Consider the following 115,294-nt stretch of genomic DNA (forward strand, 5'->3'; position numbering starts at 1 on the left):
GACCTCGACAACGATCATAACGAAGATTAGAATCACCTAGTGACTAGTTAAAGCACTAGATGTATCCCTGCTATTTATGTAATGGACTGGTAATTGAAGTTTGGTAATTGTGTTTGGACTTCCGTGTAATATCAGCACTTTGCATGTTGTTTCATGATGGGTTGAACTTTAATGAAATTCTAGTTTCGTTTTACTGGTGATTATGACTTGTATGTTAACGCACTATGAGCCCGATAAGTGATCAAATTGATGATGTCATGTTGCAAGAATGAATTATTATGCCTCTATTTTATTGTATGAATTTAAGATTCTCTCCAGTAATTTTAGTTTGGCATGATTATATTCATCTACAATCTCTTGACCTCATCTAATAATCACTTATTATTGCAACTTTACAAATGACTCGCACTTGTACTAGAGCAGGCAGCAGCCAAGAGGGCAATGACGGTGACTTACTACCACCGCCACCACCGTCTGCGAATGAGTTCTTTGCATAGTTCTTGGGAAGTCAGAGAACTGTGGAGGAAACCCTATGCCTCATTGCGTAGAACATGGCTCACGCCCGTCAGCAACAACAGGGGCCTGAGCCAAATCAGTATAGCTCTTTCAAGGATTTTTTGGATACCAAGCCTCCTATCTTCAAGGTGGCTGAAGAACCGCTCTAAGCGGATGAATGACTCAACACTATTGAGCAAAAGTTCCATCTACTAAGGGCCACGAAACATCAGAAGGTAGAATTTGCATCCCATCAGGTACAAGGACCGGCTGGGATATTGTGGACCCATTTTTTGTCCTCTTTACCAACCAATGCATAGGTCACATGGGAGCAATTCAAGCTAGCCTTTAGGGGACATCACATTCCCCCAGGGCTAATGCACATGAATGCAGCTGAGTTCATGTGACTCACACAAGGGACCAAGACCCTTACTAAATACATGCATGCTTTCGACAATCTGTCCCGTTATGCCCTAGGTTTTGTCGATGTAGAAGAAAAGAAGATCGAAAGCTTCAAGAGAGGTCTTGGCACTAAGCTGATGAAAACTATGGCCAACTCGAGGTGCACCACATACAATGAGTTCATTAGTGATGCCTTGACTCAGGAGAACCACAACAATCTATGTGGCAGCAAAGGGCCTAAGAGAGCAGCTGAGGCAGGCGCCTCAGGGTCTTCTCAGTCCAAAGCTCCAGTGGTAGCTAGGCCATAGTTTCGACCACCAGCGCCCATGTTCAGGCCTCCTCCACCAAAAGCCTAGGCCAACCGACCTCAGAAGGTGTTTCGTAAGGCGTTCACCATTGCCTTACCCAAGGGGAATGGAGGGCAAGGAAGCTCAGTAGGACCCAAGAGCAATCAACCATACTTCAACTATAATCAAGTGGGTCACTGGGCCAAGGAATGCCCCCATCCTAAGAAGAACAACAATCAGAACCAGGGCAATTAGAGACAGGCAAATCCTAAAGCATGTCCTGGATACATGCACTACACCACTGTTGAAGAGGTTCCCGTAGGAGAGGTTGTCATCGCTGGTATGTTTCTTGTTAACAAACATCCCGCCATTATTTTATTTGATTTAGGAGCTTCTCATTCATTTATGAGCCAAGCATTTGCATCTAGGAATGATCAGAAAGTAATTGAGGTAAGCAAGGGTGGTTATAGTATAAGTTCAACTGAGGCTACTATCTCTACAAATAAGATGGTTAGAAATGTGCTCATCTCTATACAAGAGAGGGAGTATACAATGGATCTGATAGTATTGCCCAGATTATCTATAGATGTGATCTTAGGCATGAAATGGATGAGCGATCATGGAGTTCTCATTGACACTAGTACTCGTACAATTATGTTGAGAGAACCAAAGGGAGGTGATGCTTTTCTAGTACCCCTTTCCCAAAATTTTGAACTCCAAAAGTTGTCTTGTGCTATCCAAGCCACTACCCTTTGTGATATTCTAGTGGTTTGTGAGTTTCTTGATGTATTCCTAGATGAGTTACCAGGGTTACCACCTGATAGGGATGTGGAATTTAAGATTGAGTTAGTGCCAGGTATGGCACCTATCTCAAGGAGACCCTATAGGATGCCACCAAATGAGTTAGTTAAACTTAAAAATTCAGCTACAAGAACTATTGGACAAAGGTCTCATTCAATCTAGTTCATCTCCATGGGGATGTCCATCATTGTTTGTAAAGGACAAGTCTTTGAGAATGTGTGTGAATTATAGGCCACTCAATGTTGTGACCATCAAAAACAAGTACCCTTTGCCTCGTATCGATATCTTGTTCGATCAGTTGGCAAAAGCAAAGGTATTCTCCAAAATTGACTTGAGGTTAGGCTATCATTAGATAATGATCAGGCCAGAGGACATACCTAAAATAGCTTTCTCCACTAGGTATGGCTTGTACGAGTATTTGGTCATGTCTTTTGGACTGACAAATGCTCCTGCCTACTTCATGTACTTGATGAATTTGGTATTCATGCCCGAGCTTGACAAGTTTGTGGTTGTGTTTATCAATGATATCTTGATTTATTCGAACAATGAGGCAGAACATGCAGAGCATCTAAGAATTATTTTGTCCCAATTAAGGGAACACAAGTTATATGCCAAGTTTAGCAAATGTAAATTTTGGTTGAGCAAAGTACCTTTCTTGTGTCACATCTTATCTAGAGATGGAATATCTATAGACCCATCTAAAGTACAAGAGGTCATGGATTGGAAGGCCCCGACTTCAGTTCATGAAGTTCGGAGTTTTCTAGGGTTAGTAGGTTACTATCATCATTTCATTTCGGATTTCTCCAAGATAGCTAAGCCCATGACTAGACTACTTCAGATAGATGAAAAGTTACTATCATCATTTCATTTCGGATTTCTCCAAGAAAGAGATTGCCACCTATGTCGCTAGGTGTGATAATTGTAGTAGAGTAAAGGCCGTTTAATTTGAAATCTACTGGATTACTTCAGCCATTGCCTATTCCAGGCTAGAAATGGGAAGAAATAAGTATGGACTTTATTACGGGCCTTCTAATGACACAACAAGGTCATGATTCCATATGGGTCATTGTAGATCATCTCACCAAGTCAGCACATTTTATACTAGTGAACACAAGGTATCACGTGGGGAAGTACGCTGAACTGTATGTTTCTGAGATCGTGAGACTACATGGAATACCCAGGACTATAATCTCAGTTAGAGGACCATAGTTTATAGCATGTTTTTGGGAACACTTGCACCAAGCCTTGGGGACTAAACTAATCAGAAGTTTAGCATACCATCCACAAACTTCTAGATAGATTGAGCGAGTAAACCAGATCTTAGAATATTTGCTGCGAGCTTGTGTTATATCTTCCAAGGGTTCATGGGAGAAATGGCTACCTTTAGCCAAGTTCTCCTACAACAATAGTTATCAAGCAAGCATCAAGATGACTCCGTTTGAAGCCTTGTATGATAGGAAATGTAGAACTCCTTTGAATTGGAAGCCCAGCAAAAGAAGATACGCTGATAAAAGAAGAAGAACACTGACTTTTGAAGTGGGAGACTATGTATACTTAAAAGTGTCACCCATGAAAGGAGTACAGAGGTTTGGAGTGAAAAGAAAGCTTGCACCTAGATATGTAGGGCCATACAAGATTACTGAACGGAAAGGAAATGTCGCTTATAAGTTACAACTTCCTCCAGAGATGAGTGCAATATTCGATGTCTTCCATGTTTCTCAGTTGAAAAGATGTCTTCACATACCTGAGGAAGCCATTGCACCCACCAACATTGAGCTCCAATCGGATTTGACCTATGAAGAGAAACCAATCCGAGTGTTAGAAGAGATGGAAAGAGTAACACGGAGTAAGGTCATTAAGTTCTACAAGGTGGTGTGGAATAACCATAGTGAATAAGATGCCACGTGGGAACAGGAGGATTATTAACGTGAGGTTTATCCCGCATTTTTCCAAGAATGATAGGTCTTGCAAATCTCGGGACGAGATTTCTATAAGGGGGAGGGGTTGTAACACCTTAGGTGTTAGGCTTGCATAATTTCACTTGCATAATTAGCAAAAACATCCTTAATGAAAGTTGTAGAGCTACATGATATCTCCAACTTTGCTTTAAGAACCATCATCTAATTACCACTGGTTCACAAGCTACACTGCTCCAAAGTGAGGTACTTTGAAACTGAAAATCGTTTCCACACTTTGAAAATTTCCTAAGTCACAAAACAACATTTCCTTGCAACTTGTGAGCTATTTTTGAACATGCTATGCACTGAATTAGACCTTGACCCAAAAATAAAAGTTGTTACCCTAGTCAAGTACTATAACTTTTATTTAGGTCACATAGCCATGCAAATAATCTAAGCTACTGTTCAACTTTGGTCAAACTAGTATCATGAAAATGGCATTTCAAATGAAACCAACACTTAGAAGCAAATTGTGCCTATGTCATGAATACAAACATTATTCCATTTACCATCCTAGATGTGTCTAAGGTGTTTTCATGACCTCACAACCATCTTATACATAGGTCATACATGATTGCAAGCATAAGCATATATATAAATCAACATTTCATGTGACAATGTATAAGAAGGAGATGAAATTTCATATGCTCATGTTCATGAATGCTTGGATGATGCTTGTGCTCATGAAATGCAGATGCCAAAATGCAAAGCTTAACACAAGAGTGTTACAGCCCTCCCCCTTATAGAAATCTCGTCCCGAGATTTGCAAGACCTACCATTCTTCATAAAAGGCGGGATAAACCTCACGTAAGTAATCCTCCCGTTCCCACGTGGCATCTTGTTCACTGTGGTTATTCCACACCACCTTGTAAAACTTAATGACCTTGCCCCGTGTTACTCTTTCCATCTCTTCTAATGCTCGGATTGGTTTCTCTTCATATGCCAAATCCGATTAGAGCTTAATGTTGGTGGGTGCAATGGCTTCCTCAGGTATACGAAGATATCTTTTCAACTGAGAAATATGGAAGACATCGAATATCGCACTCATTTCTGGAGGAAGTTGTAACTTGAAAGCAGCATTTTTTTCATTCAATAATCTTGTATGGCCCTACATATCTAGGCGCAAGCTTTCTTTTTACTCCAAATCTCTGCACTCCCTTCATAGGTGACACTTTTAAATATACATAATCTCCCATTTCAAAATTTAGTGTTCTTCTTTTATCAGCATAACTCTTTTGTCTTGACTGAGCTACTTTCATATGCTGTTGGATAATGCGTACCTGCTCTTTAGCTTTGGTGACAAAGTCAATGCCAAAGTATCTTCTTTCACTGGGCTCAATCCAATTCAAAGGAGTTCTACATTTCTGACCATACAAGGCTTCAAAAGGAGCCATCTTGATGCTCGCTTGATAACTATTGTTGTAGGAGAACTCGGCTAAAGGTAGCCATTTCTCTCATGAACCCTTAGAAGATATAACATAGGCTCTCAACATATCTTCTAAGATCTAGTTTACTTGCTCGGTCTATCTAGAAGTTTGTGGATGGTATGCTAAACTTCTGATTAGTTTAGTTCCTAAGGCCTGGTGCAAGTGCTCCCAAAAATGAGCTATAAACTGTGGTCCCCGATATGAGATTATGGTCCTTGGTACTCCATGTAGCCTCACAATCTGAGAAACATACAGTTCGACGTACTTTCTAGCTAGATATGTTGTGTTAACTGGTACAAAATATGCTGACTTGGTGAGGCGACCTATAATGACCCATATGGAATCATGACCGTGTTGTGTCATCGGAAGGCCGGTAATAAAGTCCATACTTATTTCCTTCCATTTCTAGCCTAAAATAGGTAAAGGCTAAAGTAATCCAGCAGATTTCAAATGAACGATATTTACTCTACTGCAGTTATCACACCTAGCGACATAGGCGGCGATCTCTTTCTTCATCTTGGTCCACCAAAAACAGATTTTCAAATCTTGATACATTTTGCTAGATGAATGAGCTTCATCTAAAATTTGATTTCTAAGCTAACGGTCTTTTGGTACCACAAGTCGGTCCTCAAACCATAGCACACCTCTTTCATACGACCTAAAATACTTGGTTTCTTGTTCCTTCATCTTTCTCTTGATGTGAAATACACCTACATCAGTCTTCTGTAGTTCTATGATTTTTGTAAGACCCTAGGTGTTAGGCTTGCATAATTTCACTTGTATTGCATGAGCATAATCATCAAGCATTCATATATAAGCTTTTACATGTGTAACGTACAATTGAAACATGTGAAACATGCCATGTTATTTTATGTTTCCATTTGTGTATGCTTATGATCATGTGTGAATAAGTGTCAGTGGGTGATGTTGGTCACTAAAACACCTTAGCTACACTTAGAATGGCTAATGGAACAATGTTCATGTAGATCACTTTATCTAATTAAGCTCCTAAGTGATGATGTGCTTGTTGAGCCGAGAAGTATTTATAGGTAATTAATGTATAAAATGTTTGTGGAACCTTAGGAATACCTTTAACATGTTTAGAATGTCACTATGAACAACTTTGGTATTCATGACTAAAGCTAGTTTGGTCTCTAAGTCATAGTTATAGTGTAAGTCATCATTTTCAAGTGGTATGTTTGATCTAAGTTGAACTATGTCCTAGAATGTTTGCATGGCAAAGCACCCTTAAGCAAAGTTGTAGTGCTTGATTAGAGCAGCAACTTTTATTTCTAGGTCGCTAATTCAGTGCCAAGCTTGGTCATTTTGAGCTCACAAGAATCAACATTTCACTAATTTTGGAACTTGAAAATTTTTCTAAGTCATATTGAGCTGACAGTTTCGTTGTGGCTGACTTTGGGATGATTTAACTCCATAACCGTTGTGAATTAGGAGATGAGTTCTAAAGCAATTTTGTAGCTGGTATGTAGCTCTACAATTTTTGTTTTGGCATCGTGCACAAATTCGTTTTGGTTTAGGAGATGGGAAGGCTTGAAATCGTGTCGTCAGATCTACCATCGGGCTCTGATGGATGCCGCGTCGCGTCGTGTCGTGGCCAACCGAGTGCAACACCTAGCCACCGTGTGGCCACCGCTGGCCGGCGTCGGGCCCTCATCGCAGCACGCAGGCACGTGCATCTGAGAGGCCACGCTGCTCATTCCGCACTCACACGCTCACTCTCTCCCTCTCCACTGCTCTCTCTCGCTCTCGCTGCGGGAGCACCGAGCGCCGCCGAGCTACAGCGCTGCTCCGCCATTGCCTAGCACCCGCTCCACCATAATATTGTCGCCTCCAGCTTGACAGTAGTTGCGCCATGTTCTCCTCTACCTCCTCGACATGTTAGCAGTGCAAGACGAGCTACGGTGAGAGCAAAATCGCTGTTCTCGTCCTCGCTAGAAAGCTCGGCTTCCATGGCCACCTTCATGGCGAGCTCGTCGCTGCTCGTCTCCATCACACATTCCTTCACATTCTTCATGTTAGAGCTTGGTTAGGGCATAGTCTAGTTTGTAGCACAACCTCATTGTGAATGGTTGCCTCGCCGGTGTGGAACACGATGACCAGCACCATCGCGCTCTCACCACTACACAACCGCGCACGTGGACACCCTTGCCGGTGCTTCCACCCGAACCCTAGATAGTCTAGATAGGTCCACGTCATCACCACGGAGCTCTTGCGCTACTCGCCCAGACTTGCTATGGCCAGAGACGGCCAGCGCACCTCCACGTAGCACCGTCGTGCCGCCATGGTCGGCGACGAGCATGCTCCGTTGCATCTGCGCTGCCACCACGAGTACCAGTCGACGTGGGTTAGTGAGTAGATCATGTAGGTGGGGTTGGTTTCGTTGGAGTGCTCACCATCGATGAGATAGCACCAACCGACCACCGTGCTCTGTTTTCGGGTCTCTAGCGTGTCAGGTCCTCTGACCCGTGTGTCCGTGATGTCAGTGAGAACATTTTAGGGTTTTAGATTATTCTTTTCCAAATTTTGTGCTAACTTTGAAAAATCATAAGTTGAGTTGTAGATGTCTAATTTTGGTGAACCAAATTTTGTTTTGTTCTTCATGAAGTGTAGTATTTTATAAAAATATGATATGTACAATTTCTAGTATTTTTATTGGTGATTAAAATATAGCTAGATAAGTACTTTTTGAATGTTTACAATTTTGTAAAATGTATAACTTGAGCTAGGGATGTGATAAAATTGTGATTCCAATTTTTTTGTCTTGTGTTGATGTGCTCTAGCTAGGAAAAATAATAAACTTGCACTAAACTTGATTGAAATATGATCTTTCTATTTATCTATTGATAAATGGTGTTTTTTGAGGAAAATTATGGGGATAAAAATAAGTAACCTATTGCCATGAAATTTTTTTGTGCATTAGTGTTTCACTAGTATGAAGCTAAGAAAAATATAGAATATATTGTTTCACACTTTTCTATACTGTTAACTATTTTTACTAAAATAAACCTTGCTACCTTGTCATTTCTGTAGAGGATGTTATACATGTTCAAATGGTATGAAATTTTTATAGTAGTCTATTGGGAGCACTTGGAAGCCACTGTAATTTTATGAGAATTGATTGTGCACATTTATTATATGTTTGTTATTTCACCTAATTATCTAATTAAATTAATAAAGGCATGTAAATAAATAAATTGTGCTTGACCATGATGTTTTCTATAGTACTTGTGATACATATAAACTGTTGATGTTAATAGTAAGGCTTAGGAGAAATTGGTTGTATGCAACTAAGTAATTATTGCTTTATAAATCAAACAAATGGTTGCATGCATAGTTTTGGTCGAGTTGATGATTTCATGTTGATAAGGGCCTTTTCTATAAAACTTGTTAACAACAAAGTTGTAGATAACTTATTGATCTACCTTGTGTTAAATTTTCATAGTCATAGGCCTTAGGGTTTAAGAGTTTTGGATGTTAGAATTTTGCTATCTGAAATGTTTACTTCCTAGATAGATTTGAATAACTGAATTGTTTGACCTATATAACTATTGAATCACATTAAGGGTATTAAAAGAAAGTTGTAGATAATTTCATACTATTTCCAAAATGTTCACAACCATATTATTCCAATGTGTATATCTCTAGTTATGGTTAAAAAAATTAGCTACTGTCTTGTATTCTAGTAAATAGATTATAGAAGTGTTTACTTAAGTAATAGAGAAGAGATATGCACCTACTCAGTAAAATAAGATGCACTTGTTATTACTTTCATACCATGCTATTGAAAGTACTTAGGAGGAAGCATTCATCCCGTTGTATCATATTACATGTGTCATCGTATATGCATTCGCAATATCTTATGCCATGCTCATGCATATAGGATCAATCGAGGAGATAACGTTGTTGGAATTCAACGAATAAGAGGAAGGGGATTAGCAGGAGACTCCTCAAGCCATAGCTCTAGGAGAAGAGGAGTAGACTCTAGAAGAGCTCCCTGAGTGCCTAGATCACTGACCCACCTTTTTCCTCAAAGGCAAGCCCTGGAGCATTCTAAGTCTCCCTTGTTTTACATAATACTATTTTAGTCCTTTATGTTTGATGCATTAGATTATAAGAGTTGATTGGAAACACTTGATGCATGGAACTACCTTGTCCAAATACATATACATTTGACCATGTGTAGGTCCAGGATCGAATATATGCTTAGCCATGCTTAGACCGGTAGAAGTCGGGTGATTTTCTGTCACCTACGAGGTATAGGTGGATACCGAAGCACGGTTGGCTATATTTGCTATCGTGGAAAAGAACCATGGGGTAACATAAATGGAGGACGGACGGAGTCTATGTATAGGTTGACTCATGTGATTCCGTCTATGACGATTAAGGACTATACTATTGTTGGGACTTCTGACAAGATTGAACGCATGCCTATCACTTAGCTAGCTGGATAACTCGTTCCGACCGTGAAGCCGAGTAGCTCAACTCAGGTCAGGCCCCACTCTGTAAAAGTGCGCACTCTGGATGGTAGTTCTAACACCTCTAGTGTTATGAGCTCGCTTAGCACAGAGATTACGGCCTAAGAAATTGATCTATACGTATAGTGGGTTAGTTTAATCAAGTGCGATAATGAAAAACCTAATCCCTAGTTATATGGATAAGTTAATAGTTTGACTTAAAAAGTGATTATTTATAAAGCAATAATAATATAGAACATGTGTTGGGGTTTTTATAAACCTATGCCGCCTGGCCGCCGCCCTCCGTCGAAAATCGGCTAGAGCTGGCCCTCCTCTATTCCTCTGCTACGCCGTAGGAAGAAGCGAAGGTGAGAAAATTGAAATCGAAGCTTTTCCAGGGATCCCTACATAAATTGTGTGACTCTAATGAATAGTGCATCACAGTGTTGTGGATCTCAGGTTGAATAGAGAAAAGCATGGGGTCTTTCTACAAAATGCGCGCCCATGCTTGGGCCACGCCGCGTGGGTCGGTCTGTTGGGCCACTCGCCCTGCGCCTCTGCGGCCGTGGCCTGCTCGGCGCCCCGCCTAGGCCGGCCTTGTGCCTCCCACACCTGGGCCACGCGCGCACACTATGCACCTGGGCCATGCATCAGCATGGGCCAGCCGCTTCCGGCTGCTGGGCCGAAAGGGGTTGCCGTCGGCCCTTTCCATTTCTAAATGCTTTTCTAATATAGGTTTCTAGTTTAACTTGTAAAATCAATATAAAATAGTATAGGAATCCAAAAATTGTGAAACCCATTTTGTTAGGCTCCTAAAATCATGATCTATCTATTAGCGTATTTGGTTCATCTAGTTTTAAAATGTTTCCAGGGTTGCTCTAATTATTTTAAAATGTTTAATATTGTTAAAATGTGAACTTGTGGGAATTTTTATGGGGAAATGGTGATAGTGTTGACCCTAAAAATTTTATAGTAAATTACTAATATTATTAGCGGCTCACTATAATTTTTGTAGCACAATAATAATTAGTTTACTAGAGTAGCTAATGATGCCCTATTTTGAATAAAGATTAAATTGATAGAACAAAATAACGAAACGACTTGGGTTTGTATAGCTAAAACATTTGTTGGGAAATGACACCTTTCTTGACAATGTTGATGTGTAGATTAGTATGTTAGTCATTAGAGCTAGCTTGTAGTTTGTAGTATGTACTCTGTTTTAAGAGTTGTTGTTGCCTTGTTAATTAACTGTTGCATCATCTCTGCATCGCATTGCATATCATAACAGGAACGATGGTGGATCGATGGTAGCAAATGGAGTAGCTGAAAAGATGGTGCTAGGGACCAAGACACAAAGATGGAATACTAACTTTTGGTTATATTTTACCCAGGCAAGCCCCGGTGCATAACCCCTACTTTTCTGCACTTTAAATTATATTTGTGCATTAAGTTTTAAGGAGTTGAATGAAACCCACTTGCATATAGATATCTTTATCCGATGAGTCCTACTAGTATGGTAGATTACTATGCTACGGGCCTCCGGTAGAAGTAGGGTGATTGTCTATCACTCGCAAGAGATAGGAAGTATATTATTGTTGTTCCCATATTATTATCACCTGGAATATATATATGAATGATAAATGGTGACTAGGCAAGGATATGGTATGGGTATTGGTGGGTGTAAGAGGTTGTGTCCCGTGGCCAACGGGGCATAGCTTGGTTACACTATTTTCCCTGTCTATGTCGGTTAAGGACCGACCGTTGCATTGGGTTCTAGGCAGGTCACAGACTTATTATCCCAAGCACATACTTATGTATGGGCGCAGGGAAGACTTGTTACTCTCTTGTCATGGGTTCCAGCTCTTTTTGGACTGACTTTCTAGGGTGGTTTTTGGGTGGAGATCCTAGCACTTACTGAGTCCAGGGCTCAGGGGCGGGGGCTTGGAGTCCAAGTTTGGATGGGGACCTAGACCTCGTGACAAGAGGGTAGTGGGTTGGTCCTACTTGTGCCTAGGGTACAAGCGAGGCATGTGTTTCAGGGTACCCAGCTAGGCACATTGATTCATGAATCACCAGGTGATCCAATACGACTTATCTGCAGTCTAGCAATGTAGTAAGAACTGGGAGATGAAAGATGGTAAAATGAATCTGATTGCTTACCACCTGCTTAAAAGTAGCACATGTGCTTACATAGAATGGTTAGTTAATGAACTAATGATGACTGCTAATAATAATTAAATATAAGGACGCACACTAAGTAATGCTTCCTGCAGATGCAATAAATCCACAGCCAGATAGCCTTGCATATTCTTGGAGTCTTTTCTTTTCTCCTATCGGGTAAGTCTTGCTAAGTACAATTAAGTACTCAGGATTTTATTTCCGCCTGTTGTAGGTGACAGGCAGATGCTAGAGCCGACTCTTGTGTGTGGATTCCTCCTGGTGGGCTCAGAGGGGATTCCTTTGTGCTAGGATCATAGTTTTTTATTTATAACTCTTACTAAATGTTTTTATAAATAAAAGTGTTATAATTTGTTGTCATAATTTATATATCAATGCTTCATCATGTCATTAATAGATGATTATTTCCGTCATAACTCTAATAACCTATTCATATTCTGTTGTTATAACAATAAATATTATACTCTAATGTTGCATGAAAAGTGATGTAAGAAATGTCTAAAATGTTGTAAGCTTTATTCTCTCATTTGTGATCCTGGTGGAAAAATGAGGATTTTTCGAGTTTTCCCTGGGGGTGTGCCCGATGAAAACGCATAATTTGGTGTCCTCCCTTGAGTACTTAGTGTCTAATGGAAGACGAGTAATCTTGGGAGGCATTTGATTAGGCGGTTCTACCACAGATGGTATTAGAGCATAAATAAGGAAATAAAGCTTCAAAAACCTTTCTAAAATAAAATTTGACAACAAATTCTTTTCAAAGAATAGAATGTTTGTATGTGAAGTTATATAAGTAGCCCTATTACTATGGTTATGTACCTAGGATAGATGGCACTCTGCTGACTTAGATAGGCTTAATCAAGTTTTCTACAGGTACACTGACCCCGAGCATAGTCCGATAGTATCGACTAGCTACAGGGAGAGAACGATGTGCCAAAAATCTGAGAACGGTTGCCCTATATGTTGGCAACAGTGGAAGGACATATCAGATGTGCATTCATGCATATCCTGTTTGTGCATTGTAGTGCCCATATTGCTTGTAGATATGCCATCCATAGGTGTCACGCGTGTCATATTGTGAACGACTGACTCATTCCTGCTCTGGAGTTATTTCTACACTATGGCTCTATGCTCCATGTTCACCCATTGTTCACGCCGGTCGTGACCCATGTCTCCCCCATACTCTTTTCTACGCTCTTGTCGGACACTTGCCCTGTAGTTGTACTAGTCAGTAATGGCCTCGGACATCTCTCACCTCACATGCATGGAAAACTGGTTGATTCATTCATAGTGATCCTTTGTAGGAACCCTAGTGGACCGCGCCAGGACCACTGACCGCTCTGCCTTTATAAGCAGGGTCTAGCTTAGCCATTGGTACCACCACTCGGTGCACTTTAGCTCGCCTAGCTTTTCCTTTGAGCAAGCTTTTCGCTCAGTCCTTCCTCACAACCATCGCTAGGAATGGCAGGAGCCTGGGTTAGTAGTTACTACCTGAACATTGAGGGTTTCCCCAGAATCCTGCATGCCACCCTACAAAAACTCAGAGTCAAGGATCGTCCCGAGTATGAGGGCTGTGAGTATGAAAAGCATGGTACTGAGCGGTGTGAGGTTACCATCTACATTGGGAAGAGTGAGGAGTTCCCCGACATCACTAAAGCCTGAAATGTGACCGCAACTGGGTTTCGCTTCATCGACACCTACTAGGTTGTGGCCCACAAAGCCTTGTGGTATCTTTGCTAAATCTATGAAGAGCCCATTGCTTGTACCCCCACGAGGTTCTTTCCACCTTTGGAAAAGAATCAATGGGCCTAGAGGGCTCGCATGGAGGATTTGTAAGGGTGGGATGCGCAGGAAGATAGTCCTACCGTGGTGCATTTGATCACATACCTGCTTGCTCTGGATGAGCAGTATGACCGGCAAGCCTCGGAGCTGAGGAAGTGCCTCCAGTGAGCCGAGGAAGCCAAGATCTTTTCTAGGATGCTCTAGGTGCAGCTTGTCAAAGTGCATGCCAGTGCGGCAACTGCTGAGAGTCAGGAGACTGCCATGTCAAAATCTCTAAAGGAGGCTAAAGATCAGCATGTCCATCAGTTGGGAGAAGCCTATCTTGTCACTAGGGCCAAGCAGAGGATGCTAGCTACTGAATGGTAGGACCCATTGATCGTGGAGGGGATCCCTGTCCAACCACCAGAAAGAAGAAGAACCAGTGTTGTAGTACTACCAGCACCTCCACCCTCGAAAGTGTTAGAAGTAGAACCCTTGATTCCTCTCACTCAGCCATTGCCAAGAGAGGAGGCAGATCCATAGCTAGGATGGTAGAAGAATCCGCTGAGCTCGGGAATGAAGATGTGTGGTCCAGAGCAGATTAGTTGCCTTAGGATGATGTACCCATAGTTAGTAGTGTCTTTCATCGCTGTCCCCCGGTATTGTAATCTTTCCATTGTATTTCGGCCATAGTTGTTGAGGTAGTCCGATCGTAGGGAAGGTGAATGATGTGTTGAGAATGGGAGAGTGAATGCCTGAATATTGTACCTGCATAAGACCATTGGAATGTGCATTTGGTTTATTTCGTTGTGTTTATTGCGTCCATCTACCCTTAAGTTTCATGAGATGTGCTTAGAGTTTTCAAAGATGATGTTAAGTGGGTTACAAGAGAAGTTGCCATTTAGATGCCAGTAGACCATCCATGATTGGGTAACATAGGACACTGTATCGGCTAATTGTGGATGTCCCAGCAGAACACTTAAATTTCCTTAAATCAAATCCATTGTTGGATTTGAATTCCTTGTTCCTTGTTGCGAAAGGAACCCTTGTTGTTTGAATTTTTCTTGCAATACTCCTCTTATTCTGTGGTCTATGACACCACCGCCTTCATGGCGTGTGAGTTGGTAATAGTTGCCTTGTTAATAGCTTATGGTGCCATGACAAAACCGAGGGCCCCTGTGGAATAGCTGCCACATGATGACGCTGCTCGGCACGCGCTGGTATCAAGGTTGCTGACCAAGTACCTTTACCAAGTTACACCACCATACCGCTTTTGCTACAAAATATTCTCCTTGGAAATGTTCGGGTGTTCAAATGGGAAATTCACAATGGGTTGATGAAATAGTGTTCTCTCAAAGTAAACAAGAGGAGGTGGTTTTGGAGGAAGAATGTATGACATGGTCTTAGTTTACATGAAAGACGGATGTGGTCTAGGAAGGGAAAGCAAAACAAGAGTAGAATGGAAAGTTAGCCTCGGGTAGTAGGTAGTGCTTGGCAAAGCCTAAGTGGATGTCATGTCCCAAGCCCTGTGTCTAGCTTGACTGCACTACCCATGCCGAGTTATTTCGCTACATGCCTTATGGATGTTGTCTATGTTGGGCCCATTAGCACCCCATTCTCGTGTGGCCACAGCATCGTGCCGCACTCGCCATACTCGTGCACTGTGCGTTTCTCCTTTTCCCAGCAACCGGTCGGCTCTCGACCCCCACATGCTTGTCCCCGCACCGAACCCCCCTTCCCCCTTCCTTCTTTCTTCTTTTGGGGACACGATTGCCTGCACGCCTCCCTCATCAAGCGAACCCCTCTCCTTATCCTCTCCGCCGCTGGCGTAGGGCGCACCATGGTCGACTTTATCCCCATAGCATGAACCATCTGTGCATCCCATTCATGCTGTCTCCACTTCCGGTGCATTGCACCCCACCTCCATTCGCCACTATAAGATGCTCTTGGTCCTTGTTCGTCTTCTTCATCCCCATCCACTTGAATTCGACGTAGAGCTACGAGATCTAGTCATCATCCGAAGAATTAGGCTCTTTAGTCAGAGGTGATTGTGTAATCTGAGAAGAAGGGATCTAGTTTTTGAAGAAGTTCAAGTTCCCTTTGGTTAGTTGGTCTTAGGGTTCACGATGTTTGACTTCTTAGTCTCCTGTTTCTGGATCTGTTGGTCATACACCATATTTTGGATAATCATTATCTTGTTGTTTCTCCATTGCCCTCGTCTATCTCGACTTCTAGATTAAGCCTTGGTTGTACTAGGTTGCTCTTAACCATGTATCCCTAAATCTCCGTGTGGTTTAGTATTTGAAGTCGTGTAATCTTTCGTGTAATCTTTGATCTACAAAATGTAATCGTGTTTCCCCTCTTCCGGTTCTTGCTTCAAATCTCAGGATGAGATTCTTTTTAAGGGGGGTTGGTTGTAACACCTCTAGTGTTACGAGCTCGCTTAGCACAGAGATTATGGCCTAAGAAATAGATATATACATAAGTGGGTTAGTTTAATCAAATGCGATAATGAAAAAACTAATCCCTAGTTATATGGATAAGTTAATAGTTTGACTTAAAAAGTGATTTTTTATAAAGCAATAATAATATAGAACATGTGTTGGGGTTTTAATTAAAATTGAATTACAAGTCGAGTAGATGAAAACGCAACTTGGGTTTTGGAAAACAAATGTTGTCAACTACGGTTTTTGCCAGCTCAAAAATCAAATTGGAAATTAAAATTGACCTTTCATTGAATCGGCAAAAAATTGAAGTTATGTTGAAAGTACACTTTTTGGTGATTTATAAAATGCAAAATAGTTAAATAACGCCCTGATGTCTTGGTTCTATTGTTTGGTACAAAGCGTGTGCTATGCTGTGAAATGGTTGTTGGTGAAGTTTGGTAAGGTTTTGACTGTTTAAAAATTCAACCAAAAGTGCTTAGGTACATTAGTTCTAACTGAAACTGTGAATTCTTTCATGTATGAAACGATAGTAGACAATGCCATTTTGGCATTCAATTTTCAACAAAAATGGTTAAGCACTACATCTATGTTTTCACACGATCGGTTGCAGTTAGGTGTATACTAGGACATGGTGCAGGTCGTGGTTACGTTAGAGTTACGATGCTCACGCAAATATTGACCGAACTTTGCTAGAGTATGGGGAGGGCATGTCGTTGGTGCTCTATTCATGAACCGGCAACTGTAGCGAGCGATCTTAGCTGCTCACCTCAACTACCTCGCCCCGCTGGCTTTGAGCCATTCATCCCACCTACCGAACTGCTATCCTCGCCTCTGCTCTCTCTCACTCTTCTAGTCTTTGCCTCTATTTGCGTGTCTTGCTTGTCTTTGCCTGCCTTGCTTGTCTCTACCTGCCTTATTTTTCTCTGTTTGCCTCTGCTTGCTTCTGTCTACCCCTGCCAAGCCGAGCAACCGCCATGGTCACGCGCCATCGCACCTCACGCCTGCCCATCGCTGGCCCTCCCCCTCACGAGCACGTGCGCGTGTGAGCCTCATGGTCCTGCACTAGACCATAGCCCTCAGCGCCGCCCCTCCCTTCCCACTCCTCGCCACCATGTCCGTCACTGCCGTGTCCATGGATGGGTTCCTCGCATGGGCCGTTGAGGCTGAGCCCTGGTATGACTTTACCATCGCTCTCCTCCCTCTCACTGAAGCCTACGCGTGGCTCCTCTTCGCCTCACTCCTCCTCGCACCCTACGGCTCCTCCCGTGCCCCACATGCTGGCGCCGCCGCCGCCGCCAAGGTGCACCACGAGTGCACTGCTCATCATCTCCCCTCTCCCCTCTATGCCACCGTGGCTCAGGCTATTGGCCCACTCCCACCTCGCGGGTGCCTACGCTATCCTAGGGGCATTCGTTGCCGCACCCGCCATCGCCCCGTGGATGCCATGTGCTTGCGTGGCTAGGATGCCGTGGGCTGCCTCTAGCCATGCCAATAGCGCCCGCGTGCATGGCCAAATCCACTGCTACTCCTATGCCGCCTGGCCACCGCCCTCCTCTAGAAATCATCCAGAGCTGGCCCTCCTCTGTTCCTCTGCTACGCCATCGGAAGAAGCGAAGGTGAGAAAATTGAAATAGAAGCTTTTCCAGGGATCCCTACGTAAATTGCGTGACTAATGAATAGTGCATCACAGTGCTGTGGATCTTGGGTTGAATAGAGAAAAGTGTGGGGTCTTTCTACAAAATGTATGCCCGTGCTTAGGCCACGCCGCGTGGGTCGGTCTGTTGGGCCACTCGCCCTGCACCTCCGAGGCCGTGGCCTGCTTGGTGCCCCGCCTAGGCTGGCCTTGTGCCGCCCGTGCCTAGGTCGCGTGCGCGTGCTATGCGCCTAGGCCGCTTCCAGTTGCTGGGCCGAAAGGGGTTGCCGCCGGCCCTTTCCATTTCTAAATGCTTTTCTAATATAGGTTTCTAGTTTAACTTGTAAAATCAATATAAAATAGTATACGAATCCAAAAATTGTGAAACCCGTTTTGTTAGGCTCCTAAAATCATGATCTATCTATTAGCATATTTGGTTCATCTAGTTTTAAAATGTTTCTAGGGTTGCTCTAATTATTTAAAAATGTTTAATATTGTTAAAATGTGAACTTGTGGGAATTTTTATGGGGAAATGGTGATAGTGTTTACCCTAAAAATTTTATAGTAAAATACTAATATTATTAGCGGCTCACTGTAATTTTTGTAGCACAATAATAATTAGTTTACTAGAGTAGATAATGATGCCCTATTTTGAATAAAGATTAAATCGATAGAACGGAATAACAAAACAACTTGGGTTTGTATAGCTAAAACACTTGTTGGGAAATCACACCTTTCTTGATGATGTTGATGCGTGGATTAGTACGTTAGTCATTAGAGCTAGCTTGTAGTTCGTAGTATGTACTCTGTTTTAAGAGTTGTTGCCTTGTTAATTAACTGTTGCATCATCTCTGCATCCCATTGCATATCATAATAGGAATGATGGTGGATCGATGGTATCAAACGGAGTAGCTAAAAAGATGGTGCCAGGGATCAGGACACAAAGATGGAATACTAACTTTTGGTTATATTTTACCCAGACAGACCCCGGTGCATAACCCCTACTTTTCTGTACTTTAAATTATATTTGTGCATTAAGTTTTAAGGAGTTGAATAAAACCCACTTGCATATATATATATATATATATATATATATATATATATATATATATATATATATATATATATATATATATATATCTTTATCCTATGAGTCCTACTAGTATGGCAGGATCATGTAGATTACTATGCTATAGGCCTCCGGTAGAAGTAGGGTGATTGCCTGTCACTCACGAGAGATAAGAAGTATATTATTGTTGTTCCCATATTATATATATATATATATATATATATATATATATATATATATATATATATATATATATATATATATATATATATATATATATATATGAATGATAAATGGTGACCGGGCAGGGATATGGTATGGGTATTGGTGGGTATAAGAGGTTGTGTCCCGTGTCCAACGGGGCATAGCTTGGTTACACTGTTTTCCCTGTCTATGTCGGTTAAGGACCGGCTGTTGCATTGGGTTCTAGGCAGGTCACCGACTTATTATCCTGAGCACATACTTGTGTATGGGCGCAGGGAAGACTTGTTACTCTCTTGTGATAGGAGGGTAGTGGGTTGGTCCTGCTTGTGCCTGGGGTACAAGCGGGGCGTGTGTTTCTAGGTACCTAGTTGGGCACATTGATTCGCGAATCGCTAGGTGATCCGGTATGACTTGTCTGCAGTCTAGCAATGTAGTAAGAACTGGAAGATAAAAGATGGTAAAATGAATCTGATTGCTTACCACCTGCTTGAAAGTAGCACATGTGCTTACATAGAATGGTTAGTTAATGAACTAGTGATGACTGCTAATAATAATTGAATATAAGGATGCACGCTTAGTATTGCTTCCTGCAGATGCAATAAACCCACAGCCAGATAGCCTTGCATATCCTTGGAGTCTTTTCTTTCCTCCTATTGGGTAAGTCTTGTTGAGTACAATTGAGTACTCAGGGTTTTATTTCCCCCTATTGTAGGTGACAGGCGGATGCTAGAGCTGACTCTTATGTGTGGATTCCTCCTGATGGGCTCAGAGGGGATTCCTTTACGCTGCGGTCATAGTTTTTATTTATAACTCTTACTAAATATTTTTTATAAATAGAAGTGTTATAATATGTTGTCATAATTTATATATCAATGCTTCATCATGTCATTAATAGATGTTTATTTCTATCATAACTCTGATAACCTATTCATATTCTGTTGTTATAACAATAAATATTATTCTCTGATGTTGCATGAAAAGTTATGTAAGAAATGGCTAAAATGTTGTAAGCTTTATTCTCTCATTTGTGATCCTAATGGAAAAATGAGGATTTTTCGGGTTCTCCCTTGGGGTGTGCCCGACAAAAATACATAATTTGGTGTCCTCCCTTGAGTACTTAGTGTCTAATGGAAGACGAGTACTCCTAGGAGGCATTAGATTAGGTGGTTCTACCACAGTAGTAAGGATGTGTGGGGAGCCAGGCGTGAGCCCAAGGGCAGGCCAGGCCTGAATGTCCTGGCAGCTGGTTGTCCCTGATTGTGCAGCGTTGGGTGAACCCGCGAAATGTGGACCTAATTTATACCAAAGGTGACCTAAGGTGACCATTGATCTAGTCTACCTAGGTTTATGTTAGGAATAAATTCCCAGCTAGTTGAAATCGATTTGAATTGCCGTCTCTCCCAGATAGTGACAAACTTGGCTAGCCCCAACATCGTAGTAATTGTATTATAGAATGTGATGGTTCGAATAAACATGGAATTACTACATCTACTATGGTTACTATTGTATGTTATCAAATGATATACCACATGTATGGCATAGGACAGTTGCTAATCTAGAGATGAATAGCTATAATTAACTTGATGACTGGACTATAATTGTATAACTAAGTTAATCGCTTTTTATGCAAAATGTTGTCAAGCTAACTCTACTTATAAAGCCTTGCATAATCCTTGGAGTCAATTTATTTCTGGTTTATGATGGGTAAGTCTAGTTGTGTACCTTCTCATACTCAGGGTTTTATTCCCATTGTTGCAGATGGTATAGTTTATCATGGCTATTGCAAGAACTGCTTCTATCCCGCCTTGGATGAGGAGTAAGCCTTGGGCAAGCATCTTTAATAATCCCTCTTATATGCTTTTGTGGATTGTGATCATGAGATGGCACTATATTTGAACTATGTTGGCAAATGCTAGTTTTGAACTTTAATTTACTTCCGCTACTATCTATCGAACTTGGTTTGTAATAACCTTATTTCTCACTCTGATGAATGAACTGTATCTATGAACTTTATGTAACATGTGACATGTATGTTGAATCATGCACGATCTTGGTTGTATGTGGATCATTTATCGAGACCCGTCATTGTACTTGATGGACTACCGGGTTTATATGGGCTCAAGTATGACAGTACGACCGCTTGCGGGCTGCCATTGTACTTGTGCTCTTATAAATTGGTCGGTTCTACGACAATTTTACTCTCAAGTGAGCAACTAACAACGATATTGTGTAGCACAATAGGATATAACAAATTAAATCCATCTTCCAACAAGACTTCCAAAGTGTTGCAATGAGATTTTTGACTAAGTGCATCTGCTACAACATTGGCTTTTCTTGGATGGTAGTGCACTTCCAAATTGTAGTCCTTGATCAGCTCTTACCATCTTCGCTACCTCATGTTCAGCTCAGGTTGAGTGAAGATATATTTGAGACTTTTGTGGTCAGTATATATGTGACATATGTTTCCCAACAAATAATGTCTCCATATCTTCATCGCATGAACAACTGTTGCAAGCTCTAAATCATGCATAGGGTAATTGACTTCATGCTTTCTCAAATGTCGAGAAGCATAGGCAATAACTCTTCCTTCTTGCATGAGCACACACCCAAACCTATACCCGATGCATCACAAAACACATCGAAAGGTTTTTTAATGTCAGGTTGTGCTAGAACAAGAGCTATAGTTAAAAAGGTCCTTAGGGTGTGAAAGCTGCTTCACACTTTGGTGTCCAACTAAACTTTTCATCTTTTTGAAGTAGTCTGGTCATGGGCTTAGCTATCTTGTAGAAATCATGAATGAAATGATGATAGTAGCCTGCTAACCCTAGAAAACTCCGAACTTCATGAACCGAAGTCCGGGCCTTCCAAACCATGACCTCTTGTACTTTAGATGGGTCTACAGAAATTCCATCTCTAGATAACATGTGACCCAAGAAAGGTACTTTGCTCAACCAGAATTCACACTTGCTAAACTTGGCATATAACTTATGTTCCCTCAATCTAGACAGAACAATTCTCAGATGCTCTGCATGGTCTGCCTCATTCTTAGAGTAAATCAACATATCATCGATAAACGCAGCCACGAACCTGTCGAGCTCGGGCATAAATACCAAATTCATCAAGTACATGAAGTAGGCAGGAGCATTCGTTAGTCCAAAAGACATGACCAAATACTCGTACAAGCCGTATCTAGTGGAGAAAGTTGTTTTAGGTATATCCTCTGGCCTGATCTTAATCTGATGATAGCCTAACCTCAAGTCAATCTTGGAGAATACCTTTGCTTTTGCCAACTGATCAAACAAGATATCAATACGAGGCAAAGGATACTTGTTCTTAATGGTCATGGCATTAAGCGGCCTATAATAAACACACATTCTCAAGGACTTGTTCTTCTTTACAAACAAAGTTGGTCATCCCCATGAAGACGAACTAGGTTGACTAAGATCTTTGTCCAATAGTTCTTGTAACTGAATTTTAAGTTTAGCTAACTCATTTGGTGGCATCCTATAGGGTCTTCTTGATATAGGTGCCATACCTGGCACTAACTCAATCTTAAATTCCACATCCCTATCAGACAGTAAATCTAGCAACTCATCTAGAAATACATCAGAAAACTCAAACCATTGGAATATCACAAAGGGCAGTGGCTTGGATAGCACAAGACAAGTTTTGGAGATCAAAGCTTTGGGGAAGTGATACTAGAAAAACATTACCTCCCTTTGGTTCTCTCAACATAATTGTCCGAGTGCATGTGTCAATGAGAACCCCATGATCACTCATCCATTTTATGCCTAAGATCACATCTATGGCTAATCCGGGCAATACTATTAGATCCATCGTATACTCCCACTCTTGTATAGAGATGAGCACATCTCTGACTATTTAGTTTGTAGAGATAGTAGCCCCAGCCAAACTTATACTATAACCACCCTTGTTTACCCCAATTACTTTCTGATCATACTTAGATGCAAATGTTTGGCTCATAAATGAATGAGAAGCTCTAGAATCAAATAAAACAATGGCGGGATGTTTGTTAACAAGAAACATAAAGGCAGTGACAACATCTCTTATAGGAACTTCTTCAACAGCGGTGTAATGCACGTATCCAGGACGTGCTTTAGGATATGCCTATCTTTGATTGCCTAGGTTTTTATTACTATTCTTCTTAGGATAGTGTCATTCCTTGGCCTAATGACCCAACTGATTATAGTTGAAGCATGGCTGATTGCTCCTAGGTCCTACTGAGCTTCCTTGCCCTCTGTTTCCCTTGGGTAGGGCAATGGTGAACGCCTTACGAAACACCTTCTAAGGTCAGTTGGACTGGGCTTTTGACAGAGGAGGCCTGATCTTGGGCGCGGGTGGATGAAACTGTGGCCTAGCCACCACTAGAGTTCTAGACTAGGAAGATCCTAAGGTGCCTACCTCAGCTGCTCTTTTGTGGCCCTTCACCGCTGCGTGTAGATTGTTCTAGTTCTCCTGAGTCAAGGCATCACTGATGAACTCATTGTATGTGGTGCACCTCAAGATGGCCATAGTTTTCATTAGCTTAGTGCTAAGGTCTCTTTTGAAGCTTTCAATCTTCTTTTCCTTTGTATCGACGAACCCTAGGGCATAACGGGACAAATTGTTGAAAGCAGGCATGTACTCCGTAAGGGTCTTGGTCCCTTGTTTGAGTCACATGAACTCGGCTGCCTTCATGCACATTAGCCCTGGGGAAAAGTGATGTCCCCTAAAGGCTAACTTAAATTGCTCCCATGTGACCCGAGAGTTGGCAGGTAGATGTGGTAGAACTGCCCAAAATAATGCACTTATGGAGGCGCTTGTCTTCCACTAACACTAAGCGCCCTGAGAGCGAGCTACATCGAACGGGTTCCGTCAAGCACACCCCGAGGCAGAGCCCGAATAATCCACATTTTTCCCCAATGATCCAATAATGAGAATGAGTTACAAACTTAGTCCATTTCATACATCTAGAGTACTTAAAATTTTTATTATTACATTACCAAATTCAGAGTCCGGAATATTAAATAGCGGAATGAAAATAAACATCAGATAACATCTATCGATAATAAGTAAGGGTCCATTTGTGCCCACCAGAAGAATCCTTCACACAACGGCTACCCCTCAAGTAGTACCTACAACAGGGGCAAATAAACCCTGAGTACATAATGTACTCGCAAGACTTATCCGACTAGTGGGAATAATTTCTCGACTCCAAGGGGTTATGATAAGCTTTATGGTTTGATGGTTTCCTTTTTGCAGAAAGCAATACTAATAGTGAATTCTTATTTCTATTATTATTAGCAGTCATGATTAACTCATTACCTAGCCATTCTATGTAAGCACATGTTCTACTTTCAAGCAAGGGTTGAGCAAACAGTTCCATTTCATCACCTTTCCTCTTTTAGTTCTTACTACGGTGCTAGAGTGTAGACAAGTCATACCGACATGGCAGGGATTCGCGAATCAATGTGCCCAGCTAGGTATCCCAAAACACATGCCCAGCTTGTACCCTAGGCACAAGTAGGACCAACCCACCACTCTCCTATCAAGGGTGAAAGCATCTAGGCCCCTAGTTGGGTTTCGGTGATTAATGAGAATACGTGATTACTGTGACTAACGTATGTTTTGCAGAAACAATTACGTTAGGTCACAGTAATGGAGATCGATTGGGCAATCATGTTTATCATGCCCCTACGATGGAAATTGTTTTGGTTTTCAAAGGATGGATGACAGGGTTAAGGATGGACTAGTTCTAAGTGTCGATTGGAGTTGGAAAGACACTTAGAGTAGTTTAGGATTTTGTTTTTCCTTTGGCCGTACTATTAAGGGGGGTATGAATGGGTAGTTTGACCTAGGTGAGTCTATGAGTTAGGTGTGGTGCACACTTGTTAAAACTATCACTAGGTAGCTCCACAATAGCCCTTTGATCCTATGGAGCAAACTTCATTCACATATGTTCGAGAGTTGGAAGTGAATGGAGAGTCAAATACTGACCGGACGCTGGCTCCGGTGTGACCGGACGCTGGCTCAGGGTCCAGTCAGTTCATTTGACCAAGGTGAAAGCGTCTGGAAGTGACTGGATGCTGTGAGGTCATGCCATCGGACGCTGAAGGGCCAGCATTCGGTCGACTCCAGTAAGGTTCCAGAGAGGGAAAATCATGATCGGATGCGTTTGGTCAGTGCTGACCGGATGATGACAGCGTCCGGTCACACTGTAAACACTGGAGTTCGGGGTATACTGACCGAAGCATCCGATCAACATGACCGAAGCGTCTGGTCACCCCGTAGAGGCACATAACGGTTCATTTTTCAGCCGGTGTTATAAATACAACCTCCACTCGTGTGTGGGGGTACTTTTGCTCATTCCAACAGCTAAGAAACACCCTAGAGAGTGCCCAGAAGAGCAAGGTCCTTGTGAGGTGATTGAGATTTGAGAATCCAAGAGAGAGTCCTCATTAGTGAAGATCAAGAGTAGCAAAGTGTGCATCCACCTTCTCATTAGGCTTGTCGCGGTCAAGTGAGAGTTCGTGCTTGTTACTCTTGGTGATCGCCATCACCTAGATGGCTTGGTGGTGATTGGGAGTTCGGTGTTCACCCGACGGAGCTTGTGGGTGACCCAACTCAAGTTGTGAGCGGTTGTGGGTGATTCACCATGACGGAGTGTCGAAGAATCAACCCGTAGAGAGCACTTGATCCTTGTGCGGATCAAGGGGGAGCAACACCCTTGCGCGGGTGCTCCAACGAGGACTAGTGGGGAGTGGCGACTCTCCGATACCTTAGCAAAACATCGCCGTGTTCCTTTCTCTCTATTTGCTTTGAGCATTTACTTTGAACATTTACTTTGAGCAATTCAATTCATGTCTTTACATTCTTAGAATTGCCATACTAGAGTAGGTTTGGAACTTAGGTTGCAAGTCTTTTGTGCGGTAGAACAATTAGGAACACTTTCTAGGCACAAGGGGTTAATTGGGCTAACCATAGGATTTAATTATTGCGAAGAAATTTAGAATTAGCCCAATTCACCCCCCTCTTGGGCATCTTGATCCTTTCAATTGGTATCAGAGCCTCGTGCTCACGTATTTAGGCTTAATCGCCTAGAGCAAGATGTCTTACGGGGATGGACCTCCTCCTATCTTTGAGGGAGATGACTTTCCTTATTGGAAAATCTGCATGGAGGCGTATCTAGAGGCTCTAGATGTTGGTATACTTAGAGCCGCCTCACAAGGCTTCCCAAAACCTTGGGATGCTACTAACCTATAAGGCGATGAGGTTAATTACGAGAAGTGGAATGCAAAGGCTCGAAACACCATCTTTAGAGGCCTTTGCAAAGATGTGTTTAATCGAGTGAGGAACCACAAAGATGCCCATGCACTATGGTCAGACATTTGTGTGCTCCATGAGGGAACTAAGAGTGAGCGTGAGGAACGCTATCATCTTGTCATAAAAAAGCTCAACTCTTTTGAAATGCTTCCTAAAGAATATGCTAATAAAATATATTCACGTTTGAATGTTCTTGTAGAGGAAGTCAATGGGCTTGGACTTACTCAAATGCAACCATCTGATGTTGTAAGAAAGATCTTGAGTGTCCTCCCCATTGAAAAATATGGGCATATTATGACCGTGCTACATCAAGGTGATCTTTCCACCGCTACACCGACACAAATCTTGGGAAAGATCAATGCTTATGAGATGTACATGCACATGACACAGCATTCAAAGCTAGCCAAGAGAAGGGCAAAGCAAGACTTGAGTATGAGAGCTCAAGTGAAGATGAAGTTGATGATGAAAGTCTTGCTCTCATGGTAAAGAAGACCACCAAGATGCTAAAGAAGCTCAACAAGAGTGGCATCAAGTTTGATGGCAAGAAGAAGAAGTTCTTCACAAGCTCTAGAAGGAAGCCAATCTCCAAGATGGATTGCTACAATTGTGGAGAACTTGGTCATCTAGCTCACCAATGCACAAAGCCCAAGAAAGACAAGTTCAAGAACACGAACAAGGGCAAGAAAGATGACTCAAGCAATGAAGATGAAGATGAGAAGAAAAAGAACAAGCCATACAAGAAGAGAGATGGCAAGAAGAAGGATTTCCACAAGAAGAAGAAGAGTGGAAAGGCTTACATCATCGGTGATTGGCTCACGGACATTGATTCATTTAGTGGATCATCCGATGATGATAGTGACAACGAGAAGGTGGCTGCCATTGCTATTGACTCATCATCTTCACCGCCACCACCACCATCATTCTCTACACACCTATGCCTTATGGCCAAAGGTGAACGAAAGGTATCACATGATGATGATAGTAGTGGTGATAATCATGCTCATAATGATGATAGTGATAGTGATAGCGATGATGAATATGAGTCACCTACTTATGATGATCTTGCTAAATTACTAAAGAAATACACTAAGATCATTATAAAGACTAAAGCTAAAAATGAAAAGCTTGAGATTAAGAATGATTCTCTTTTAGCTAAATATGAGATAGCCGAAAAGGCTAGTGTTGAGGTTAGAGAAGCAAACGATGCTATATCATCCAAACTCAAGGAGCTCAAATCTTCTAAGAAAGAGCTCAAAGATAAACATGATAAACTTGAGTGGGTGCACAAAGAGCTCATCACTAGCCATAACAAGCTAAAGGATGAATATACCACTCTTAAGGTTAATCATGATACCCTTGTTATTGCTCAAGAATTTTTACCCAATGAGCCACATGATGCCACTAATGATGTTGTTAAGATTGATGTAGCTACATCATGTGATGATCTAATTGATGAGAGCATTGAGCAAGGATCTAGTGGCAAAGGCAAGCAAGTGGTTGAGTGCAATGACTATGATGAGTATGTCAAGCTCAAGCATGACAATGAAAAGCTAAAGAAAGAGTTTGAAGAGTTCAAAACCCACAACACCATTGTGCTAGAAACTCTTGATCATGATGGCAACTTGATTCTTGAGAATGAGAAGCTAAAAGAAGAAAACAAGAAACTCAAGGAAGAAAGAAACAAGGTTGCACTCAAGGAAGATAAAAGTAGTGATGCACTCAAGGAAGAAAACAAGAAGCTCAAGTTGGAGAAAGAGCATCTTAAGATTGGATTGAGCAAATTCACAAGAGGCAAGCATCTTCAAAGTGAGCTACTAATGAACACCATCATGAAGATGGATAGAAGTGGCATTGGGTACTTGGCAAACCAAGAGAAGAAGCCTCAAGCTCAATAACAATACAAGTCAAAGCCAAAGCCAAAGAGATGTTTTGAGTGTGGACAAGAAGGCCACTTTGCTCATGAGTGCCAAACTCTACCACCACAACCCTTGCCCAAGCATGCTAGACCTTTTGCTTTCAATGCTCACTACACGCTTAGAAAGGATTCTAGTGGAAAGATGAAAGTGATGTTCTTAGGACCTCCAAATAAGAATAGGCCTAAGAATATTTAGGTTGCAAAGTCACTTGTTGAGAAGGTGAAGGGCCCTCAACAAGTTTGGGTTCCTAAAGCTTGATCTCTTGTGTGTAGGTGAACTATAAGACCGGTGGAAGTCATCGGGTTATTGATAGTGGTTGCACACAACATATGACCGATGATCCTCGTATGTTCACCTCACTTGATGAAGAAGTAGATGGGCAAGAAAGAATCACATTTGGAGATAACTCAAAGGGCAAGGTCAAAGGATTGGGCAAAGTGGCAATATCAAATGATCATTCCATCTCCAATGTGCTATATGTTGCTTCATTGAGTTTCAACTTGCTATCCATTGAACAATTGTGTGATCTTGGCTTCCAATGCTTGTTTACTGAGAAGGAGGTTGTTGTATCCAAGAAAGATGATGATCATGTGATATTCAAAGGATTTAGATACAACAATCTATATCTAGTGGACTTCACCTCCAAAGATGCAAACTTGAAGACATGCCTATTCACCAAAACAACACTTGGATGGCTATGGCATAGAAGACTTACTCATGTTGGGATGAGCTCACTCAAGAAGCTTATGAAGAATGATTTGGTGAGAGGGTTGAAGGATGTGAAGTTTGAGAAGGACAAGCTTTGTAGTGCATGTCAAGCCGGCAAGCAAGTTGCAAATACCCATCCAACAAAAGCTTTCATGTCAACCGCAAGAGTGCTAGAACTCCTTCACATGGATTTATTTGGACCAACAACATACAAGAGTTTGGGAGGAAATCTTTATTTTCTTGTGATTGTTGATGATTATTCAAGGTATACATGGGTGTTCTTCCTTCATGACAAATCCGAAGTTGCATCTTGCTTCAAGAAGTTTGCCAAGAGAGCACAAAATGAATTTGAAGTGAAGCTCAAGAAGATAAGAAGTGACAATGGGAAATAGTTTGACAACACAAACATAGAAGCTTATTGTGATAAAGTTGAAATCAAACATAAAGTCTCCGCAACATATACTCCTCAACAAAATGGTGTAGTTGAGAGGAAGAACCGGACATTAATCACTCTTGCAAGAATAATGCTTGATGAGTACAACACCCCCAAAGCTCTATGGGCGGAAGCAATCAACACCGCATGCTATGCATCCAACCACCTATTCCTTCAAAAGTTCTTTGGCAAGACACCTTATGAGTTGCTCAATGGGAAGACGCCGGACGTCTCCTTCTTTAGGGTGTTTGGTTGCAAATGCTACATCTACAAGAAGCGGCAACACCTAGGGAAGTTCCAAAGATGTTGTGATATTGGTTTTCTTGTTGGTTACTCATCAAAGTCCAAAGCATATAGAGTATTTAATCATGCCACCAGCTTGGTTGAAGAAACATATGATGTGGTATTTGATGAATCTAATGGCTCCCAAGGAGCACATGAGAATCTTGATGATGTAGGTGATGAACCATTGAGGGAAGCTATGAAGAACATTTTGGTTGGAGACATCAAGCCTAAAGATGATGTACAAGTCATTGATCCACCTTCTTCATCAATTGAGCCATAAGCTGATGAAAAAGATGGGATAGTAGAAAATGAAGATACTCATGTCTCCCATGAACAAATGGTGGTACAAGCACAAGATGTTGATGCTCCACAACCTCCCCCTCAAGTGGTCAATAGAAGAAATACACCCCTACTTCAAGATCATCCACAACATCTCATCATAGGGAGTCCATCAAAGGGTGTAATGACTAGATCTCAAAAACTTGCTTCATTTATTGCTCAATACTCTTTTGTCTCTTGCTTTGAGCCTACTAAGGTAGAAGAAGCTCTTCAACATCCGGATTGGATAAATGCCATGCATGAAGAGTTGAACAACTTCACTCGCAATGAAGTTTGGACTCTTGAAGAGTGGCCAAAAGATGCAAGAGTCATTGGAACAAAGTGGGTGTTTCCAAACAAGCAAGATGATCAAGTTGTTGTTATGAGGAACAAGGCAAGACTAGTTGTAAAGGGGTTCTCTCAAGTTGAAGGTTTGGATTTTGGAGAGACCTTTGCCCCGGTTGCAAGATTAGAAGCCATCCGTATTCTCTTTGCATATGCATCACATCATAAAATAAAACTTTATCAAATGGATGTGAAAAATGCATTTTTAAATGGCTTTATAAATGAACTAGTCTATGTTGATCAACCTCCCAGGTTTGAGGACCCTAGATATCCTAATCATGTTTATAGGTTGTCCAAGGCACTATATGGGCTTAAGCAAGCCCCAAGAGCTTGGTATTAGCGCCTTCGGGACTTCCTCATTGAGAAGGGCTTCATCATTGGGAAGGTCAACACCACACTATTCACCAAGAAGCTTGATGGGCATATCTTTATTTGTCAAGTATATGTCGATGATATCATTTTTGGATCATCAAATGAAGATTCATGCAAAGAATTTAGTGAATTGATGTCGAAGGAGTTTGAGATGTCAATGATTAGAGAGCTTACATTCTTTCTTGGTTTTCAAGTCAAGCAAATGAGAGAAGGGATTTTCATCTCTCAAGAGAAATATACTAATGATCTTCTCAAGAGATTCAAGATGGATGAATGTAAGCCAATCAAGACTCCAATGCCAACCAATGGACATCTCGACCTAGATGAGGGAGGTAACCCAGTTGATCAAACTCTCTACCGCTCTATGATTGGTAGCTTGTTATATTTGACCGTATCTAGGCCCGACATCATGTTTAGTGTGTGTATGTGTGCCAGGTTTCAAGCTAATCCTAAGGAAACTCATTTAATTGCCGGAAAAAGAATCCTTAGGTATCTTAAGCACACACCAAGCATTGGCCTTTGGTATCCCAAAGGAGCTAGATTTGAATTAATTGGCTATTCCGATTCGGATTATGCCGGGTGCAAAGTTGATAGAAAAAGCACATCTGGAGGGTGCCAGTTGCTTGTTAGATCACTTGTGTCTTGGTCCTCCAAGAAACAAAATAGTGTGGCTTTGTCCACCGCCGAAGTGGAATACATTGCTGCGGGTGCTTGTTGTGCACAAATACTTTACATGAAACAAACTTTGCTAGACTATGGTGTAGTTCTAGATAAAGTATCTCTTTTGTGCGACAATGAAAGTGTGGTAAAACTTGCAAATAATCCGGTTCAACACTCTCGCACCAAGCACATAGATATCCGCCATCACTTTCTTAGAGATCATGTTGCTAAAAATGATATATCACTAGAAGGTATAAGAACCGAAGATCAATTGGTGGATATCTTCACTAAACCGCTAGATGAGGCAATATTTTGTAGATTGCGAAATGAACTCAATGTGCTTGATTTTAGCAACTTCTCTAAAAATTGAGCTTGTGTTGTCCCTTGCATTGCATTGTAATATACAACATGTTTAATGCTTTATAATGCATATAGGGCTTGTCTAACATGGTTGAGATAACTGTCGAAAAGCGTGTGAAGAAGCTTAACATTGGATCAAACTTGACAAGCAACTAGATTTACTTTCAAGTATTGCATTGCATATGCATGATTGTTGTTTGTCGTTTGTCTTCAAAGTGCCCTCTTATTGCCTATTTTCTTAAAAAGAATTATAGCCTAAGGCAAAATAGTTTGGAAAACTTGAGGGTTTGAGAGAGGTCACTCACATCAGTCCCAATTGGTGTTTATTTGGATCTTATTGGAGTTGGGACTTGATTGGGAACAGGCAGCGCGAAGGACTTTGAAGATTTGCTAAAGAAGGAGTGACCGGACGCTGCACCAGACTCTGATGTCCAGTGTCCGGTCAGTTCACAGGAGGTGAACCTGCTGCCGAAGGAGTGACCGGACGCTGAAACAATGTTTTCCAGCGTCCGGTCAGAAGGAGCCTCAGCGTTCGGTTGATGATGAAGACGCCAAGGCTAGGTGACCGGACTCTGGCTGCGTCCGGTCGGTGTCCACTGGACGCGTCCAGTCACGATTCCAGAGGATTTGGACCTCTCTGGAATCGACCGGACGCTGGGTGGTAGCGTTCGGTCGCTACCACCGGAGCGTCCGATCAGTAGAAATCGTGCGGCATCAGATTTCTTTTCTTCGTTTCCTTATCTGACTCGTGGGGGGCCACCTTATAACCAAATCTACGTGCTGTCTAACCCTACCCTGCCTCCACGCCGTGCCGACATTGCCGCTCCCGTGTGTAACACCCAGGTGTTTGTCACCAGTTAAGCAATGGGTTTAAACTCAACCATGGCATGTTAAGTGGTGATGGAGATGTTAGGTCAAACATATGAAAAGGAGCCACCACTTAAACTTGGACCATGCACCATTGCTTACGTGCTTCCCTTTTCAAAAAGTATGCTTGAGTAATGCTGGATGTACTTGTTTCATGTGTCTCGCATCAATATCCATCTATATTGATCCATGGAAAAGTTTCGTGGAGTTTGGAATCAAAAAGTCACATGAAATGATAAGTTATATCCTTGTTGGAATGATTTTACTAAGTGCTTGAATTGCACTATTAAGTGAATGAGAACATGAGATGTCAACCCAAACCTTGAAACCTTGCCAAAATGACTCTAGATGAACTCTACAACAAAAGTCATGAAAGGTTCGTGTTGGGCAAAGGCCAAGAAAATGCTCCAATGGATCAAAAAGGATAATTTAAGATTTATCGGGATACTACATTGGTCAAAGTAGAGCTGTAGGTTCTATACCAGTTTTGGTATGGAGCCCTAAATAAAAGTTGTAGTTCATGATGTGTAGAACAAACTTTGTTTTTGGACCAAGAGCCAGATAAGCATGGAAACAAGTCAAACCGAGGCTCAAACTTTGAATCAGCAGATGTTTTCAGCACTTGAAATTTTTCTAAGTCTGGGAACTGAAATTTCAGTTTCAGGTTAGCTTATTTGGAGCTCTGTACATCCCAAACCAGGACGAACCAGTTCATTGACCTTTAATATAAGTTGTAGTACTCCCTTAGATATACAACTTGTATTACTGAGGTTTTTGCTCAAACTGGCTGGATTAGTGAGTAGAAGGGGCGAAGAATGCACTTTCAGTCGGTCGGTTACTAAACTGTAGAATTTGGTTTTGAGGTACCCTACTTTGAAGATCCATATCTACAAATATAGGCCGAACTAGTTCTTGATCCTTAAACCAATGTTGTTCACCTCACAAAGATATACAACTTTTCCTCTTGCGTCGTGATCCCAGGACCACTGTATCGGGAGATAGAGGATGGGAAAAATGGAGTTTCAGTTGTACGTTTGAGGTGGTATTTTTAGCTCAGCCGATTTCAAACTGAAAGATCGGCCGACCGAGCGCAGGACGCCGCTGCCGTGTGGCCTCGTCCTAGTTCGCATGACCGCCACCTCGCCCTTGCTCGTCATTTTAGCGAAGCCGAGCCCGAGCCTGCTCCCTGTCCTCTCCATTCACTCTCTCTCCGGCTCTCTCTCGGTCACTCTCACCCGCCCTTGCCTCTGCTAAAGCACACAGAGCGCAGGCGGTCGCCATGCCCACCATTGCCAGCGAGCGGAGCTTCCACGCCGCCCGTTCCTGCTTCTTGCTGCGTCCTCCTTGCCCGGCCAACCGTCTGGCTCCTTTGCTTCGCACGCGTGCTCGTTCGGTCCAGCGTTGCCGGGGACCACTCGTCGCCGCGGGCAGCCATGGACGCCAGCCAAGCCGAAGCTCGGGCCGTCGCCGCACGAGCACGTGGCCTGGCCGCTGCGCCCTGCCATGGCGCGAGCGGAGCCCAGCCGCGGGCGCGCTGTGGCCACCCGGTTTCGCGCGGCTCGTCCTCGCCGCCCGTCGCGCCCCACAGCGTCGCCGCCGTTAGTCTACACGCAGCCGAGCCGCATGCACACGTGGCCAACCCTCCACACTCCTCCTCGGGCCGAGCCGAGGGCACCATCGGGTGCGCACGGGACCGTACTTGCTCCCCGCCACTCGTCGCCATCGACTGCCGCCTCTCCGGCCGGATTCGGCGAAATCTAGTGCCTCCTCTCCTTTTAATTCCGACCAGGGACTTCATGCAACAATTAGGAGAAAGGGAGGGTCCTATCTGCAATGTTATAGACTCATATGAATAGTGCTCCAAGGGACCTATTTGTTTTAAATCGGCTGAAAGTTTGGAAAATCATAATAAATCATAGGAAATTCGTAAAATAGCAAATGAGGACTTTTTGGAATCCCTGTGAAATTTTCTATGCAGTAGATCTATAATATTTCAGGTTTTAGTTTAAAGTTTTAGCTGTGAAAATGGATTTATGCATCTAGGTTTTCAATTCTAGTTGTATTTGTCTTTTTCATAACTGCAGTTGTAGGGCTCCAAATGAAGTGAAATTTTTGTGACATGCTACTCATGTGATGTTTGATGTGTGGTAAAAATTTCATGGTCATTGGTTGCTGTATGAGTGAGTTATTAGTTTATCTTGCTCTCACATGATTTCTTGCTTTAGCAACTTGTCTTTTTCATAGAGGTTGCTATACATATTCAAATGGAGTGAAATTTATACAGTAGACTATTGAATGGATATGTGAGACACTGTAATTTTTGTAGAATTTATTGTATACTTTTGGTATATGTTCATTAAGTCACCTTGTCATCTAAAATAAATTAAGAAATGTATTAAAAGAATTTATTTGGTCATGGACACTAGGTTTTATGGTGTTCTTTAGTCATGTGTGAAATGTTGGTAAAGTTGGTTTTGCCCAATTATGTGTTTGCAACATAAGTTAATAATTATTTTCTTGCCGATGTGGTTTATGGACAGATCTGGGAACTTAGCAAAGTTCTTCATGATAATGTGCTTTGTTGTGAAACTTGTTTATACAAAAGTTGTAGATAATTAATGTATCTAGCTGCTGTTAAAATTTGGTGTCATTTGGCCAAGTAGTTTAAGAGTTACAGTTGTTTAAAGTTGGGTTATACAATTGATTGTTCTCTGTCTTGTTTAGACCAGTTTTGGTAAATGTATAATTTTGACCTACTTAACTTGGGAATCATGCTGTGATGGTTATAGATGAAATGTAGATAATTTCATAAGCTTTCCAAAATGGCTTCTTGCAAGTCATTTGGATTTGTATAACTCCAGTTATAGCTAAATCTTGTAGCTGCTATTTGCATGTCCAGAAATTGGCAGATTCCAATTATAGTGTTTGCTTGTATATTGTTAAGTGTGACTTATGCCTTGAATGATGACTGAGTTAGAGCACCTGAGATCTTGGGAAACTTGTGTCATGCTTGGTGTTGTCGTCTTCTTTGCCATCTTAGCATGATAGATTGTGTGATGTTTAAGTAAGCATCGCAAAGTACTTAAGTGTGTTAGTGTAAACTATGCTTATCTTGCTTGCTATTTTGTGATGCGTCTCATGGTACTATTCTTTATATTTATGCACTTGTATATTGCATCTCATCTAGGTACGCTAGATGCACCACGTGAAGGATGCGATGTTGAGCCAAACCTGAAGATTTGGTTTGGTGGATATATCCCGAAGATGGAAGGACTAAGCAAGTGACAGGACCGAAGGTGTCACCAAGACGGTGCAAGCTAACTGAACTGACTTGTGTCGGATCCCAGGCAAGCCCTGGAGCATTCTAAGTCTCCCATGTTTTTACAAATATCTTGAGTATCTTTTATTGTTGATGATGCATTAAGTACAGGAATTGGTTGGAACCAATTGTTGCATTATATCCTTACCTTGTCCAGATAAAATCCTGTGAATCCTAATTAAGTGTAGGATCGAATGATGCTTAGCTATGCATAGACTGGTAGAAGTCAGGTGATTTCCTATCACCTACGAGATGTAGGATGAGCTCTGGTCACGGTTGGCTATATTTGCTATCGTGGGAAAAGAACCATGTGTTAATAATGAATGGAGACTGGACGGGATGACGGTAGTGCAGCAACAAGGCATGGAGGTCTTGGGTGTGAATCTATCCCTGTTTGTGTCATTTAAGGACCGATTCGCTGTACATCCTCAGGTCATGTTGAACGCAGCCTAACACTTAGCTGGCCGGATAAGTCGTTCCGACCGCGAAGCCGAGTAGCTCAACTCAGGCCGGGAACGCGAGCAGTGGCGGCATTCTGGAGGTAGTAAGGATGTGCGGAGAGCCATTGGCATAAGCCCAAGGCGGGTTAGAGTCCCGAACAACCTTGGCAGAGTGGTTCTCTAAGAATGCCGATCTGTTCGGACTCGCGACTCCTGAATTGTGCCAAAGGTGACTTGTTTGCGACCCTGACGGGGAAGCAGGGTTTGTGTTAGGAATACCCCTCCAGCTGGATAGGAATCGATTCGAATCGCCGTCTCTCCCGGATAGTGAGAACTTGACTTGAGCAGCGGCAACGTAGCTTCACTAAATATAAAGATATGGTTAAATGATGATGATAATGATGATGAGAATGATGATGAGCCATGAAATATCTGATATGGTTATTATTGTTTGCAACTAAATCAAATGATTGATTAGTACAGGTGCTAATATAGATGGTAGGAAATGGCTAAAAGTCACTGCTAGTATAGGTAAATAATGCAAATGGTTACTCAAGCTTTTATGCAAAAAGGTTGTCCAGCAAGATCCACTGATAAAGCCTTGCATACTCCTTGGTGTCATTTATTTCTGGTTTATGACGGATAAGTCTAGCTGAGTACATTCTCGTACTCAGGGTTTATTCCCCCTTGTTGCAGATGATGTGCTCTATAATAGCTACTTCAAGTATTGTCTCCACCCTACGGGGAATGAAGACTAGATCATGGGCATGATCTTCTATGTTATCTTATCTTGTTGCTTTTGCTGAATATGACTATGGAACTGGCTCGTATTTGAACTAAGTGTATGTGAGGGTCTCAAACTACTTTGTTTCCGCTATTTGTGAACTCGTTTTGTAATAACTATGTGAACTCTGATGTATGAGGTACTTATGAACTACTTGTGAAATGGATGTAACATGTGGCTTATTATGTTGAATTACTGTGATCTTGGTTGTATGCAAGTTGGTTTGAAATCCCTCGTGGTTTCAGTTGACTACCGGGTTTATATGGGTTCAAGTATGACGGTTTGATCACTTCGGTGATTGCTTTCGTACTTGTGCTCTTATAAATTGGTCGGTTCTGTTACAGCTGGTATCAGAGCTAGATTCAACATTAAACATGTCATATGTGTATTTAAAACAAAGGTTTTTGTTTGCAAAAGTCAGTTTTGACAACTTATAGCTACTTTTATATAGGTGTGTCAAATCTCAAATTTTATTTAAGTATGCCAGTGGTCATATCCTCTATGCCCAAATAAGGATTTTTAGGTGGCTTAATTAAGTAATGACTTTGTGGGGGTAATTGCTTGCATTTTATTTCATCGTCTATACGGCGTGCTATTGTATGGATGCCATTCGCTTGAATGGTAATGTATGGATCAATTGCCTCTACGCCTAGGTAAGTGTGAGTTGTGAGAGCATGACCGCCCAACTATCGGTCTAGGGGAGAGTTAGCTGTGGTTACTGGAATATTTACATGTTACACACATATATATATGAAGGTACTTAATTGTGGGTATATCTGTTGGATAGCTATAGATACCGAAGTATATATATCTGGGGATGTATATATGGAGAGTATCTTAGTTTACTGCTTTCATTGTGTGCTTATTTATCTCTTATGGGGATGGGCTGCAATGAATTTGCCTGCAGGTACACTAACAACGAATGCGTAGATTGAATGTAGCTGACGACTAGCTATATATCGAGAGAGTACGTGTTATGCCACCGACATAGAACGTGATTGCTGCCTTAGGCTAGCAATTTCGTGAGGACGAATAGGACGAGCATGCATCATGATTATGCTTGTGCATAAATATGCTTCCCTCACCTTGTTCTAATACTCAGTAATAAGTGATCAATGTGATGTTACTATCTTCCCTGTGTGAAGCTAGACAAAATGTCTTGTTCCATGCTGCTTGAATAGCTATGCTTGATGATAGTGTGTGATTAGCTCGTCTTGTATGTTTGCTTCCAAAGGAAATAGATGACAAATTATTAATTAGCAAAAACTTCACCCCTTGAAAGACTAAATTCCTAAATGGAAGTAAAACTTGTTTTGTAGAGATATCCACCTACTCAGTAAAAGGGTAATAAAAAGATAACAGTCCCTTACTACCAATTTCGCATGTTTCTATGTAGTGGTGTTGCTATAGGTGACTGCTTGTTATGTATGAGCTTTGTGCTTCAGTAATAGCCATTTAAGTTAATTGGATTGAGTGTTTCAAAACACTTGCTTAAGACCATGATGTAGATGTGGATGCTCATTATCTAGGTAGTGCCGTAGCTATCACTCTTTTGTCCTCGGTAAGCATACGAGTGTGGTAGAGCTGCTATCCTGGAGCAGCAGTCCAAGTTTTGATAATCTCATGGTTGTCACCTCCTAATTAAGTTCTCTTTTAGGAGCCTGAAGCCTGTACACGTGGTTGCTAGCCTTGAACGTTGCGCTACGAAGACTTTATACATGCCTTTGCTTGACCTTAGGCCCAAGCTTAGTTCTCTTGAATGCTTGCATGTTTTGTGGTTGCCCCGCTGCTGTGTGGGAGCACCCTGCTCAAAAATCCTTGTTAGATCTCATTGCTTCTTCTCCTACTGATGATCTGGTGCAACGCTAATCGCTATCTACCCTGGCTTTGGAACCTTTTTTTTCTCACAGATCATGTCGTTGCTTTATCAACTGAATCCCTAGTCAGTGCATTGGCTATGTCCCTTGAATCTCATTTATTTTGTCCTCCAACCTCTTTCAAGTCTCTAGGATGTTTATCAGTCTTGATCTCATGTTGTTGCTCGACAAGACCAAATCTCATGTTAATCTTTATCCGGTAATCACTTGGTGGACACAAGGCATATTATGGAAATTAAGCAAGAGTCCTGCTTAGTTGCCTTCAGCAATTAGGCTATGTTCTTTTGCGCTGTATTTTGATCTTCTGATCGCCTCCTTGTTGATTCCTAACCTTGTGACTATCCTTGTTTGCTATCCCTCCTTTGCATAGTGCTTGTTCTTATGACCCAATCTATGCAACTTGAAAATTCACTTTGGGTGTGTGATCAGTAATGGTGTTATGAGTAGCAACTACGGTGCCACAACGGAACCTAGGGCCTCCTTGTGGCCGGTCGGCACATGGTTGTGCTGCTGGGTGCGCGCTGGTATTGAGGTTTCTAGTCATGATCCATTGCAGAACTGCACCGATGTGTTATTTTCATGTGAGATCTTCCTTGGTTATCTGTCCATATCTAATCGGAAGATCCTGATATTAGACCAAAAGTAATAGGGCTTCCTTCTGAAGTTGTCTAGAGGATAACCTTTGAAGAATAGGTCACTGACATGAACATAAATAGACTGCAAGAGGTGGTAGACAAGTGACTCTACTTGATGGTCCCTATAATGATGTCGGTCATCTAGTGAGCAACTTATGCCATCCCTATTGGATCAAAAAGGGCACACAACACTTAATATTGGACAAGTTGTTAGTCAGATAAGAATTGAACGTCACTATTATGATTATGACCTGGCTATCCAAGTCTTGATCATTATGTGCATGCGGATCGCACAGTCGAGATCAACCCTCTCTAGTGTGACCCCTTGCCTGCTGACTTCGATGGCGACCATCTGTTATGCGTCAATCACAACTATGTTGGCAAGAGTGAAGATTTACAACTTTTAGTGTTGACAGACAACTGATTAGTTACTAGTAGGAAGCTTAACCTCCAGCTAGGTGACAACTTTTTGCTAATTATGAAGGCTATGTCTCACAGAGCAATGTTAAGCTAAGAAACAGCAAGCCGTTAGCAATGCAACTACTGCCTTGTTTTCCAAAACCTGTGCTATCAAGTCAATTCCATCTTGGACAATTACACAGATAGTACAAGATGTGGTATCGGCTATGTAGGAGCTAGTGAAAGCACGTCCCTAGTTTCAGTCAGCATCTTTGTGCCCCTAGGTGCCACTAACACATGTGTCCGGACTCTATTGAATGAAGTGCCGAAGGATATATAGGAATGGTTCCTTATCTCCGTAGGACAGTCCCTCCATGTAGAGTATGCTTTGTGTTCTGAAAACATAGCCACAAGTCCAATGCTTGTGCATCGTCAAGTTGGTGTCTAACTCAAACGACTTAAGTTGTTTCCTAAGAACCACATATGGAAAACCTTAGTCTACATCCCTCAGAGAAAAGAGCTGCTAGCTGCTATACAAAGAGATCAAGAGTATAGAACACACACCACAACGTATGAAGCAAAGAAAGAGAAGAACGAGAAATCTGTCTAGATTTTAAGGTAAAGAACCGAACATCTTCAAGCCAACGATTAGTGACTCAAACGAGGTTGGATTGACCCCAAACTTGGTGATCTCATTCCTTGCTTAGGACCCTTCAATGTCTTAAGTTGGTTTGAGTATTGGTTGAGTAAAACATCAGATTTGAGAGATATCTTGTCGGCTCGGTTTGCTGTCATTTCAGAACAGCGCAGTTTCGGTAGCCGCATTGTTTGGATAGTCAAACCGGTCCGTTTGAGCTGAATTTTGGTGATCAGTTAGGGGACTCATGGATCTATGTTTCTACCAAAATTCATGCACAATGGAGTACTAGTTTGTGAAATATGAACAGAAAACCGAAGAGTACAGAATCTGTAATTTCTTTGTGACTGCGATCATCCTTCGCATTTGAAAGTGTGTTTGCAATTGATGCCGAGGTATGTAACGTGGTCAATAATTATTGCTAGATAATCTTTTAGATGCCCTAAAGAAGACTCCTTGGACCCCTTTGTACCTTGTTCTTGGCCTCTTCTATCAACAATGTTCGAGCAATCGAGGTGTTCTACGAGTCAATTTGTACCCTTGCAAATCGGGAGCAATTTGAAAGGTGTCAAACAACAAATTTCAAATTGTGATTGGAGATATTGACTGACATTAGAAATGAAGCTCCAATGTCAATAGTAGTTCAACAAAGATAGTTTTGATATAGTGCAAGTCAACTCAACGTACTGAGCAAATGCACCATGAAGGAGAATCATACTCATAATGCATGGTAGTGAACTATTTCCCTCGTTTGAAGAAATACTTGCAACTTTTATTGTACTCTAGGCCTCTCTATCCATCGTCCTTGGCAATGTTTTCCCATGCTACCTTGTCATTTGGTACCTTCGATGTGTTTTTACCCAAGAGGTTGCATCAAATTTAACCCAGATTCCTATGGCCACTTCGATTCTAAGGTTCCCTTAGCTAATGAGCATCGAAATTGCTGGGTAGACAAAGTCAGCTATCACATTCATCTTCACTCAACAGACTCAGATAATACAGTGTTGTTATCAGAGAAAGAGCACTGCACCATGGAACATTATGTAGCTTTCCATCAGTTGACATCTGAATGGTTGCACCGCTACAACCAGTTTGGATATTGGTTAACTAGTTTCTCATACCCTCAAAGGATGTTTACCCCGTCTATGATCAAATCCTTTACGGAAAGTTGTGCTCAAGCCACTTTAGTAGAGAACTGCTTTTCAAACCTTGTGAACAATTATAGCACTGTTGCAAGGAATATCCGTCAACAGACTGTGGTCTAGTGCAAAGTCCACATGGTCTGTGCTATATTCACTAGGAAAGTAGATGTTACAAGTATTTAGTTTATGCTTGTATCACTCTTCGTACATCAAGGATGAAGTACGCAGGATAGTGCTATCTTGGATTCCTTCCAATGTAACAATGCTTTATGGAAGTCAATGAACGAAATTCTTTTGACAAAAATTTACTATAAAGAACAAGTATAGTAAGTTGTCTTGACCAATTTGGTCCCTCTGATGCTTGAATGCTATGTAGCCTAAAGCTATCGCTGACATTGAAAACTGGTAACATGTCTCTCTTCCATAAAAGTCTTTCGTCCTGAATCTCGGGACGCGATTCCTTTAAGGGGGGAGGGCTGTAACACCCCAGGTGTTTGTCACCAGTTAAGCAATGGGTTTAAACTCAACCATGGCATGTTAAGTGGTGATGGAGATGTTAGGTCAAACATATGAAAAGGAGCCACCACTTAAACTTGGACCATGCACCATTGCTTACGTGCTTCCCTTTTCAAAAAGTATGCTTGAGTAATGCTGGATGTACTTGTTTCATGTGTCTCGCATCAATATCCATCTATATTGATCCATGGAAAAGTTTCGTGAAGTTTGGAATCAAAAAGTCACATGAAATGATAAGTTATATCCTTGTTGGAATGATTTTACTAAGTGCTTGAATTGCACTATTAAGTGAATGAGAACATGAGATGTCAACCAGAAACCTTGAAACCTTGCCAAAATGACTCTAGATGAACTCTACAACAAAAGTCATGAAAGGTTCGTGTTGGGCAAAGGCCAAGAAAATGCTCCAATGGATCAAAAAGGATAATTTAAGATTTATCGGGATACTACATTGGTCAAAGTAGAACTGTAGGTTCTATACCAGTTTTGGTATGGAGCCCTAAATAAAAGTTGTAGTTCATGATGTGTAGAACAAACTTTGTTTTTGGACCAAGAGCCAGATAAGCATGGAAACAAGTCAAACCGAGGCTCAAACTTTGAATCAGCAGATGTTTTCAGCACTTGAAATTTTTCTAAGTCTGGGAACTGAAATTTCAGTTTCAGGTTAGCTTATTTGGAGCTCTGTACATCCCAAACCAGGACGAACAAGTTCATTGACCTTTAATATAAGTTGTAGTACTCCCTTAGATATACAACTTGTATTACTGAGGTTTTTGCTCAAACTGGCTGGATTAGTGAGTAGAAGGGGGCGAAGAATGCACTTTCAGTCGGTCGGTTACTGAACTGCAGAATTTGGTTTTGAGGTACCCTACTTTGAAGATCCATATCTACAAATATAGGCCGAACTAGTTCTTGATCCTTAAACCAATGTTGTTCACCTCACAAGAGATATACAACTTTGCCTCTTGCGTCGTGATCCCAGGACCACTGTATCGGGAGATAGAGGATGGGAAAAATGGAGTTTCAGTTGTACGTTTGAGGTGGTATTTTTAGCTCAGCCGATTTCAAACTGAAAGATCGGCCGACCGAGCGCAGGACGCCGCTGCCGCGTGGCCTCGTCCTGGTTCGCATGACCGCCACCTCGCCCTTGCTCGTCGTTTTAGCGAAGCCGAGCCCGAGCCTGCTCCCTGTCCTCTCCATTCGCTCTCTCTCCGGCTCTCTCTCGGTCGCTCACGCTCGCCCTTGCCTCTGCTAAAGCACACAGAGCGCAGGCGGTCGCCATGCCCACCATTGCCAGCGAGCGGAGCTTCCACGCCGCCCGTTCCTGCTTCTTGCTGCGTCCTCCTCGCCCGGCCAACCGTCTGGCTCCTTTGCTTCGCACGCGTGCTCGTTCGGTCCAGCGTTGCCGGGGACCACTCGTCGCCGCGGGCAGCCATGGACGCCAGCCAAGCCGAAGCTCGGGCTGTCGCCGCACGAGCACGTGGCCTGGCCGCTGCGCCCTGCCATGGCGCGAGCGGAGCCCAGCCGCGGGCGCGCTGTGGCCACCCGGTTTCGCGCGGCTCGTCCTCGACCGCCCGTCGCGACCCACAGCGTCGCCGCCGTTAGTCTACGCGCAGCCGAGCCGCATGCACACGTGGCCAGCCCTCCACACTCCTCCTCGGACCGAGTCCGAGGGCACCATCAGGGTGCGCACGGGACCGTACTTTCTCCCCGCCACTCGTCGCCATCGACTGCCGCCTCTCCGGCCGGATTCGGCGAAGTCCAGTGCCTCCTCTGCTTTTAATTCTGACCAGGGACTTCATGCAACAATTAGGAGAAAGGGAGGGTCCTATCTGCAATGTTATAGACTCATATGAATAGTGCTCCAAGGGACCTATTTGTTTTAAATCGGCTGAAAGTTTGGAAAATCATAATAAATCATAGGAAATTCGTAAAATAGCAAATGAGGACTTTTTGGAATCCCTGTGAAATTTTCTATGCAGTAGATCTATAATATTTCAGGTTTTAGTTTAAAGTTTTAGCTGTGAAAATGGATTTATGCATCTAGGTTTTCAATTCTAGTTGTATTTGTCTTTTTCATAACTGCAGTTGTAGGGCTCCAAATGAAGTGAAATTTTTGTGACATGCTACTCATGTGATGTTTGATGTGTGGTAAAAATTTCATGGTCATTGGTTGCTGTATGAGTGAGTTATTAGTTTATCTTGCTCTCACATGATTTCTTGCTTTAGCAACTTGTCTTTTTCATAGAGGTTGCTATACATATTCAAATGGAGTGAAATTTATATAGTAGACTATTGAATGGATATGTGATCCACTATAATTTTTGTAGAATTTATTGTATAATTTTGGTATATGTTCATTAAGTCACATTGTTATCTAAAATAAATTAAGAAATGTATTAAAAGAATTTATTTGGTCATGGACACTAGGTTTTCTGGTGTTCTTTAGTCATGTGTGAAATGTTGGTAAAGTTGGTTTTGCCCAATTATGTGTTTGCAACATAAGTTAATAATTATTTTCTTGCCGATGTGGTTTATGGACAGATCTGGGAACTTAGCAAAGTTCTTCATGATAATGTGCTTTGTTGTGAAACTTGTTTATACAAAAGTTGTAGATAATTCATGTATCTAGCTGCTGTTAAAATTTGGTGTCATTTGGCCAAGTAGTTTAAGAGTTACAGTTGTTTAAAGTTGGGTTATACAATTGATTGCTCTCTGTCTTGTTTAGACCAGTTTCGGTAAATGTATAATTTCGACCTACTTAACTTGGGAATCATGCTGTGATGGTTATAGATGAAATGTAGATAATTTCATAAGCTTTCCAAAATGTCTTCTTGCAAGTCATTTGGATTTGTATAACTCCAGTTATAGCTAAATCTTGTAGCTGCTGTTTGCATATCCAGAAATTGGCAGATTCCAATTATAGTGTTTGCTTGTATATTGTTAAGTGTGACTTATGCCTTGAATGATGACTGAGTTAGAGCACCTGAGATCTTGGGAAACTTGTGTCATGCTTGGTGTTGTCGTCTTCTTTGCCATCTTAGCATGATAGATTGTGTGATGTTTAAGTAAGCATCGCAAAGTACTTAAGTGTGTTAGTGTAAACTATGCTTGTCTTGCTTGCTATTTTGTGATGCGTCTCATGGTACTATTCTTTATATTTATGCACTTGTATATTGCATCTCATCTAGGTACGCTAGATGCACCATGTGAAGGATGCGATGTTGAGCCAAACCCGAAGATTTGGTTTGGTGGATATATCCCGAAGATGGAAGGACTAAGCAAGTGACAGGACCGAAGGTGTCACCAAGACGGTGCAAGCTAACTGAACTGACTTGTGTCGGATCCCAGGCAAGCCCCGGAGCATTCTAAGTCTCCCATGTTTTTACAAATATCTTGAGTATCTTTTATTGTTGATGATGCATTAAGTACAGGAATTGGTTGGAACCAATTGTTGCATTATATCCTTACCTTGTCCAGATAAAATCCTGTGAATCCTAATTAAGTGTAGGATCGAATGATGCTTAGCTATGCATAGACTGGTAGAAGTCAGGTGATTTCCTGTCACCTGCGAGATGTAGGATGAGCTCTGGTCACGGTTGGCTATATTTGCTATCGTGGGAAAAGAACCATGTGTTAATAATGAATGGAGACCGGATGGGATGACGGTAGTGCAGCAACAAGGCATGGAGGTCTTGGGTGTGAATCTATCCCCTGTCTGTGTCATTTAAGGACCGATTCGCTATACTGTCCTCAGGTCATGTTGAACGCAGCCTAACACTTAGCTGGCCGGATAAGTCGTTCCGACCGCGAAGCCGAGTAGCTCAACTCAGGCCGGGAACGCGAGCAGTGGACGGCATTCTGGAGGTAGTAAGGATGTGCGGAGAGCCATTGGCATAAGCCCAAGGCGGGTTAGAGTCCCGAACAACCTTGGCAGAGTGGTTCTCTGAGAATGCTGATCTGTTCGGACTCGCGACTCCTGAATTGTGCCAAAGGTGACTTGTTTGCGACCCTGACGGGGGAAGCAGGGTTTGTGTTAGGAATACCCCTCCAGCTGGATAGGAATCGATTCGAATCGCCGTCTCTCCCGGATAGTGAGAACTTGACTTGAGCAGCGGCAACATAGATTCACTAAATATAAAGATATGGTTAAATGATGATGATAATGATGATGAGAATGATGATGAGCCATGAAATACCTGATATGGTTATTATTGTTTGCAACTAAATCAAATGATTGATTAGTACAGGTGCTAATATAGATGGTAGGAAATGGCTAAAAGTCACTGCTAGTACAGGTAAATAATGCAAATGGTTACTCAAGCTTTTATGCAAAAAGGTTGTCCAGCAAGATCCACTGATAAAGCCTTGCATACTCCTTGGTGTCATTTATTTCTGGTTTATGATGGATAAGTCTAGCTGAGTACATTCTCGTACTCAGGGTTTATTCCCCCTTGTTGCAGATGACGTGCTCTATAATAGCTACTTCAAGTATTGTCTCCACCCTGCGGGGAATGAAGACTAGATCATGGGCATGATCTTCTATGTTATCTTATCTTGTTGCTTTTGCTGGATATGACTATGGAACTGGCTCGTATTTGAACTAAGTATATGTGAGGGTCTCAAACTACTTTGTTTCCGCTATTTGTGAACTCGTTTTGTAATAACTATGTGAACTCTGATGTATGAGGTACTTATGAACTACTTGTGAAATGGATGTAACATGTGGCTTGTTATGTTGAATTACTGTGATCTTGGTTGTATGCAAGTTGGTTTGAAATCCCTCGTGGTTTCAGTTGACTACCGGGTTTATATGGGTTCAAGTATGACGGTTTGATCACTTCGGTGATTGCTTTCGTACTTGTGCTCTTATAAATTGGTCGGTTCTGTTACACCGTGCCTCCACGCTACCATCCGTAACCTAGCCGCCAAGTCGCTGAATCCGCCATCAGCTTCCCCGCATAGTCGCCGCCGCGCCTCTGTTCCCTACGCCGCCGCTGCCCTGCACACCACCGCTGCTCAGCATGCCGCCATGAGCTCGCCTATGCCCTAGCCGCCTCTCCTGCGCGCCTCCCTACTAAGCCGTGCTTCGCGCTCCCGAGCACCACCACGCCTGCAACCCACTCCAGCGTCACCACCGTGCCCTGCCAAGCACCACCGCAGCAGAGCCACCGCCATCGACGAGCTTCTAGCGCTGCAGTGCCCTAGCTCCACCACCAAGCAAGCCTGTAGTGCCCTACATTGGAGCCTTGTCAGTGATTTCAATCGCCAGTGCCACTGATCCACCACTGCAAACCCTAGCCTCACGATTCAGTGGTTCCCCACACATCGTATCTTATCTCCTTAGATCACCGGTTCATCAGGTAGCAAGCCCCGCATCTCAATTTTGTATCTAAATTGCTTGCTTCCTAGGGTTTCGCATCTATTAGATATATCATATTTATCTGTATATCCTTCTACCCCATCGTGCAGCGAGTCGGTGCCGTTGAGTGTCAGTTGCAGTTGACAGTCAACTCGGAGCCAAGCTCACGAGTAAGGATCAAGGCCAAGCCTCGGAAGTGACATATTGACAGTTGATCTTTGTCAGCAGTAGTTTTTCTTCAGATTATCAGATGGCTCGCACCAAGAATGTCGGTGGTGGTCCCGGTGATGAGGATCGGAGGCCCCCGCCTTGCTAGCCTGCAGATCCTAAAGGCAAAGCAACAAAGAAGCTTGCAACCCAGAAGCACAAATATCTAGATGTAGAGACAGCGAGAGCAGCAGCAGTTGTAGAGGCCACAGAGCATGCCAAGAGAGGAGGTGCACGTAGTGGAGTTATTATTGTAGATCCGCTTTCACCAGAGGCGATGGCTTCACTTTAGTGTGTTGAGCATCTTCATGGTGGTCCAGCTGGGACCCTCATGACTGGAGGATGACGTGTTGCCATTGACGAGGTTTAGCCTTAGGGGGAGCCACAACAGCAGCCTTAGCCAGCTCAGCAGACTCAGGAGCCTTAGCCAGCTCAGCAGACATAGGACCCACAGCAGACACAGCAGTCTCAGGAGGGTGAGCAGGTCCAGCAGGTCAAGGAGACAGAGACGACACCACGGCCACAGTTACGCCGCTCTAGTCATACTCATGTCCTAGTTTCACCGAGGCCAGTCACTCAGCGGAGGAGTTCCGGTCCACCGCCTCAACCACAGGGTCCGCCTCCAGTGACCCATCTTGACCTGAGGGCTACCACGGCCAAGCAGGTGCAGTAGCTGCGGTTTGTTGACTTTGAGGTGTGGTTTCCACCCAGGAGGGATGAGCGAGCAGCAGAGGGATTCTATACACCCCTATAGGAGGACTTCTATAATGCTTATCAGAACAGCGGCGGAGCAGTCTTCAGACCTTAGAGAGTATGCAGCATTGAGTCTATTATTGCAGCAGCTAGAGAGCACATTCGCCCCTACCTTGCATATCTACCGGGGCTGACAGATCTGATTGGACGGACTAGATTATATGTTCCATCTTGGGTTCATCAGTTCTACGCATCTCTCTAGATTGACCCCACCACAGGTTCATTCACTTTGCATTTGGTGGCAGAGACTATCAGTTGACTAGCACCAGGGTCAGGGAGATTCTCAGGCTTCAAGAGCAGCCAGTCAGGCTCCATGAGGTGTGCTATGGACAGACTGCACCCCCAGATGTCCTCATGGTGGCATGGTACCCCCTACAGATTTGGTACGTCATTGTTTTACAGAGCCTTTTAGTGAGGGTTCGAGGAGGAACCCCAGTGATCTCACGCCCATTGCTCATGTGCTTGAGGCTTTTGTGAGGAGGACTTTACTCCTAAGGATGGGATACAGAGAGGGATTGACTCGGATTCAGCTTTGGCTTCTCAACTCTCTGATGCAGCAGACAGTCTTCGACATCTGGGATATCCTTCTGTTAGAGATGGAGGACACTATAGCTGAGGCCTTCAGAGGTCACGGGTAGCTACCCTACGCTCACTGGGTCACATTCCTTATCCACAGAGTTGTGTCAGTTAAGTCGCCTAAGATGATTGCTGAGTACAGTGGTGCCACGGCAGAGTTCCCTTCTTATAACCTATCTCAGATGATCAGACATAGTACACCACAGGCACTGAGTCAGCCATGCCATTGTCCAAAGGTGCCAGAGACTGCAGCCCAACAGGATGATATCATTAGGGGTATTGCAGCTACAGAGGAGGAGGAGCTTGCTCAACAAGAGGGGTTGGTCACTAGCGAGCCCAGTGACAGTTCTGATGATGATTACCAGCCCATTCCATAGATGCCTCCACGATGACATGATGCTGAGGCCAGTAGCTCCAGTTTAGCGCCACTTACCCCGCAGACTGACCCCGCTCTTCTGGCTATACTTGAGCGGATGAGGCAGGACCAGGCCAGACAGGCTCAGGAGACAGCTGCTACACTTGCACAGTTCCAGACTTGTCAGGACGAGTTCCAGCGCCAGTAGCTTGTTATTCAGTAGTAGACCCAGGCACTACATCAGCAGCAGCAGGCTATGCTTCAGCAGTAGATCCTCATGCAGCAGCAGCTTCTCGGATTCATGCAGCACGTAGTGATAGTGATTGGGGCCCCACCGCCACAACCTTCGCCCCAGCTTGGTCAGCCTACCACCACTTCCATGACTCCAGCATTACAGCCTAGTGGGCTTTAGAGTCAGGGACAACCACCAGCATAGTATGCTTCACTGATAGAGTAGGTGTCCCAGTGGTTCGCTTTGCCAGTGGTAGCCCCGTAGTTCACTCCACTTCAGACGGGCTTCACACCGACATAGACGTCGTCGCTACTTGAGCCAGACACTTCAGTCTCTAGGAGTCTTGGAGCCTCCTTTAGTGAGTTGACAGGGCAGCCCACTCCTCCATACCTGCATGTTCTAGGTCCTTCTATGGCTGCACCAATCACAGCGACGACAGAGATGCTCCCGTCTTCAGTGGCATCATCTGAGCCAGCAGCTTCAGTTCTACCAGTTCAGTCTACAGCAGCACCAATTCCTGATCTGACCTAGATTGCTTCAGCATCACTTCCAGCTTTAGAGGGTCAGACAGCCTAGAGCTCCAGATCAAACGATGATGGCACCCAGTTCCACCTTGCTCCTCGTACCTCAGCGCCTGGCTCGTCCGCTGCAGCCCCGCCGACCAACCCGTAGGTTTTGGTGTTTGACGCCAAAGGGGGAGAGGGTTCGAGTATGTTAGGCTTAGGGGGTGCTACTTATCTAGGGGAGCTTAGTTATTATATTAGCTTATATATTTACATTTGGAGTTTTTATGTGTGAGATACATTATGCATACATGTTTACTATATTTATGTGACAGTGATATCTACGTGATCATGATATATGACTTGTGTGCTCTCTACTTTGAATTCTTTATATGTCATATCACTTGTGTTTTGCTCATTTGCCTTTGCTTCCGCGTTTTACTCCGATGCAAATGAGCTTTATTACTTGTACTCAATGCTTATTTCATATCTTTTGAGTACATCATGTTGGCTTGGATCACATAAGCTTGTCTAACACCTTTGGTCTTATTGCCTAAAGCTTATATGAACCAAGCATGTTAAAAACCTCATCTCTTTCACATACTCGAGGTAGTATTGTCATCAATCACCAAAAGGGGAGATTGAAAGCATCTAGGCCCCTAGTTGGGTTTCGGTGATTAATGACAATACGTGATTACTGTGACTAATGTGTGTTTTGCAGAAACAATTGAGTTAGGTCACGGTAATGGAGATCGATTGGGCAATCATGGTTGTCATGCCCCTACGATGGAAATCATTTTGGTTTTCAAAGGATGGACGACAAGGTTAAGGATTGACTAGTTCTAAGTGTCGATTGGAGTTGGAAAAACACTTAGAGTAGTTTAGGACTTTGTTTTTCCTTTGGCCTTACTATTAAGGGGGATATGAATGGGTAGCTTGACCTAGGTGAGTCTAGTGAGTTAGGTGTGGTGCACACTTGTTAAAACTAGCACTAGGTAGCTCCACAATAGCCCTTTGATCCTATGGAGCAAACTTCATTCACATATGTTCGAGAGTTGGAAGTGAATGGATAGTCAAATACTGATCGGACGCTGGCTCCGGTGTGACCAGACGCTGGCTCAGGGTCCGGTCAGTTCAGTTGACCAAGGTGAAAGCGTCTGGAAGTGACCAGATGGTGCGAGGTCATGCCATCGGACGCTGAAGGGCCAGCGTCTGGTCGACTCCAGTAAGGTTCCAGAGAGAGAAAATCGTGACCGGACGCGTCCGGTCAGTGTTGACCGGACGCTGACAGTGTCTGGTCACACTGTAAACACTGGAGTTCAGGGTATACTGACCGGAGCGTCTGGTCAACATGACCGGAGCGTCCGGTCACTCTACAGAGGCACATAACGGTTTGTTTTTCAGCCGGTGCTATAAATACAACCTCCACTCGTGTGTGGGGGTACTTTTGCTTATTCCAACAGCTGAGAAACACCCTAGAGAGTGCTAAGAAGAGCAAGGTCCTAGTGAGGTGATTGAGATTTGAGAATCCAAGAGAGAGTCCTCATTAGTGAAGATCAAGAGTAGAAAAGTGTGCATCCACCTTCTCATTAGGCTTGCCGTGGTCAAGTGAGAGTTTGTGCTTGTTACTCTTGGTGATCGCCATCACCTAGATGGCTTGGTGGTGATTGGGAGTTTGGTGTTCACCCGGCGGAGCTTATGGGTGACCCAACTCAAGTTGTGAGCAGTTGTGGGTGATTCACCGCGACGGAGTGTTGAAGAATCAACCCGTAGAGAGCACTTGATCCTTGCGTGGATCAAGGGGGAGCAACACCCTTGCGCGGGTGCTCCAACGAGGACTAGTGGGGAGTGGCGACTCTCTGATACCACGGCAAAACATCGCCGCGTTCCTTCCTCTCTATTTGCTTTGAGCATTTACTTTGAGCAATTCAATTCATGTCTTTACATTTTTAGAAGTGCCATGCTAGAGTAGGATTGGAACTTAGGTTGCAAGTCTTTTGTGCGGTAGAACAATTAGGAACACTTTCTAGGCACAAGGGGTTAATTGGGCTAACCATAGGATTTAATTATTGCAAAGAAATTTAGAATTAGCCCAATTCACCCCCCTCTTGGGCATCTTGATCCTTTCAAAGGGGTCCAGGTCCCCATCCAAACTTGGACTACAAGCCCTCGCTCCTAAGTCCCGAACTCAGTGCGGTGCTTAGACCTCCACCATTCCCGCCTCTAATCAGTCGGTCCAGAAAGAGTCGGAACCCACGACAAGAGAGCAACAAGTCTTTCCTGTGCCCATACCAAAGTATGTGCTTGGGATAATAAATCTGTGACTTGCCTAGAGTCCATTACAATGGCTGGTCCTTAACCGACATAGATGGGGAAAAAGTGTAACCAAGCTATGCCCCATTGGCCGTAGGACTCAACCTCTTACACCCACCAATACCCAAACCATACCCCTACCCGGTCTCCATTTTTCCTTTCCACCATTTTATCATGAGTGATCTTAGAAATCACCTATTGTGAGTAACGACAGGTTACTCACGCTACCAAAATCCTGATCATAGCAGCTACTTGACCTATACTAGTAGAACTCGTTGGTATATATATATATATATATATATATATATATATATATATATATATATATATATATATATATATATATATATGCATGTAGTTTCCATAAAATGCCTGTAACGTAAATGCACATCATATATATATTCAGTGATCATTCAAAATAAGGGTTATGCACCAGGGCTTGCCTTGGGCAGGTGGGGTGTCAACAAAGTCAACAACATATGGCTCTGGGGCTCCCTCTTGTATGAGAATCTCCTCCTTGTACTCCTCAATGATCTCCTCATAGTCCTATTCGTCTATAGGCACGAACTCTACCAACTCGTTATCTACATGCATGAAATGATGATGCAACACTTAGTAATACGGCAACAACAACTCTTAAAATACAAATACACCTATCAAGCTACTAAGCTAGTTCTACCGACTAAGGTGCTAAGTTACCTATTGTTACCACTAATAGGTATGAAACATGACAAGTATTATCGTAACAACTAAAGGCATTCTTACTCTTAATACCGATTTACTATATATATACTAAAACAAGGAGTACTAGCTACTCTATTTATCAACCTACTCAAGGGCTACAAAAATTACAGTGAGTACATAATAATCTAATGAACCTACTGTATAAATTTCATGGCAAAATCTATCACCAATTTGCCACAAAAATTCCAACAAATATTAAGCTAAATAATACTAAGCTTTCCTAAATGAATTAATGAATCTATCATTATGTGTTCAGGGCAAGCTAGCCCCTTGATATGTGGGTCCTTACAAGGTTGTGAGATATTGTGGACCAGTTGCTTATCGTCTTCAACTGCTAGATATTTTATCGGCGATACACGATGTGTTCCACGTATCTCAGTTGAAGAAATGTTTGCGGGTACCTGATGAAGCTATGGAAATTGAAGGGCTTCCTCTCTAGCCTGATTTGACGTATATTGAGCACCCTGTTAAGATCCTAGACGAAATGGAAAGGGTGATGAGGAACAATGTGGTGAAGTTCTACAAGGTTCAGTGGTAGAACCACTCTAAGGTTGAAGCAACATGGGAGCAAGAAAGTTACGTCCTAGAGCATTATCCCCATCTTCTCTCTAGTCACTGAGGTAGTTGCGTGCATTGAAATGTATTCCTTATCTCTTTTCCCACACTAGGCACATGAAATCTCGGGATGAGATTTTATTTTAGGGGGGTAGATTTGTAACACCCTCGGTGTTACACTTTAAATGTTTTCTAAAACGCTGCATGGGCATCATGTTTATGTGATAGTGTATGTAAACTAGTGTGTAAATCAATTTCTGTAACTCAAAACGACTAACGGAAACGTGAAACGAAAGTTACATTTCATAGTCGAGTTATATTACTTAGGGTTTTAAATCAATTTTTATTAAGCAAAAATGCTATAGAACGTATATATGAAATTTTGGTAAAGTTAGAAATACAAACCATGTAGGTGATGATGAAATACTTGAGGTCGCGAAAGGAATTCACTAGCTAGCACACCGAATAGCTTAGAAATCGAATTCGACTCGAATCCGATCGAGACTTAGTCGAATTTCTTAAGTCAGGAAGTGGTTTGACAAGGCCAAGTTTGGCAATTTTTGTAGAGCAATTAGGTTAAAGGGTGGTGTCGTTTCATGGCTGGTTTTAGTAGCTTGATATGCCCTTTTGAGAATGGTATAGGTGGTTTGGTGATTAGATCAATGTTTTAGGGTTTTTCGAACGCTTTAAAAAGCGTGCGCACAATGTTCCCAGCTGATTCCTCGCGCTGGCGCGGTCACCGTGTCCCTGTGCCGTCGTTGGCGCGTCAGCCACACGCGTGCGCGTGTCAGGCCGTGCCCGGCTGGTCATAGTGGCCGGCTGCCGGGCGTGCAACTACTCCTCCCCACTGCCACGACGTGCGCTGTTGTCCACATCGCTGCCGGTGCCTTGGTACTGCCCACGTCACTCCGTGCTGGCTCTGCTCCACTAGTCGCCATTGCTGGTCCGCTCGGGTGCAGTGGCGATTCCTGGGCCACTGCCATCATCGCCAGCATGCATGTTTCCTCTGCATTGTGTTGTCACTTCATGTGCACCCACGCTGATTGTGTCGCATCGCCACTGCCGCTGCTGCGCGTGCCTATGACACGGGCACATGGCCGTGTCACCGTCGACTTGCAAATTAAGGTGTTGCGGCCGTGCAAGCCGTGTTGACTCCGTACGTGCACATGTAGCCTCCTATGTGTGACCTTGTCCTCGTCTATTGAGTGGCAGGTGCCACGCTGCCTTCCCAGGAGAGTCCCTGATGCCCATTCTTCTAGGTGAGTCGCTGATGCCCATTCTTCGGTTCGCTTTCTTCATTTGTGCTTTGGCTCATGGGAACGTGGCCGCCGCCACTATAGGAGGTTCGCCGCCATGGAGGGAGCTCAGGACCCCATCTCTGTTCATCGCTTCATCACCCACCGCTTTGAGTTTGCGTCTAGGTGAGCATTGGCTCACATTTGGGGGCGAGGAGGGGCTAGTTTGGCCGGCGTAACCGCCCTGTGCCAGCACCGTCGCGCCAGTGCATGTGCGGATGCTCGGGGGACCCATCCATGGTAAAGAAGGAAAGGAGGAGGGACGTATTTGTAAAATAGCTAAATGAAGGAATAGTTCGGTGGACCCCGGTTGGATTAGGTATTGGCGTGAGGACGTTTTAGCAAATGTAACGGCATGCGCGGGCCTCCCCATCACGGGCCATCGTCGCATGGTTGGGCCACACCCGTGTGGGCCATGCTGCCCGCTCGCGGGCCATGCAGTGGATGTAGTTTTCCTTTTTCCAGTGAATTAATAAATGTTTGTTCAATTTAGTTTTGAGCTGACCTTTGTAAAATTGTAGTAAATTCTATAGGTGTCCAAAAATAGTGAAACAAAAAATTGTTAGGTTCACAAAAATGCTATCTATCTATTGGTATAGTTATTCCCCTCTCATAGGAGACACCTTGAGGTACACATAATCCCCAACTGCAAACTGCAAAGGCCTTCTACGCTTGTCCACATAAGCTTTCTGTCGGCTCTAAGCTGCCTTCAAATGACTCTAAATAATACTGACTTGCTCTCGTGCTTCCTTGATGAAGTCATGCCCAAAGTATCCACGGTCTCCCACTTCAACCCAGTTGAGTGGTGTCCTACATTTCTTCCCATATAGACCTTCAAAGGGTGCCATACGAATGCTTTCTTGATAGCTATTGTAGGAAAACTTAGCTAAGTTCAAGCATCCGTCCCACTTTTTCAGAAAGGAAATGGCACAAGCTCTCAACATATCTTCCAGTACCTAGTTTACCCTTATTATTTGGCCATCAGTCTGTGGGTGATAGGTTGAACTACGGAGGAGACTAGTACCAAGACATTCCTAGAGTTGCTCCCAGAAGCGAGAGATAAAAACTAACCCTCTATCAGAGACAATAGTAAGGGGGACTCCATGTAGGGTTACAATCCGGTCCAAATACAACCCGGCATACTTTCTGGTAGAATATTTGGAATCCATTGGGAGGAAATGAGTTGACTTGGTAAGGCGATCCACAATGACCCAGATAGAGTTATAGCCCTTGGATGTGCGGGGTAAACCCACAATGAAATCCATGGAAATATCTTCCCATTTCCACACAGGAACAGGCAAGGGCTACAAATATCCTGGGGTACGCATGTAGTCGGCCTTAACTCTCCCACAAGGCCACAAGTGTCGCACTCCATGACATACTTGGTGATGTCCTGCTTCATGTTGGACCACCAATACAAGTGGTGCAAATCATGGTACATCTTGTTGCTGCCAGGATGGATAGACAATTTGGAATAGTGAGCTTCATTCAAAATCTTCCTTCTTAGCTCCTCATTTGATGAAACCACCAATTTGTCCTTGTACCTCACTACACCTTGCTTATCAATGCTAAACTAAGGACCATGCCCTTCGGCAATCAATTTCTTGATGTGAGGAATTTCTAAAGTGTCTTGCCTTTGCTCCATAATAACCTGCTCAAGTAATTCTGAGACCAAGGCAATGTGAGCTAGCACCTCTGCATGGTTGAGAGACAAAGGTGTTTCTTCAACCTAATATGACTTCTGGCTCAAAACATCAGCTACCACATTAGCCTTTCTGGGGTGGTAATGTACCTCCAAGTTATAATCCTTGATCAATTCCAAGCATCTTCTTTGCCTCATATTTAACTCAGTCTGAGTAAAAATATATTTGAGGCTCTTTTGATCTATAAAAATGTGTACTTTGTTGCTCAACAAATAATCCTCCAACTTTTTTAAGCGTGGACCACAGCAGCCAGCTCTAAATCATGGGTGGGGTAATTCACTTTGTGCTTTTTCAGTTGGAGCAAAACATAAGCTATCACACACCCATCCTACATAAGCACACATCCCAACCCTATCTTCGAGGCATCACAATATACATCAAAAGTTTTGTCAATATCTGGTTGGGCCAAGACAGGAGCAGTGGTAAGAAAGTTCTTCAAAGCTTGGAAGGCTTCTTCACAGGTCGGGCTCCAAACAAACTTGTCTTCTTTTTGGAGTAGCTTGGTCATCGGCTAAGCTATCTTGGAGAAGTCAGGAATGAAACGCCGATAGGATCCAGCAAGACCAAGGAACTAGTGAATCTAGTGTACTAACTTGGGAGACTTCCAATTTAGCACATCTTGCACCTTGCTGGGGTCAACAAATATACCTTCTGGTGTCAGAACATGTCCCAAAAACTATACTCGATCTAACCAAAATTCACACTTGCTAAATTTAGCATACAACTCATGTTCCCTTAATCGAGTCAATACTATCCGAAGGTGTTGGAGATGCTCTTCCTTGTTCTTGGAATATATCAAGATATCATCAATGAATACCGCCACAAACTTATCCAAGTCCGGCATAAATATTGAATTCATGAGATACGTGAAGAATGCAGGAGCGTTGGTGAGACCAAAAGACATGACTAGGTATTCATACATCCCATACCTAGTAGAAAAAGTTGTCTCTGGTATATCTTGTGGTCTAATCTTGATCTGATGATAGCCTGAACGGAGATCAATCTCGGAGAACACTTAGGCACTAGCTAGTTGATCGAACAAAGTATCAATATGAGGTAAAGGATACTTGTTCTTAATGGTTACCACATTAAGAGGGCGGTAATCCACACACATCCAAAGAGTGCCATCCTCATTCTTCACAAAAATGGATGGACAACCCCATGGTGAAGAGCTGGGATAGATGAATCCCTTTTCCAATAATTCTTCTAACTATTTCTTCATTTCAGCCAATTTCTTTGGGGCCATGCGATACGGGCATCGAGAGATAGGAGCAGTACCAGTCTCTAACTCAATGGAGAACTCCACATCTCTGTTCGGTGACAACCCAAGTAGATCTTCAGGAAAAACATCCCGAAACTCACATACCACATGAATAGAGGCAAGATCAGGAGAAGCTTTAGCATGAGCAGCAACAGATAAGACTAGATCTGAGGGTATAAGAAGAGACATCCTATCCTCAGAAGAAGGAAGTCATAACTCAACAACTCTCTGCTTCAGATCCAAAACTACCCCATATACACGCAACCAGTTCATTCCCAGAATTGCATCAATGCCTTGCCCAGGCAGTACCATGAACTAGAGACGGTAAGTGTGAGTGGCTAGGACTAAGCTTATTGTGTCCGTCCGAGTATTAACGCACAATTGTGCACTCAGAGTACTGATTCTATAGGCAAAAGGTATAGCCATAAGAGGTATATTGTGCCGGTGTGCAAATTCCATACTCATGAATGAATGTGATGCACCAGAATTAAACAACACATAAGCTTGATGGGAATCAATGGTGAACATACTAGCCATCACAGGTTCATTTTGCAATATTTCCTCAGTCTCCGTGAAATTAACCTATCTAGATCGGCTCACTGGCACTTTCTTCTCAATAATTGTCCGCTTGATTAGCCTAGAGTTAGCTAAAGGCTGAGCAGACTGGGCTGGCTGGTTTTGCGGACACTCCTGGGCATAGTGGCCTTACTTGCCACACTTAAAACAAGCACTAGGCTTGTTCCCTTGTCCCAGACGAGGTGGGACATGCTATCCCTAGGGCTGCTGAGGTTGCACCTATTGAGTCGGTGCATGGTACTGAGTAGAAGGAGCCTAAAAGGTCTGCTGAGGCTGTCGAAACAAATGCCCACCTGAAGACTGATAGGGCACCCGCCCGACAACCTGTACTTTCTGAGCATGGGGGTGACTAGAAGACCCAGTAGGCACCTGCTTGCTCTTCCATTCTACCTGAGAGTCATGCTGCAAGCCCTCCATGGCAATAGCAGCATTCATCATTGCCCCAAAGGTCTAATAGTTCCCAGTATATAACTCCTTCTATAGGCTGCAAGAGAGGCCACGATAGAAGCGGTCCCTCTTCTTCTCATCTGTATCAACATGAGTCCCAGCATACTATGACAAGTGGTTAAACTTGTTGACATAGTCCATCATAGACATGCCCCTTGCCGAAGGTCCAAAAACTCTGTCAACTTCCTGTTTAGAACACCAGCAGGAATATAATACTCTCTGAAGGCTGCAGTGAACTCCTGCTAGGTCACTCGATGATCCACCTGCTACATGGCATTGAATGTATCCCACCATGCACTTGCGGATCCCAACAACTATTGCGCTGCAAAGTGCACCCTCTGCTCATCAGTTACGGTGAGCAGCAGAAACTTTTGCTCTAGAATGCAAAGCCAATGCTCCACATCCAGAGGCTCAGCTGTCGATGTGAACATGGGTAGGTGCATCTTTATGAAATCCTAATATGAGTAGGGTCCCTTAGGACCACGAGCACCACCCCCATTCCCACCATTACCCCCGTGGCCTCCACGGGCAAAGCCACCGATAGCCTATGCCAGAAGCTCCATGGCACGGGTTGACTCATGACGAGCAGCCAACATCTCCTCCATCATCTCCACATGAGTCATCGAAGGTGGCGGTGGTGGAGGAGGAGGAGCCAGAAGTGGAGCCTCATGGCTCTCCCCATTGCCGTGCTCATTGCCCCGGCCACTTTCACCTTAGCCTTCGCTAAGACTGTGGCCCGCCTCAGCACTGATGCTCCTGTGACCGGACCTCAGGTTCATCTATAATAGATAGGAACCAACCATTTAGGACAACCCTCCAGATCAGAAATAAGGGATTAAAGAAATGATAAGACGTTTATTAAAGCATTCGTTTAATTTATCCTATCAATTTACTAATCCAAATTATACATGTAGGGGGAATTTAGTCTTAGCAAGATTCTCTTATCATGATGCATGCAACGGCCTATACGTTTACTCAAAGCGGAATATAGCGGCATTCGTAAGAATTTTTGTCACATCGCACACTCACTTTCCATATGCTAAATGATTTCTTACGCAACATAAGTCAGCGTACCTATAGAAAATGGATTAGATAAAACCAGTGCCGCTATCCTAGATAGACCATATTGCTAGGGCTTATACTTATTTACATAATTTTATCGCATCCTACTTTTTGCAAACTTTTGCTGGTCAAATTTTAGGTTTTGTAAAAGAGTGATGAAACTCGTACACTCACTATTGGCTCTAGTACCATCTATGGCAGAACTGCCCAAAATAATGCACTTACGGAGGCGCTTGTCTTCCACTGACTATAAGCTCCCTAAGAGCGAGCTACATCAAATGGATTCCATCGAGCACACCCCGAGGGAGAGCCCAAATAATCCTCATTTTTCCCCAAGGATCCAATAATGAGAATGAGTTACAAACTTAGTCCATTTCATACATCCAGAGTACTTAAAAATTTTATTATTACATTACCAAATTCAGAGTGTGGAATATTAAACAGCAAAATGAAAATAAACATCAAATAACATCTATCGATAATAAGCAAGGATCCATCTATGCCCACCAGAAGAATCCTTCACACAATGGCTACTCCTCAAGCAGTACCTACAACAGGGGCAAATAAACCTTGAGTATACAATGTACTCACAAGACTTATCCAACTAGTGGGAATAATTTCCTGACTCCAAGGGGTTATGATAAGCTTTATGGTTTGCTGGTTTCCTTTTGCAGAAAGCAATACTAATAGTGAATCTTTATTTCTATTATTATTAGTAGTCATGATTAATTCATTACCTAGCCATTCTATGTAAGCACTTGTTCTACTTTCAAGCAAGGGTTGAGCAAACAGTTCCATTTCATCACCTTTCCTCTTTCAGTTCTTACTACGGTGCTAGAGTGTAGACAAGTCGTACTGATACGGCAGTGATTCATGAATCAATGTGCCTAGCTAGGTACCCCGAAACACATGCCCCGCTTGTACCCTAGGCACAAGCAGGACCAACCCACCACTCTCCTATCAAGGGGTCCAGGTCCCCGTCCAAACTTGGACTCCAAGCCCCCACTCCTGAGTCCTGGACTTAATGCGGTGCTTAGACCTCCACCATCCCTGCCTCCAATTAGTCGGTCCGGACAGAGCCGAAACCCATGATAAGAGAGCAACAAGTCTTCCCTGCGCCCATACCCAAGTATGTGCTCGGGATAATAAATCTGTGACTTGCCTAGAGTCCATGGCAACGGTCAGTCCTTAACTGACACAGACAGAGAAAAAGTGTAACCAAGCTATGCCCCGTTGGCCGCAGTACACAACCTCTTACACCCACCAATACCCAAACCATATCCCTACCCGGTCTCCATTTTTCCTTTCCACCATTTTTTCATGAGTGATCTTAGAAATCACCTATTGTTAGTAACGACAGGTTACTCACGCTACCAAAATCCTAAGCATAGCAGCTACTCGACCTATATAAGTTGGACTCATAGGTAGATATATATACGCATGTAGTTTCCACAAAATGCCTGTAACGTAAATGCACATCATATATATATTCAATGATCATTCAAAATAAGGGTTATGCACCCTTGGGCAGGCGGGGTGTCAACAAAGTCAGCAACAAATGGCTCTGGCCTGTATGAGAATCTCCTCCTTGTACTCCTCAATGATCTCCTCATAGTCCTGTTCGTCTGTAGGCACGAACTCTACCAACTCATTATCTACATGCCTAAAATGATGATGCAACACTTAGTAATACGACAACAACTCTTAAAATATGAATACACCTATCAAGCTACTAAGCTAGTTCTACTAACTAAGGTGCCAAGCTACCTATTGTTACCACTAACAGGTATGAAACATGACATGTATTATCTTAACAACTAAAGGCATTCTTACTCTTAATACCGATTTACTATATATATACTAAAACAAGGAGTACTAGCTACTCTATTTATCATACTCAAGGGCTACAAAAATTATAGTGAGTACATAATAATCTAATGAACCTACTATAAAAATTTCATGGATATATCTATCACCAATTTCCCACAAAAAATCCTACAAATATTAAGCTAAATAATACTAAGCTTTCCTAAATGAATTAATGAATCCATCACTATCATAGATAACTATAAAATAACTATACCAACAGATAGATAGTATTTTTGTGCACCTAACAATTTTTGTTTCACTATTTTTGGACACCTACAGAATTTACTACAATTTTACAAAGGTCAGCTCAAAACAAAATTGAATAAACATTTATTAATTCACTGGAAAAAGGAAAACTACATCCATCGTGCGGCCCACTCCCATGCCTCGCGCATGTGCACGCGACCCACTAGCATGGCCCATGTGGGTGCGGCCCCACTGCGCGACGATGGCCCACGACGTGGAGGCCCGCGCGCGCTGGTACATTTGCTAAAACATCCTCACGCTAATACCAAATTTAACCAGGGTCCACAGAACTATTCCTTCAGTCAGCTATTTTACAAATACATCCCTCCCCTTTCCTTCTTTACCACGGCTGGGTCTCCCGGGCATCCACACGTACACCGCTGCGACGACACTAGTACAGGGCGCTTACGCTGGCCAGACCAGCCCCTCCCCGCCCCCAAATGCGAGTCGATGGTCACCTAGACGCAAACTCGAAGCGGTGGGCGGCGAAGCAACGAACAGAGATGGGGTCCTGAGCTCCCTCCACAGCGGCGGACCTCCTGCAGCGGCAGCGGCCATGTTCTCGTGAGCCAAAGCACAAACGACAGAAGCAAACCAAAGAATGGGCATCATTGACTCACCTAGAATCTACCAGACATGGTGGCTTGACCAGGGACAGATTGGGTGTGTCTGGCCATGCGCGCATGGCAAGATTCACGACGATGGCGGTGGCATGACCGAGCTAGCGGCGCCGGGAAGGCAGTGGTGGTGGAAATGGGGTGTGCATGGAATGGAGGGGAACAGGGTGAAGACATAGTGCTAATGAATTGAATGGAGGTGAACGGTGTGAGGTGAATTAGGTGAGCGCCGCCGTTTGGCCTTAAGATGGCCGATGGGGGAGAAGACTCCAAATTAAAGCACTACGGCACACGGCTGCGACCAAGGGCGAGCTCAGCGTGTAGCTAGGTTCCTACTCAACCACCTATCGCACTCAATTGCTTGGATTAGACTAGTGCTACGAGCTGGCCTTGGCGCGGCTCGGCGACTCCGACGTGACGCCATTAAAGGCGGAGGTGACCTAGGAAGGCAGCGTGGCGCCTACCACTCAATAGATGAGGACAAGGTCACACATAGGAGGCTACATGTGTGCGTACAGAGTCAACGTGGCTCGCACGGCTGCAGCGCCTTAATTTGCAAGCCGACAGCGACACGGCCATGTGTCGGAGTCGCAGGCACGCGCAGCAGCGGCAGTGGCAATGCGACGCAGTTAGTGTGGGTGCACACAAAGTGATGACACGTCATAGAGGAAACGTGCATGCTGGCGATGACGACTATAGCCTAGGAATCGCCACTGCACCCGAGCAGACTGGCAATGGCGACTGGTGGAGCAGAGCCGGCATGGAGTGACGTGGGCGATCCCAAGGCACCGGCAACGATGTGGACAGCAGCGCATGTCGTGGCAGTGGGGAGGAGCAGTTGCACGCCCGGCAGCCGACCACTATGACCAGCCGGGCATGGCTAGACATGCGCGCATGCGCAGCCGATGCACCAACGATGGCACAGGGACACGGTGACCGCGCCAACACGAGGAATTGGCCAGGAACATTGTGCGCACGCTTTTTAAAGCATTCAAAAAACCCTAAAACATTGATCTAATCACCAAACCACCTATACCATTCTCAAAAGGGCATATCAAGCTACTAAAACCAGCCTTGAAACCACACCACCCTTTAACCTAATTGCTCTACAAAAATTGCCAAACTTTGCCTTGTCAAACCGCTTCCTGACTTAAGAAATTTGACTAAGTCTCGATCGGATTCGCGTCGAATTCGATTTCCAAGCTATTCGGTACGCTAGCTAGTGAATTCCTTTCGCGACCTCAAGTATTTCATCGTCACCTACATGGTTTGTATTTCTAACTTTACCAAAATTCTGTATATACGTTCTATAGCATTTTCGCTTAATAAAAATTGATTTAAAACCCTAAGTAATATAACTCGACTATGAAATGTAACTTTCATTTCGTGTTTCCGTTAGTCGTTTCGAGTTACAGAAATTGATTTACACACTAGTTTACATACACTATCACATAAACATGATGCTCATGCAGCGTTTTAGCAAACATTTATAGTGTAACACCAAGGGTGTTACAGTAGAGATGACAGGAAATGGGTCCACCATATTCCGGCCGGTCCCTACAGCTAATGGGACACATATTCTGCCTTCTGATGTTCTGTAACCCTCAATAGATGAAACTTTTGCTCGATTGTGTTTAGCCATTCATCCGCCTGAAGCGGTTCTTTGGCCACCTTGAAGATAGGAGGCTTGGTGTCTAGGAAATCCTTGAAAGAACTATATTGATTTGGCTCAGGCCCTTGTTGTTGCTAACGAGCGTGAGCAGTGTTCTGTGCAATGAGGCATAGTGTTTCCTCCATTGTTCTCTAACTACCTAAGAAATGTGCGAATAATTCATTCGCAGACGGTGGTGGTGGTGGTGGTGGTAATCCACCGTTGTTGCCACCTTGGCTGTTGCTGGCTCCACTGTGAGTGCGAGTCATCTGCAAAGTTGCAACAATAAGTGATTATTGGATTATGTTAAGAAATTGCAAATGAATTGTATAATCATGCCAAACTAGAATTACTAGAGAGAATCTTAAATTCATACAATAAAATAGAGGCATAATAATTCATTCTCGCAACATGACATCACCAATTTGATCACTTATTGTGCTCATGGCGCGTTAACATACATGTCATAATCCACCAGTAAAACAAAACTGGAATTTCATTAAAGTTCAACCTATAGTGAAACAACATGCAAAGTGCCCATATTACATGGAAGTCAAATCACGAATACCAAACTTTAAGCTACAAGTCCATTACATGAATAACAAGGATACATCTAGCGCTTTAACTAGTCACTAAGCGACTCTAATCTTCTGTGTGCTCGCTGTCAAGGTTGAAGATAGGATCGTCCTCATCCTCTAGCTCTACTTCTTCCTCCCAACCGTCATCCTCGATCAACATCTCTAGATCTTCTTCCTCCTCATTAAGGATCAGGTGTAGTTGGTTGTTCTGGAAATGCACCTCATGCTGAAGATTGACCACCATGTTCTAGGTCTATGCAAGCTGCTGATGCAAGTCCCTCTCAACATGGTCCTGCTGCACATTTAAGGCTTGGGTCCTATCTCGTTCTGCTTCTGCCATAGCTGCACGATTGTTTGCTAGGATCCGGTGGCACATAGATATGAATGCCTCGACACAGGCGGCCTCCAGCTGCTCCCGCAGTCCTGCTAGCACTGCCCAATCATCCGCTCTTGCCTCTTGGGTAGCAGCTCTCTGCTAATCAACTTGCTCCATTTGGGTGTGGAGATTTCCCAAAGCTACATAAGCTTGATCAGTTTCCCATCGAGCCTCACTTGCTGCCTTTTTGTGCTTGCGCACATTATTCTTTAGCTTATACTGTGCAGTTTTGGCTCTCATGAGCTTATCCATGCAAGTGGTATAGGACTCCTGCCAGAAGTCCTTGGTGTCTTGACGAGTGTAGAACATCTTCATCACTGCAAACATTGCGCTCATAGCAGGACTAGAATTGTCTGCCCGCTCATCTCAGTCTTGGATCAACGCATTGCTGTTGCGCTATGCCCATACTATTGTGGATGGGTCCACTCGAGAAAAAAGTACCAGCGGCACTGCCGATAAGCTCATCCTCGTGCTACTGACAAATCTGACTCAGCACCTCAAAAGCCACTACTTGGGCAGCCTCCCAAGGAGTTCTTCCTTCAGAATCTGCCTTCCATTCCTGCCAGAAGGGTGCTTGGTTATGAGCTGATATGGTCAGCTGTACTTCATACTATGGTTGTCCCTCTAGGTATACTTCATTCTAGTAATAGAGGGGCGGTCTGTAATACCCCGCATAATGCAAGACTCTCCAAAGTAGGGTAGGAGTACCAAACATCAATAGGAAATTCTCACTTCCAGCCGGTGCTGCCATCTGTACCAACAATATGGTGCAACTCTCATGAGACAAAGTCATAATGGATAAGAGTTACATAACCGAGTAAGAGATTTATAAGGAGAGGAACAATGCAAGTATGTAATAATGATGATTTATCATGATGCATGTACATTCCGTGCGTCCTCACAAACTTAGGAAAATTAAAACTTCTAACAACATACACGGTGGCATACAAGTGTTCTCTCTTATATAATGTAACTAGTCGGGTTACACGTTTTGCTGTTAGTGTACCTGCATAAGAGTTTCATTTCAGCCCAATCCCACAATTATAGATGCAGAATGTAAATCTGGGCACTAGGTTGCAAGCTAAATACTTTCATATATATATATATACCTATATATATATATATACTTCCATATCAAAGCTACCCGAAAGTAAATACGTCCTATATATACATATAAATATGCATATACAGTCATATCAAAGCTAACCCACAATTAAATACTTCTGTATATATATGAGGCATATATACACTTTAGTATTAAAGCTAACTCTCCCTCTAGACCGCACGCTCACAACTTATGGTCCTGCCACTATGATGATGATGGGCATCTTACCTTGGGTGTAGAGGCATTTGATCCATACATTACCATTCAAGTGAATAGCATCCATACAATAGTACGCCGTATGGATGACGAAAATAAAAACCCCCAAGTTAGTACTTAATTAGCCACCTGAAGTCCTTAACTGGGCATAAAGGAAGTGATCACTGGCACACCTTAGATTCAACTCTATGTTTTAAAACACCTATATATATAGCTATAAGTTGCCAAAAACTAGTTTTGAAAAACAAAAACCTTTGTTTTAAATACACATGTGGCAATTAATGTTGAACCTTGCTCTGATGTTAGCTTTAGCATAACCGACCAATTTATAAGAGCACAAGTACAACGGCGGCCCGCAAGCGGTCGCGCTGTCATACTTGAACCTATATAAACCCAGTAGTCTGTCGAGTACCACGACGGGTCTCGATTAACCATCAACATACAACCAAGATCGTACATGATTCAACATTCATGTCACACTTTACATAAGATTCACAAATATAGTTCATTCATCAGAGTACGAATTAAGGTTATTACAAACCAAGTTCAGTAAATAGTAGCAGAAGCAAATTAAAGTTTGAAACTAACATCTGCCATCATAGTTCAAATACATAGTGCCAGTTCGTGATCACACTCCCACAAAATCATATAAGAAGGATTAATAAGAGATGCCTACCCAGGGCTCACTCCTCGTCCACGGTAGGACAGAAGCTGTTCTTGCAATAGCCATGATAAACTGTACCATCTACAACAATGAGAATAAAACCCTGAGTATAAGAAGGTACTCAGCTAGACTTACCCGTCATAAACCAAAAACAAAGTGACTCCAAGGATTATGCAAGGCTTTATAAGTGGAGGTAGCTTGACAATATTTTGCATAAAAAATGACTAACTCAGTTGTATAATTATAATTTGGTCATCAAGTTAATTACAGCTATTCATCTCTAGATTAGCAACTAAACTGTGCCAAACATATAGTATATCATTTAGTAGCATATAATAGTAACCATAGCCGGTGTAGTAATTCCATGTTCATCCGAACCATCATGTTCCATATCACAGTTACTACGATATTGGTACTAGCCAAGTTTCTCACTGTCCGGGAGAGACGGTGATTCGAATCGATTTCAACCAGCTGGGAATTTATTCCTAACACAAACCCAGGCAGATCAAATCAACGGTCACCTTTGGTACAACTCAGGTCCACATTTCACGGGTTCACCCAGCGCCACACAATCAGGGACAACCAGCTATCAGGACGTTTAGGCCTAGCCTATCCTTGGGCTTACGTCTGGCTCCCCACACAACCTTACTACCATCTAGAGTGTGCACTTTTATAGAACTAGGCCTGGCCTAAGTTGAGCTACTTGGTTTTGTGGTTGGAATGAGTTATCCAGGCATGCGTTCAATCTTGTCAGAAGCGCCCAACAACGGTACGGTCCTTAATCGGCACAGACGGAATCACATGAGTCAACCTACACATAGACTTCGCTCGGCCTCCATTTACATTACCACATGGTTCTTTTCGATGATAGCAAATATAGCCAACCATGCTTCGGTATCCACCTATATCTTGCAGGTGACAGGAAATCACCCGACTTCTACCGGTCTAAGCATGGCTCAGCATATAACCATGCTTCGGTATCCACCTATATCTTGCAGGTGACAGGAAATCACCCGACTTCTACCGGTCTAAGCATGGCTAAGCATATATTCGATTCTGGACCTACACAGGGTTAAAGGTATATGTAACTGGACAAGGTAGTTCTATGCATCAAGTGTTTCCAATCAACTATTATAACCTAATGCATCAAACATAAAGGACTCAAGTAATATTTTGTAAAACATGGGAGACTTAGAATGCTCCGGGGCTTGCCTTTGAGAAAAGAGGTTGGCCGGTGATCCAGGCACTCAAGGAGATCTTTGAGAGTTTACTCCTCTTCTCCTGGAGCTATGGCTTGAGGTGTCTCCTACTCATCCTCCTCCTCTTCTTCATTGAACTCCAGCAGAGTTATTTCTTTAGATGATCCTATATGCATGAGCATGAAATAAGCTATCACGAATGCATATATGATGACATGTATAATATGATATGATGTGATGAATGCATCCTCCCAAGTGTTTTCAATAGCTTTTCATTAAAGTAATAACAAGTTGCATCTTATTTTACTGAGTAGGTGCATATCTCTTCTCTAGTAACTTAAGCAAACACTTATGTAAGTCATTTTCTAGACAACAAGACAGTAGTCACTTGTTTTGACCATAACTTGAGTAATACACATCTAAATAATATGGTTGTCGATATTCTGGAAAGCTTATAAAATTGCCTACAACTTTCTTTTAATACACTTAATGTGATTCAATAGTTATCTATATCAAACAATTCAATCATTCAAATCTATTCAGAGAGCAAGCATTTCTGACAGCAGACTTCTAATAGCCATAATTCTCAAACCGTAAGGCCTATGACTATGCCAATTTAACACAAGGTAGATAAGTAAGTTATATAAAACTTTGTTATTAACAAGTTTTACAAAAAAGACCATTATCATTATGAAATTATCAACTCAATCAAAACTATACATGCAGCCATCTAGTTGAATTATAAAGCAATAATTAACTAGTTGCATACAACCTATTGCTTTTAAGCCTAACTAATAACATCAACAGATCATATGCATCTCAAGCACCATAGAAAACATTATGGTCAAACATAACTAAATTATTTAAATCCATTTATTAATTTCCTTAGATAATAAGGTGATTTAAAGGATAATTATTTCTAGTACTTAATAAATTCTGATAAAATTACAGTAGCCTACAAATGACCTCAATAGTCTACTATACAAATTTCATGCCATTTGGATAAATACAACTACCTCTACAAAAATGACAAGTTACATAGACTTATTTTAGCAAAAGTAGTTTCGCATAGTGAAAAGTGTAACCAATAGATTTAATATTTTTCTTACATTCCTCCAAGCATAAGAATACTGTGTAAAAATTTGCATGATCATAGGTTATGTATTTTTACCCTAATTAATTTCACTAGAAACTAGCAATTAATTAGGATTAAATATGAAGACCATATTCAAAGTATGACCACTATAAGTTTAGTATTTGTTTAGCTAGATCATGTCAACATAAGACCAAAAAAATTAGAATCATAATTTTATCATCTATCTAGCTCAAGTTCTGCAATTTACAAGATAGAAACAATTTAAAAAGCATTTATCTAGCTACATTTTATTCTCCCAGAAAAATACTAGAAACAATGCATCTCATATTTTTGTCAAATACTACACTTTAAGATGAAACTAACAAAATTTGGTTCACCAAAATTGGACACTCCTAGCTTGAGATATGAATTTTTGAAACATGCATTCAAATCTGGAAAAATAAATCAGAAAATCAAACATCACACAGACTGATAGCCGGGGCCCATGGTCAATGGGGACCCACTCGTTAGCGAGACCAAAATAGGGGACGACGTTGATCGGTGAGAACTCGCCGACAGCGAGGTCTCCGGCGGTAGCGTCTTCACCACTACACTCATCTCATCCACGCGCATCGACTGGTAAGCTTGGTTGGCTCGGTGGCTCGTCGGAGCAAGCTCGGCGGCAGCCATGGCGGACGGCGGAGGTCAGCGGTGGTACACTGGCCATCTCTGGCTATGGAACACTCAGGCAAGGATGGCTACTCCATCCTGGTGACCTAGCGGAGCTACACGGCGTAGGTGAGGGCTTAGGGTGGCGTCGGTGAGCTTGGCCGCGTGCATGGCTGTGCGGCGGCGCACAGAGCATGGCAATGCTCATGCTGTTCCGGCTAAACAGTGGCAAAAGGAGGGTATCCATCATGCCACTAGCGAGGCCTAGGGTTACTCGACCTAAGGTGCGTGAGAAAGGAGTGATACGGTGAACCAACTCGGCGGCGGCGAGCTCGAGTGACATCGTGGCCATGGCGAGCGTGGGCGGAGCGGCAACTCGTTCTAGCGCCGTCAAGTGGTGGCGTCATTCCTAACTTTGGCCTAAGCTTCTAGACTCTAGCGTGGTGCTAGACCAAAGAAAATGAAGGCATGTGGTGCAGTGGAATGGCGGGGCCATGGTGAGCCACGAGCACGGCGGCGCTCCAGTGACGACAGCGGCTACGGCGAGGTGAAATGTCGCTCTACCTATGGTTGGCAGGTGGTGCTGGTGGCTCGAGGACGTGGAGGTGATGGTGAAGTAGCTATGGCTGAGACAAAATGGTTGGCGAGGCTACATCAGCGGTGAGCGACTGTGACGGTGCTGCGGCGAGCTCGATGCTGCGCTTGGAGAGGCAGAGCGAGCAGGAGCGAGTGAGAGCGAGCGAGTGAATGGGGTGGCGGGTGCACGGTGCTTAAGTGCACACTCGGGCCTGACCGGCCGGGCCAACGTCGACGTGCTGCCACCATGCGGCGGCCACGGCCTGTGGCCGGTTGGCCACGATGACCTGCGCGGGCGCCGACTCAGGTGCCACTGAATCCGTCTGACAGCGTGACTTAGCGATTCAATTACTCCTAATTCGTTGTGAATTAGCAAAAACTTCCTTAATGAAAGTTGTAGAGCTACATGAGATCTCCAACTTTGCTTTAAGAACCATCATCTAATTCTCACTGGTTAACAAACTACACTGCTCCAAAGTGAGGTACTTTGAAACTAAAAATAGTTTCCACACTTAGAAAATTTCCTAAGTCACAAAACAACATTTCCTTGCAACTTGTGAGCTATTTTTGAACATGCTATGCATTGAATTAGACCTTGACCCAAAAATAAAAGTTGTTACCCTAGTCAAGTACTACAACTTTTATTTAGGTCACACAGCCATGCAAACACTCTAAGCTATTGTTCAACTTTGATCAAACTAGTATCATGAAAATGGCATTTCAAATGAAACCAACACTTAGAAGCAAATTTGGCATATGTCATGAATACAAATATTATTCCATTTACCATCCTAGATGTGTCTAAGGTGTTTTCATGACCTCATAACCATCTCATACATAGGTCATACATGATTGCAAGCAAAAGCATATATATAAATCAACATTTCATGTGACAATCACTAGTAGAGAACAGGCCTTTGATCCTCGGTCAAAATGGGCTCTAGTCCCGGAATTTTTTGCGCCCGGGATTAGAAATACCTTTAGTCCCGGTTGGTGTCTCCAACCGGGACTAAAGGTCCCTGCCCCAACGGCTACTGCGCCAGACAGAGGTGGCAGGGAACTTTAGTCCCGGTTGGAGCCACCAACCGGGACTAAAGGTATACTTTTACTCCCGGTTGGGGGCTCCAACCGGGAGTAAAGGTCTACTCCCGGGCCGTGGCTGCGCCCGGGGTTGGAAAGTTACCTTTAGTCCCGGTTGGAGCCACCAGCCGGGACTAAAGGCCCCCCCTTTATATCCCGGCCGGCTCCTCCTTCCTCCCCGAGCCCGAGCTCAGCACATTTTGAAGCTCACTGCAGTAGTGTTCTTGCTTCCTCCCTCCCTCCATTGTTCCTCCATCCATTATTCGATTCCTCCATCGATTTCTTCAATTCCTCCGTCGATTCTTCAGTTGTAAAGGTTACCAATCTCATACTCTCATTTTTCACCATTGTCTTATCTCATTTTGTTCACTATATATATATATGGTTCTTTATTTTGGTTTTTTTTCATTTGTAAGCAATTTGAGCTCAAAATCACTTCAAGCTTGCATATTTACATGAAATAAGGTTAAAGTAGCTAGTTGAACTTGCGGACCGTGTTCATCTCGGTGAGCACGTTCTCTGCCGAGCGGTAACAGACGTCAAGGAGGAGCTTTGATTCTACGAGGGAGAGCGGCAACGGTCGTGGAAGACCGTGTTCCCTTCCTCGTCCTCGTAGAATTGGAGCTCTTCCGTGGTCAAGTACGGTGCCGTCCTGTGGAGACATGCTCACCGAGATGATCACGTAAGCAAGGTCAACTAGTACGGATGGTTATTTATTCACATGTCCTGATATCGTCGCAGTAGTCTATCAATCACCATACCCAAACGTAGTATATATATAAATATAAACTTAGAAAATAGTTAGAAAATTATAGAAAATCCATACTAGTTGAACTTGCGGACCGTGTTCATCTCGGCGAGCACGTTCTCTGCCGAGTGGTAACGGACGTCAAGGAGGAGCTTTGATTCTACGAGGGAGAGCGGCAACGGTCGTGGAAGACCGTGTTCCCTTCCTCGTAGAATTGGAGCTCTTCCGTGGCCAAGTACGGTGCCGTCCGGTGGAGAAATGCTCGCCGAGATGATCACGTAAGCAAGGTCAACTAGTATGGATGGTTATTTATTCACACGTCCCGATATCGTCGCAGTAGTCTGTTATGTGTGTACACTCCCATTCTTCTGTTAATTTGCAGAAATATCATGTGAATTACTTACCTACCGCAGTAAAAGACGAGAACACAATGACCATTAAAAATATCATTGTTTAGAGATCTAGATAATTTTATAGTTTCTTAATTTTATTTGTTTATAAAAGGAGAAATTTATAGTGTATTAAAAAATGAGTATAGAGAGTAGATGGCAACTGCTTCTGGGTCCTCGGCCTCTCATGGGTTTCCAAAGCGACTTAGGCCGGGCCTCCCTCTCATTTCATGCGGCATGTGTCATGATGAGACGAAGATTGTGATGGAGTACCGAGTGAAGAAGGAGGGTCCCAACAAGGATCGTATCTTCTACAAGTGTCCGGATCGCAATGTGAGTTATTTTATCGTATTTAATGATTATGGTTAGTTTATACCTATTTTCATGATGGTTGTGATTAAAGTTCTAATTTTTTGTTTTAATTTCAGTGGGATGGCAGTGGACAATGTTCAGGCTTCTACGGGGAGGAAGAGTATGTTGGACTCGTGCAAAAATATCTTGCACAACAGGCAGATATGACGGCTAATGAGGCAGTGATCCAGCCGAAGAAGCCCAAAGATGTTGCACAATCGGGGGATCTGTCTGTTTTAGTTGAGATTGGTCGTGAAATCCTACTGCTACTGAAATGTATTTTAGCTTTAGTTCTTTTAGTGGTAGTTGGGATTGTCTACATTATAGCGATGCTTTCATAAATTTGTATCTTTTGTGGTGGCACGCATGTTGTATAAATAATTAATTATGATCTAGGTTTTAATATGGTATTTATGTCATGTAATGCAGATGAGCCGTCATTGGATGTATAATGTTGATCGCCGCTCCCAAGAGTTCATTGACGGCGTGCATTCTTTGTTACGTGCGGCCGAGGCAAACAAACGCGATGGTTTCATATGCTGCCCATGTGCCATATGTAAGAATATGGTGGAATATCCTTGCTCAAGGACTCTTCATTCACACTTGTTCAAGTCGGGTTTCATGCCAAACTATATTTGTTGGACAAAGCACGGAGAAAACAGTGTTGTAATGGAAGAAGGTGAAGAAGAACAATGGGACGACAATGATATTATTCCCGATGGTGCGTGCTTCAATGATACTGCAATGGGAGAAGCTGAAGAAGAGGTAGCCGCAGAAGATGAGCCGGCTGATGATCTTTCTCAGGTCATTCGTGACGCACAAAGAGAATGTGAAAGTGAAAAGGAGAAGATCAAGTTCGAGCGGATGCTAGAAGATCACAAGAAATTGTTGTACCCAACTTGTGATGCAGGGCAGAAAAAGTTGGGAACCATACTAGAATTGCTGCAATGGAAGGCAAAGAATGGTGTATCTGACAAGGGATTTGAAGAGTTACTAAAAATTCAAAAGAAGATGCTTCCGAAGGATAATGAATTGCCCGCCACTACCTACGAAGCAAAACAAGTTGTCTATCCTATGGGGCTAGAAATAGAGAAGATACATGCATGTCCTAATGACTGCATCCTGTACCGTGGCAAAGAGTACAAGAAATTGGATGCATGCCCGGTATGCCATGCGTCGCGGTATAAGATCAGGTGAGATGACCCTGGTGATGTTGAGGGCGAACGTCCGCGGAAGAAAATCCCTGCCAAGGTTATGTGGTATGCTCCTATAATACCACGCTTGAAACGTTTGTTCAGAAACAAAGAACATGCAAAATTGTTGCGATGGCACAAAGAAGACCGTAAGGTAGACAATATATTGAGACACCCTGCTGATGGGTCCTAGTGGAGAGCAATCGACAGAGAATTCCCGGAGTTTACAAATGACGCAAGAAACTTAAGGTTTGCTTTAAGTACAGATGGTATCAATCCTTTTGGAGAGTAGAACAGTAGTCATAGCACTTGGCCTGTTACTCTAAGTATCTACAACATTCCTCCTTGGTTATGCATGAAGCGGAAGTTCATTATGATGCCTGTGCTCATCCAAGGCCCGAAGCAACCTGGCAATGACATCGATGTGTACCTGAGACCACTTATTGATGAACTTCTCATTTTGTGGAATAAAGAAGGTGTACGTGTGTGGGATGAGTACAAACAGGAACACTTTGATCTGCGAGCATTGTTGTTCATAACAATCAATGATTGGCCTGCTCTAAGTAATCTTTCAGGACAGTCAAACAAGGGATATAATGCATGCACACACTGCTTCGGTGATATTAGAGGTGTATTCTTGAAAAAATGTCGAAAGGTCGTGTACCTTGGCCATCGTCGATTTCTTCCTGCAAATCACCCCGTAAGAAAGAAAGGCAAGCATTTTAAAGGGAAGGCAGACCACCTGACCAAGCCTCGCAACCGAACCGGTGAGGATGTACTCGATATGGTCAATGATGTCAAAGTCGTCTTTGGAAAAGGACATGGAAGCCAACCTATTCCAAAAGACGCTAACGGTCACGCACCCATGTGGAAGAAGAAGTCCATATTTTGGGACCTACCCTATTGGCAAGTCCTGGAGGTCCGTAGCTCGATCGACGTGATGCACCTGACGAAGAATCTTTGTGTGAACCTGCTAGGCTTTATGGGTGTGTATGGAAAGCCTAAGGACACATTTGAAGCACGACAGGACCTGCGTTGTTTGAGAGAAAGAGACAACCTGCATCCAGAGAAGACAGATGATGGACGCCATTACTTACGTCCTGCTAGCTACACTCTAAGCAAAGTGGAGAAGGAAATCATGTTTGAATGCTTAAACAACATCAAGGTACCATCTGGATTCTCCTCGAATATAAAGGGTATTATAAATGTGCCAGAGAAGAAATTCTGTAACTTAAAGTCCCATGACTGTCACGTTCTCATGACGCAATTACTTCCAGTTGCATTAAGAGGAATTCTACCTCCAAATATATGTCTAGCCACCGTGAAGCTATGTGCATTCCTCAATGCAATTTCTCAAAAGGCAATTGATCCAACTGATCTAGCTAAACTATAGAATGATGTGGTTCAATGTCTCATCAGCTTTGAGTTGGTGTTCCCTCCTTCCTTCTTTGATATTATGACACACCTCCTAGTTCACCTAGTCAAGGAGATTTTCACTCTCGGTCCTGTGTTCCGACACAACATGTTCCCTTTAGAGAGATTCATGGGAGTCCTGAAGAAATATGTTCACAACCGTGCTCGCCCAGAAGGAAGCATCGCCAAGGGCTATGGAACAGAAGAGGTCATTGAGTTATGTGTTGACTTTATTCCTGACCTTGACTCGATTGGTGTTCCTGAATCGAGACATGAGGGGAGACTAAGCGGAAAGGGGACACTAGGGAGGAAAACATATATTGGTACGGATGATGATTATTTCAATAAAGCGCACTACACAGTTCTACAGAACTCCTCTTTGGTAGATCCGTATATTAAGACACACAAGGATCTCTTACGATCCGAGTTTCTAGGGAAGACTAAAGCTTGGATTACGCATAAGCACATGGAAACTTTCGGCGGTTGGTTGTGAAAAAAATGTCAAGGTGATGAGAGCATCCATGAGCAACTGTATTTATTGGCTATGCAACCATCATGGCATATCATCACATACAAAGGGTACGAGATAAATGGGAACATATTCTACACAGTAGCCCAAGATAAAAGGAGTACCAACCAAAACAGTGGTGTCCGCATAGATGCCATAGACCCGAATGGGAATAAGCAGACATATTATGGACGCATAGATGAAATATGGGAACTAGAATATGCACCTACTTTGAAGATCCCATTGTTCAAGTGCCAATGGGTCAAGGTGACCGGAGGCGGGGTAACAGTAGACAACGAGTATGGAATGACAACAGTAGACCTTAGTAATATTGGGTACAAAGACGAACCATTCGTCCTTGCCAAGGATGTGAATCAGGTGTTCTATGTCAATGATATGTCTACCAAACCAAAAAGAGGGAAAAATGATAATGACTCAACCAAAGAGCCAAAGCGCCACATAGTTCTTTCAGGAAAAAGAGTCATCGTGGGAATTGAGGACAAGTCGGACATGTCAGAAGAATATGAAAAGGATGACCGAATTCCGCCCTTCAAAGTGAACAAAGACCCTAGCATCTTGGTAAATAATGAGGACACTCCATGGTTACGAAGCGATCATAACCAAGGGACATACGTAAAGAAGAAGTTCACTGCTGTGCCCACTTGATGATATAGTGATTTAATATAGTGTGTGTTTGAGATATTATGTAATAATTGTGAATTCAGATGTTTATTATGTCATGTTTCAAATTAAATCAATGTTTGATTTGGTGGGATTTCTCTCTCAAAAAGGTAAATTAGGATACCGAGTGATGAAAAATTAAAATATTAACGTTAAAATGACGTGAAAACAAATTTTCTGTCCAAAATCAATAGTTTTAATAATTTTAATTAAACACTACATTTTTGCATTAACGACATAATAAATATTAGTTACATTATGTTTTATAATTCTAACAAAAAATAAAAAAAGTTAGGTTATAGATTTTTCCTATGTGCAATAAACAAAAAGAAAACCCTTTACTCCCGGTGCGTGTTACCAACCGGGAGTAAAGGTATACCTTTACTCCCGGTTGGTAACACGCACCGGGAGTAAAGAGACCTTTACTCCCGGTTGGTAATACGCACCGGGAGTAAAGGGTTTTTACTCCCGGTTGGTGGCTGGCACCGGGAGTAATTCTCTCTGATATATAACCTCCAGCGCCTGGCGCAGATCGATCCGCTCGTCTTCTTCCTCGTCGAACACCGCCGCCCTCTTCTTCCTCGCGCCGCCTCCACCGCGTCCGTTCGCCTTCCATGACACCGGCGCCGCCCTCTTCTTCCTCGTGCGGCCTCCACTGCGCGCGCCCGTGCCCCTCCTCCGCGCGACCCGTGGCCCTCCACCGCGCCCTCCTCCGCGCCCGAGGCCCCTCCACCGCGCCCGAGGCCCCTCCACCGCGCCCGAGGCCCTCCACTGCTGAGCTCAAGGTGATATGTTCGTCGATGTCTTTGTACATTCGCCCGAGCCCTCCACTACCGAATCATAGATCACGTCGAAAACTACGTAAAACTTTGGTGGAAGTCATGTCAACGCTCGAGGTCGATTGAAAATTCCAAATTTTGAATCACAAAATCCAGGAACTGAAAATGAATATTTGGAACTGTATATATATGCAGCGAGCGAGGAACTCTATATATTTGGAACTCTATATATGCAGCGAGCGAGGAACTAAAAATGAATATTTGAATCACAAAATCATGACAAGTTTAATTAAGGACCACCAATATGAAATTACTTTAGAAATTAATTAGATCGATGTAAATCCATGGCTTGTATAATAAACACGCTATATATTATTTGGTTTATAAAAATTAAGCGTTTTTTAGTTTATAAAAAATATCACATGTGATGATGTAAGCAGTTTTGGTTGGACTTGCATGCATGGCTACAGACAAATGAAGGAAAACTTCAACGTTTCTTCATTTGTGAACTTTGAATATATAGATATAATATATTAATGTTGCTAAAGTAATATGATGAATGACACATATACTTACATTTCATAATGACTTATACGTTTCTCATATGATGAATGACTACATGGTTCACATGGTACATAGGATCACAACATCACGCACCGACACCGCCCCGGCCCGCCTCACGTCGTCGTCGTCGTCAGCACGCCGGCCCGCCTCACGTCGTCGTCGTCAGCACACCGGCCACCACGCCGACACGTATATATACGTCATTTGTATTCATATGCATGTATATATACGTCGCGGAGCACCGCCGCCCTTGTTCGTCCATGCGTTTCTATGTATACGGTGGAGCACCGCCGCCCTCGTTCACCCATGTGTACAGACATATATACGGTGGAGTGGAGCACCACCACTCTTGTCACACCGCCCTTTCTCGTGGCCTAGTTGATCAACATTCGTATTATCGTTATCGTTAATGCTAAACAATCACACCAGGGCGAACCACGCTGTTGATGTACTATATATTGGTTTTGTTTTTTGAAGCTAGATGGCCGACCCGAGAAACATGGATGAGGAGGAGTTGATGATGAATTTGATCAACACTGGCACTCAAGTTGCCGGCGATGATGGTGCTAAAAATAACGTGCAAGAGGATGTAGATGACGGGAGTCAGTACTTAGCTCTTGAATAAAATGAGCAACAACAGATTGGCCAAGTATATATTTTTTATTATTAGCTATATATATTATCATATGTCTTTATGTGTGCTCATGACATTAAAAATAATGTTTATGTTTTGTAGCCCTCTGGATCGACATCAACAACTACAACGAAGAGTAAAAATGTTCGAGGTCCCAAAAAGCCATTGGAGGGCCGCTTCATCATCTCGGAGTTCAATGTGGATACAGGAGAACCGGGGGGGCCGAATAAAATGAAATTTGTGCACCACTGTGGTTACCTTGTACGGGACCGGCTCCCGATTAGTACCCGTGAATGGAAGAAGAAGACCAATGCTCCTCATATCAGTTTTGTCTTCGATCGTGACAAGGCGTTAATTTGGAATGATGTCTTGGTACATTTCACGCTCCAAACAGATGGTTATGATGATATAATAGATGGTGATGAATTGAAGGAGCGAGTTAGGGATTGGGCAATGAAGAAGATGGCCACCCAGTTTCAGACTTGGAAGAAACACCTATACACGACGTATGTCAAGAAGAACATAGCACCAGATTTTACTGTCCCAGGCCCGATCTCAAAGCAGAGGCCCTATTGGGATGAGTTTGTACAGTACAAGACTTCGGAAGAGGGTGTGAGTCGGGTGATAAAGAACCAACGTAATGCCCAACAGAAGACATACCACCATACCTTGGGATCAGGTGGCTACCCAACTGCCATTAAGAAGTGGAACAAAATGGAAGCAGACCTTCTTGCCAAGGGTATCAGACCAGAATCACTCGAGTGGGGAGAATGTGCAAAGAATTGGTTTTTCGGTCATGGGGGAACACTAGACCAGGAGACAGGGAAGTGCGTTTATGGCGCAAGACTGCAAGAAGCAGCAGAAAGATTGTTTTATGCTCAGAGAGCTACTGCTAGTGGTGCGTTCAGGCCCAACAGAGAGAAGGATGAGCTGACATACGCCATCGGGACTGTTGAACATGGTGGCCGAACTAGAGGCAAAGGAAGTGTCTCGTGGGAGCATGGATTCCCTCAGGACAGACCTTCTTACAGAAGTCGCCAGAGAAAGAAGGAAGAAGAGGCAGAGCGGCTCCAGAGATTGGAGGAAGCGGTGCGTGAAGCACAGGAGCGGGAAAAAAAACCTTGAAGCGAGAATGCAGGAGGAAATCAGAAGGCAAGCGCAAATAGCAGTGAGTGCAAGTAAGCAGGCATCAGAGCCAGAAATCAACATTAGCCAATCTGTTCAGTTGAAAAGCAGCTGCGCTTCCACGGAGATACCAAATCAAGGGGACACAGGACTGCGCTTCCCTGTGGATGATGTCACTGAACCTTGTACAACGTGTGAGCTACACATTCCGAAGGAGAATTCTACAATCAAGGTGGCTATCGGTCTTGTTAATCCTATCGACCGAACCAAGACACCAAGGATTCATGGGAATATAATCCAAGAAGGATATGCTACCATCTCGGTAGATAAAGCTGAAAAAGGTTTTAGTGATTTGCCTCTTGACATTCCTGGAGGTGATGGCGAGAAGACTCTAGGAGAAGCGGAGAAGACATTCATTCTATGGCGCAAGCGCTACATCATCATTCCAGGGATGTCGGCTCCACCTCCTCCTGAACTACCTCACCATAGGTACGTGCGGATGAAAACACTACATCATTAATTTGTATTGGCTTAAATAATTAACAATCTGCTCATAATAATATGTCATTCCTTTTTTTTGTAGCAGATCCTCCCCCAACCTAAATCCAATTGTTCAATCGCCAGATCATCATAGTGCTCAGTACGATGACATTATGTTGGAAGACGAGGCTGCATCTACACCATCTCCAAGGAGGTCTCCAACGCCGCAGCCGCCACCTCCAAGGAGGTCTCCAACGCCGCTGCCAACACCTCCAAGGAGGTCTCCAACGCCTCCCCCACCCCCGCCTACCAAGAAGCCTAGCAAGAGGCCAACCCCTCAAACGAAGAACCAGTCCCCGCCTGCAAAGAAAGCCACCGTGAAACCAAGGGCTATTTCCAAAATAATATCTGAAGAGAAGGAAGAAGGAACTGATGCATATAAAAAAGACATGTCTAGATTCTATGACAAACTTAAAATGAATCAAGAAGCAAGGAGAAACCCGGAGAAACCATACTTCTTCGTAGCTCCAGATATTCTAAGAAAAAAGGTGACTTCTTACCAGCAACAACAGCGGGAATCTCGTAAGCCGTCCAAATCAACGTTATCAGACTATGACCGCACTCTCACCAAGTCAATTGAGGCGGCACAGAAAAAGAAGCGGGCAGGAAAAGGCATTGTCCAACTCGGACAACAAGCGCACCAATCAATCCCCCCGCTAGTTGTTGGTAATGAATATGGTTCGAATTTAGGATTAATGCATCAGGCAAACATACCTCCGGATGTCGATTTGGATCACCTTGGTGAATTTCTTGATGAGACTGGTCTCGACCTTTACCAGATGTTTGGTGATGGAAACATTGAGAGTGCGGCGAAGGTTGATATTTGGAAGAAAAAATTTGTACTAGGCCAGAGTCTATACAACCCTCAAGCCTTATCTGATCTGGGGACGCAAATGTACCTGCTAAACAAGTGGTGCATGCAGGCATCTACCAGTGGAGACTTCTGCGTTGGTGTCAGAATTAGAGACGAACATTGGTTCCATGGCGATGATGTTATGTATGTTGACTTTGTAGAATTTCATCAACTATGCCACCTGACCTCTCTGGACAAAGTTATCATTAGCTGCTATTGCCTGTAAGTAATAATTCTTTTGATCTATTATTAAACTCATCATATGTGTGTATATGCATATAAATTATCCTAACAAGTACTATATATATGCAGATTTACAATGACAGAGCTCAGAAAGGAAGGCTGCAATGAAATTGGTTTTGTTGATCCCCATATAGTATTCGAAGACCCAATTACTCCAAAGACTAATTGGAAGTCTGAGTCAGAGAGTAACCTCATGAACTTCTTAGTGAACCAACGCCACAAGAAGGATATACTCTTTCCCTATAACTTCAAGTGAGTGTTAATCATGTCGATCATATCCTTAATGGCTCATATGTTGATTCTAGTTAATTAATGAGTGTTATGCGTTATATCCTATAAACACATGCAGCAATCACTGGATATTGATGGACATCGATCTGGTGAAAAGTCACTTGATAATCTATGACTCGATGAGAAAACTACAACAAGACTACCAAGATATGATAGATATTATCCAGAGGTAATTTCGGGATCTCTAGCAACTATATATACACACAAACATGATGATTAACTATATCTGATGACGTGGCAAATTTTTTATTGGGCAGTGTTTGGAAAACCTTTATTGAGAAGCAACACATGAAAAAATGCAAAGCGCCACTGAATGTAATCCCTTTGAAAGTAAGTCCCCTGAATCGCATCATCTTTATTAATTAAACATATAGCTTTCACCGGATCACCAGATTGGATGACAAATTTTTTTCTCGTAAAGTGGTGTCTAAGGCAGGAACAGGGGAACAACTACTATGGTTACTATGTTTGCAAGTTTATCAAGGTGCTCTCCCAAAAAACTCCTACAGAGAGACTCAAAGTACGTTAAAAATACACTATATATTCATTTAATTATTATTATTGATTGTGTTACTATGTCTTTATATATATATATATGTACATATATTAATTTATTTTCCTTTAATTCAAACCTGTAGACTCGATGGTTGGAGGAAAAGGTCATACGGTAAGACCAAATCAAAGCAATTCAAGAGTCTATAGCTGGATTTTTTAATGAGCAAGTCATCGATTCCAAGGGCGAGTTCTACTTCGACCCAACACTGCCATTGAAGCCAAGCTAGAGGATGAGAGGAAACTTGTTATGTCACAACAACTGTAATGCAATCTTTTGTAATATATGCACATGAAATAATATAATGTAAAATACACATATGCATGCATGCATGTAAATATATATATGATGCATGCATTCATATATATATATATATATATATATATATATATATATATATATATATATATATATATATATATATATATATATATATATATATATATTTCTATGCTTGAATTGTGTGATTTAATACGTTCATTGTGCTTGAACCGAAACATACTATATGCGCGTATAAATGTATAATTAGCAGCGTACAATACGATTTCGAAAACCTATTTTGAAAAAAAAACAAAAAAATGAAAAGAAAAGAAAAAAGAAAAAAACCTTTAGTCCCGGTTCGTATTACCAACCGGGACTAAAGGTGCCGGCCATCGTGGCATGTCAGGAGGCACCTTTAGTCCCGGTTGGTGTTACCCACCGGGACTAAAGGTCCTCCTTTAGTCCCGGTTCCTGACCCGGGACTAAAGGACCCCCCTTTAGTCCCGGATGCTTGCTCCCGGGTGGGGAACCGGGACTAGAGGGGGTTCCCCACCGGGAGTAAAGCTCAGTTCTCTACTAGTGAATGTATAAGAAGGAGATGAAATTTCATATGCTCATGTTCATGAATGCTTGGATGATGCTTGTGCTCATGAAATGCAGATGCCAAAATGCAAAGCTTAACACAGGGGTGTTACAGTCACCAGGTCGTGGGTTCGAAGCAGCCTCTCCGCAGATTTACGGGGGGAGACTTGCCTCGTTTTTTCCCTTTCCCAGACCCTACTCATGTGAGAGCCTCCGGCACTGGGTCTACCCTACCCTTGGTAATACCATGTGTATCTTCTTCACTGGTGCCTGGATGGAGTGGACTGTCGAACGCACGAGTCACCATATTTGGTGATGTTTACCCTTCGCCAGCTGAACTACAGGTTTCTTTTTTAGTGCCTTTTGTTGTTAGATACTACAATCAATTAGATAATTAGTTTTCCGTTGATTACTGGCATTTCTTGTCATGTGATAGTCACTTCTAACTTCTGAATGCTACTGTGAAACAACTGTTGTTTGGTAGTCTTTTCTGGACAGAGATTTTTTTCAACATCAAATTCCCCTAATGGGTACCTCCTGTTGAGCTACTAGTATTTGCTCTTGGTAACACACTGCCATGGATGTAAAGGGACTAGTTTTTTTTGTCATGCTCTTGAGACATGATTTCAATTCGAAATGTATGATGATGTATCTTCAGAACTGTTAATATGAAGTGTTGGGTCATGTTTTGTTCTTCCATTCTTGGTTTTAGAACTTTGGTGAACGAGCTGATTGTTCATGTTCATTAGGAATGGGCACATAAGCAAATATGTAGCAAAACATCAGCAGTGGGCATCACAGCAGTGGGGAAATACTATTACAGGATGCACAACATAAGGTCTGGACTTCTGATTGGTTATGTCCCTTTATCATCCTGCGTTTTCCTATCCGTTTATCATTTGAGTTCAGCTCTGTAGTTTAAAATATGTGCTCCCCTGTTCATCAAAAGGCAGTTTTTTTTGCTTGTCATTAGCCTTGTATAAATTAGGAGTTGTGACAAACTATCTCACTAATTACAGTGACATATACTTCATCGGGGGCTTTGGAACTGTTTCATGGATAGATGTTAAGGAGTACGAAACTATTCAACCTGACAAGATAGCAGTTGATGGTGGTGACTTGCAAAGTTTAAAGGTAACCAACCTACCAGATCACTGATACCTTGTTGATATGGTATAATGATCGCAACAGGTTAGCTGGGTCATTTGGTTAGCTACCTCTGCCACTCATAGGTTTCTACTTTTGGCTAGCTACATGCCACTCATAGGTTTCTACAGTAAAAGATTCTGATGCATTTCATGCAGGAGTTGAATGCTATTTTCTCGAGAGGTCCTATCATCAGAAGGGGAGGTCGATGCTGCTGCTCTTATATCTGTAGATAGCAAAGGGATAGATATATGTGTTCATCAGGGTGCACAGGTAAAATTATATGCTTAATTGCTTACGATCAACCACAAGGCTATTGATCTTGACAAAGGAGATTTCTTTTTCGCCAAGTTCTTGAATTTTTTCTTCTGTGCAGTTCAATATTCAGAGGCTAACATTTGATGTCCCTCACAAGGTTGAGACTCTGGAGGAAGCCAAGAAAGCACTCCACAAGATAATCAAAGACAAGCAGCAAATAATTAATGGTGTAAGGTTTCATTGCGACCGGACCGAGGATTACGTAACGTAGCAGGTAGCACGAACAGGTGAAAACGATGGCTGTCTTCAATAATGAGAATCTCTCCACATGTGGTGAAGATTGTATATATGCTCGTGTTGCCATGTTAGTAATGATCATTGTGCGGTTGCTGCTCGAGGAAATCGGACCTTGTTGTCTATTTCTGGCTTCTGGGTACCTGGTAACCTGGGTATCAGCATTGATATTTTTAGGCCATGTTTAGTTCACGACGGATTCGGCGCCGCCGGAAAAACGGACACTGTAGCTACACTGTATTGTTTTGTTTTTATTTGGTAATAATTGTCCAATCGTTGACTAATTAGGCTCAAAACGTTCGTCTCGCAAAGTACAACCAAACTGTACAATTAGTTTTTGATTTCGTCAATATTTAGTACTCCATACATGTACCGCAAGTTTGATGTGACGAGAAATCTTCTTTTTGCATAGTGCCAAATTCTGGAATTTGTGGCAACTAAACATAGCCTTAGTAAACAAAATTGCACGCCTTGATAATGATAGTTTGATTGTATCATTATGTGAGCAGTACTGATGTCTGGTGAAATTGGCACTAGTCAGTTTGTGTGTTCGAAATGGCAAAATTGCTGCATGTACACTTTCTGAAATGGACCCAGCTTGCAATAATGCAAGGTTGCAGCCTCAGTGGTTCTTTGAGCAGGACAAAGCATCGATGCACACAATACCCGTGAGCAACGAATGACAGGATTGATATTCTCCTCCAACTAAAAAGAACAAAGCGTGAACATTTTTTAGTGTGACATTTATTTTGGTTCGTCTGTCTGCCCACCACGTGCAATACCCCGCACGATAGAAAAAGAAACTGCCATCCCTACGATCCCCACCTGCTTTAAAGGAAACAAATCGATCACCTAAGGCCATATGCATGGAAGGAAACAATAATCATACATGAAAGGAAAAAAATAATCATGCATAGAAGGAAACAATAATCATACATGGAAGTAAACAATAATCATGCATAGAAGAAAATAATCATGCATGATAGAAAACAATAATCATTTACTCTTTTTTCAAATAGCGGTCTTCATTTCGGAGCCCTTCATGCAGTTTAATAATGGCTGGGGAGTTAGGCTTGTGAGAACTTACTCTTAATTGGGTTGCGAGCTAGGGATGTAGCACTTTAATTGGTGTCTTGGTTGAGTTCTACAGTTGCTAAAAATTGATGGTGCTAATAAAATTGACAATCCTATAACTCTGCAATACCTTTCTTTTTTTTAAAAAAAGGAGGACAAATGCTACTTATGGTCAAATCCATATTCTTTTTGTTGTTTTGATTTGATGCTCACAGCCCACAGCCCACATGTTAACTTTTTAGATGTATTTGTAAAGAATCAAAAGGAGTTGGCCTAAAGCCCATCTTTCTTGTCGTCTTTTTCATTCTTTATATTTATACTAGGTAGCATGCCCGTGTGTTGCTACGGAATAACTAACAATTCATACTAAAACACACGGATCGCACGATAAGATAACAATACTGTAAAAACTAAATACCAACGTAGTGATATTTAATCCAAAAAGCAAAGTTTATGAATTTAACACAGTCACGAAATACGCGGCGTCGCAGGCTTACAAACTCTACTTTATAGACCTTTCTGTGATACAGCTAAGATAATGTTTTATATTGGCAGAAAAAATCTTCAATATCTATTTCTTTCATTGTAATCCATTTATCTGAACAATATTTGATGTGAGGGCACGGTTATAATTTTTAGTAGCTTTGCGATATTGTCCGAAGCTATGAAATAATTGATGTCTTGCAATGATCTTTTTATTAATTTAGTTTTCTATCTATGTTTAATTATTTATTCAGTCTATTTTATAGGCACGCCGGTAGATAATAGATGACAAAATTCAAGCATCCATAATTTATCTCTTTGACTTTGAGCATGAGTTTTATTTTTATTTTTTAATTGATATATTGTCCTTTTGTTTTTATGGTAGCGTTAGCATGGGCATGTATGAAAAACGAAGATGTCTTCACACTGCAGAAATCTTTCAAGAAGATGATGCATAGATTATTCTTGTATTGAATATTATATATATACAATCACCTAAATATTCTAATTAAACTACAAAATTTTGAATTAGGATACAAGGTAAGACATGCAAACAGATATTTCAAAACTACCTGTAGAGTCCAAAGAACTTAATAAATAAATCCTTCTGGAGGCCATACAAATTCTCTCTAATCTTTCATTTGGTGTAGTTAGTGTTATCATAGTACCCGCATGTATTCATGGGAAATAAATCGTGAATAAAACGTGGACACTTTTTGGTACGATATTCCAACATGGGTCTATCGTCCTGCCAATATCCTTGAGGCAGATCACATAAAGAATGATAGTCTCTCTATGAGATTGCTCACAAGAGACTCAAACTTATATCTGATCATGGTAATGTTGAATTGCTTTGCATCAAAAGCATCAACAATGATAAATGGGGATATAGGTTTTAGTATGTATAGTGGAGAAAAACTCAACCTTGACCTTCTCAGCAGCTTTTCTGAGCATTTGCAGTGCGAACTTGTCCTTACTCAGATAGTCAAGAGGTGCACCATAAAATTATGCACCACTAAGAAAAGTGTCACCATTGGTTGCCTTGACCTGAAAAATGTGTCGAAATTAAGAATTACAACACATAATTGAATATCTTGGAACAGACACTCAAGTAGATACCTTATTCTACAATATATGTCTGTGTAGAATAGTCCTAAAGCCACACATATTTATACAGTGAGTATAACATTCTTTGTTTTAAAATTTTATAAGAGATATTTTAAGACACGCAATATTATCCATATGACAGGCACTAATATTTACATATATACTCGAACCTATGTACATGATTATATGGAGATACAGCGGAACTCATTCATGGATTTATTGGCGCATAAAAGAAAAAGATATCGGAGAATTCTTTCTGCCAATATAAAATATTATCTTAGCCATATCATAAAAAGTCTATACATTAGAGTTTGTGAGCCTGCGACGCCGCGCTCTCCGTGACTGTGTTAATTTCATGAACTTTGCTTTTTGAATTAAATGTCACTTTAACATCGGTATTTAATTTAACAGTATTGTTATCTTATCGTGCGATCCGTGTGTTTTTAGTACAAAAGATTTAGTTGTCCTGTAGCAACGCACGGACACCCTACCTAGTTGTGCTACTATTTTCCAGCTAATCGCTCTAACTTATTGACAATGACGTTGTTGCCTTATTTGGTGTTTGCTACACGTAGACCCTGTTTGTATTAGATAAAATAACTTGCTAGTTGCTAAAAAAGTTTCTAATTGATCAAAATATCCTAACTTACTATTTTTAACTATTCAATCCAATCACCCAGCTTACAAGAGGCTGTTATAGCTGGCTCTATCTAGCTATTGCAACTTAGCTGATCCAAATAGCGCCTTTGCCTTGCCCACCTCCGACTACGCGTGGAGCTGAGCTGCATGTGGAAACTTGTTTTTGTCCTGACAGTCCGAGTGCTACCTGGTACGGTGGTACCAATCCGCCGTACCTACTGTACTGCATGTCCGGAGCGTGCAGCATTTGCCTGTCTGTGGTCAACTGGTGATTGAGTGAAAACTTTCCAAAAAGAATTAAAAAAAAAAGAATGTGCTTGCTATTGGCAAATGCCTATGAGTCGGCTGCAATTCACGTTTTGCTTGTGTGGAGATGGAAACCGTCCCTCAAAAAGGAAAGAGGAAGGAAGAAACAGGAACGCATTTCGGATTCGTGAGAATCGACAGTGAGGTACGCTTCCGAGCTTAAAAACGAGAAAATAATTAAGGCTGGACTAAAACCGACACTGAAGGACCACATCACTGCCGGTTGTTAATACAAACCGACAGTAATGTCTATTTACTGTTGGTTGAATTACCAAACCGGCAGTGATCCATACTCCCGGACCTGAAAATTTTATCCATCTTAGTTAACTCCGCACGCCTTCCAACTTCCAACACTATATGCTCCTCCCAACTCCCTTCCAACACCACGCCTCCACACCACGGCAACCCAACAGACTCTCCTCCCCACGCCTCCATACCACGGCGGGCGGGGACCAACGCGAGAGCGGCTGCGCGGCTCGGCACGTAGATCCACCCCAGTGCGAGCACGAGGCCACCGCGGGCACGGTCGTGCGGGGACCGGTGCGAGCGCAGCCGCCGCCGGAGTTGACGTAGAGATGGAGGGGGAGGAGCGCCGCCGTGGGGAGGCCAGATCCGGCCTCCACGCCACCAGATCCGGCCTCCATGCTGCTACCGGAGTAGGGGGGGAGCGCTGTCGTGGGGTGGCCGGATCCGACCTCAACGCCACCGGATCCGACCTCCACGCCGCTACCGGAGTTGGAGGGAGAGGAGCGCCGCCGTAGGGAGGCCGGATCCGGCCTCCACGCCGCTGCCGGAGTTGAAGGGGAGGAGCGCCGCCATGGGGAGAGGGCCACCGCAGCCGCTTGCCTGCGTCGCCCGCGTTGCCCGCACCGCCGCTGCCTCGCCTACTCCTGGATCCGACGGTGAGGGCGAGGAGGAGCCCGGATCCGTCCTCCCCGCCACCGGATCCGGCTTCCCCGTCGCCGGATCTGGCCTCCTCGCCCGCATAGCCTGAAATAGAGAGGGAGGGGAGAGGGCCGTGGCGCCGGAGGGGAGGAGGGGCGCGCTCACCAAAGGAGGAGGAGGCAGCCGCGCACGCCCGCCGGAGAAGGAGGAGGCAGTCGCACTATGTCTCCTCGGCAATCTCCCTTTCTGGTGCTCCTGTGTCTCCGCCGGTGTAGATGAGTTATTTTGTTTGTGTTGAACCCTACTCCTTTTTTCTGTGATGTACAAATCGATTTGTGGATGGGTTGATTTGTGATGTGTTGAACCCTTCTCCTTCGTCTACGATGCACGAATCGATTTGTGGATGAGTTTTTCTGATGTGTTGAATCTGTCCTTTATCTGTGATGTATGAATTTTTTTCTTGGATAAAATGCTTGATGTAGTGGCGGCGGTAGCTAGCCAGCAAGCTTGTTAGATTGCTTTTTTTGTTTTTCTAAACCTTATCACTGCCGGGTGAAGTACCGGCAGTAGTAGCCAGCGAGCATCACTGCTGATATGCCACTACTGGTTCAAAATTCGGCAGTGAAGGGGGATTTTGAACCGGCAGTGATGTTGAAAACTGGGGTAGTGCTTCGTAGCAGCCATAGTAATTTCGAAAGAGTGTGATGAAATTCACACGGTCCAAACCAAAAGGCCTCAAAGTTGAAATGGGAAACTTTAATCTAGAAATTATCTACATCGCATAATTTTTTTGAAGTAGTACGTGGCTTGTCTTAAAGATACTTTAGGGCTTCTCCAACGCATGGCGTACTGCCCCATTGTCCAGCTCGATGGTAACGTTCCATGTCATCCAAAGTGTTAGCCTCAAACCCTGTCAGAGAAGAGAACGAGCTCTAGCTCGGTTGGCTTGCGTTGTAGGTGTGCACGCTGGCCACCAGCGTTTGAATCTCAGGTTCGGCGCTAGTGTTCTTATCGGGATTTATTCCCATAATAACACTTCAGTGAAGCCTCTTAACGCGTGGTGCCATAGGGGGGCTGCGACGTACCCGTCGCCTATAGAGCCTTAAGTGGTGTGAGTGAGGTGTGCGTATGTGTGGTGTAGGGGTCTACAGAGCCATAAGTCGTGTGAGTGAGGTGTGCGTATGTGTGGTGTAGGTGTGTGTCTGTACGTGAACAGATAGATGAGAGGTGTTAAAAAACTTGTCAGAGAAGCTTGCAGAAGCCGTCATGGCTTCATTTGACAAAAGCGTGAGACGACAATAGGAGGCGCATTGTAGGGAGCTGAAACACATTTTAGTGAGCGGGGATCGCAACTTTTTCAGGACCACATCTGTTCTCACGAGTCTCCTACAACTAAAAAGAACAAAACGTGGATACTTTTTGGTGCGACATTTGTTTTGGGTCTATCTCTCCCCACCCCCTACGACTGTGACTTCCCCCGTGTGATCCCTCTCTACGCCGCCCCTCCCTCTCTCTCTCCTTCCCTCTCGTGATCAATCTGATCCCTCACGTCGTCGGCCGCCTCCATTGCACACCGTTCGCCTCTTCCCCTCGCGCTGTCCGCCCCCTCCACCACACACCCTTCGCTTCACCGCGCATCAGCGACAGAACCAGTTCATGAGGCCACGATGCCTTTGCATCGGGTCAGAGCGGGTCGCGCGATTGAGCCCCATCTGTGCCTCTCCCATTCTCCTAATTTTTCTATCAAACAGATCAGAGCTCCCCCGGGAGACGATGCTCTGAGTAGATCCTCACTGACAGCAGTATGTAGGGGTGGGGCTCACCCTCCCGAACTCTCAGTGGCCAGTCCCGTGGTGGAGGTAGGGACAAAGTGGATCTTGGTTGCAGATCCGGGTACACGAGGATGATGGATTCCATTTTGTGTTTTATTACTGCCGATCTAGATTTTTTATGACGGGGGCAACATGTGGCAGAACCACCTAATCTAATGTCTCTCAGGAGTACTTATCTTCCATTAGACACTAAGTCCTCAAGGGAGGACACCAAATTACGCAGTTCCGTCGAGCACAAACCAGGGGAGAACCCAAAAATCCACATTTTTCCATCAGGATCACAAATGAGAGAATAAAGCTTACAACATTTTAGCCATTTCTTACATCACTTTCCATGTAACATCATAGTATAATATTTACTATTTATAATAGCGGAATATGAACATGTTATCAGAGCTATGAACAATTTAAGTTAACAGCGGAATATAAACATGTGATCAGAATTACAGCGAAAATAAAGATCTATTCATGACATGATGAAGCATTGATATATAAACTATGACAATAGATTATAAAACTTTCATTTATAAAAATATTTAGTGAGAGTTATAAATAAAAACTATGATCGCAGCATAAAGGAATCCTCTCTGAGCCCACCAGGAGGGATCCACACACAAGAGTCAGCTCTAGCATCCGCCTATTACCTACAATAGGGGGGAAATAAAACCCTGAGTACTCAATTGTACTCAGCAAGACTTACCCGACAGGAGGAAAGAAAAGACTCCAAGGATATGCAAGACTATCTGGCTTGTGGGCTTATTGCATTTGTAGGAGCATTACTAAACGTGCATCCTTATATTCGATTTTATTAGCAGTCAACATTAGTTCATTAACCAACCATTCTATGGAAGAACCTGTGCTACTTTCAAGCAGGTGGTAAGCAATCAGAATCATTTTATCATCTTTCATCTTCCAGTTCTTACTACATTGCTAGACTATAGACAAGTCATACCGGATCGCCCGGCGATTCACGAATCAATGTGCCCAGCTGGGTACCCCGAAACACACGCCCTGCTTATACCCTAGGCACAAGCAGGACCAACCCACTACCATCCTATCACGGGGTCTAGGTCCTCGTCCAAACTTGGACTCGAAGCCCCCGCCCCTGAGTCCTAGACTCAGTGCGGTGCTAGGACCTCCACCTAAAACCCACCCTAAAAGTCGGTGCGGAAAGAGCCAGAACCCATGACAAGAGAGTAACAAGTCTTCCATGCGCCCATACACAAGTATGTGTTCAGGATAATAAGTCTATGGCCCGCCTAGAACCCAATACAGTGGTCGGTCTTTAACCAACACAGACAGGAAAACAGTGTAACCAAGTTATGCCCCATTAGTCATAGGGTTTTGCGCGCGCGCGAGGGGAAATCGGGTGACAGGTGGGCGGGAGACGCAGTGATGGTGGCCCGGCGTAGGTGGCAAATAGAGAAAGTGAGGTCGAGCGAGAGCAAGCGAGGAGGGCGAGCAGGAGCTGGCGCGCATCCTCCACGACAGCAGAAAAAAGAAAGGGAGGGAAAGCAGTGTGAGGGAGGGAAACGTCGTACGCGCGCCAGAGCATGGACACGGGGGCAGGGCAGGACTGCACAGCATCGATAGAGGCACGCCTATGTGTGCATAGGAAAGGGAGTGGACACGGCATGGGCAGGAGCAAAGCCATGTGCCCCCTTTCAGACGCCCCTGCGTAGTGGACTTGTTCAAGATGCAGGCTCCGCTGCGTTAACTGAAAGCATCTAGGACCCTAGTTGGGTTTCTGTCGATAGAATATCGTCGGTAGTCCTCTGAGGGGTATCCCATGAAGGTAGATTGATCGACAGAGGAGCGTGAGATCAAGAACAAGAAGACAACAGAGACACGCGAGTTAGACAGGTTCAGGCCGTTAGTATGACATAATACCCTACTCCTGTGGTCTATTGGTTTGTATTAGCTATCGTACGATATGCCATGATTTTGGAGGGGGTCCCTGCCCGCCTTATATAGTCCAGGAGGCAGGGTTACAAGTTGGTTAGATCTGAGAGATAACCGGAAAGTAATAACGGATTACAGGAATCTTGGGATCATACATATCCTAACAGATCTCGTAGTATCTTCAGGATATCTTCTCGGTGTCTTGCAGGAGGCGCCGAGCAGAGTCGTGCCCCGCAAGGCTTCATCTTGTGGGTTGGGCCACCCCTAGGGGCGTAGCCCATGTGGCCTGCCATGGGTATCCGGGGTCATACACCCCACAACTAGTCCCTGAGCGCCTTGTACCCGTTGTGCAACACCATCTTGAGCTCGTCCGAGCAGGTGCGAATAACGTCAAGCAGTCAAACTCATGGTCCAACTACCATGACGAATTGCCGAGCAGCATGAACCATCGCCGAGCAGCGTGAACCATCGTCGAGCAGTGTGAACCGTTGCCGAGCAGCGTGAACCGTCGCCGAGCAGCATGAACTGCCGCCAAACAGCATGACCTGTCACCGAGCAGCGTGAACCATCGCCGAGCAGCGTGAACAGTCACCGAGCAGCATGAACTACCACCGAGCAGCGAGACCTATCGCCGAGCAGTGTGACCCAAGTACAGCTTGCCATAAGGGTGTAAGGAGCTCAAGTTTAGAATCAAAAATTTCTTTACAATGGACCAAGTGTGCCCACTTAGAGTTCGAACAAAGCAGTAGGAGTCAATCTTCTTCTATAGGCATGTAGTCTTTGAGAAAAACCCCCGCACACTCACCACGAGGTGAAGTGTGCCCACTTAGTCCCCGAGCCTGACAGTAGATGATGTAGTCATGTGGTGCCAGGGTCAGAAACTAGAAGAATAGTAGAAAACCAGCCGAGCAGGCAACCAGTCCCCGGGCGTGGCCCAAAAAGAGACAAAGCACATTCACCGCAAGGTGAAGTGTGCCCACTTAGTCCCCGAGCCTAACAGTAGGTGATGCAGTCACGTGGTGCCAGGGTTAGAAATAGAAAAACAATCAAAGACCAGCGGAGCATGTAGCCAGTCCTTGAGCTGCAGGCGTAGATATTGGAGAAATCAAACCGAGGAGAAAAACCAGAGTAACGGCTGTACAATGTTGGTTACTGAGCCTTAATAAATGGCGGAGAAGTCAGCAATATTTCGGCGAGTAGTAACTGATGGTAGTGATAAATGAGCGACATGGGCTGCGGTTGCGCAGAAGCCTAGGTAACGGCCCATATGCCGCATCGGAGAAATCAGAGCGGCGCAGATCATGGGAACGGTTCCCAAAAAACCCTTGAATGTGGAACATGGGGGAAAGTCCTATATAATAGTATCGCCGCATACCCCGTTCCCACCTTTTCCACTTCATCTTCCTCCTCATCTCTCGCACCACCGAATCCGCAACCACATTTACCTCCGCCGCCAAACCCTAACTAGATCTAGGAGATGGCGCCGAAGAAGGGAGCTACAAAATTGAAGAAGACTAGTCCCAAGAAGACGGGCGTCGTGGCCTGACGCAACGAGGAGTGGGTGCCGTCATGAACAGGAGAAGCGAAGCTGAATAGATTGGTGGAAGCCGGCGTTCTCCCTGACCGTGCTACCACCGGATGGTGGCCAGCCCTCAGTGAGTCCTTCCCAACACCCCATACTGATGAAGCAGTGGTATTCGAGGACTATTTCTGGCGTGGGTTAGGATTTCCTGTTCATCCATTTCTGAGGGATCTGTTGGAGCTCTAGGAGGTTACACTGTGCAATCTCCACCCCAATACCATTTTGCACATCTCAATCTTCATCCATTTTTGTGAGGCATACCTCGGAATCCTACCCCACTTCAATCTCTTTTGTCACCTATTCTGGCTGAAGAAGAGAGGCGGCACTAGTTCCAAGGTGGTCGGTGAGGTGTACCTCCAGCTATGGGACGGAATGGCGAGCGAATACCTTACCATACCGCTTAACAAACCACTGAAGGGGTGGAACACCAGGTGGTTCTATATGAAGCAAAGCCCCCTAGCGGTTCGCTGTAACACCGACCACATCCCAGAAAGCCAGAGGAGTTGGTTGGAGCTGCCGAGCAACGACGATATGGAGCAAGTGAATGAACTCCTTGGCTTAATAAAAGGTGTGAGGACCAATGACGGATTGGTGGCGGCAAGTTTCATAGTGCGCCACGTTCAGCCCTATAAAGAGAGGGCACACCTAGGCTACGAATTCAAAGGGGAGACCGACGGTACCCGATAGAGGCTAGAAATATTGTCCAAGAACGTCGTTGAAGAGCGGACTGCCGAGCTATTCGCTCTGCTTGCCTCATTCAAATTGTCAGAGTACACAAAGCCCTTCAACTGCAAGAATCTACCTCCTCAGGTGAATATCCCGACTGTGTTTTTCCGAGAAGTTTTTTTTATATTGTCATTGCCGAGCAATAAACTAATCCTACTCATGTGAAGATCCATTCGCAGGACAGGGCAGTGTATTTCTCAGGTGTGCCAAGAAATGATTGGCCGCCGACAGTGGATGCACGACCACCAGCTCTACCTGAAGAAAGCTCCGTTGGTGTTTCCTCGGAATACGGAGGTATGGATGTTGGTCGAACGGAGAGTCCTCCCCCGGTGTCAGCGAAAATCTAGGGGAAGAGGCCAACGGCAGATGAGCCAGCCCAGAAGAAGAGGAAAACAGCAGCACATGCTCCCCGCAAACCAGGCGGCATCTCACTTGGGGATGATCAGACCATTCGAACACGAAGGACCATGGTGTTCGATTGGTCTAACAACGATGAAATTATCATGAATCCTCCCCCGAGCACAAAAGAGCCTCCATGTAGCCCATGCGTGGGGGAACAACCCAGGGTAGGTGAAGAAGTCCATGATGCATCGACGAGGAAAGTCCCCGAGCAGCGGGCGGAGGGAATTTCTGCGCAGCAGACGATGGAAGTCCCTGCGGGGCGAGCAATGGAAGTCCCCGAGCAACAAGTGGAAGTAGACCCGGAGCAGTAGGCAAAACTGAGGTCGACCGAGGAAGAGCCGAGAATTCCCCCCGCAAAGCACAGGAGTCAACCCCGTGGCATGCACCCGGAGGCTCAGGCTAGCATCGTCGGTTCAAGAAATTGAACCGTTAGACCAAACCAAAAGTGTCCTTGTGCTAAAGTTATTTTGTTGTATTTTCTTTACTTCTGTGGTGACTGAATAACTAATTTGATACAATGCAAGGCGAACGATAGATCCAGCCCCAGCCCGCTTAGATTGAGCAGCAACCAGAAACTAGCCCTGGAGCGGGGGAGATGCCAGTAGACCCCATCCTAGAGTCCCTGAGTGCTCGGGAGCACGCTGGGGAGCCAATCGCTGCCCCTGGTGGGCTTGGTGGTGGCGAACGACTATCTACAATGGCGACGAGTCGGCGATAGCACCTTCGATAATGGCAGAATCTGGAGTAGAAAAGCTTTCGGCTTTGAAGGAGCAGACGGCACTCACCGATGCTTCGGAGGGCATGGTCAGACCCGCTATCCGAACCACCAAGTCCCTAGGTGGTGCCCCCGGCTGCAACTAGAGGAGGACCAGGTGGAGGAGATCATGCGTGACGAAACCTCGACCCCAATCAGTCCGGATCCTCCGAAAGTGCGGACGATGAAATAGTATTATTCGAAGAGGAGGACACCACCAAGGAGTTCAGGAGACTGGAGACTGCCCTTACCGGTGTGATGAAATAGATCAAGGTTAATACTACAGTCTGGAAAGGTCCTGGTTGTTTATTGGAATTGGATAACGATACTGTCATCGTGCATTTTGCAGGAAATATCTCGAGTTGCCGAGCAGCGCTGCCAGCTGATAAAGCGAATGGAGCCCTTGCTGAGGAGAACGAAAAACTCAAAGAGGCCAGGACCTCGGAGAAGAATATGCCAGAGGTCCAATGGACGAGGACCTGCAGAATACCAAGCACGGGGATCCTGCATACCAGAATGGCGGGCCCAAAAAGCTAGCTGCTATGTCCGAGCTAGGGTGCGGAGCTAGTCCGAGCAGCTGGCCGCTGTCTCTGGCCAACTGAAAAGTGCTTCCGAGCAGCTGGAGAGGAAAACCCAACAACTTAACAGTGTATCCAAATAGAAAGCAGGTATGGTATATCAACTGAATGTACTTTGTATTGCTAAACAGCCACATTTTCGGTGACAACTATTGCGCTTGTAGAGCAAGACACTGAGCTCGGCCAAATGCGCCAGGCCATCGATCAACTTCGCTAGGAGAAGGCAAAGGAAGCAGAGCGGGCGGACAAACTTGCTGAGGAGCTGAAAGGTGAATTCCTCCTTGTCGGAATTACTGTTGAAGTAGCTTCCTTGTATAATGGATCATTGTAACACTTGCAGGCTATCGTCATAAGCCAAAGCATAGTTTGACGTGCTGGATGCAGGAGGCCAAGGTCCAAAAGGAGAACTTCGACGCTGTAATCGCCGCAATTAAGCCGGTGCTTGACTACGTCGACCTAGAACCGGCCACTCAGCACGACGGCAGGCGGCAACGTCCCGACACCATCATCCAGAGGTGCAAGGCAGCATAGGGAGAACTTCAAGACCTTCAACCGCGACACCATTATGACCATCGCTACCCATGTCCTCATGGTTGTTCGGTCCCATTACCCAACCATCGACCTTCAGTCAATAGGGGGTGGGTTCGTCGAAGGACTGAGTGATGCGAGGACCCAGCAGCTGGAGGATGAGGTGGAGGACGCAGCGAAGATGCTAGCCGGCGATATAGATCTGTTTGGTGAGACAGATGGTAATGGCAGAGCTCAGTAATCTGCTCAAAGATTATCATCTTGTAAAATCTTGACAGTGTAATTAGAACATGCGAAAGCGCAAGAAACAATTATTTATTGAATAAATGTTACAAGGTGCATGTATATGCAATGTATGCAGTTTGCTTGTATTTCAGGCGAAAAAATCTTCGCAGTTTCAATCCTGACGCGATTATGCATAGTTCAAATAGTGTCCGAACAGTTGGTCTGCTACTGATCCCTATGGGCTTGGCTAGCCCATAATCCATATCGTCGAGCGTGGAGCCCGTGCACATGTAGGAGTAACAGGCGTGACCCCAGGAACCACAGCCGACTACCCATGACGCAGAGCGCGAAGCCCGTGGCACGTGTAGGGAGAGATCGGTGACTAGGTCTTCTCCATAAAAAACAGCGCGGAACGTGTGCTGCTCGGCGGTTGTTGTACGAACTTGGAGATAGCATAAGCGGCGTCTGAGCAATGTATTCTATGCTGAACTCTCGGCCTTGGCTGACCCATAGTCCATAACTTCGAGCACAGAGCCCATAGACATGTAGGACAAACAGGTGTGATCGAGGAACCGCAGCTGATCACCCATGACGTAGAGCGTGGAGCCCATGGCGCATGTAGGGAGAGATCAGAGATTGGGTCTTCTCCGAAGAGATCAGAAAAGAAAGGATGTTGCTCTACGATCGGGAAAAGTGTTCGGCGATTTGCAGAAAACGTGTTCGATGATTTTGGAGAAAACATCTTCGGCGATAACGTTTAGAGAAATCGTATTCGGCGCTAACGTTGGAGAGAACATTTTTGGTGATTTTGGAGAAAACATGTTCGGCAATTTGGAGAAATGTAGTCGGCGCAGTTATGGAGATTACGTATTGGAGTTCGTTATGAAGTAGCATGGAGCTCGGCGACCACGAGTGGATGTTAAACTATAATAGAGACAAGTTATGGAGACCAAAACTTTACTCAATATAAAATTGGAGAGTACATATCTGGAGTGTTTCAAGGATAGAAACGTATAAGATGTTCGATGTGCCACGAGTTGGGAACATCAACTCCTTCTAAGTCACATAGGCGATAAGACCCTGGTCGAGTAACATCTTTGACGACATAAGTCCCTTCCCAAGGGGAAGAGAGTTTGTGCATCCCTTCAGTTTTTTGTTTTCTATGGAGAACAAGATCGCCGACAGCAAATGAATGACCTTTGATGTTTCGATTATAGTACCTCCGCAAGCCTTCCAGATATTTAGCTATACGGACGCAGGTGATTAGGCGTTCTTCCTCGGCCCTGTCGACTGTCCTCAGACCGAACAGCCTCGGCCTGCTCTTCATCATAATTTTCCACTCTAGGTGCTCGGAAAGTAATGTCCGCTGGTAGTATGGCTTCTGAGCCATAGACTAAGAAGTATGGAGTCACGCCGGTGCTGCGACTAGCTTGAGTATGCAGTCCCCAGACTACAGCTGGAAGCTCCTTGAGCCATCTGCCTGGGTGCCTTTCTTCTTTCTGATATAGTCACTTTTTGAGGGCATCAAGGATCATGCCGTTCGCCCGTTCGACCTGGCCATTGGCTCTTGGATGGGCAATGGAGACATATTTGATGGAGATGCAACGGTCTTCGCAGAAGTCCTAGAAGTGATGGCTAGTAAACGTAGTTCTGAGATCGGTGATGATGCTGTTCGGTAGACCAAATCTGTGGATGATATCTTCGAAGAGCTCAACTGCTTTCTTTGCAGTAGCCGAGACGAGCGGTTTATATTCAATCCACTTGGAGAACTTGTCGATGGCGACATATACTTACGGAAACCACCTGGTGCTGGTTTGAAAGGCCCGATCATGTCCAGTCCCCAGCATGTGAAGGGCTAGGAAGCTAGGATGGTTTGTAGCTCTTGCGCCGGCACGTGTATTTGCTTAGCGAAGAATTGGCATCCTTCACAACGTCGGATGAGGTCTTCTGCATCAGTGATGGCTGTGGGCCAATAAAAACCAGCTCGAAAGCCTTGCCGACTAGTGTTCTTGAGGCTGCATTTTTGCCACAGGAACCAGAGTGAATTTCGAGAAGTAGCTTTACTCCCTCCTCTTGGGTGATGCATTTCTGCAGTATCCCTTCCTTGGCACTTTTCCTCATCAAGTTGTCCGTCCACCAGCACATAAAGCTTGCTTCGACGAACTAGGCGTTCAGTTTCAGTCTTGTCGGCGGGTACCTCGGCGCTGGTGAGGTACTTGATGAATTGCTCCCTCCAATCGGCGACCGGTGAAGGTACCGCAAGTACCAACTGCTCGGCAGGGGGGACCTCTTTGACTTCCTTATCTTCTTTGATGGATGGCGCCAGGAGATCTTGAACAAAGACCCCTGGCGGGATCACGGTGCAAGAAGAGCCTAGCTTGGATAAGTGATCGGTGAGCTAATTTTGGTCATGTACCACATGGTGATACTCGATGCTATAGAATTTTCCTTTGAGCTTCCTGATTTTGGTGCAGTATGCGTCCATCTTCTCACTAGAACAGGACCAATCCTTATTGAGCTAGTTGATAACCAGCGCAGAGTCCCCGTACACCATGAGGCATTTGACACCGAGCTCGACGGCTATACGGATACCATGGAGACACGCTTCGTATCCCGCGGCGTTATTGGAGGCCGGAAAGTGTACCCAGAGAACATAACATAGCTTATCCTTGGTCGGCGTAATGAACAGAATGCCCGCACTAGCACCATTGATGTTAAGGGTGCTGTCGAAGTACATCACCCAGTGTTTAGGGCAAGTAGCGGTGATGGGCTCTTAGATCTCGGTCCATTCAGCAACAAAATTAGCAAGCGCCTGTGACTTAATGGTAGGTCTGCTTCTGAATTCGATGGAATAGGTGCCGAGCTCAATAGCCCACTTAATGATGTGGCCATTGGCCTCTTTGTTGCGGAGAATGTCCCCCAGAGGGAACTCAGTGACCACGATGATCTTGTAGTATTTGAAGTAGTGTCGGAGTTTGCGCAACATAATAAGAATGGCGTATAACAGCTTTTGTACTTAAGGATAACGAGTTTTGGGCTCATTAAGTACCTCACTGATGAAGTAAACCGGATGTTGCACTTTATAAGCATGCCCGACTTCCTCACATTCAATGATAATAGCTGTGCTCACGACATGAGAAGTAGCGGCGATGTATATTAGCAGAGTCTCATCTAGACGTGGCACCGTCATGATCGAAGGCTTTGTTAAGAACACCTTGAGCTGCTCAAAAGCTGAGTCTGCTTCCTCTGACCAGGAGAAGCGCTCGGAGGCCTTGAGGAGCTTAAAGAAAGGTAGCCCTTTTTCACCGAGGCGTGATATAAAGCGGCTTAAGGCGGCCATGCAGCCTGTAAGATTCTGTATATCCTTGACGCATGTCGGCCGTTTCATGTTGGTGATGGCGGAGACCTTGTCAGGGTTAGGTTTGATGCCTCGAGCACTGATAATGTAGCCCAGCTGTATATCGGATGGAACTCCAAAGATGCACTTTGAAGGGTTCAACTTCCATCGGTATTTGTTCAAGTTGGCGAAGGTTTCCTCAAGGTCGAATGATAAGATTATCAGCGGCCTTGGTTTTGACAACCACATCATCGATGTAGGCTTTGACGTTGAGGCCGATCTATTGGTCGAGGCACATCTGGATGGCCCTTTGATAAGTTGCTCCGGTGTTCTTGAGTCAGAAGGACATAATTTTGTAGCAGTAAGCACCGAATGGCATGATGAACGATGTCTTGATCTGATCTTCTTCCTTAGGGAAATCTGAGTGATAGCTAGAGTAACAATCAAGGAAGGAGAGCAGTTCGTAGCCAGCGGTGGAGTCTACAACCTCGTCTATCCGAGGTAGGCCGAAGGGGTCTTTAGGGTAATGTTTGTTAAGATCAGTATAATCAACACACATTCTCCATTCTTTATTTTTTTCTGAACGAGAATAGGGTTTGCTAACCAATCTAGATGATACACTTCTTTTATGAATCCGGCAGCTAAGAGCCATTTTATTTCTACCCTAATAGCCTCCTCTTGTCTGGCACGAATCGGCGAAGTTTCTGCTTGATCGGTTTGGCGGTCGGCGAGACATTCAAGGAGTGCTCGATCTTCTCCCATGGTACCCCCAGCATGTCTGCAGGTTTCCAAGCAAATACAGTCGGCGTTGGCACGTAGGAAGGAGACGAGCGCGCTTTCCTATTTGGGGTCAAGGTGAGCCCCAATCTTCACGATCTTAGAGGGATTCGTCGAGGCCGAGGCCGACCTCCTTGACTTCCTTTGACTTGGCAGAGGCGTGGGGAGGCTCCAGCTCTAGGATCTCCAAGTCTTTGGCAGGCCACTGTCTTGGCTTCGGATGACCACGCTAGCCATCTAGATGGAGAGGTCGGTAGCTTCGGCGAGGGCAAGACTCTTTGTCTCACAAGCGTAGGCGATGGTGAGGTTGGCCCATAGGGCCAAGACTCTAGCAGGTGAAGGCATCTTCAACACTAGATAGGCGTAGTGTGGCACGACCATGAACTTGGCCAGAGCTGGCCGACCAAGTATGGCGTGGTAGGCGGTGTCGAAGTTCGGCGACATAGAAGTTGATATGCTCGACATGGTAGTTGCTTGCCGTGCTGAACTGAACTAGGTAGGGTAATCTCTCCAAGCGATTTGGAGGCCCTACCTGGCACCACACCCCAAAAGGTGGAGTCAGAAGGTGTGAGATCAGACAAACTGAGGCCCAGCTCTTTTAGGGCCCCGACGAAGAGGAGATTCAGAGCGCTCCCACCGTCAATGAGGACTTTTCTGAAGAGCACCTTCTGGACGGTTGCGTCGAGGACGAGGGGGAAACGCCCTATGTAGGGTATGTCTACCCACTGGTCGGCCCTACTGAAGGTGATGGGGACCTCAGACCATGGGCGATAGCTGGGGTTGGCGGTGGTTTCCTCTGAAGTGACGGCGAGCACTCATCGGGCGATGAGCTTCCGTTCTCTTCTACTCTCAGTGGAGGCGAGGCCCCCGAAGATGGTGGCGACCACCTTATCGTGGTCCTGAAAGGCATTGTTGTTGCCCCCAGGTGGTCGGCGACCTCCAGCTCCATCGTTGGCGTCGTCATCGAGCCTCTTGTCCTAGAACTCCTTAGCCAGACCAATGCAGTCCTTCATCTTGTGTTTGGCGTTCTTGTGAAGAGGGCACGGGCCATCGAGGATCTTTTGGTACTGTTCGTCGTAGTTGCGCTTGGCGCGAGGTTGACTGACGGCGGCGACGATGTGTTCTGGCCTGGCGGCGGTGATTTTGGCCGAGGCCTGTGTCCTCCTGACCGATCACGGCCGCTATCGCAATGGTAGCTGTGGTCGTCAAGGCGGCGGTCGCTGTGGCGTCGGTCATCATAGCAGTGAGATGGGCGATGAGTGCCTGCATCCTCGTTGAAGCACACCTCGGCTTCTTCGGTGTCGGTGTACTAGTTGGCTATAGTGATCATCTCGCCGATACCGGTGGGAGGCTTGCGGTTGAATTTGGAGCGAAGCTCACGATGGTGGAGTCCTCGGATAAAGGCGGTGATGACCTCAGCTTCCATGATGTTGGGAATAGAGTTCCTCATCTCAGAGAAATGTTAGATGTAGCTGCGGAGGAGCTCGGATGGCTTTTGGTTGATGCAGCTGAGTCATGCTTGGTGCTGGGTCAAGTACACGTGGCCATATAGTTGTCGGTGAAGACTTTCTTTAGCTCTTCCCATGATCCGATGGAGTCCGGCGCAAGGCTAGTAAACCAGCTCATGGCGGGTGGCATGAGCATGACGGGGAGATAATTCGCCATGACGTTGGTGTCTCCTCCGGCGGCTCAGATAGCAGTGGTGTAAGCCTGCAGCCATTGAGTTGGGTTTATTCTTCCTTCATAGGGCTCGACCCCAGTGATTTTAAAACCACGGGGCCACTGGAGTGTTCGGAGCACCCTGGTGAAAGCTGGGGCCCCTCAAGGTTGTTGACACCATCTTCTACGGTGTTGCGGTCAGGGATAGGCTCGAGGGCTGAGTCCGAGTTGCTGTACTCCTTTTCATACTCCTGGTGGCGATGTACTTCATCTTCATGGCGACCGAAGCAACGTTGCTCGATATGCCGTTGCGCATCCCGGAGGTTACCGAGATGCACTCGGGCATCCTGTTCGACATCCTGGTTGTGCTGGCGATGGTGTTCAGCACGATGGCCCCCTGCTTCCCCCTAGAGAGGTAGCGACTGGTCGGCGAAACGGCTTTAACTGGGACGGCGATTGGATCTTGGCGCAGCTGATCGGTGAATCGTGCTCGTAGAGCATGATGGTCTCTGATCCTCACGAATCTCATTGACCTGACAGTGAGCCACTTTACGCATGGCGGCAATCTTGGTGAGCTCGGGTGTTTGAGGGAAACGAGCAAGCTTGTTGGCGGCTACTGCTAGATTGGCACTTGGAGTCTTGAAGACATCGTGGCCATCGACGTGGAGAAATTCTTCGTCGAGGTCACGGTGAAGCGGGAGCGGTCTTCCTTGTGGATCGAGCCGATTATCCCAAGCAGCCTTAGCCCTTGCAATGGCTGCCTTGTTTTCTCAGCGCTGGGCGCGGTTGATGTTCCAGTTCTCCCGAGCAACACGCTCCTCCTCGGTTTCGCCGTTCCGAGGAGGGCTGTCGATGCTGACATTGAAGATCGCACCGCCCTAGAAGGGTGGAAGGAGGAGTTGCTCGGAGAAGGTTTTAGCGAGGGTCTCCGTAGAGCCCTGAGACTTGAAGCCTAGAGTTTCTTCTAGGATGGTCTAGAGGGGCACCCTAGGGCTCTGGCCTAAGTGTAGCATGTTGATGGCTGGTGAAAGCTGGATGGTGACCTGGTCGGCGAGTAGACGGGCGCAGTCCACCTGGTCGGTGAGTTTGCCCCTCAGGGCATGTTGGTAAGCGGCGGCGGCGTTGGTGAACCCGAAGGGTAGAGCCGTAACCCCTATAGTTTTCCAAGCAGCCTCTGATAGATCTAGATTGGAGGGTGGTCGGTGCTGAACCAGAGTGTCTAGAGCCGATTCGGCGATGGAGAGACAATCGGTGAGCTTCAGTCTGACCTGATCGATGGATTCGATTAGATCATCATTGTTGATCTGCCTCCTCTAGTAGCGAGGAAGCAGACGGTGAGTCGTTGCTGAAGGAGACCTTAGAATTGGCTCCAAGATCAGATCTGCAGTTGCAGGTGCGCGGGTGGTCGGCGTAGAACTGATCTGCCCCGGCTCGAGGAGCTCTCCGACTCTATCAGTGTTGATGACCCACGAGATGGATCTGACCATGAAGAGCTGGCTGAGCTACGAAAGGGACGAAGAGCCTATGGAAAAAGCCATCTTGTTTGACAAGGAAACAGCACGCACACCCCTACCTGGCACACCAACTGTTGATAGAATATCGTTGGCAGTCCTCCAATGGGTATCCCATGAAGGTAGATTGATTGGTAGAGGAGCGTGAGATTAAGAACAAGAAGGCAATAGAGACACACGAGTTAGACAGGTTCAGGCCGTTAGTATGACGTAATACCCTACTCCTGTGGTCTATTGATTTGTATTAGTTATCGTATGATATGCCATGATTTTGGAGAGGGTCCCTGCCCGCCTTATATAGTCCGGGAGGCAGGGTTACAAGTCAATTAGATCTGAGAGATAACCATAAAGTAATAACTGATTAAAGGAATATTGGGATCATACATATCCTAATAGATCTCGTAGTATCTTCAGGATATCTTCTTGGTGTCTTGCGGGAGGTGCCGAGCAGAGTTGTGCCCCGCAAGGCTTCGTCTTGTGGGCTGGGCCACCCCTAGGGGTGTAGCCCATGTGGCCTGCCATGGGTATCCAGGGTCATACTCCCCACAGTTTTGGTGATTAATGACAATATGTGATTACTGTGACTAATGTGTGTTTTGCAAAAACAATTAAGTTAGGTCACGGTAATGGAGATCGAATGGGCAATCAAGGTTGTCATGCCCCTACGATGGAAATCATTTTGGTTTTCAAAGGATGGATGACAAGGTTAAGGATGGACTAGTTCTAAGTGTCGATTGGAGTTGGAGAGACACTTAGAGTAGTTTAGGACTTTGTTTTTCCTTTGGCAATGCTATTAAGGGGGTTATGAACGGGTAGCTTGACCTAGGTGAGTCTAGTGAGTTAGGTGTGGTGCACACTTGTTAAAACTAGCACTAGGTAGCTCCATAACAGCCCTTTGATCCAATGGAGCAAACTTCATTCACATATGATCGAGAGTTGGAAGTGAATGGAGGGTCAAATACTGACCGGACGCTGGCTCCGGTGTGACCGGACGCTGGCTCAGCGTCTGGTTAGTTCATTTGACCAAGGTGAAAGCGTCTGGAAGTGACCGGACGCTGCGAGGTCATGTAACCTAGATGCTGAGGGCCTAGAGTCCGGTCGACTCCAGTAAGGTCCCAACAGGGAAGAATCCTGATCGGACGCATCCGGTCAATGCTGATCGGAACGCTGATCAGGTTCCGACTACTGATCGGACGCTGCTCAGCAAGTGACCGAACGCTGGGGGTCTAGAGTCCGGTCGACATCAGTAAGGTTCCAATGAGGGGAAAACATGATCGAACACGTCCGGTTCAGTGCTGACCGAACACTGGCCAGCGTTCCAATCAACACTTAACCACTAGGAGTTCAGGGTGTACTGACCAGTGCATTCAGTCAACATGACCGGAGCGTCCGGTCACCCCACAGAGGCACATAACAGGTTCGTTTTTTAGCCGGTGTTATAAATTCAACCTCCGCTCGTGTGTGGGGGGTACTTTTGCTCATTCCAACAGCTGAGAAACACCTTAGAGAGCGCCAAGAAGAGCAAGGTCCTGGTGAGGTGATTGAGATTTGAGAATACCAAAGAGAGCCCTCATTAGTGAAGATCAAGAGTAGCAAAGTGTGCATCCACCTTCTCATTAGGCTTGTCATGGTCAAGTGAGAGTTCATGCTTGTTACTCTTGGTGATCGCCATCACCTAGATGGATTGGTGGTGATTGGGAGTTTGGTGATCATCCGGCGGAGCTTGTGGGTGACCCAACTCAAGTTGTGAGAGGTTGTGGGTGATTCACCACGACGAAGTGTCGAAGAATCAACCCGTAGAGAGCACTTGATCCTTGCGCAGATCAAGGGGGAGCTACACCCTTGCGCGGGTGCTCCAACGAGGACTAGTGGGGAGTGGCTACTCTCCAATACCTCAGCAAAACATCACCGCGTTCCTTCTCCTCTCTTTACTTTAAGCATTTACTTTGAGCAATTCATTACTTGTCATTTACATTCCTAGAATTGCCATGCTAGAGTAGGATTGAAACTTAGGGTGCTAAGTCTTTTGTGCGTTAGAATCAATTAGAAATACTTTCTAGGCACAAGGGGTTAATTGGGCTAACCATAGGATTTAATTATTGCAAAGAAATTTAGAATTAGCCCAATTCACCCCCCCTCTTGGGCATCTTGATCCTTTCAATTGGTATCAGAGCCTCGTGCTCATGTATTTAGGCTTAACCGCCTAGAGCAAGATGTCTCATGGGGATGGACCTCCTCCTATCTTTGAGGGAGATGATTTTCCTTATTGGAAAATTTGCATGGAGGCGTATCTAGAAGCTCTAGATGTTGGTATTCTTAGAGCTGCCTCACAAGGCTTCCCAAAACCTCAGGGATGCTACTCACCTACAAGGCGATGAGGTGAATTACGAGAAGTGGAATGCAAAGGCTCGAAACACCATCTTTAGAGGCCTTTGCAAAGATGTGTTCAATCGGGTGAGGAACCACAAAGACGCCCATGCACTATGGTCGGACGTTTGTGCGCTCCATGAGGGAACTAAGAGTGAGCATGAGAAACGCTATCATCTTGTCATGAAAAAGCTCAACTCTTTTGAAATGCTTCCTAAAGAATGTGCTAATGAGATGTATTCATGTTTGAATGTTCTTGTAGAGGAAGTCAATGGGCTTGGACTCACTCAAATGCAACCATCCGATGTTGTAAGAAAGATTTTGAGTGTCCTCCCCATTGATAAATATGGGCATATCGTGACCATGCTTCATCAAGATGATCTTTCCACCGCTACACCGACACAAATCTTAGGGAAAGATCAATGCTCATGAGATGTACATGCACATCACGCCACAAGATGGCTCATCCTCTACCAAGAAGAAAGATAAGGACTTAGCATTCAAAGCTAGCCAAGAGAAGGGCAAAGCAAGACTTGAGTATGAGAGCTCAAGTGATGATAAAGTTGATGATGAAAGTCTTGCTCTCATGGTGAAGAAGACCGCCAAGATGCTAAAGAAGCTCAATAAGAGTGGCATCAAGTTTGATGGCAAGAAGAAGAAGTTCTTCACTAGCTCTAGAAGGAAGCCAATCTCCGAGATGGATTGCTTCAATTGTGGAGAACTTGGTCATCTAGCACACCAATGCACTAAGCCCAAGAAAGACAAGTTCAAGAACAAATACAAGGGCAAGAAAGATGACTCAAGCAATGAAGAAGAAGAAGAAGAGAAAAGAAGAACAAGCCATACAAGAAGAGAGATGGCAAGAAGAGGGACTTCCACAAGAAGAAGAAGAGTGGAAAGGCATACATTGTCGGTGATTGGCTCACGGACATTGATTCATCTAGCGCCTCATCCGATGATGATAGTGACAATGAGAAGGTGGCCACAATTGTTATCAACTCTTCATCATCTTCATCGCCACCACCGCCATCATCCTCTACACACCTATGCCTTATGGCCAAGGGTGACCGCAAGGTATCTAACAATGATGATAGTAGTGATGATGATAGCGATAGTGATGATGATGACTATGAATCACCTTCTTATGATGATCTTGCTAGATTGCTAAAACAATACACTAAGATCATTATAAAAACTAGAGCTAAGAATGAAAAGCTAGAGGCTAAAAATGATGCACTTTTAGCTAAATGTGATATAGCCGAAAAGGCTAGTGTTGAGTTTAGAGAAGCAAATGATGCTATATCATCCAAACTCAAGGAGCTCAAATCTTCTAAGAAAGAGCTTAAAGATAAACATGATAAACTTGAGAGGACATATAATGAGCTCATCACTAGCCACAATAAGCTAAGAGAAGAATATACCACTCTTAAGGTTAATCATGATGCTCTTGTTATTGCTCAAGAATTCTTATCCAATGAGCCACATGATGCTACTAACAATGTTGTTAAGATTGATATAGCTACATCATGTGATGACTTGATTATTGAGAGCATTGAGCAAAGTTCTAGTAGCAAGGGCAAGCAAGTGGTTGAAGGCCGATGATTATGATGAGTTTGTTAAGCTCAAGAATGATAATGAAAAGCTCAAGAAAGATCTTGAAGAACTCAAAACCACCAAGTCTATTGTGCTAGAAACTATTGTTCATGATGATGATTTGATCCTTGAGAATGAGAAGCTCAAAGATGAGAACAAGAAGCTCAAGGAAGAGAAAAACAATGATGCTCTCAAGGAAGAAAACAAGAAGCTCAAGTTAGAGAAAGAGCATCTTAAGATTGGATTGAGCAAGTTCACTAGAGGCAAGCATCTTCAAAGTGAGCTACTAATGAACACCGTCATGAAGATAGGATAGAAGTGGCATTGGGTACATTGGCAAATCAAGAGAAGAAGGCTCAAGCTCAACAACAACAAAAGACAAAGCCAAAGAAGATGTTTTGAGTGTGGACAAGAAGGCCACTTTGCTCATGAGTAGCCAAACTCCACCACCACAACCCTAGCCCAAGCATGCTAGACCTTTTGCCTTCAATGCTCACTACATGCTTAGAAAGGATTCTAGTGGAAAGATGAAAGTGATGTTCTTAGGTCCCTCCCAACAAGAATAGGCCTAAGAAAATTTGGGTTGCAAAGTCACTTGTTGAGAAGGTGAAGGGCCCTCAACAAGTTTGGGTTCCTAAAGCTTGATCTCTTGTGTGTAGGTGAACTACAATACCGGTGGAAGTCATTGGGTTATTGATAGTGGTTGCACACAACATATGACCGGTGATCCTCGTATGTTCACCTCACTAGATGAAGAAGTAGATGGGACAAGAAAGAATCACATTTGGAGATAACTCAAAGGGCAAGGTCAAAGGATTGGGACAAAGTGGCTATATCAAATGATCATTCCATCTCCAATGTGCTATATGTTGCTTCATTGAGTTTCAACTTGCTATCCGTTGGACAATTGTGTGATCTTGGCTTCCAATGCTTGTTTACCTGAGAAGGAGGTTGTTGTATCCAAGAAGGATAATGATCATGTGATATTCAAAGGATTTAGATACAACAACCTATATCTAGTGGATTTCACCTCCGAAGATGCAAACTTGAGGACATGCCTATTCACCAAAACAACACTTGGGTGGCTATGGCATAGAAGACTTGCTCATGTTGGGATGAGCTCACTCAAGAAGCTAATGAAGAATGATTTGGTGAGAGGGTTGAAGGATGTGAAGTTTGAGAAGGACAAGCTTTGTAGTGCATGTCAAGCCGGCAAGCAAGTTGCAAATACCCATCCAACAAAAGCTTTCATGTCAACCGCAAGAGTGCTAGAACTCCTTCATATGGATTTATTTGGACCAACAACATACAAGAGTTTGGGAGGAAATCTTTATTGTCTTGTGATTGTTGATGACTATTCAAGGTATATATGGGTATTCTTCCTTCATGACAAATCTGAAGTTGCATCTTGCTTCAAGAAGTTTGCCAAGAGAGCACAAAATGAATTTGAAGTGAAGCTCAAGAAGATAAGAAGTGACAATGGAAGGAATTTGACAACACAAACATAGAAGCCTATTGTGATGAAGTTGGAATCAAACATGAGGTCTCCGCAACATATACTCCTCAACAAAATGGTGTAGTTGAGAGGAAGAACCGGACATTGATCACTCTTGCAAGAACAATGCTTGATGAGTACAACACCCCCGAAGCTCTATGGGCGAAAGCTAATCAACACCGCATGCTATGCATCCAACCGCCTATTCCTTCAAAAGTTCCTTGGCAAGACACCTTATGAGTTGCTCAATGGGAAGAAGCCGGACGTCTCCTCTTTAGGGTGTTTGGTTGCAAATGCTACATCTACAAGAAGCGACAACACCTAGGAAGTTTCAAAGACGTTGTGATATTGGTTTTCCTTGTTGGTTACTCATCAAAGTTCTAAAGCATATAGAGTATTTAATCATGCCACCGGCTTGGTTGAAGAAACATATGATGTAGGAATTTGATGAATCTAACGGCTCCCAAGGAGCACATGAGAATCTTGATGATGTAGGTGATGAACCATTGAGGGAGGCTATGAAGAACATTCCGGTTGGAGACATCAAGCCTAAAGATGATGAAGATGATGTACAAGTGATTGATCCACCTTCTTCATCAAGTGTGCCACAAGATGGTGATAAAGGATGGGAGAGTAGAAAATGAAGATACTCATGTCTCCCATGAATCAAATGGTGGTACAAGCACAAGATATTGATGCTCCACTAACCTCCCCCTCAAGTGGTCAATAGAAGAAATACACCTCTACTTCAAGATCATCCTACAAGATCTCATCATAGGGAGTCCATCAAAGGGTGTAATGACTCGATCACAAAAACTTGCTTCATTTATTACTCATCACTCTTTTGTCTCTTGCTTTGAGCCTACTAAGGTAGAAGAAGCTTTTCAACATCCGGATTGGATAAATGCCATGCATGAAGAGTTGAACAACTTCACCTGCAAATGAAGTTTGGACTCTTGAAGAGTGGCCAAAAGGTGCAAGAGTCATTGGAACAAAGTGGGTGTTCCAAAACAAGCAAGATGATCAAGGTGTTGTTGTGAGGAACAAGGCAAGACTAGTTGCAAAGGGGTTCTCTCAAGTTGAAGGTTTGGATTTTGGAGAGACCTTTGCACTGGTTGCAAGATTAGAAGCCATCCGTATCCTCCTTACATATGCATCACATCATGAAATAAAACTTATATCAAATGGATGTGAAAAGTGCATTTTTAAATGGCTTTATTAATGAACTAGTCTATGTTGATCAACCTCCTAGGTTTGAAGACCCTAGATATCCTAATCATGTTTATAGGTTGTCCAAGGCATTATATGGGCTTAAGCAAGCCCCAAGAGCTTGGTATGAGCTGCCTTCGGGACTTCCTTATTGAGAAGGGCTTCACCATTGGGAAGGTCGACACCACAGCTATTCACCAAGAAGCTTGATGGGACATATCTTCATTTGTCAAGTGTATGTTGATGAATATCATCTTTGGATCATCAAATGAAGATTCATTCAAAGAGTTTGGTGAATTGATGTCAAAGGAGTTCGAGATGTCAATGATTGGAGAGCTTACATTCTTTCTTGGTTTTCAAGTGCAAGCAAATGAGAGAAGGGATTTTCATCTCTCAAGAGAAATATACTAATGATCTTCTCAAGAGATTCAAGATGGATGAATGTAAGCCAATCAAGACACTAATGCCAACTAATGGACATCTCGACCTAGATGAGGGAGGTAACCCGGTTGATCAAACTCTCTACCGCTCTATGATTGATAGCTTGTTATATTTGACCGCATCTAGGCCCAACATCATGTTTAGTGTGTGTATGTGTGCTAGGATTTCAAGCTAATCCTAAGGAAACTCATTTAATTGCCGTAAAAAGAATCCTTAGGTATCTTAAGCACACACCAAGCATTGGCCTTTGGTATCCTAAAGGAGCTATATTTGAATTAGTTGGCTATTCCGAATTTGGAACTATGCCGGTTGCAAAGTTGATAGAAAGAGCACATCCGGAGGGTGCCATTTGCTTGGTAGATCACTTGTGTCTTGGTCCTCCAAGAAGCAAAATAGTGTGGCTTTGTCCACCGCCGAAGCGGAATACATTGCCGTGGGTGCTTGTTGTGTACAAATACTCTACATGAAACAAACTTTGCTAGACTATGGTGTAGTTCTAGATAAAGTACCTCTTTTGTGCGACAATGAAAGTGCAGTAAAACTTGCAAATAATCCGGTTCAACACTCTCGCACCAAGCACATAGATATCCACCATCACTTTCTTAGAGATCATGTTGCTAAAATGATATTTCACTAGAAGGTGTAAGGACCGAGGATCAATTGGCGGATATCTTCACTAAACCGCTAGATGAGGCAACATTTTGTAGATTGCGGAATGAGCTCAAGTGTGCTTGATTTTAGTAACTTCACTAAAAATTGAGCTTGTGTTGTCCCTTGCATTGCATTGTAATATACAACATGTTTAATGTTTTGTAATGCATATAGGGCTTGTCTAACATGGTTAAGATAACCGCCGAAAAAGCGTGTGAAGAAGCTTAACCTTGGATCAAACTTGACAAGCAACTAGATTTACTTACAAGTATTGCATTGCATATGCATGAATGTTGTTTTGTCGTTTGTCTTCAAATTGCCCTCTTATTGCCTATTTTCTTAAAAAAATTATAGCCTAAGGCAAAATATTTTAAAAACTTGAGGGTTTGAGAGAGGTCACTCAATCAGTCCCAATTGGTGTTTATTTGGATCTTATTTGAGTTGGGACTTGATTGGGAACTAGGCAGCACGAAGGACTTTGAAGATTTGCTGAAGAAAGAGTGACCGGACGCTGCACCAGACTCTGGAGTCCAGCATCCGGTTAGTTCACAGGAGGTGAACTTGCTGCGAAAGAGTGACCGGACTCTAGCTGCATCCGGTCGGTGTCCACCGGACACATCCGGTCATGATTCCAGAGGATTTGGACCTCTCTAGAATCGATCGGACACTGGGGTGGCAGCGTCTGGTCGCTGTCACCAGAGCGTCCGGTCAATAGGATTCATGCGGTTTGCGAACTCTTTCTCTGTTTCCTATTTTGTCACGTGGGGACCCCTTTATAACCATCTAGCCATCGTCCCTTGACCCACATCCGCGCCGTAGTCGAGCCCTAGCTGCCTCCCACACGACCACCGCCGCCGCAGCACCTCTCCGTGCCGCCGCGCCGCCACAACAGCTCCTCGTGCCGCCGCACGCCCCGAGCTCCACGCCGCCCAAGCCCTAGCGCCACCGCATGCCAAGCCCGCACCACCATGCCCCTACGATGGAAATCATTTTGGTTTTCAAAGGATGGATGACAAGGTTAAGGATGGACTAGTTCTAAGTGTCGATTGGAGTTGGAGAGACACTTAGAGTAGTTTAGGACTTTGTTTTTCCTTTGGCAATGCTATTAAGGGGGTTATGAACGGGTAGCTTGACCTAGGTGAGTCTAGTGAGTTAGGTGTGGTGCACACTTGTTAAAACTAGCACTAGGTAGCTCCATAACAGCCCTTTGATCCAATGGAGCAAACTTCATTCACATATGATCGAGAGTTGGAAGTGAATGGAGGGTCAAATACTGACCGGACGCTGGCTCCGGTGTGACCGGACGCTGGCTCAGGGTCCGGTCAGTTCATTTGACCAAGGTGCAAGCATCTGAAAGTGACCGAACGCTGCGAGGTCAAGTCACCGGACGCTGAGGGCTAGCGTTCGGTCAACTCCAGTAAGGTCCCAGAGAGGGAGAATCCTAATCAGACGTGGACGGTCAATGCTAACTGAATGCTGATAAGGTTTCG

General features: G+C 44.1%; 1 pseudogene; it reads left to right on the top strand.

The window, feature by feature from the left end:
- The first annotated feature begins 17,339 nt into the window (after positions 1-17,339).
- Positions 17,340-85,672, top strand: LOC136469534 (uncharacterized; annotated as a pseudogene).
- The last annotated feature ends 29,622 nt before the right edge of the window (positions 85,673-115,294 follow it).

This window comes from Miscanthus floridulus, chromosome 8 (genome assembly GCF_019320115.1).
Source record: "Miscanthus floridulus cultivar M001 chromosome 8, ASM1932011v1, whole genome shotgun sequence".
Lineage (NCBI taxonomy): Eukaryota > Viridiplantae > Streptophyta > Magnoliopsida > Poales > Poaceae > Miscanthus > Miscanthus floridulus.